The sequence below is a fragment of the Oryctolagus cuniculus genome, chromosome 15 (assembly GCF_964237555.1).
Source record: "Oryctolagus cuniculus chromosome 15, mOryCun1.1, whole genome shotgun sequence".
Lineage (NCBI taxonomy): Eukaryota > Metazoa > Chordata > Mammalia > Lagomorpha > Leporidae > Oryctolagus > Oryctolagus cuniculus.
The window spans coordinates 86,813,542-86,957,720 of NC_091446.1; the positions used below are offsets into that span (position 1 = coordinate 86,813,542).

At 39.8% G+C, this 144,179-nt stretch overlaps 1 protein-coding gene, 1 long non-coding RNA gene and 2 pseudogenes across 3 annotated transcripts; 2 read left to right on the forward strand and 2 right to left on the reverse strand.

The window, feature by feature from the left end:
* Positions 1–15,123: 15,123 nt before the first annotated feature.
* On the reverse strand, positions 15,124–34,032 carry LOC100354972 (gamma-taxilin pseudogene; annotated as a pseudogene).
* A 52-nt stretch (positions 34,033–34,084) lies between these two features.
* Positions 34,085–80,722, forward strand: LOC138843122 (uncharacterized). 2 transcript variants are annotated; one of them, XR_011382687.1, is made up of 5 exons: positions 34,085–34,315; positions 35,350–35,436; positions 45,223–45,313; positions 69,902–70,192; positions 78,225–80,722. It is a non-coding gene; the product is annotated as an uncharacterized lncRNA (long non-coding RNA). The 2 variants fall into 2 exon arrangements; XR_011382686.1 differs by lacking the exon at positions 69,902–70,192 and having other exon boundaries at positions 34,120–34,315.
* LOC127484106 (BAG family molecular chaperone regulator 5-like) lies at positions 70,199–78,247 on the forward strand (annotated as a pseudogene).
* Positions 80,723–93,566: 12,844 nt separating the features above from the next.
* LOC100338426 (vomeronasal type-2 receptor 116-like) lies at positions 93,567–109,026 on the reverse strand. The gene is made up of 5 exons (XM_070057154.1): positions 108,967–109,026; positions 101,530–102,336; positions 97,827–98,054; positions 96,260–96,383; positions 93,567–94,480 (listed from the first exon to the last, which is right to left on the reverse strand). The coding sequence occupies exons 1-5, from the start codon at positions 109,024–109,026 to the stop codon at positions 93,567–93,569; spliced, it is 2,133 nt and encodes a 710-aa protein (XP_069913255.1).
* Between the last annotated feature and the right edge of the window lie 35,153 nt (positions 109,027–144,179).

The following is a 144,179-nucleotide window of genomic DNA, read 5'->3' on the forward strand; positions in this document are numbered from 1 at the left end:
AAGAGATTTCAATAATTGGCTTTTTCTTAGATCAGTTTTGATGGGGAAGAAATCTAACTAAAGAAGCAAGTTTGGGGTTGCTGCTGTCGTGTAGCAGGTTGTCCACACCATATAGCTGCCAGTTTGAGTACTGGATTCTCCTTTTCTAATTCAGCTCTCTGTTTCAACCTAAGAAAGCAGTAGAAGATGGCCCAAGAGTTTGGGCCCCTGAACCCGTGTGGGAGCCCTATAAGAAGCTCTTGGCTCCTGGCTTTGGATTGGCCCAGCTCTGGCCATTGAAGCTATTTGGGTAATAAACCAGAGGATGGAAAACTTTTCTCTCTGCTTGTCCCTCTCTCTGTCAGTAGCTCCATCTCTCAAACTAACAAATGAACAACAAACCTTTAAAAGAGAAGCAAGTTCATAACTGGAGTGGGGTGAAGTATGTGGCAAGCACAGAATATAGAAATGAGTAAGAGAGATGAAGCCCAAGGTCCAGGTGAGAGGAAGCTACTTCAGCAGATGAGGCAGAGCAGCTCCTGGGGTGAGGGCCCTGAAGGGTTGATGAGGGCATAAGGTTGGCAATTTGACTTCTTTAAATTTGAGCCAAGAAGGGCAGTGATCGCTTAATTTTTTTCTGTTTTAAATCTATTAAAATTTTGATAAAATATACTCAAAAGTTTTTAAAACAAAAATCATGAAATTTTCCTAAGCATTCATGTCACCTCTTCATATTAAATATTTATTCAAATTACAAACCAGAACAATTTGTGGTTAAAGAGAAACACAATAGTAGGTAGAGTGAATTGCAGAGTACAGAGATAATTTTTGAAAGGCTGTAAAGATCTGGAAGTATCAAGATCCTTCTGTTATGGTATGAGCAAGGGACAAGATGAAGATACTAGAGAGATGATGGAAATTGATCTTGTGAGGTTCCACACAAAACAAGAGGAAAAGGTTGCCCAATAGCACAAGAGTAATGAGGCTAGAATCTTCCCCTCATCGTAGCAGTTTTGGAGCCTCAGGCTTAGGTTGTGAACTCATTGGTCCTGAATCTTTTTTTTTTTTTTAATTTTTTTTTGACAGGCAGAGTGGACAGTGAGAGAGAGACAGAGAGAAAGGTCTTCCTTTTTGCCCTTGGTTCACCCTCCAATGGCCACCGCGGCTGGTGCGCTGCAGCTGGCACATCACGCTGATTGGTAGCCAGGAGCCAGGTGCTTCTCCTGGTCTCCCATGCGGGTGCAGGGCCCAAGGACTTGGGTCATCCTCCACTGCACTCCCAGGCCATAGCAGAGAGCTGGTCTGGAAGAGGGGCAACCGGGACAGAATCCGGTGCCCCGACTGGGACTAGAACCCAGTATGCTGGTGCCGCAAGGCAGAGGATTAGCCTATTGAGCCACGGCGCCGGCTGGTCCTGAATCTTATAACAAATAATTGTGCACTTACTCCTCATGTAGGATCTCTGTCCTTAATGTGCTGTACATTGTCATTTAATGCTATAACTAGTACTCAAACAGTATTTTTCACTTTGTGTTTCTATGTCGGTGCAAACTGTTGAAATCTTTACTTAATATATACTAAAGTGATCTTCTGTATATAAAGAGAATTGAAAATGAATCTTGATGTGAATGGAAGGGGAGAGGGAGCGGGAAAGGGGAGGGTTGTGGGTGGGAGGGAAGTTATGGGGGGAAGCCATTGTAATCCATAAGCTGTACTTTGGAAATTTATATTCATTAAATAAAAGTTAAAAAAAAAAACAAATAATTGAGCTGTATGGAGAGAGAAATCTCAACTACTGTCATAGTTCAATGAAAGATGTTCAGGCATCGATGGTGCTGGACACTGCTAAAAGGTGATCCAATATTTAACGAAGAACAGATTTTTCACTTGTGTTTACTGAACCCCACAGTATTCTATGGGGATTGTGTGGATTCATTCTGAGAGGAGGAGCGCGGTGGGGGCAAGGGGTGCGGAGTCACCACACAGACCCTGGGAGTCAGGTGAAAGCAGCCCGCAGACTCCTTTATTTCAGTTGGTACAACAGCTTATATAGCCAAGGCAACCAATCTGGTCGGGGGGGGGGTCTTAGTTATTGTCCTCTACTTTTTTTTTTTTTTTTGACAGGCAGAGTGGACAGTGAGAGAGAGAGAGACAGAGAGAAAGGTCTTCCTTTGCCGTTGGTTCACCCTCCAATGGCCGCCGCGGCCGGCGTGCTGCAGCCATCGCACCACGCTGATCCGATGGAGCCAGGTGCTTCTCCTGGTCTCCCATGGGGTGCAGGGCCCAAGGACTTGGGCCATCCTCCACTGCACTCCCTGGCCACAGCAGAGAGCTGGCCTGGAAGAGGAGCAACCGGGACAGAATCCAGCGCCCCGACCGGGACTAGAACCCGGTGTGCCGGCGCCACAAGGCGGAGGATTAGCCTAGTGTGCCGCAGTGCTGGCCTGTTCTCTACTTTTGTTTCTTTCCTAGTAAATTTGGATTTGGTATATTGTTGCTTTTCTAGGTCCTAGAGATGAATTGATAGCTCATTTATTTCACGCATTTCCAGTTTCTTGATGTAGGCACCAATTCCTATAACCTTCCCTCTTAACACTGCTTTTACTGTATCCCATAAGTTTTGATATGATGTATTGTTGTCTTCATTTGTTTCCAGAAATTTTTTGATGTCTCTTGATGTTTTTTCAATGACCCATTATTTATTCAGGAACATGTTGTTCAGTCTCATGTGTTGGCATATGTTCTAGAGATTCTTGAGTTGCTAACTTTTCCAGCTTCAATCTGTTGTGCCCGTCTCTTTATCTTTTAACAGTTTTTGTGTAAAGTCTATTTTGTCTGATATTAAGATGGCAATATCAGCTCTTTTTTGCTCTCCAGTAGCATGGAATATCATATCTTTTCCCATCCTTTCACTTTCAGTCTGCATATATCTTTGTTGATGGAGTGTATTTCTTGTAGACAGCAAATAGATGGGTGTTGTTTTTTTAACCCATTCAGTCTGTCTGTATCTTTTATTGGAGATTTGAGACCATTTACATTCAAGATTACTATTGACAAGCAGTGACCTGAACTGGCCATTTCCCCATAAATATTCCTATCTGTCTTCTTATTCTTTCATAGTGACTACAATAGTTCTGTGTTTTTGTGTGTAGCAAATCCTTTAAGCATCTTTTGTAAGGCTGGATGAGTGGTGACAAATTCTTTCAATTTCTGTTTGTTATGGAACATCTTTATTTCAACTTCATTCATAAATGGGAGCTTTTCCAAGTACACTCTTCTGGGTTGGCAGTTTTATTCTCTTAAAATGTGAACTGTTTCTCCATTCTCCTCCATCCTTGTTGGATTTCTGAGAAGTCAGTTCTGAGTCTATTTGGAGATCCTCTGAAAGTAACATGGTGTTTCTCTCATACACATTTTAGAATTTTTTCTTTAGGTTTTACTGTGGAAAGTTTGACTATGATGTGTTGTGGTGAGGATCCTTTCCGTTTATGTCTATTAGTAGTTCTATGTGCTTCCTGTGTTTAGGCATCTTTTTTTTCCTCCAAGTTGGGGGAATTTTCTGTAATTTTTTACTAAGTAGACCTTCAAATCCATTCTCTTTCCACACATTCAGGAACCCTTAGGATCTGTGTGTTGTTTGGAAGCATCCCATAAGTACCCAAGACTCTTTTTAATTTTTCTAATTTCTTCTTCTTTTCTTGTTCTGATTGAAAAATTTCCAAAGATTTGTCTTGTAGATCAGATATTCTGTCTTCTACCTCACTGAATCTGTTGTTAAGGATTTTGATTGCATTTTTGTTGATTTGTTGAATTCTTCATTTCTATATTTTATTTTTATTTGACTTTGAAATCTCAATTTCATGGGAAAATTTTCATTCATGTAATGTATGGATTTCTTTATTTCTTGGATTTGCTTCTTATTGCTTCTGAGTAATTTTGTGATTAATCTTTTGAATTACATTTCAGTCATTTCCTCAATATCTTCATCTTCACAGTCTAATATTGAAGTGTTGTTGTGTTCCTTTGGGCATTTCATATTGTCTGCCTTAATGTTTCTTGATCTTCTATGTTTATTTTAAGGCATTTGAGGAGATACTTGTTCATTTTTTCCTCTGATGGATTTAATCTTTGAATTATGCTTCTGTGGCTTAGTGGAATATCTGCTCTTTTAGTGAATACCCAGAGGCATGTACTGGAGTGTGGTCATGGGGCTCTGTCCAATGCTCCAGAGTGGAAGGAGAATCCAAGGTAACACCCAAGTTGGGTTGTTAGGTCTCTCTCTTTTAATCAGAGGGAATGGTTTCATCAGCTCTTGGGTAGTTGGTGTAGTTGGTGTAGTCTCACCCTCACCTCTTCTCTTCCAAGGTGATAAATTCCTGGGCCCTAGCCCCAGTGGGTGCAATATTCATCCACATGGCTACAAGAACCTATAAATGATCTGTGCAGTTCTCAGTTTGAGCATGAATCCTGCCACAGTGACCCACCCTAAGGAATCAGGGAACTCTGAGCATGTGGAGCTTCCCACAGAGACTGCCCAGAGACCCAGCCATGACCTGTGCCCTCCCATACAGCCACAGTGTTTCTACAGTCCCAGCATACAGGGCTCTCACAATCATGGGGCACCAAGGATTTACCCTGCCCTGGCAGTCTGTCTCACCCACAGAGAAGTGGAGATGCTCCTAGAGCCAGCTTCCTGTGAATGCTGTGCCCAGGCAGTTTGAGCCTCTGATGTGTTGGGAGGCAGGGGGGCACCTCACAGACCTGTGTCGGTCCCTGTCCTCAGGCCCCTGCCAATCCTCCCAGCCAGACTGACATCTCCTCTCAGTTGCTTGCTGGGGATGAGGACACAAACTGATGGCACTGTTACATATGTCCAAAATGGCACCTCCTCTCTCTCTCAGCCACTTGCAGGGTACAATTGTCAGGGGAACAGGGAGAGAGAAATGTGCCCTTTTTTCTCTCTAGGTTAGCAATTACATTGTCCCCCACAGGGCTTCAGGCTAGACTCACGCCAGGTTCTCCCTGCAGCTATATTGCCAGTGGCTTGGGCTGTTGCAGTCTGGTCTCACCTCACTCTCCAAAGCTGGTGCTGAGGCTCTTGGCTACTGGTGTCCTGTGGTGTGTCCATGCTCTTTGTGCATGTCCACACCCTCCACATATATCCACATCTCCCTGTAACTTGCATGGAGTTTCCACTGCAATTTTCTCCCTAACTCTTCCTTGAGATTGCCCTCTCTCCACATTTTTTTAAAACTATATTACTCAGCCTGGAGTAATAAGCTCCCTTGAAATCTTGGACTCTCCAATTCTTCTTAACCTATTCAGAATAATTGAAAGGTAGGAAGACATTCCAAAATTATTCTAAGGCCAGCACTACCATAATCTAAAATCATATGAAGATACAGAAAAAGAGGACCACAGACTCATATCCCTGCCTAGCACAGATACAAGAATCCTCAAGAAAATATTTTCAAATCAAATACAAGGATACATCAAAAATATCATTCACCATAACCAAATGGGATTAATCCCAGGGATGCAGGGAAGGTTAAACATACCCAAATAAATAAATGTGATTCATCATATCAACAAAATAAAGAATCCAAAATAGGATGATTATCTCAATAGTTGCCAAGAGAGCATTTAATAAAATATAACACATTTTCATGAAAAAAAAAACACCCTGAAAATTGGGTGTAGAAGTAACATATTCAAGAAAATAAAATAAATATATAGCAAACCGAAAACCAGCATCACATTGAATGGAGAAAAATGGGAAGCATTTCCACCAAGATCTGGAATGAGACAATGACACCCACTTTTACCACTGTTGTTCAATATAATTCTGAAAGCTTTAGATCAAGATATTAGGCAAGAAACCAAAATCAAATGTACTCAAATTGGAAAAACAGAATTCACATTATCCCTGTTTGCAGATGACATGATCTTTTATATAAGTAAACCAAAAGTGTTCATTAAAAGGGTATTCAAGGGGCTGGCACTGTGGTGCAGTGGGTTAAAGCCCTGGCTTGTAGTGCCGACAACCCATATGGGCACCAGTTTGAGTCTCAACTGCTCCACTTCTGATCCAGCTCTCTGCTATGGCCTGGGAAAGCAGTGGAATGTAGCTCAAATACTTGAGCCCCTGCAAGCACATGGGAGACCTGGAAGAAGCTCCTGGCTCCTGGCTTCAGACCAGCCTAGCTCTGGCTGTTGCAGCCATTTGGGGAGTGAACCAATGGATGGAAGATCTGTTTCTACTTCTATGTAACTTTGCCTTTCAAAATAAATATTTTTTAAAAAGAGGCTACTGGAACTGGTAAGAGAATTTGGCAGGGCTGGCATTGTGGGACAGTGGGTTAAGTTGCTGCCTGTGATGCTGGCATCCCACATAGTGCCAGTTAGAATTCTGACTGCTACATCTCTGTTACAGTTCTCTGCTAATGCACCTGGAAAAGCAGTGGAAGATGTCAAAGTACTTGGGCTCCTGTACACATGTGGGAGACCCAGATGAACCTCTTGGCTCATGGCTTTGACCTGGCCCAGCCCTAGCCATTGCAAGCATTTGGGAAGTGAAAAGACAGTGGACGATCTCTCTGTCTCTATTTCTCTCTCTGTAACTCTGCCTTTGAAATAAATAAATAATTTTTTTATTTTCAAAAAAGGAATTTTGCAATGTTGTAGCATGTAAGATCAACACAGAAAATTCAACAGCTAAAAAAATGTAAATATCTTGGGATAAATTTAACCAAGGATATGAATACAGAGGAAATGCTGCAAGACATTGGACTAAGAAAATAATTTTTTTGTGAAATCCCAAATGTGTTGGGCCGGCGCAGTGGCTCACTAGGCTAATCCTCCGCCTTGCGGCACCGGCACACCAGGTTCTAGTCCCGGTAGGGGCGCCGGATTCTGTCCCGGTTGCCCCTCTTCCAGGCCAGCTCTCTGCTGTGGCCAGGGAGTGCAGTGGAGGATGACCCAAGTGCTGGGGCCCTGCTTCCGCATGGGAGACCAGGAGAAGCACCTGGCCCCTTGCTTTGGATTAGCGCGGTGCGCTGGCCGCAGCACGCCGGCCACGCCAGCCACAGCGGCCATGGGAGGGTGAACCAACGGCAGAAGGAAGACCTTTCTCTCTGTCTCTCTCTCTCTCACTGTCCACTCTGCCTGTCAAAAAAAAAAAATCCCAAATGTGCAGATAATAAAAGTACGAATAGACAAATGTGATTACATCAAGATAAGAAGGAGTTCTGCAGAGAGAGAGAAACAATTAACAAATTTATGAGGCAACTGATAGAATGGAAGAAAATATTTGTAAATTATGCATTAGACAAAGGATTAATATCCAGAATATATAAGGAGCTCAAGAAACTCAACAACAAAACAATCCAGATAAGAAATGGGCAAAGGATATGAACATTTTTTCAATTTCAGACATTTTTTTCAATTTATCTATTGGCTATTTCTATTTCATTTTTTGAAAAAAAAAAAAAACTGCCCAGAACAACTACTTATTATGGAAATACAAACAAAAACAACAGGCATTATCACCTCCCTCCAGTTACAATAACTATTGTCCAAAAATAAAGAATAACAAAATTTATTTCTTTTAAAATTGTTTGTCAACCTAAATGGAAGCATTTCAGGAAAAAAAATGGACTGTAAATGTTTTTATTCAGAATAAATTGAGGCCAGTGCTGTGGCATAGTGGGTTGTCACTATCTGCAATACCTGCATCCCATATGGGCACCACTTGTAGTCCCAGCAGCTCCACTTCTGTTTTTTTTTTTTTTCAACACTTATTTAATTATTTGAAAGGCTGAATTACAGAAGCAGAGGCAGAGAGAGAGGTCTTCCATATGATGGTTCACTCCTCAAATGGCTGAAACTAGGAGCCAGGAGTTTCTTTTGGGTCTCCCACATGGGTGCAGGGGCCCAAGAACTTGGGCCATCTTCTACTGCTTTAGGCCATAGTAGAGAGCTGAATCAAAAGTGGAGAAGCTGGGACTCGAACCAACATCCATTTGGGATGCCGGCACTGCAGGTAGTGGCTTTACCTACTATACCACAACATCGACCCCTCCATTTCTGATCTAGCTCCTTACTAATGCAACTGGGAAAGCTGCAGAGGATAGTCCAAGTGCTTGGGTCCCTGCATTCATGTGGGAGACCTAGATGAAGGTCCTGGCTCCTGATTTCACCTTGGCCTAGCCCTGGCCACTGCCTCCTTTTGAGGAGTGGAACAGTGGATGAAATCTCTCTCTCTCTCTCTCTCTCTTCTCTCTTACTCTCTCCCTCTCCCTATCCCTCTCCTTTTTCCTCTACTTTTCCCTCTCTCTTCCCCTCTCCTTTTTTTTTTTGCATTTTTTTAACTTTTATTTAATGAATATAAATTTCCAAAGTACGACTCATGGGTTACAATGGCTTCCCCCCCCATACCGTCCCTCCCACCCACAACCCTCCCCTTTCCCACTCCCTTTCCCCTTCCATTCACATCAAGATTCATTTTCAATTATCTTAATATACAGAAGATCAGCTTAGTATACATTAAGTAAGGATTTCAACAGTTTGCTGCCACACAGAAACATAAAGTGAAAAATAATAGATGATTTTTTTAAATGATGATGTAATCAGATCAGACCTATTGTCATGTTTAATCCCAGTGAGAGTCAAGTTGGGAATTGATAATTTCTTTTTTTTTTTTTTTTTTACAGAAGATCAGTTTAGTATGCATTAAGTAAAGATTTCAACCGTTTGCACCCCCATAGAAACACAAAGTGAAATATATTGTTTGAGTACTCGTTATAGCATTAAATCTCAATGCACAGCACATTAAGGACAGAGATCCTACATGAGGAGTAAGTGCACAGTGACTCCTGTTGTTGACTTTACCAATTGACACTCCTGTCTATGGCATCAGTAATCTCCCTATGCTCCAGTCATGAGTTTCCAAGGCTATGGAAGCCCTCTGAGTTCTCTGACTCTTATCTTGTTTAGACAAGGTCATAGTCAAAGTGGAGGTTCTCTGCTCCCTTCAGAGAAAGGTACCTCCTTCTTCGAAGACCTGTTCTTTCCACTGGGATCTCACTCACAGAGATCTTTTGCCAGAGTGTCTTGGCTTTCCATGCCTGAAATACTCTCATGGGCTTTTCAGCCAGATCCGAATGCCTTTAGGGCTGATTCTGAGGCCAGAGTGCTATTTAGGACATCTGCCATTCTATGAGTCTGCTGAGTATCTCACTTCCCATGTTGGATCACTCTCCCCTTTATTTATTCTATTGGTTAGTGTTAGCAGGTACTAGACTTGTTTATGTGCTCCCCTTGACTCTTAGTCCTTTCATTATGATCAATTGTGAACTGAAATTGATCACTTGGAATAGTGAGATGGCATTGGTACATGCCACCTTGATGGGATTAAATTGGAATCCCCTGGTATGTTTCTAACTCTACCATTTGGGGCAAGTCAGCTTGAGCATGTCCCAAATTATACATCTCTTCTCTCTCTTATTCCCACTCTTATGTTTAACAGGGATCACATTTCAGTTAATTTTCAACACTTAAGAATAACTGTGTATTAATTACAGAATTAAACCAGTCATATTAAGTAGAACAGACAAAAAAAACTACTAAGAGGGATAATGTATTAAGTTGTTCATTAACAGTCAGGGCTATGCTGATCAAGTCACCGTTTCCCATAGTGTCCATTTCACTTCAACCAAAAAGGTTTCCTTTTTGGTGTTCAGTCAGTTGTCACCGATCAGCCCCTCTCCTTTTATCTCTGTAACTCCGCTTTTCAAATAAATAAATAAATAAATAAATAAATAAATCTTTTTAAAAATCACTTAACATATTATCAGGAAAATGAGAGAAAAAATACCAATCTTTCAATATTATTGTTAGTATTAAATAAATTGCAATACAATTTTTGTTTTCTAAAAATGGGCAAATAGTGTTATTCATCCATTCTTTCATCAAAGTTTGTTAAGCTGCTATGGGCTTTGCACTGCTATGATGTGAGTAGTTAATATTATTAACAAATAAACACATCCACCTTTTAGCCATTCTTTGGAATTATCAAATAGCAAGCTAAAAAAGTTAAAATACCAAGGACATTCTTCTCAGATATAGAAAGAATGATGCTGAAATTCATATGGAAACAAAGAAGATCCCTAATAGCTAAAGCAATTTTATACAAAAAAACAAAGCTGATTTCATAATACCAGAATTCAAGGCATACTACGTGGCAGTTATAATCATAACAGCCTGGTATTGGTTCAAAAAGAGATGGATAGACCAATGGAACTGAAAGGAAATGCCAGAAATTAATCCAAGTATCTACAAGCAATGTATATTTGATCAAGGAACTAAAACAATCCCTGGAACAAGGACAGTCTCTTAAACAAATAGTGCTGAGAAAACTGGATGTGCACATGCAGAATTATGAAGCAAGACCCATACCTTGCACCTTACACAAAAATCCACTCAAAATGGATTAAAGACCTAATCTATGCCCTGACACCATCATATTAGAGAACGCTAGGGAAACCCTGTAGGACATTGACAAGGCAAAGGTTTATTGGGAAAAAACCCAGAAGCACAGGCAGTCAAAGCCAAAATTCTCAAATGGGATTATATCAAATTGAGACGCTTCTGTTCTGCAAAAGAAACACTCAAGAAAGTGAAGAGGCAACTGACAAAATGAGAGAAATTATTTGCAAACCATTCAGTTGATAAAGATGAATAACTAGAATATATGAAGAGATCAAGAAATGCAACAACAATAAAACAAACAACCCAGTTACCAAATAGGCAAAAGTGTTAAACAGGCATTTTTCTTTTTTTCAACTTTTATTTAATAAATATAACTTTCCAAAGTACAACTTTTGAATTATAGCAGATTTTTACCCCATAACCTCCCTCCCACCTACAACCATCCCATCTCACTCCCTTTCCCATGCCCTTTTTCATCAAGATTCATTTTCAATTATCTTTATATACAGAATATCAACTTAGTATTTACTAAGTAAAGATTTCAACAGTTTGTACCCATACAGACACACAAAGTATAGAGTACTGTTTGAGTAGTAGTTTTATCATTAATTCGCATAGTACAACACATTAAGGACAGAGATCCTACATGAGGAGTAAGTGCACAGTGACTCCCATTGTTGATTTAACAGTTGACACTCTTATTTATGACATCAGTAATCACCCAAGGCTCTTGTCATGAGCTTTCAAGGCTATGGAAACCTCTTGAGTTCACGAACTCTGACCTTACTTAGACAAGGCCATAATCAAAGTGGAAGTTCTCTCCTCCCTTCAGAGAAAGGTACTTCCTTTGATGGCCCGTTCTTTCCACTGGAATCTTACTCACAGAGATCTTTCATTTAGGTCATTTTTTTTTTTTGCCACAGTGTCTTGGCTTTCCATGCCTGAAATACTCTCATGGGCTTTTTAGCCAGATCCGAGTGCCTTAAGGGCTGATTCTGAGGCCAGAGTGCTTAAACGGGCATTTTTCAAAAGAGGAAATCCAAATGGCCAATAGACACATGAAAAAATGCTCAGGATCACTAGCTGTCAGGGAAATGTAAATCAAAACCACAATGAGGTTTCACCTCACTCCAGTTAAAATGGCTTTCACACAGAAATCAACAAACAACAAATGTTGGTGAGGATGTGTGGGAAAAGGTACCCTAATCCATTACTGGTGGGAATGTAAACTGGTAAAGCCACTGTGGCAGATAGATACCTCAGAAATCTGAGGTACTACTATATCTACTATATGACCCAGCCATCCAACTCCTGAGAGTTTACCCAAGGGAAATGAAATCAGTGTCTGGAAGAGTTATCTGCATCCCCATGTTTATTGCAGCTCAGTTTATAATAACTAAGACATGGAATCAAGCTAAATGCCCATCAACTCTAGATCAAATAAAGAAATTATGGGATATGTACACTATGGAATACTACATAGCAGTAAAAAAAATGAAATATAGTCATTTGCAACAAAATGGATGATTCTGGAAAACATCATACTTAGTAAAATAAGCCAGTCCCCAAGGGAAAAATATCACATTTCTCTAACCTTTGATAACTAATAAAGCACCTAAAAGGGAATCGACACTTTGAGAAGCAATGACTTGAACAGCCCTTGTCTTGACTGTTGAGGATAGTTTTTTTTTTTGTACTATTTGTTGAACTCTGTAATTAACATAGAGTTAATCATATGTGTGTAAATTCAATTGAAAATAGATCTCAGTAAAAAATGAGTGGGAATAAGAGAGGGAGGAGGAAGAGGGCTTGGGGGTATCAGTGGGAGGGTGGGCATGGTGTAAAGAATCACCATGTGACTAAAGTTGTATTATGAAGTATATGAAGCTTGTAACTTAAAGCTGTATACTTCTGCATACATTCCTACGAACTTATTTCTAAGGGTACAGTTTAAAAACTTTCTGGGGCTGGTGCCAGGTAGAGCTGCTGCTCGCAGTGCCAACATCCCATATAGGGACCAACTCGAGTCCTGGCTTCTCCACTTCTGATCCAGCTCTCTGCTATGGACTGGGAAAGCAGTAGAAGATGGCCCAAGGCTTTGCACTCCTGCACCCACATGGGCGACCTGGAGGAAACTCCTAGCTCCTGGCTTCAGATCAGTGCAGCTCTGGCCACTGTAACTCCACTTTTCAAATAAATAAATAAATAAATCTTTTTTTAAAAAAACTAGCCATGGGACCCCACATCTCATGAAACTAGGTAGTAAAAATATCACCTTAACTGTTAAGGTGATCATACAGATAGGACTAAAAGTCTGGTAATAATAATGGATAGAATTAAAAAGGAGTGAATGTTCCAACATAAGGAGTCCACATAGCTGACTCATAGAATGAAAATTGCTTTAAATAGCACTATGACCTCAAAATCAGCTCTTAAGGCATTCTGTTCAGGCTGAAAAGCCCACAAGAGCATTTCAGGCATGGAAAGCCAGGACACTGAGGCAAAAAAAATGTCCTATATAAAGGATCTTGATGGGTGATACCCCAGTGGAAAGATGGGGTCATCAAAGAAGGAGGTACTTTTCTTTGAGCGGGGAGAGAATTTCCACTTTGTTTATGGCCTTGTCTAAGTCCTGATGGGCTTTGTGGATTTAAAAGGCTTCCATAGCCTATGCAGCTCATGTCAAGAACCTCGGGTGATCACTCATGTCATACATAAGAGTGTTAATTGTTAAATTAACAACAGGAGTCACTATGCACTAACTTCCCATGCAGGACCTCTGTCCTCAAAGAGTTGTATCATAACTATGTCTAAGCATTCCTAAAAGATGTATCATTCTTGGGTGCTTCATTAGAGTCAATTAAATATTTCAAAATAAGTGAAATGAAGTTCAAGATGCAATGACTTAGGCCGGCGCCGTGGCTCAATAGGCTAATCCTCCACCTTGCGGCGCCGGCACACCGGGTTCTAGTCCCGGTCGGGGCACCGGATTCTGTCCCGGTTGCCCCTCTTCCAGGCCAGCTCTCTGCTATGGCCAGGGAGTGCAGTGGAGGATGGCCCAGGTGCTTGGGCCCTGCACCCCATGGGAGACCAGGAAAAGCACCTGGCTCCTGGCTCCTGCCATCGGATCAGCGCGGTGCGCCGGCTGCAGCGGCGGCCATTGGAGGGTGAACCAACGGCAAAGGAAGACCTTTCTCTCTCTGTCTCTCTCTCTCACTGTCCACTCTGCCTGTCAAAAAAAAAAAAAAAAAAAGATGCAATGACTTTGAACAGCCCTTATCTCAACTGTTGAGGAACAGTTTTGTTTTGTTTTTACTGGGAAAATTTTAGAACACTTAGTATAGAGTTTGTCTTCTCTGTATAAAGTTAATAAAAAATGGATCTTTTGGAGAATGGGACTGGAAATGGGAGAAGGAATAGGAGGAAGGATGGGAGAGTGGGTGGAGGGTGGGTATGGTGTGAAGAATTTTTTTTCTTTTCAAATATCATATTTACTGTTTTCACCACTGTGCTTCAATCTGTGTTGAAGTGACCAGAAAGCATTCCATGGCAAGTGACCAACTTCTAAGGTTGTACTTTTAACCCTAGTGTTTTCTTGGGCTCTTTCAGTACTAAACATATTTCTCATTCATGTGAAATTAATTGCTTCATTTGAGTTGATTCTCAGGAGCCTCATTAAAAAACCAAAGATATTGCACCATCTTTGTCTAGTAATTCAGAGCTTGTTTCTTTAACAACAATTACTTCACTGAAGTTAAAACAAGCAAACATAACTTATTAATAGTCAAATTCAGTTCTGATCACTCAAGATGAAAATAGTCTGCTAAATATAGATATTTTACAATAACTTTATTTATTTTTAAAGATTTATTTATTTGAAAGGCAGAGTTACAGAGAGGCAGAGGCAGAGAGAGATCTTCCGTTGGCCACAATAGCTGGAGCTGTGCCGATCTGAAGCCAGAAGCCAGGAGTTTCCTCTGGGTCTCCCATGTGGGTGCAGGAGTGCAAAGACTTGAGCCATCTTCTACTGCTTTCCCAGGCCATAGCAGAGAGCTGGATGGGAAGTGGGGCCGCCAGGACTCGAACTGGTACCCATATGGGATGCCGGCACTGCAGCTGGCAGCTTTACCCATTACACCACATCATTGGCCCCATACAATAACTTTAATAGTTAATTATCCATACCAAGATTTTATTCTAGATCAATTTTAAGATGCCCCTTTAGTGCCTCTTAAACAAATTAAAACTTTCAATCTTCTTTTGTTTTTATTTTTAATATAAAAGTTGGAGTGCATATTAAAGTTTCAAGTCTCCACATTGATTTTTTTTTTTTTTTTTGACAGGCAGAGTGGACAGAGAGAGAGAGAAAGAGAGAAAGGTCTTCCTTTTGCCGTTGGTTCACCCTCCAATGGCTGCCGCGGCCGGCGCGCTGCGCTGATCCGATGGCAGGAGCCAGGTGCTTCTCCTGGTCTCCCATGGGGTGCAGGGCCCAAGCACTTGGGCCATCCTCCACTGCACTCCCGGGCCACAGCAGAGAGCTGGCCTGGAAGAGGGGCGACCGGGACAGAATCCGGCACCCCGACCGGGACTAGAACCTGGTGTGCCGGCGCCGCAAGGCAGAGGATTAGCCTGTTGAGCCACAGCGCCGGCCCCACATTGAACTTGAAAACTGAAAACTGGGGGCTGGCGCCATGGTGCACTAGGTTAATCCTCTTGCAGAGCCAGCATCCCATATGGGCGCAGGTTCTAGTCCTGGTTGCTCCTTTTCCAGTCCAGCTCTCTGCTGTGGCCTGGGAAGGCAGTGGAGGATGGCCCAAGTGTTTGGGCCCTGCACCCGCATGGGAGACCAGGAGGAAGCACCTGGCTCCTGGCTTTGGATCGGTGTAGTTCCAGCCATACCTGCCATTTAGAGAGTGAACCAAAAGAAGGAAGACCTTTCTCTCTGTCTCTCTCTCTCTCACTATCTGTAACTCTACCTGTCAAATAAATAAACAAAAATCTTAAAAAAAAAAACAACCCTGAAAACTGATCTCTGTAAAAAATAATGGGAAAGGAAGAAAGGAAGGGAGTATGATGCGAGGGAGATAGGGTGGTTAGAAGCATTACGTTTCCAAGTCTGTTTATATTAAATGCATGGAGTTGTGTTCCTTAAACAAAATAAAAAATGAAACAGTCATTAACATGCAAATGTAAGCAAGGCAAGTTACATAGCTCCAGGAGGTTCAGGCCATTAACTTGTATCCATATACACACAGTTCACAGAGCTCACTGTTCCAATAGGAGAAAGACTTTGTCAAAAATTATGTCATTTATCACAATGACATCCTAGCTTTGCCTAAGAACACAAATACATTTGCTATAATCCCCTATGTGCCTCAAGGTGGCTGCATCTCCTCCTGACTACCCAACAGGTTTCTGTCCCTGTAGTTACTTTCTTGCCAGACTCACCTTCCCTAGCAAAGCCAGTGTAAGTTTTTAAGTAAAAATTACCAGAATTATCAGCTTTATATATGTAAATGTGGTTCCCATATGAAGTTTAGATGAAGTTACAATAGATATTTTAAATAATTATTAAAGCGTATAATACAGTTTTTCCTTCATGGAATGATGTGGAGGACCCTAGAAAATCTCCTCTAAATCAACTTCTATGCCTATGTTCTATTAACAGAAAAACCCCCCTCTATTAGTTGGTACAATTATCCTATGCTCTCTTTTTCTCAAGTGATTATCTGTTAAATTGTTGAGTTTCTCTGATTGGTTGCCTCTCAGTGATCATTTACTGTATTACTTATTTCCAATAGATGCTGATTTGGTCTGTTGTCCACTGGTCCACCACATGATGATCCCATATCACACAGTAAGGGTGTATCCTGATTGGTCTTACACCACCACGGCAATATTACACTCATCACAATTGTTTAATTCAAAAAGACTGTGACTAGTTGTAATGAATTAAATATGAAAGGAAAGCTTCTATGGTTGTGAGAAATACATCCTTGCTTCTATGGAAGACATCCAAGAATAAAGACTTCCTCCTCTTCTTGTGGATTTTATCTGATCTGAATGTAAAACCTAAAAACATGTGAAGAAATAAGTCTTGCTCTAGGGTGAAGCAAAAAATAGAAAGAAAACAGGAGTAAGCGACATTGAACCGAAGGATATTTGGAGGCTGCCCAGCATTTTGTCTTCTTCCTATTCTGAAGTAACAGAAATCCTTATTTTATAAAGAAGTTTGAATCATTTTCTTTTTATTTGTTGCCAGGACAATGACAACTCCTAACAGTTACCCTGTGGCCACTTAGTTTTATCTCATGCTTTCTAGAGTAGGACAGCATTCGTATGAGGGCGTTGGGAAATTGGCAGATGCAAAAGGAATAAATGGCAGCAGAAAAGCAAAGCAAACCATCTCCTTCATGATCTCCTTTTATGTAGACTTTCTTAGCTCAATATACCCAAAAGCCAGCCATGTGTTTCAAATTGGTTTTTCTCAATGCTAACAACAAAATCTGAATGTAAGAGCATGCACTGTGGCACAGTAGATTGAGCTACTTCTTGGCAATACCAACATTACATATGAACACTGGCTAGAGTCCTGGCTGCCCCATTTCCAATCCAGCTCCCTGATAATGTTCCTGAAAAAGAAGCAGAAGGTGGTCTAAGTGCCTCAGCCCCACGACCAACTTGGGAGACCCAGATGGAGTTCCAGGCTCCTGATTTTGGCCTGCCCCATCCCCAGCTGCTATGTCCATCTGGGTGTGAACCAGTGGATGGAAGATTAATATATTTCTCTCTCTCTTTCTCTGTAACTCTGCCTTTTAAATAGATAAATCTTTAAAAAGTGTTGCTCCAAACTTTTATTTTAATAGATAGGGTTTATTTAGCTTAATAAAATTTTGAAGTCCTTTGTATAGATGTAAATTTGAATGCATTAGAAGTTCAATGTGGATTTTAAGTTTTAAATCTTGTTGCAGACCTTGTTACAATGTAGATTTTAAGTTTTAAATCTTGTTAAAGACCTTGTCTTGTAACAAGATCTAATCTTGTTAAAATGTCTTATGGAACGCCACAGCTCACTAGGCTAATCCTCCACCTGGGGTGCCGGCACCCCAGGTTCTAGTCCCTGTCGGGGTGCTGGATTCTGTCCTGGTTGCTCCTCTTCCAGTCCAGCTCTCTGCTGTGGCCTGGGAAGGCAGTGGAGGATGGCCCAAGTGCTTGGGCCCTGCACCCTCATGGGAGACCAGGAGGAAGCACCTGGCTTCTGGCTTTGGATCAGTGCAGCATGCCCCGTGGTGGCCATTTTGGGGGTGAACCAATGAAAAAAGGAATACCTTTCTCTCTCTCTCTCTGACTGTCTAACTCTGCCTGTCAAAAAATTTAAAAAAAAAATGTCTTCTGGAATATATTGGTGAACAAAAATACTTACATGAAATCCTTAAGACTGTGTTACCTACCCAATTAATGATAATATTTCTACCCTAGATGTTGAAAGCTTGTTTTTATTTTGCCTTATACATCCTCACAATAAAAAACTTAATTTCAAATTTTCAGGGAAAACATAAAATAAGTTAGAAACAACAAGGATGGAAGGAATTATTCTGTGAAAACACTCCCCTATTTTAAAATTTCAGGGGGCCTGCATTAACCCTATTTGTCTCTAAGTTTACAGAGACTCCCAGAGAACATTGTACAGGAGTGGGCATTTGATGCAGTGGTTGTCACAATTTGTGGCATGTGCATCTCAATGCAAGGCCACTGAGTTCAATTCTGCTCCTATTACAATCCAGCTTCCTGTTAATGTTCATGTTGGGGAGCAACAGACGATGATTCAAGTAGGTGGATGGCTACCACCCACTGGTGATATGCAAAGGAATTCTAAGCTTCTGATTTTGGCCTGGCCCAGCCCAGGTTGTTGCAGGCATTCGGAAAGTGAATCAGTAACTAGAAGATTAATCTCCTTCTCTCTTTCCCTCTTTCTTTCTATATCTCTTTGCCTTTCAAATAAACAAATAATACACAAATTAATTTAAAAGTCTTGTGGCAGGCACCACAGATTAATTAGCCCAACATCCACTTGTAATGCACTCCTCTGTTACAATGATGATAACCATAAAGCATACCTTCCTAGACTCCATAGAATTTCTTATTCAATAGTGTTGATGCATAATAACAATGTTTATGAAATAATTTCTCTTTAGGCCTTCTGAGAAGATTAATGAACCAGAAATTTTATGATAGGCAATTGTGTATATATATATATATATATATATATATATGTACATATAGAGAGAGAGAGAGAAAGAGAGAGAGACAGAGACAGAGACATAGAGGGAGATGGAAGGGATATCTCATCTACAGTTCACTTCACCAATGCCTGCCCCATCCAGAGCTGGGCCAAGACCATTGCCTCAAGCTGGAAACTCAATCCAGGTCTCACACAAGGTTGACAAGGACCCAACTACTTGATCCATCACCTGCTCCCTCCCAGGGTCCCCATTAGTAGGAAGGGGGAATGCAGAGAATATTCAGGACTCAATCCCAGGCACTACTACATGGAATGTGGTCACCCTCAAGCAGCTGCCAAAGGCCCACTCTTTCTTTCCCAGATCTTTTTCTTCCCCATCTCCCTGCCTTGAACAAAGACTGAAAAGCTTCCCCAAATAAAAGATTTTTAGATAAATATTTATTAGTTTGTTTCTACTACAAGATGTGCTATATATTGAAAAATAATCTTGTGTTTCTTAAAATTACATGAAATCCTGACTATATTGTAATTGAACATTAGATGCTTATTTGCAGAAATATGAAAAAATTCCAACTTAGTTTAAGAGATAAACTGATTACCTAATTGCTTCCTTCCATTCCAAATATTAACATTGATAGATGGCAAAATATTAATTTTATTGTGATAGAGTCAAGACAGAATATAACTCAGTATGATGTCCACATGGAGTTTCTATCAGAATCCTGGAGCAAAAATCACCTCTTCAATTACATATTCTATTAGTAATGGACCATGGAAACAGATGGATGTTCATTGAGTAATCAAGAGTTTTTTTTTTTTTTACCATAATGTTTTTTATTGTTGAAAATATTTTTCCCAGGCCAGCACCACGGCTCACTAGACTAATCCTCCAACTGCGGCGCCGGCACCCCAGGTTCCAGTCCTGGTTGGGGTACTGGATTCTGTCCTGATTGCTCCCCTTCCAGTCCAGCTCTCTGCTGTGGCCTGGGAAAGCAGTGGAGGATGGCCCAAGTGCTTGGGCCCTGCACCCGCATGGGAGACCAGGAGGAAGCACCTGGCTCCTGACTTCGGATCGGCGCAGCACACCGGCCATGGCGGCCATTAGGGGAGTGAACCAACGGAAGGAAGACCTTTCTCTCTGTCTCTCTCTCTCACTGTCTAAATCTGCCCATCAAAAAAAATATTTTTCCCAGAAACATTTTATTTAAGGTATACAACTTCATGCACTTCATAAATACAACTTTAGGAACATAGTGATTCTTCCCACCTTCCCACCCACACTCTCACCCTTCTTACACCTCCCTCTCCTATTCCTATTCTTATTTTTTACCAAGATTTATTTTCAATTAACTTTATACATACAAGATTAACTCTATACTAGGTAAAGAGGTCAACAAATCGTATGAGAAAAAAAAAAAACTGTTCCTCAACAGTTGAGACAAGGGCTATTCAAAGTCATCACATCTCAAATGTTGATTTCACTTCTATAGATTAGGGAGAACATATAGTATTTGTCCCTTTGGGACTAGCTTATTTCATTAAGTATAATGGCTTCTAGTTGTATCCATTTTGTTGCAAACAACACAATTTCATTTCTTTTTTCACTCTGTAGTATTCCAAGGTGTACATATTCCATGATTTCTTTATACAGTCTTCAGATGGCAAACATTTGGGTTGATTCAATGTCTTAGCTATTGTAAATTGAGCTGCAATAAACATGAGGATATAGATCACTCTTTCATATCTTTTGGCTTCTGGTAGCCCATAAAGGAGTCACTAATCCCACAACTCTGGTGCTAGGACTGGAAATAGGTGAAGACACTTGTCTTCATCAACCAAGCCCAGTGCCTGGGGCTACTTCTCCAGCCAGCTTTTGGAGGGGCCAGGGAAAATCCAGAGCCCTCATGATAATAGGCCCTAGATTCCCTTATCCCTGGAGAAAGGAAGGAGCAAGGAGTCCTCATTTATCCCGCACATCCATATGTTGGGTAGGAAGGATGATTAGCATGATCCTAAAAGGAAATTGGGAGAAGTCTTCAACATTTAAGAGTGCAGTGAGGTTTCAAAGCTATTTAGCCAAGCTAAAGGTGCTGCATCTGGCTCCCATCCCTGTAAAAATATTGTATGAGAGGTGAAAGATAAGCAAGGGAGCCATCCCAGGGCTGCTCTTCATTCAACTCCCTCACAGCCCACATGGCTGCCTCAAGCCACACACCCCAGGAATATTGTTTACAGCCATGAAAGAGCAATAACTCTGATGGTCTACAAGGAATGGAGTTCCCTTGCCTACAACTCCTAAGACCTCTGATCCCTGACTCATTTTCCTCACTGGACTTTTGCAGACTCTCATGTGCTCTTAGGAGCTTGACAACAGAAATAAATTCAGGCTGAACTGAAAAAACATGGCACTATTGGCAAGGGTGTGGTTGGGGGAATGTGTTGGTATGGAACTTTTCCCTTTGAAATATGCCAACCACAGTTCAGGGGTGAAGCAGCTCAGTGCTAATGTCTCCATGTGGCTGTGCTTCTGTAAGGAGGTCCCCAAGGAGCAAACCTGCCTTTCTCAGGCCGGGTCTGCACAGGTACATGCAATATACTTGTGGGTTGCTTTAGTACAAAGCAAGGTCATTACCCTGACTGGGAATCAGGACAGATTGGCAAGTACTATCAAAACACAGGTCCCTCACCATAAAAGCAAGTAAAGCTGGAGATTATTTCTCTCCTGTCACAGAGGGAGTCAGATTCCAGAACAGTGACATGGAAGCAGTGATACTAAGAAAGTCAGCTTCTGATTCTACTTCTATCAGCATTAGTAGAAAGGAAGACAAAGGCACCAAGCCTGAGAGAAGCCCTGAAAAGGTGCCCAGGGCCTTTGCCACTGCAGTCCTGGAGAAAACCACAGGAGAGCAGAGCCCCAGCAAGACCAAAGCTCTTCTGGAATAAGGGTCCATAAAACAGAGAACAGCACCAGCTCCAAGTAGTGAAACACAAGCTCCATGAAGGCAAGACTTTTGGAAGTATGCCTTCCTGTTCTCAATACCAAGAACAGTACAGGGCACATAGTGAGAAACCAATATTCATCTGCTGAAAGAATAAAGAAATACCCAGTAGGGCACAAAGGCCACTTCCACAGAACTGGGGCCAGCCCTCTCCCTATCACAGGATATCAGAGAAGAGGGAGGCCACTATACATTCTAGAACACACAAGGATGACCACACTGTCCAATGACAGGAATTAGGTATTAAAGGGTAGGGAAGATTGAGACCAGCCAAGAGAGATTCTCATTTCAGATTGAACATTCACAGATATGCTGGACAACTAAATAAGGGGAATGGCATCAGTAAATTGTAGCATATTGATAGATTATACTACTTCATAGCAGCAAAAGGATAAACTAATGATACATAAAACAACATGGGTAATCTTTCATGCATTATGTTGTGCAAAATAAGACAAAACAAGGTACATGATGTACACACGTGCATATGAGAGTCAAGAATATGCAAAACAAGGGGATGGCACTGTGGCATATTGGTAAAGCTGCCGCCTGCAGTGCTGGCATCCCACATGAGTTTGAGTCCTGGATGCTCCACTTTTGATCTGGCTCTCTATTATGGCCTGGGAAAGCAGTAAAAGATGGCCCAGGTCCTTGGGCTCCTGCACCGATGTGGGAGACCTGGAAGAAGTTCCTTGCTCCTAGCTTTGGATTGGTACAGTTCTGGCCATTGAGGCCATCTGGGGAGTGAACCAGTGAATGGAAGACACCTCTCTCTCTCTCTCTCTCTCTCTCTCCTCTCTCACTCGCTCTCACTCTCTCTCTCTCCCTCTGCCTCTCATAACTCTGCCTTTCAAATAAAGAAACCTTAAAAGAAAAGAATATGCAAAACGAACCAAAACAATAGAAGTCAGATCCAGGGCTACATGGCAGGAGTAGCTGGAGGGAATTATGACCAGGAAGGAATACAGAGAGCTTTCTGGGATGATGGAAAGATTCAACATTTAAAACTTTTCTGGGCCAGCCTAGTAGCATTACAGTATTCTAGAATATGGTAGATACAGGGCGTGCTACGAAGTCACAACATTGGGCCAGTGAGGTGATTGTTTTAGAAGGGTGTCCTTCCCAGAGAGTTCCTTTTTTATTCACAGGGTAATGGGAGGGGATTCTCAAAGGACACCAAATGCATCCCAGACAGAATCCATATCCTTTTAAACACCATGAAAGCATCTACCTAAAGATACGTAGCAAGCCAAAAGCAGCAGGCCAAGTACTGTTAGTCACATTGCTTTATTTTTTTATTTTTTATTTATTTTATTTTTTTGACAGGCAGAGTGGACAGTGAGAGAGAGAGACAGAGAGAAAGGTCTTCCTTTGCTGTTAGTTCACCCTCCAATGGCCACTGCGGCTGGCGCAACGCGCTGATCTGAAGCCAGGAGCCAGGTACTTATCCTGGTCTCCCAAGGGGTGCAGGGCCCAAGCACTTGGGCCATCCTTCACTGCACTCCCAGACCACAGTAGAGAGCTGGCCTGGAAGAGGGGCAACCGGGACAGAATCCAGCGCCCTGACCGGGACTAGAACCCGGTGTGCCAGCGCCGCAAGGCAGAGGATTAGCCTAGTGAGCCGTGGTGCCGGCCTGTCACATTGCTTTATAAAGCCCTTAAAAATATGCAACAGGTCCAAGATTTACAATCTTCCACATAGGACAAGCACCACAAAGAAACGTGGTGGGTCACACAAATGGCTTGATAAAATGTTAAGAGATGTACATCCAGCAGAGTTCTTGTAAAGTGTGATTAGTACAAATTTTAAAGTAGATTATATTTCAGATATATACCTTCATTTCCCTTGAGGAAGTGAGTCCAGTATTTCATTTAGTAGCTGAAGTGGGTTTGAGAGTATAAAAGTCAGTCTGTCAGAGGGCATTGCTTTCACTTCCAACTCACTTTTGCCAGCGTAGATAACCTACTTTGTGGCCCTTTGATTACTGATGGTGGGAACTTGGATTTCCTACCTGTTGAACAATTCTCCATGAATCCAACCCAGTTTAGACCATAACTGTGACAGGACTTGAGAAAACCCTTTTAACTGGACCAAAGAGTTTATTCAGTCCAGTAAGCAATTTTTTTTTTTTGACAGGCAGAGTGGACAGTGAGAGAGAGAGACAGAGAGAAAGGTCTTCCTTTTTGCCGTTGGTTCACCCTCCAATGGCCGCCGTGGCTGGCGTGCAGCGACCGGCACACCGCACTGATCCGATGGCAGGAGCCAGGTATTTATCCTGGTCTCCCATGGGGTGCAGGGCCCAAGCACTTGGGCCATCCTCCACTGCACTCCCAGGCCACAGCAGAGAGCTGGCCTGGAAGAGGGGCAACCGGGACAGAATCCGGTGCCCTGACTGGGACTAGAACCCGGTGTGCCGGCACCGCAAGGCGGAGGATTAGCCTGTTGAGCCACGGCACCGGCCTCCAGTAAGCAATTTAACAAGTATCAGTTTGATAGTTTTGCTCTGTGGAATGCGCTAACATCACTTGTAATAAAACCTTTTTTATTTCAAAGCATTTCAATGCAGATTATACCAGGGACAGTCTATAGTGTAGCCTGATTAATCATTTGCATAAGATAACTGAGCCACCACTGAATGTTAAAAAAAAAAGGGGGAAGTTAAAGAACTAATTCAAAAGTTATGTGCTTAATTTCAAAATTTTCCCCATTCCAAGTGTAGAGACCTTGGCTAATACTGTGGGGGGACAGCTTAGAACAGAGTGGTGAGAAACAATGAAGGCATAATAGTTCCTGACCACTTAACATTCTGTCAGGTTTTCCCAAACTTAAAACATGTTTGCTCCAGTGTTTTAAAAATGAAAGCAGTTTCATGTAGCTATAGTACTGATCCAAAATTAAAAATTCCCTTTTTAAAATACTTTTGAGTACTTGCTGGTGGGATCCTTTTAACGACTGAAACTAACTTTCAAGTAGCCAGAAGGCAGAAGAACTTCTGCCTAATGAAAGCTACAGGTACTATGCCCTCATCACTTTTAACAAGAGACTGAGTGACTGCACACATCAATAGCAGCTTTCACAGAATAACCAGCTTTCTTTGGGAAGTGGAAAATATGCACCCAAATGGGAACGAAACAAACTACCATCCACAAACAGAATCAGGTGGTGCAAATTCCACACATGGATTCTAACTTCAAAACCAAAGCAGTAGGACTATTTTTAGTCACATACACAGCCAGCCTGTTTGTCCAGTGCTTTGCCTGTACATGCTACTTTGTTCACAAGTGACATCTCTGTATACATATCCTGCCAAAACTTACAGGGATTCAAGGCTTACAGCCATCTCAATTCTTCAAGTGATGTAAATATTACCAAAAAGCTAAACTTAATCAAATATGCTATGCTTGGTTTTGAACCAGTACAAGTTTTATTTTTACTTGGCATTCAGATGGCTATTAGGCAAAACTAATCCTGATAGTTTCCTTTTTTTTTGAATAATATTGATGGGGGCTGCGACTAATATTTTCACATAAAATGTGAAATAGTTGGCCCTGTCTTGAGTGAAACTCACTGGGATAATCGTGTATGCTGAGCAGGAAGAGAAAGGACAAGGCAATGAGCACATGCATTCCAGTGAAGGGGGACATGAGGTGGATGTGCAACACAGCAGAGATTAAATCTATTCAGAATTGCTAAGCAGCCTCCTGTACCACTTAAGTCCAGTAGTTCTAAGAAAATACAGATATGGTAGAAAAAGTAAGAAAATTTTCACCACAAAACCAATAGTTACTACTCACAGAGAAAGTTATACACAAAATAGACCTCTCAATACAGTGATCACACTTCCTCCTAGTCAACTGACTCAACCCCTGGGGCCGAGACAGAGGAAGGGGGCTTCTGGGCAGCTCAGCTCACTCACTGCCTCGGGCACAGCCTCCATCGGTACCCCCAGGGCTCTGTTGCAGGAAGTATACAGCTCTCTGGGAGAATCCGGGCCGGGGCCGCTGGAGGGCTGCATCACAGGCATGGGCAACTCCCCGTCTGGAACTTTGACAGAGACCTGCTCTTTGAGGACTTCCACCTTCTCGTTGAGCTCATTTCTTTCCGTCTGAAGAGCCCTGCACAACTTCTCTAATCGTTCCAGTTTTATTTGAAAGGCCTTGTATTCTTTATCACGGACAGTTTTCTCTCCAGCCATCTGCAGAAGTGCTTTGTTATTATTTTCCCACTTGGTACGCCATATTATTGTTTCTTTTTCCAGTTTTTTAAATTTTCTTTGTCATCTTTTCCATTTCTTGTCTGAAGGTTGTAAACAGTTCATTGCTTTTTGCCATAGTAGTCTTGGAATTCTTCAAACTTATCCATATAAAGAGAAAGCTGCTGTTTCAGTTGTACTTCTTGCTGTTTCATTTGTTCATATTTGTGCCTTGACTCTGTTGCTTCTTTTAATAAAAACTCTCTCTCTCTCTCTGATGCTTTTCATCAGCTTCTTTTATCAGCTGTGTCGTCTGCTGCAGTCTGGCACCCGCTAGCTGCTGTTGCAATTCCTTGTGTTTGAACACTTTATCAATATGCTCTTCCCTCAGTGCATACCGTTCAATGAGCTTCTTCAGCTTCTCTCCCAGTTCAATATTCTCCTGTCGGAGTTTGACGTTGTGTATGTCATGTTGTTCCAGCTGGGCTTGGATTTCATTTAAAGTCATCTGGAAATGCACAGCTGCTTCTTTACACCGTTCCTCTTCCTCTCGTGCCTGCTGCACATTTTCCTCCTTTAACGTTTTATTGTGACACTGAAGTTCCCTGCAAAGAGATTCTAGCTTGCTTCTTGCCAAGATAGCCTTGCTGTGTTCACTTTGCAAGTGAACTTTTTCTTTCACAATCTGGGCTTGCTTCTTCTGCAGAATCTTCATTTGCTTCTGAACATTCCTGCTCTCTTCCAGAAGATCAGCATATTTCTTACAGAGAGCTGCCAACTTCTCTTCTGGGGCTGAAAGGGTGTTTAGGGCTTGCATCAGTAATAAAACTTCTTTTCCTAAGGTTTTTTCTTTGTTCCTGTTGCACTCTGAATCTTGCTGACCATCAGGGGGATCTGTTCGAGCTTCTCGCCCAGGAATTTCCTCTCTTGACTCTTGTGTGCAGTAGGCTGGGCCCACCAAATTCCTGTTCTTTGTTATAAAGTCACTGCCTTCATCCTCTTCCAATGAATGTTTGTTACTTGTGCCACCACAATTTGAGTCTTGATGTTGAAGAATATCATTTGACTGAGAGTTACACAACATATCTGCTTTCACCCCTAGCCCACAAATTCCAGCTTCTTCCATTGTGCCAATTTCAAACTTCTGTCGTGGGCCGCGTCGCCGTCCACCCCGGCTGGCCTCAATAGCCTCCTCGGCGCTGCTGCCTCTTCCCCGCGCTGCCTCCTCTACCCGCGTCGGCATGAGGTGACGGCAGCAGATCTTGATCTGAGTGGTAGCTACACAGGTGTGTGCTTGTTTAAATATGCATATCAAGCCATTTCATACTTTAAAAAGCCGAAAGGATGAAAAACCGATGCTCAAGAGTCAGAATTTTGTAAAAATACTGTTCTAAAAATATTTCACATATGGGTCTTGGGATATAGTTACTGCATGTGATGCTGGCTTCCCATTTAGGGGCTGGTTCGAGTCCCAAGTGCTCCACTTATAATCCAGCTCCCTAATAATATCTCTGGGAAAGCAATGGAAGATGGTCCAAGTGCTTGGCCCTGTTACACATGTGGGAGACCCAGAAGAAGCTCCTGGCTTCTGTTGTTGGATGGCCAAACACAACAGTGGCCATTTGGGGAGTGAACCAACAGATGGAAGATTTCTCTCTATCCTCTCTCTGTGTAACTCTGTCTTTCAAATAAACAAAATTAAAAAAAATTTTTTTAAAGATTTATCTCATTTATTTGAAAGACAGAGTTAGAGAGGGGGAAAGATAGAGATCTTCCATCTGTTGGTTTACTCACCAAATGGTTTCAATGGCTGGGGCTGGGCCATGCAAAAGCCAGGAGCCAGGAGGTTTATCTGGAGTTTCTCAAGTAGGTACAGGGGCTAAAGGCCTTGGGCCATCTTCCATTGCTTTCCCAGACACATTAGCAGGGAGCTGGATCAGAAGTGGAACAGCCAGGATTTGAACTCGTGCCCATATGGGATGCCAGCATCACAGGTGACTGCTTAACCCATTACCTGGGCCCATAAAATAAATCTTTTTATTTTTTTTGACAGGCAGAGTTAGTGAGAGAGAGAGACATAGACAATGAGAGAGAGACAGAGAGAAAGGTCTTCTTTCCGTTGGTTCATTCCCCTAATGGCTGCACTGATCCGAAGCCAGGAGCTGGGTGCTTCCTCCTGGTCTCCCAAGCGAGTGCAGGGACCCAAGCACTTGGGCCATCCTCCACTGCCCTCCCGGGCCACAGCAGAGAGCTCGATTGGAAGAGGAGCGACAGGGACTAGTACCCGGCCCCCCAACTGGGACTAGAACCTGGGTTGCTGGCGCCGCAGGTGGAGGATTAACCAAGTGAGCCACGGTGCCGGCCTAACATAAATCTTAAAAAAATGAAATTAACTCACACAAAAGTAAATGCTAATATTTTGCAGGAGCAAGAATTGTTTCTTTTCCTTGGTTTCTTGGAGCCAAGATCCTCCAACTCTTACTCTAACAGGACAGATGGACTCAAGCAAAGGGCCAGGATCTGGTAAAATCAAGAATGTTCAAAATCCAGAGATGTGCAGCCCAAGTACTAGGCTTGGTTGGAGGCTGCCTGGAATGTCTATTCCCTGCCAGTAAATTTCTTTAGAAGCAGAGAGGGCTCTTGGTCCTGCCATGGCCCCAACCAGTTCTGAGGCTCTTTGAAGCAGCCTCTCAGTTAAATTCTGCCTCCAAAGCATTCAGCCAGACTCCAGGAACTGCCATGAAGAATGACATAGAATCCCAACTGTCTTCCTGACAAGCCTGGCAGAGACTGAGCCAGGTCAGTTCTGGGCCAAGGCAAAGATTTCAGTGCAAACAGCACCCTACCTGCAAGGGGGAGGGAGGTACCTAGACTCTCACAGATGTCGAGGGTCACTTCATCTAACAAATCTGGGGTCAGATCCTAGGCAAAAAGCTTGCTTCTGTGTAAAACTATTCAGTCCCCAGCTTAGTAGCAGGCCAGCATGTGAAGCCGCCACTGCCTTAAACATCTGCAAACAACTATCTTTAACTATATTCACAGTTTTAAGTGGGCAGAACTGCCACTCAAGAGTTCCTAGGATCCTTAAGGTAATTTAGACCATCTGATACCTTCGTGAGGGTGAGGAGATGAGGCTGCCTCTGGAGCCTCACATGTCAGGCTACAAATGCCCAGAACATGGCATAGCAGACACTCTCTTTGCCAGGGCAACAGAGCTTCTCCCCCAGTGCCCTTCCAGGCACATAATCCTTCCAGAGAACAACAAACTGAACTCTCAGGGAAGGATGCATGGTGAGATGCCTACACATTTGCTGGCCCAGGACTGATAGAGCCAAGAGAAAGCTAATTAGGTTAGGTCAGGTTAAATTTAGATAGAAAGTGAAGGCAGGTGGCCACATGATGGGGAGAATGGACGTTGGAGACTGCAGGCCACAAAGGTGGGCTTTGCACAAAGGAAACCTTAGACTAACTGCAGGGCACAAGTCATAGGCAAACAAAGGCTTGTGTTTAGAAAGCACCGTTTGCTTCACAAATTGGAAACCAAATGGTAAAAGCCTGGGAACTAATGAGATAAAGGATAATAGCTTGAGACTGTGTATTAATAAGACAACTACACCTGTAATTATACTTTAGAAGAGTTAAGGGGTTAGATTTTAACAAGCTCAGAGCTATAAATAACAGAGGGGTGTAAATTTGCAACACAAAGCAATGAAAAAGGAAGGCTTCTGGGCAGGCTTCTATCTAAATGGACAGAGTAAGATAAACAGGATGAGTGTGTTTGCAGTGGAATGATCCTTAAATAAAGTTTCTTAAAAATATCTAAACTCTCCCACAACAGAAAGAATAGAAGCCTTCTGATTTCCCCCTCCTCAGGGAATCCCTCAGGGGATCCCTCCTGCCAAGCCACTGTGCTTTTTCTCATTCTCTCTTTCAGTTTCAATAAAATCTTGCTCTTCATTCACCCTTCTGTGTCCATCTTTCATGTTTGTTGACATAAGACAATTAACCTGGGTGCTAAAGACAACTAGGATACAAATGTCTGTATCAGGACCACATGGAAGTGTGATGGGAATGCAGGTTGGGAGTCAGGAACCTAATCTTCCTCCAAGGAAGCCTGCTTGTGCCTTAGAGTCTGCAGACAGGAAATGGGTCATGGCTCTCCAAGCCCACAATAGGAGCCCTTTACTTCCAGATCTGGGCCCCAGATGAATGTTGGGGGGGGGGCCTTCATGTGTTTGTGAGTTGAATGGCCCCAGGGGTATCTGAGCTTTCAGGTGGGGGAGTAGGGTGATGTCCCTTGCTCTTAGCTCAAGAACTCTTAGCCCAGAGAGCCATCACACTAAAAAGACTATCCTCACCACTCCATATGAGCATGGCAGGCTTCAGGTGGCTCTTCTTTAATTAATGGAATCTCTGGCTCTGCAGGAAGCTTCATCCCACAATGAATACCATTCCTGCTAGGAATAATCCTGCTGTGTTGTATTCAGAGAGCCAGGATTCATTTCCAGTCTAGTGGTTGTGGGCAGGTGGGAGATTTATATAATGTGATTTGCATTAGCTGCAGCTGAAACATGACCACATCAACTCTAGTTGCCACCTTGGGACTAACCCTTTGCTCTTCTACTGACAAGAAGACTCTAGGGTAACTGAAAGGAGGGCAGAAGTTCTGGTTCCTGTCCTCACTGAGCTTAAACTATAGCTTTAAGGACCAGAATTCCTATGCAACCTCCAGAACCTCCTCCTCTATCCCACATACTGTGCACTGGGAGCCTGGGCAAACTCAGCCCATCTTAGCCATTGGGAGCCTCTGCATGTCTACAGGACTGAGGCCCTGTCCAAGCCTTCGGTAGGTGCTGTTTGCTGTCTGTAGCCAGCTATACCTCACTCCTTACTTTAGAGGAGTCTACACCTGAGTTTTCCCCCATAACTATTGTGTGGATACGACCCAAGCCCGTTTCACCACAGGGCATCTCAGCTCTCAGGCCACTCCACACTAGGGAAAAGGGGGGCATCAGTCTGATGCAAAATCCTTCTGTCCCAGCTCTGCCTGTTTCGTCCCATTATGCAAATCTGCTCTCTACATTGGGGAAATTCTGGCAACACTATATGATGGAACAGAGATACAAGCCTCCGACATTTTAGCTCCTGCCTGAAAGTAGATAAAATTCCATTTTACCCCTAATCCCTGCCTTCTTTCAAGAGACCAGCTCAGCTCCCTGCCCTGTATTGTTCCCCACTCCTGCATTCTTTTCCAAGTTTGAAAGCCTGGGGAAAAATCTGTATGGAGAAACTCATCTCCACCTGCTGTCCCTCTCCCCCACTGGAATCTTAGCACAAAAGATACATAAGGCCCAGCTCAGTGGAGGATTGGGCCCTCTGCCACATGTTCAATCTGTATGCATGCTGTCTGTTGGCCACCCAGCTCTGCGGATTTATTTTTCCGGAATGACTTTGTTCTGGCTGCAAGCTCATGTCCTGTCTCCTATCTGTTCTGATCCCTTTGCCTTACATTTGGTGCCCCGTGTAAGGAGGGGCACAGGAAATCAGACTCTCACCCATGGCAGTCCCTCAGAAACTGGCTGCTCCTTCATCCTCTGGGTAAGCATCATGATCCGTCCCCCCTCCTTCTGAAGTTTCTTCTTTCTGTGGCAAAGTGCCTTGGTCATTCATCTCCTCACCTCCACTTGCACTTTCTCCTCTCCCTGTAAATTCACAGCCAACGCCTTTTTGCAGATCTCATTGTTGCATGCTGCACTGGACCTCATTCTCAACCCATCAGATTGATAAGAGAGGTCTCTACAACCTCAAGCCCGCTGGGGCTGATGCTCATGGCTGGTTCATCCCTCCTTTTTAGGGTCTGTGTGTTCAGTCAGTTTTCCAGCCTCCTACATCTCCAAGAGGTGTGGGAAATACTCATCTATCACAGCTTAGACCTGGGACTCTGATCTAAGCTTTGGGATTCTCTCTCCTCCAAGAGGACTTGGAACTTAGGTTCTCAGTTGGAATGACTCTTCCCCAGGGATGACTTATGAAACAGCCCCCTTCCCTCAGGCTGTATTTTGCTTAATCCATGGGTTCCAAAATTTCTCACATCTCACCTGCCTCTCCTCTGGGCTGTCTGTTAATAAATCTTGAGCAGGTTGGGCCTAAAGAGAGATAAAGCCAAAGCAACTCACTTTCTTCTGCAGTAAAGTTTGGCCTCAATATGAATTGGACAATGGCTCCAAAAATGGCCAGAATTTGGCCATTTTGTCTCAAAATCCTCTACAACTTTAATAACTTTACATAGAGAAGTGCAAATAGTCAGAGGTCTGCTGCATCCAAGCCTTTGTCCTCTGAGGCCGACGTTCCTCATTCCAAGCCATTGGGCAGGAGAAAGGCTTAGAGGCTCCTCTTGAACCTCTGATTTCCTTCCACTCTTCCTCTTCCTTCAAGGATGCTGCACCTCAGGATTACGACCCTTTACTCACCGTGTCCCCCTGTCTGGCTGTCTCTCTCCTCTCTGCCTGAACCCTCCTCCTCTGTCCTGCTGCTCTCTTCCTATGGGTGCCAAAGGATACTATAAAGGCTAGCAGAATGTTAGCTGCTCTGAAAAGTCCTGCACCTGGGACATTCCAAACCGCTAAGACAGTGTACTGTAAACTTCACTGAGGAGCCTTGCTTACATTTTCTGCCTACCTTATCAGGGTTGATGTGGTGCTCTGCACCTCCTGCAGAAAGCAGCCTAAGAAAGGACTGTGCCTATGGCTCATTTGAAATGTAGACTGATCTCAAATCCTGCCCCTCACCCTGGGTCTGGGCAGCTCAGCCCTGCTCTCTCTTTACCCTCCTGTTCTGCCCTCCCTAGAATAGAATCTTCTCTAACTAGCCACCTACTCTCCTTTTATGAACTGTAAAATACTAAAACCTAACATAATGGAGCCATATCTCACACTGCTACTCTGTCTTACATACAAATTCACTCTCTCATGAAGACAAAAACCTCTGTTCCAGCCATCTCCAGTAATATATTTCACAGAGCTAGAAAAAAACAAGAACAAAACAAACAAACAAAAAGCAACTAAAGAACAGTGGTAAGTCCTAAGCAACTTTGCTCCAAAGAATGATCCATGCCTAGCCTTCTTTTCTTTTCCCCTGCCTTGTCTAGCGGCAGCCAAATCTTTTTGCCAGTATTTCATGGAGACAGAAGCTTGCCCACTCTCTTTCTCCATAATTGCCCTTTATTCTATCACCTATCAGATTCTCACCTCTTAGGAATATATCCATCCAGAGGGGTGCCCATCAGCTCTGATGGGTGCCTTCCCCCTTTAACCTAACATAATAGTGGACAATCTCCAGTGAGTAACTCATCCATGGCATTAGAAGATTTAATCAAATTTAGTACCTAACCTTAAATAAGAAGCTGTTAGAATAGTACATCATAGCAACTTCATTATTCCAACTAAGATTACCTACTATAGTGAACCTATTAAAAACAGCATAATTCACACATAACATTGAAATCTTTTCCCCGGAAGCAGACCTAGACAAAGCTGTTTGTTTTCATTATTTCTCTTCTACATTGTACATGAGGTGTAGTCAGAGAAATTAATAAAAAGGAAATATTGGGTGAAAGGTCCAACTTTTAAGCAACAATACTGTCAATATATGTGGATGATGTCATTATCAACAGATAATCCAACATAATTCATATGTAACAGAAAATATTAAGAAAACTAAACAAGATTACTGGGTAGAAAGTCAATATATGCCATCAACTGGTTTACTATTCACCAGCAAGAAATAAACAGAAAACGATTTGAAGGACAAAACAGAGACTAACAAACACATCCCTGTAAGAGAAATGAAAGATGAAATAGTCCATGTGATAGCTTTAACTACATTCAGATAAACAGCTTTACAAACCCTCAGGTGAGCTAACAACAGCAAGCCAAGACTGCGGGAAAGGCACGCGTTCAGCAGCACCTTGTAAACTGCAGCTCTCAGGAAGCAAGCTTGGGCTCACAGGATCCAGCAGGACCGCAGACAGCTGAGGGCGCCCAGAAGCTGAGGTGCCCAGAGCAGGGACAGCGCCCCCTGCTGCCGGAGCACCCGGGCCGGAGAACACGGCGGCTTCAGTCTGAGCCCCACCTCCCCTGTTACCAGGCACCGCCCCAAGGAACCGCCCCAGCCTAGGGGATTCTGATTGGCTGCACCTTCTGTGACGTCGCGCGGCCGGCTGCGGCCACTGTCCAATCAGACACGTCAGGGCGACCCTGCGGAGCCCCGCGGGATCTTTCTTTGTGGCAGCGCTGGGAGGGGTCCCCGGGGCTGCTGCTGAGCGGGCTCAGGTGCCTCAGGGGCTGCGCTGTGTGACCTTCCTGCACCGCAGGAGCCGCCCACGGACCCCAGAATGCCGCGGAAGCGAGGAAATGGTGAGTGTGGGGCCCACCGGGTGGGAGCTGCGCTGGTGGCCAGGACCCGGGCTTCCGCCCGTGAGGACTCCGCCCAGGGACCGCAGCCCCAGGTCTGCCCTGTTTGTGCAGTTAGGGCGGGCCGGTCCTCAGGGAGACTGTGGACTGCACTGTGGGGAGGAGCTGTGGTCTGCGGGTCCTCCTGCCCCTCTCTCTGCCCAGGGTGCCCGATTGCCCTGAGTTTCTAACTACACGGGGAGTGGAGTCTCAGGTACACCGCCGGGTTCTCTCGGAGTAGCTCTTCCTGGGGCACCGAGTCCTTCTGCTGTTACCTGAGCACAGCGTCCCACGCCGGGTGGGCGGTAGAAGCGGTTTGTTTGGCTCAAGGTTTTGGTCCGAGGTTGAGCAGCGTCTGGCGGTGTCCTTTCGTTGGCAGAGGCCTGAGGTGGCTCGGGGAGAACACAGGGCGGGAGAGAGAGGCCAATCCGAAGTGGATTTTAAAAATGTTTTTACCAAAGTGAGCTTATGTTTACTTCCACTGTCTGCAAACTTTTTGAAGTACTTTAGCTTAGTATATTGGTTTCATGGTTTTCTAAAGCTTTCTGCATTTTCCTTCTCTCTCTCATAAATGTTAGGAAATATCAGGGCCAGTGAGGTGCAGTGGGTTAAGCCACCACCTGCAATGCTGGCATCCCATATCGGAGTGCTGGTTTGGATCTTGCTACTCTTCTTCCAGTCCATCTCCCTACTGATGCACCCAGGGAAGCAGCAGATGATGCTCTACGTACTTGGGCCCAGCCATCCATGTGGAAGATCTAGGTGGAGTTCTAGGCTGCTGTTTTTGTCTGGCTCAGCCCTGGCCATTGTGGCCATCTGGGGAGTAAACCCCAGAGAGTAGATCTTTTTATTTCTCTCTCTGTCTCCAACTATTACTCTGCCTTTAAAAATAAATAAACATTTTTAAAAGATTAGAACCTATGTATTGGTCTATTTTGTGTTGCTATAAAAATGTCATAAAATGGATAATTTTATAATGAAAAAATTATCTCTTGTAGTCTGGAGTCTGGGAAGTCCAAGGCCAAGAAGACCCATCTGAAGAGGGCCAAATTCCTGCATCCTAACATGACAGTCGTCATTACATGGTGAGAGAGTAAGAGAAAAATCTCATAGCCTCAGGCCCTTTCAAAACTGTTGTTAATCTGTTACTAAGAACTAAAATTATTGCCAAGGGAATCAAGTTCCCAACACATGCTTTTGGGGAGTATATCAGAATCAGACTATATTTCAAATTCAATTAAATTTTTTGTTCCTATTCCAAACTATTTAGCCTACAAGTGGATTTTTATTATACTTACTCTATTTTATAGCTATAGAAATTAAATTGCATTTTTTCCTGGTTTTCCTTTCTATTGGTAATCTTGTCTATCACCCTTTATAATATTATTATTTTAAGATTTATTTATTTACTTAAAGATCACAGTTACACAGAGAGAGAAGGAGAGGCAGAAAGAGAAAGGTCTTCCATACTCTGGTTCACTCTCCAGTTGGCCACAACAGCCGGAGTTGTGCTGATCTGAAGCCAGGAGCCGGGAGCTTCTTCTGGGTCTCCCACGTGGGTGCAGGGGTGCAAGGACTTGGGCTGTCTTCTGCTGCTTCCCAGGCTACAGCACAGAGCTATATCAGAAGTGGCGCAGCTGGGACTTGAACTGAAGCCCGTTTGGGATGCTGGCACTGCAGGTGGCGGCTTTACCTGCTATGCCACAGTGCCGGCCCCCCTTTATATTATTTTTATATTACTCTTTAAATACTGCAAGATATTTAAAGATAGTTCAGGCATCTTGTAAGATAGTGTAATCAGCAAACAGATGATTTTACTTCTGTGCACTTCCATGTGGTTTTATTTCTTTTTCTTGCCTAATCATTCTAGCTAGAAATTTAAGTACTGTATGCAATTGATATGATTAGAATGTATATCCTTGTCTTTTTAAGCCTTAGAGGAAAAGCTTTCAGATTTTCACTGTGACTCTGGTGGTAGCTGCGGGGTTTTCATTTATGACCATCATTGTGTTCAGGTATACTTCTTGGACATCTGATTTTTTTAAAGATTTTATTTATTTATTTGAAAGGCAAAGTTACAGAGAGTCAGAGGCAGAGAGAGAGAGAGAGAGAGAGAGAGATATGTCTTCCATCTGAGAGAGAGAGAGAGATGTCTTCCATCTGGTAGTTCATATGGACCCTGGACACTTAATCTTGAGGGTTTTTTATTCATGAAAATGTATTGAATTTCATCAAATGCTTTTTCTCCATCTGATGTGATGATCACATGTTTTTTTTTTTTTCCCAGTTTTAAATTTTAGAATTTGATATTTTTAAACATTTTTCTTGTTCCCTTCATATGTAGGTATTATTTACATATACATATATGCTTTTGTCCTTTGTTCTGTTAATGTGATGAAGCATTATTGAGTTGTATATATTTAACCATGCTTCCATTTTACCACTCAATTGTGGTAAATGATCTTTTTGGTTTTGTATATATAAGGTTATGTTTTCAGCACACAGAAAATTTCATCTCTTCATTTCTATTTGCAAGTCTTTATATCTTTTTCTTCCCTAACTGCTTGGACTGGAGGTCATGTAACTAGATGCAGTAGAAGTGGTGAGAGTGGGTATCTTTATCTTGTTTTTGAATTTTGAGAAAATTTTCAACTTTTCACTGACTATGGTGTTAGCTCTGAGCTTGTTAATGGCATTTATTGTATTGAGATATATTTCTTCTATACCAAATTTCTTGAAAGTATTTTTTTCATCATGGATATGTGGTTGAACTTCGCCAGATGCGTTTTCTGCATCTCTGGGGATGTGCTATAGTTTTGTCCTTCATTATATTATTGTGTTGGGTCATATTTGTAGATGTTTGTAGATGTTGTAGTTTGTAGATGTTGAACCATTTTTGCAACCTAGAGACAAATCCCACTTAATTGTAAATGATCCCTTTAATGTGCTCTTGAATACTGTTTGCTGGTATTTTTCTGAGCAATTTTCCATCTGTTTACCTGAGATGTTGGCCTGTTGTTTTCCTTTCTTTTAGTGTCTGCCTGATTTGACATCAGGGTGATGATAGCCCTATAAAATGAGTATAGAGGTATCATTCCTTCAAGTATTAGAAGAGTTGCAGGATTAGTATCATGATGTTATTTAAATGTTTGATAGAAACCCCCTTGGCTGTGGCCTTTTCTTTGAGGGGAAACTTTGTGTTACTGACTCAGTCTTTTTACTCATTAAGATCTGTTGGTATCTGAGATTTCTTCAACTTTCAGTCTTGATGGGTTATATGTTTCTAGGAATTGATCCATTTCATATAGATTGTCAATAACTAAAAAATTTGTTACTTTTTTTTTAAAAAACATGTATTTTTTTTAAAAAGAGTTTTATTTATTTATTTGAAAGTCAGAGTTGCACAGAGAGAGAAAGTGAGGCAGACAGAGAGAGAGGTCTTCCATCCAATGGTTCACTCCCCAATTGGCCACAATGGCTGGAGCTGCACCAGTCTGAAGCCAGGAACCAGGAGCTTCTTCCTGGTCTCTCATGTGTGTGCAGGGGCTCAACCACTTGTACCATCATCTTCTGCTTTCCCAGGCCATAGCAGAGAGCTGGATCAGAAGTAGCCCAGCCGGGACTCGAATCAGTGCCCATATGGGATGCAGGCACTGCAGGCAGTGGTTTACCTGCTATGCCACAGCACTGTCCCCTGTTACTTTTTTTTTTAAGATTTCTTTTTATTTATTTGAAAGGCAGAGTTATAGAGAGGCAGAGAGAGAGAGAGAGAGAGAGAGAGAGAGATCCTCCATCTGCCAATTCTCTCCCTAAATGGCTGCCTTGGCCGGAGCTGGGCTGATCCAAAGTCAGGCACCTGGAGCTTCTAGTTCTCCCATATGGGTGCAGGGTCCCTAAGGACTTGGGCCATCCACTGCTTTTCCAGGCCATAGCAGAGAGCTGGATCAGAAGTGGAGCTGCTGGGACCCAAGTTGGCATCCATTTGGGATGTAGGCACTGCAGACTGTGGCCTCACCCCCTACACCACAGTGCTTGCTGACCCCTAGATTATCAATGTTATTTTATTTTTTTTAAAGCTTTATTTTATTTATTTAGAAGACAGAGTTACAGAGAGAGGTAGAGGCACTGAGAGAGAGAGGTCTTCCTTCTACTGGTTCACTCCCCAGATGGCTGCAATGGCTGGAGCTGCGCTGATCTGAAGCCAGTAGCCAGGAGCTTCTTCTGGGTCTCCCACGTGGGTGCAGGGGCCAAAGGACTTGGGCCATCTTCTACTGCTTTCCCAGGCCATAGCAGAGAGCTGGATCGGAAGAATAGCAGCCGGGACTAGAACTGGCGCCCATATGGGATACCGGTGATTCAGGCCAGGGATTTAACCCGCTGTGCCATGGCACCGGCCCTAAGATTTTATTTATTTGAGAGATAGTTACAGACAGAGAGAGGGAGACACAGAGAGTAAAGTCTTCCATCCACTGGTTCATTCCCCAAATGGCTACAATAGCCCTATCTGGGCTGATCTGAATCCAGGAGCAGGGAGCCAGGAGCTTCTGGGCTTCCTTGGGTGCAGGGGCCCAAGCACTTGGACCATCTTTAGCTACTTTCCTAGGCCATAGCAGAGAGCTGAATTGGAATAGTATCAGCTGGGACACGAACTGGTACCCATATAGGATGCTGGCACTACAGGCGGAAGCTTAGATCTGGCCTCCAGATCTTTTATGTTGGAGTGATGTTGTGCTATATTTTGCTGCATCCTATATTTTTTTTTTAAAGATTTATTTATTTTTTTTCTTGAGAGTCAGTGTTACGCAGAGAGAGTAGAGGCAGAGAGAGAGTCTTCCATCCCAATTCACTCCCCATTTGGCCGCAACGGCCGGAACTGCTCTGATCCGAAGCCAGGAGCCAGAAGCTGATTCCAGGTCTCCCACGCAGGTGCAGGGGCCCAAGGACTTGGGCCATTTTCTGCTCCTTTCCCAGGCCATAGCACAGAGCTGGATCGGAAGAGGAGCAGCTGGGACTAGAACTGGCACCCATATGGGATGCCTGTGCTTCAGGCCAGGGCATTAACCCACTATGCCACAGCGCCAGCCCCCATCCTCTATGTTTTTTAATGTTGTGTTTCTTTTTTATTTGTTTCAAGGTATTTTTAACTTCATTTTTAAGTTTTTTTTGACCCAGTAGTTGTTAAGAGCATATTGCTTTATCCCACATATTTGTAAATTTTCTAATCCATCTGTATTGGTTTATACTTTCATATTACTGTGATTTGAAATGATATGTGACATAACTTTAGTCTTATTTTTTAAATTTATTTTGAAAGACAGAGTTTCAGAGAGAGGTAGAGACAGACAGAGATATCTTCCATCCACTGGTTCACTCCCAAGATGGCTGCAGTGGATGGAACTGAGCCGATCCGAAGCCAGGAGCCAAGAGGCTCCTCCATGTCTCCCACATGGGTGCAGGGGCCCAAGGACTTGGGCCATCCTCCACTGCTATCCTAGGCCACAGCAGAGAGCCAGATCAGAAGAGGAGCAGCCGGGACTAGAACCAGCGCCCATATGGGATGTCGGTGCTTCAGGCCACGGCTTTAACCCGCTGTTGCACTGCACCTGCCCCTATTCTTATGTTTTTAAGACAAGCTTTGTGACCTAATGTGTGACCACATATATTCCATGTGCACCTTAGATGAATTTTCATTTTGTTGCTCTTGAACGGAGGTTTTGTATATTTCTGTTAGACCCATTTGTTCTCATGCATTGTTCAATTCAACTGTTTCTGTCTTTTCATTTTTCAATCTGTCATTGTGCTTTAGAATGAATGAGTCTCTTGTATCCAACTTATAGTCATATCTTAATTTTGTTTTATTCATTCATCCACTCCATGGATTTGTTTTGAGAATTTAACGCATTTACTTTCCAAATAATTATAAATGAAGATTTATTACTCAGGCCAGCGTTGTGGCCTGGTGGGTAAGGTGTCACCAATGATGCCAACATCCCATGTGGGTACCAGTTTGTGTCCTGGCTACCACGCTTCCTAGCCAGCTCCCTGCTTATAGTCTGGGAAAAGCAGTGGAAGATGGTCCAAGTGTTTGAACTCCTGCCACCTGTGTGGGAGACCTGGAAGAGGCTCCTGGCTCCTGGTTTTATCCTGGCTTAGCCCTGAGCCATTGTGGCTGTCTGGGGAGTGAACCAACAGATGGGAGACCTCTCTCTCTCAGTCTCTCCCTCTTTCTCTGTAAGTCTGACTTTAAAATAAATAAATCTTTAAAAAAGAGAACTGGTGGTTCACTAAAAAAAGGATTTATCACTAAGATTTTACTAATGTTTCTTGTTTTGTAAATTTATTCAACCTATTCTCATTTCTAACCTATGTCCTTTGTGACTGGACTACTTTGTATAGAATATTTTGAATATTTTTTTAAAGATTTATTTATTTATTTGAAAGTCAGAGATATACAGAGAGAGGAGAGGCAGAGAGAGAGAGAGAGAGAGAGGGAGGGAGGTCCTCCATCTGATGGTTCACTCCCCAGTTGTCCGCAACAGCCAGAACTGCACTGATCCGAAGCCAGGAACCAGGAGCTTTTTCTGGGTCTCCCAGATGGGTGCAGGGGCCCAAGGCCTTGAACCATCCTCCACTGCTTTCCCAGGCCATAGCAGAGAGCTGGATTGGAAGTGAAGCAGCCAGGTCTCCAACCAGCGCCCACGTGGGATGCCGGCGCTTCAGGCCAGGGCGTTAACCTATGTATCACAGCACCCGCCCCCTATTTTGAATATTTTTAAAAATGCTTTTTCAAAAAATATTTATTAATTTATTTGAAAGGCAGAGTTACAAAGAGGCAGAGAGAGAGAGAGAGAGAGAGAGAGAGGTGTCTTCTACCCGCTGGCTCACTCCCCAAATGGCTGCAATGGCCAGAGCTGAGCTGATCTGAAGCCAGGAGCCAGGATCTTCTGGATCTCCCACATGGGTGCAGGGGCCCAAACACTTGGGCCATCTTCTACTGCTTTCCCAGGCCATAACAGAGAGCTGGATCAGACGTGGCGCAGCCAGATCTCAAGCAGGTGCCCATATGGGATGCTGTCATTGCAGGCAGCAGCTTTACCCACTGGCTTTGCCAGCCCCCAAAAAGCTTTTGGTTCTCTATGAGTATGTTTCAAAAAAATTGCAATTAAAAGTTTAGGTTATTTTGGTGAAAAATATTTTGAAATATTCCCATGGTTTTATGAACATACGCATTTCCTTGAATTTTAAGAGATCTCTCATATCATAGATTTCTTCCTGGTAGATGCAGTCTGCTTATATAGAACATCTCATAACATGCCATTTTAATATGATGCCAGCCTTGCGGTCCAGCAGGTTAGACCACTGCCTGTGATGCTGGCATCTCGTATCTGAGTGCCAGCCCAAGTCCCAGCTATAGCTTCCTGATACTGTGACTGGCAAGGCAGCAATATGTGGCCAGCTACTTGGCCCCTGCCACCCACTTGGGATACCAGAATTGAGTTCCTTGCTCGTGACTTTGACCTGGCCCTGACCCAACCATTTTAGGCATTTTGAGAGGGATCCAGCAGATGGGAGGCCTCTCCCTGTGTATGTCACTCTGCCTTCCAAATAGATAATAATTCCTTTAAAAAGTTGATACCCAACATCAAAACAAACAACCCACTTAAGAGATGGGCCAAGGACCTCAATAGACATTTTTCAAAAGAGGAAATCCAAATGGCCAACAGACACATGAAAAAATGTTCAAGGTCACTAGCAATTAGGGAAATGCAAATCAAAACCACAATGAGGTTTCACCTCACCCCGGTTAGAATGGCTCACATTCAGAAATCTACCAACAACAGATGCTGGCGAGGATGTGGGGAAAAAGGGACACTAACCCACTGTTGCTAGGAATGCAGATTGGTTAAGCCACTATGGAAGTCAGTCTGGAGATTCCTCAGAAACCTGAATATAACCTTACCATTCAACCCAGCCATCCCACTCCTTGGGATTTACCCAAAGGATATTAAATTGGCAAACAAAAAAGCTGTCTGCACATTAATGTTTATTGCAGCTCAATTCACAATAGCTAAGACCTGGAACCAACCCAAATGCCCATCAACAGTAGACTGGATAAAGAAATTATGGGACATGTACTCTGTAGAATACTTTACAGCAGTCAAAAACAACGAAATCTGGTCATTTGCAACAAGATGGAGGAATCTGGAAAACATTATGCTGAGTGAAATAAGCCAGTCCCAAAGGGACAAATATCATATGTTCTCCCTGATCAGCGACAACTAACTGAGCACCAAAGGGGAAACCTGTTGAAGTGAAATGGACCCTATGAGAAACAGTGACTTGATCAGCTCTTGTCCTGACTGTTGATGTACAATGTAATACTTTATCCATTTTAGTACTTTATCTTTGTTTTGTTCTAGTACTATTGGTTGAACTCTGTAATTAACATACAATTATTCTTAGGTGTTTAAATTTTAACTGAAAAGTGATCCCTGTTAAATATAAGAGTGGGAATAAGAGAAGGAGGAGATGTACAATTTGGGACATGCTCAATCGGACTTGCCCCAAATGGTGGAGTTAGAATCATGCCAGGAGATTCCAGTACAATCCCATCAAGGTGGCATGTACCAATGCCATCTCACTAGTCCAAATGATCAATTTCAGTTAACAATTGATCACACTGATAGGTCTAAGAGTCAAAGGGATCACACAAACAAGTCTAGTGTCTACTAATACTAGCTGAAAGAATCAAAAAGGGAGAGAGTGATCCATCATGGGAAGCGGGATACACAGTAGACTCATAGAATGGCAGATGTCCTAAACAGCACTCTGGCCTCAGAATCAGCCCTTAAGGCATTAGGATATGGCTGAAGAGCACATGAGAGTATTTTAGGCATGGAAAGCCAAGACACCCTGGGAAAAAAAAAAGAAGACCTAAATGGAAGATCTATGCAAGTGAGATCCCAGTGGAAAGAATGGGGCCATCAAAGAAGGAGGTACCTTTCTCTGAAGGGAGGAGAGAACTTCCACTTTGACTATGACAAGTTCCACTTTGACTATGACCTTGTCAGAATAAGATTGAAGTTGGCGAACTCAAAAGGCTTCCATAGCCTTGGCAGCTCATTGTGGGGAGCAACTGGGAGCAACTCTGACTAGACAAAGTTACTGGAATTAAGACTTATTCTATGCATCTGCTCTCCCACAATATGGCGCTGAGAAGGGAGAAACAGCTTCTACACAGCTGCCTCCAGTTCCACCAATAAACTGTAGGACCTGCTCCTGATTGGAGGAGAGCAGCGTACTTGGCGTGTGGGTAGCAGAGTTGGGATTGGCGGAAGAGGACTATAAAGGAGGAGAGAGACAACATGCACCAGGAACATCTAAGGGGAACATCTATCTGAAGGAACACCTGTGCAGCCCCCGAGAGAGCCGGCCAGCGGTGTGCCGCTCCCCCGCGGAAGTGGGGAAAGTGGCCAGGGGGAACCGCCCTTCCACGGAGGTGGAAGGGATGGCAGCCAACCCGGGAAGAACCAGCAGCAAACCCGGGGAGGGCCGAGCAGACAAAAGAACAGCGCAGGGTCCTGTGTCGTTCCCCCACGAAGACGGGGCGTGACACTCATGACTAGAGCCTAGGGAGATTTCTGACGCCATAAACAAGAGTGTCAAATTGTTAAGTCAACCATAGGAGTCACTGTGTACTTACTTCTCATGTGGGATCTGTCCTTAGTGTGTTGTCCAATGTGAAGTAATGCTATAACTAGTACTGAAACAGTATTTTACACTTTGTGTTTCTGTGTGGGTGCAAACTGTTGAAATCTTTACTTAATATATGCTAAACTGATCTTCTGTATCTAAAGATAATTGAAAATGAATCTTGATGTGAATGGAATGGGAGAGGGAGCGGGAGATGGGAGGGGTGTGAGTGGGAGGGAAATTATGGAGGGGGGAAGCCATTGTAATCCATAAACTGTACTTTGGAAATTTATATTTACTAAATAAAAAATTAAAAAATGTATTGAAGAATAAAAAAATAAAAAGTTGATACCGTTAATTTTGGTTTTAAATATATATAAATATAAATATATACATATATTATATAATATATATATTACTCCTTGTCTTCCAACAATCTATATTTTGATGTCACATTTTGTGTTTTTAGATTATGCAGGAAATATGGCATCCATAGTTGTCTTTATTTTTATTTATTTATTTTTTTGACAGGCAGAGTGGACAGTGAGAGAGACAGAGAGAGAAAGGTCTTCCTTTGCCGTTGGTTCACCCTCCAATGGCCGCCGCTGCAGCCGGCGCACCGCGCTGATCCGATGGCAGGAGCCAGGAGCCAGGTGCTTTTCCTGGTCTCCCATTGGGTGCAGGGCCCAAGCACCTGGGCCATCCTCCACTGCACTCCCTGGCCATAGCAGAGAGCTGGCCTGGAAGAGGGGCAACCGGGACAAAATCCGGCGCCCCGACCGGGACTAGAACCCGGTGTGCCGGCGCCGCAAGGTGGAGGATTAGCCTATTGAGCCACGGCGCCGGCTTATAGTTGTCTTTAATTGTTTTTTCTTTTAACCTTTATACTAATGTAATTGATCAACCCATATCATTACGATATTAGTGGTTTGAATTTGACACTGTGTGCACATTTGTTGATGAACTTCCTACTTTCACATAATTTCCTTATACTGGTTACCATTCTCTTCCTTTTACTTGAAGAATTTTCTTTAGTATTTATATAAGGCAGGACTAGCGAGTGGTGATAAACACCTTTACCTGCTTTTCTGGGAAGGTTTTTCTATGTACCAATTTTGAAATACATGATCACTTAATACAGTAATTTGGTTTGTAATTTTCTTCTTTACTTTTTTTAGGACTTTGAATAAACCACACCATCACCTTCTGGCCTGCAGAGTTTCTCCTGGAAAAGATACTGACAGTCTTCTGCAGGTCCCTTTGTATACAGTGAGTTGCATTTTCAATGCTGCTCCCCAAAGTCTGTCTTTAAACCAGGAGCCAATTTTCAAGGCCAAATACTCAGTGTAAAATGTGCACCTCCTCCCTGCTCTTGCAAGTCATCCCTCTCCTTTCTTCACTTGTAACACACAGCAGGAATTCTCTACCCTCTATGGGTGCCACAGTCCCATTGCCCTCTATACTCTTGCTGCTTGTCTCTGACTCATGGACACTCACAGTCACAGTCAGGGGTTGTTCTGTGCCTCTTGCTCATTGGAGCTGCTGAAATTGACTTCTTGCCTCAAACTGTCCTGTGCCCTCCATTGCCTTCCTTCTGCTGGCTGCATTCCAGGGGTTAGGGGTGGAGGAACCATGTTAGAGGCCTAAGTTTCTGGGGGAATTCCTCCTTTTTCGGGACATTGTTTTCCTAAGAAAACAAAGAGTAGGATGAGTAGGAGGCTCAGTTGGAAAGGAGTGGGTGTGGTGGTGGTAAAAGGTGTGGGAGCACAGTGGCAGTTTTGGGAAGTTTGGGGAAGTTCCATAAGGCTACACCTCCTTGCCAAAGATGCCAACCGCTCTTTGGGAAGTTCAGATCCAGTGCATGGGATAGGCTAGGGTTCTCTTGGGGACCCTAGAGTCCCAACACCTGTGCTATGCCAGTCACTCATGCCACCAAGTGAGGGGGTCAACATCTCAGCATCATGCTTGTAGGAGAAAAGCCTTTGTGTTAAGCAGCTCCCTCCACAACACTGCACAGTCCTCTCCAGGGTGATTCTTCTCTGCCCCAGCCTTCCCTGTGTCTTGGCCCATCTTCTCCTCAGCAATCCCCTTTTGTTCTCCACCCTCTTGATTAAAAGTGACTTCACCTATGTCCTTCACATGGATATCATTAAGATGGTTATTGTGGGGGCCAGTGCTGTGGCATAGCAGGTAAAGTCACTGCCTGAAACATTGGAATCTCATGTCGGTGCTGGTTAGAGTCCTGGCTGCTCCACTTCCAATCCAGCTCCCTACTAGTGGCCTGAGAGAGCAGCAGAGGATGGCCCAAGTCTTTGGGCCCATGCACACCCATGGGACACCCAAATGAAACTCTTGGCTTCTAGCTTTGACCTGGCCATTGTGGCCAAATAAATCTTTGTAGTACTCGCTGGCGCCGCAGCTCAATAGGCTAATCCTCCGCCTAGCGGCGCCGGCACACCAGGTTCTAGTCCCAGTTGTGGCGCCAGATTCTTTCCTGGTTGCCCCTCTTCCAGGCCAGCTCTCTGCTGTGGCCAGGGAGTGCAGTGGAGGATGGCCCAAGTCCTTGGGCCCTGCACCCCATGGGAAACCAGGAGAAGCACCTGGCTCCTGCCATTGGATCAGCGCGGTGCGCCAGCTGCAGCGCGCCGGCCGCGGCGGCCATTGGAGGGTGAACCAACGGCAAAGGAAGACCTTTCTCTCTGTCTCTCTCTCTCACTGTCCACTCTGCCAGTCAAAAAAAAGAAATCTTTGTAGTACACACAAAGCGTGGAAATCCTCAGACATCAAGTCAATCTGGCGACAGCAGTCTAAAGTCACTTGGAGACATCCCTGGTGTTCCCTTCAGCTATCCGACAACTGGAACTGCCCTTCTGTGGCTCATTTTCGGGTGTCTCAGCCTGCTTTCCTCCACATGTCTTCCAGATATATTTATGAAGTTTCAGGATCAACAGATTTATTATTGCTGATAGGGCTCAGGACATAATACTCATAAAATATTTGTAGGCAACAAGATTATATCACCCTAAAATATACTGTTTGTCATGTTTTGTGCTGGTTATTGTGAGAAACTATACAAATATACAAGAGACTATAAATAAGTGTGCTTTTTAAATAAAAGCTTACATCTATAAAAACATTCTACCTTAATATAATTATTTGTATTAGGAAGAAGGATGCTCTGTACCACTGTTACCACGCAAGAGGTTTTTTATCTAGTCTAAGCCTTTAACTATGAGTCAGTTGTTTGTTGTTTCCACTCATATTTAATTGGAATTACACACTTCAAAACAAAATTTTTTTTCTATATGTTGGTCATAGACTGACATTCTTTTATTAATGTATCCTGTAAAAAAGCAAACACAGGTTATATTTATAAATGTGGGATGTACCAATGGTTATGTTACATATAATGAAGATTTTATAGTCTGTTGTATTTGTAATATAGATAGAATTTTCAAGGGTCTCCTATGGCAAGGTCTTAAGCACTGAAGAGCATTAAATTGAAGACTCAAATTCCGTGTTTGACTTCCTGTAGGAGGCCTGCTATGGATCTGTGTTTTAAAGTACAGTATATATAATGCAGTGCACAAACTTTGAATAGTCCTCACTTAAGCCATATTCACACTCTTTGTGTTTCCTTTAAAAGGAGGCTAAATATCAAGAATTTAATTGTTGTAAAGCATTGTCTAATCATATTAATATTTGCTATTAACCTCTATTAATTTGTTGAGTAATTCTGTGGAAAGTTTTATATTTATAGGAAATTAAGTCATAATGTATAGTTTTTTTTTTAAAAGATTTATTTGTTTATTTGAAAGTCAGAGTTACATAGAGAGGAGGAGAGGCAGCGAGAGAGATAGAGGTCTTCCATCTGCTGGTTCACTCCCCAGTTGGCTGCAATGGCTGGAGCTGCGCCGATCTGAAGCCAGGAGCCTGGAGCTTCTTCTGGGTCTCCCACATGGGTGCAGGGGCCAAAGGACTTGGGCCATCTTCTATCGCTTTCCCAGGCCATAGAAGATAGCTGGATCAGAAGTGGAGCAGCTGGGAATTGGACCGGCAACCATATGGGATGCTGGCACTTCAGGCAGTGGCTTTACCTGCTATGCTACAGTGTCGGCCCCCATAATGTATAGTTTTATATATACATACATATAAACGCTTAGCTTCCCACTTAGCACTTGTTTCAAGACTCAGAATTCTGCTGTGTTAAAAAGATCGGATTATCGACACTGTTTAACCTGAAGTTGTTCTAGTTTTGAGTAGTTTATACAAGAAATTCGTCTTTTCATAATTCTGTTTAATGAGACCATGTTCATATACATATGTTTTCAATGCATTTTTTACTTTCATCTGGTTAACTTTTAAAGATTTCTAGTTACTTCTTGGAAGAATTATGCAGTTCTGTTCTTTCTTTGCTGCTCCCTGGACTGTTGAGTGGTCCTGGGCCCTTCGGTCTTAGCAATGTGAAGAGAACCAAGGTATCCCCTCCCTCTAGAACTCTGGATGCCTCTCACTGAAGTCTTCCATTCACCCAGTGGGAAGCTTCTGTCAGTACTGCACTCACCCATGTTATCTATCAGCGATCACCCTAAAGTGCTTTATTGTGGGGCATTCTCTTTGGTACTGCCCTCTCACTGTGGCAATGCAATAAGGCAGTGAATGCCTTGCTTACTACTCATGTAAAGGGACAGACCTCAGACATATAAGGCTTTGCAATCAGGTAGTCAGATAAGCTAATTGATAGGTTGAAATTAATGTAAATATTGAAATCTGTTATTGGATTTGAGAATTTTTTAAAGATGTATTTATTTGAGAGGCAGAAAGAGAGAGAGAGTGAGAAGGAGAGAGAGAGATCAATTTTCCATCCACTGGTTCACTCCCAAAATGGCTGCAATGACCAGAGCTGGGTCAGACTGAAGCCAGGAGCCAACAGCTTCTTCACATAGGTGCAAGGGCACAAGTATTTGCCATCTTCCACTACTTTCCCAAGCACATTAGCAGGGAGCTGGATTAGAAGTGGAGCAGCCGGGACTTGAACTGTCACCCATATGGGATGCTGGCACTTCAGGAGGAGGCTTTTTCCATTATGCCACAGTGCCGGCCCCACCTTTGGGATTTTTAAACAAATTCATTCTATTTAAGTCTAATTCTACAGTTCTACTTTGAAAATATGTATTATTTAGAAAAATAAACTATGTGATTGCTAGCTCGGGAATGGCTGTTTTACCTCCGTTGTTTGGAAGGGAGGACTTTGTTACTAACTGGAGCACATCTACTTTGTTTTTCATTATCTATAGTCATGCTGGAGCAGGTGACATGGCAAATGTCAATGCCTTGAGTGTTTACTTCAAAACTATTGTTTTTGGATGACAGTTCTCTGGACATGTTTATTTCCTGTCTATCCCCACCCATTTTTCTTTTACATATACATTCCAGGCAGATTATGTTTTGAAGGCAGTCCTACCAATTATTTATTTCTAGTCAGAAAAATTGATCATGATTAATACTTTTTAGTAGTTTTAAACACTTTGGGGGGGGGTGAACCAATTGATGGCATTAAGTGCTGCTCAAAGACCATGCAATAAAGAGAAAGACCACTGTTCCACAGGAACGTAGGCAAGAGCTATAAACAATAATAACATCATACTTTGTCAGTTTCACTCTTATACTCTTTTGTATTTTATATTAACTACTGCATATCAGAGAAAGCATATGTTTGTGTTTTTGGAACTGGCTTATTTCACTAAGTGTAATGGTCTCTAGTTGTATCCATTTTGATGCAAAAGACAGGATTTCTTTCTTTCTTATGGCTGAATAGTATTCCATAGTACATATAAAAGCATCTTCTTTATCCAGTCATCAGCTAATGGACATCTGGGTTGATTCCAAACCTTAACTACTGTGAATTGAGCTGCTATAAACAGGGGGTACAAACAACTTAGGCAGTATTTGCTGTCATTAATTTTACCTGAATATTTATCAGATCAGTTAGGAAAATGAAAACAATGTATGGTTTCTGGTAAAAGAACTGCTGTAGGCAGGTACAGATGGATGTAAATTCAAAAAGGTTATGGCCAGCATTGTAGTGCAGTGTGTTAAGCTGTCACCCATGACACCAACATCCCATGTGGACACCAGTTAAAATCCTGGCTGCTCCACTTGTGATCCAGCTCCCTGCTAACGGGCCTTGGAAGATTTCCCAAGTACTTGGACACTGCCACCCATGTGGGACCAAGATAAAGCTCCTGGCTCCTGGCTTCAGCCTGGTCCAGCCTTGGCCATTGTAGCTATTTGGGTAGTGAACTGTTGGATGGAAGATCTCTCCCCAACAACCCCCCCCCCCCCAACCCCGTCTGCCTTTCAAATAAATAAATGAATCTTTAAAATTAATGAAGGTTAACCTCTAGGCTTGTCACTTGCCTTTGGCTCCTTACAAGTCTCACCATGCTCTTCTCAGGTGGCACAGTGTCAGTCACCTACTAAGCTTAGATCCCCTTGATATTCTGATCCTTGGATTGAGACCGTGGTGGTGGGCAGCCAGGATTATTTCCAAACTGCCCTGTGCCCTGGAATACAGATGCCATCATGGATTCCGAGAGAAGGATCTGAGACAGTCTGCTTTGCTCCCTGCTTGGAATACCACAGTAACACAGGCTCATAGTCAGTTTAAGGTTGATGGGTGGGTTGGGAAGTTTCTTTGTTCAGGTAGATCAAAGAAAGAGGTTTCCCAAAGGCTTTCATGGGCTGAACAGGGAACAAAATGGTGTGCGAGTTACAGGTGTGGCAACACCAATAATTAATATGAAGCTGAAAGAAACTAAATCATCAATAATAAAAGCCAAATTCCCACCAACGTTATTATAGGAGAATCTGATTATCTTTCTATATTTTATTTAGAAAATGGCTTTACTCAATTGTAACATGAAGAGACGATTAAGAAATATGTAGTTAATATAAAGAAAAAAGTATTGCAGATATCCATGAGACAGTTTCATAATAATAATGCTATTTTCTGGATTTTATAGTAGCCATATTCACAGTATTTGCTTTTTCTAGATTTCTCTTCACATTCAAAGCCAGTCTTAAATTTTTTACTTGATTTTCCATTTCTTTTCTTAATGGGCAATTTTCAAATTATATGTTTTAATTCTCACAAAAGCTATATCTAACTTTGATCACAGACAAAACTTGTAGTAACTAAATACTAAAACTTCTCTGCATCTGTTTCTTCATCCTTTAAAATGAAGTTGGGTAGGTGAGGTGATTTCTAAGATCTTTTTAAATGTTAAAATATGTAAGAAAAAAGAAAAAATGTTAAAATATGTAACTATCAGCATTAGTTTGTTAATTTACCACATGATAGAATGTTTAATAGGTAAGGGAGACAAAGCTGATATATAGAATCTGAATAAAATGATTCAGAAATGAAGATAAAACATTAATGATTACATCATAAATATTCAGAAATTATACCATTTTAATATGTTAAAATTGGATGTGGCCATATATGTGTTATATAAAGTGATTTTATGTCTAAACCTCACCAGTACTCTTTGTTACAGGAATTTCAGCTATATTATGTGATTACTCGTAATCCTCAATTACATAACTTTTTATTTAAAAGGGTATTCTTTTTTAAAGATTTATTTTATTTATTTGAAAGACAAAGTTACTGAGAGAGGTAGAGAGAGAGAGAGAGAGAGGTCTTCCATCTGCTGGTTCACTCCCCAGATAGCTGAAACGGGCAGGAGCTGTGCCGATCTGAAGCCAGGAGCCAGGAGCTTCCTCTAGGTCTCCCATGTGGGTGCAGGGGCCCAAGCACTTGGGCCATCTTCTACTGCTTTCCCAGGCTACAGCAGAGAGCTGGATCGGAAGTGGAGCAGCTTGGACTAGAACTGGTGCCCAGATGCCGGTGCTTCAGGCCAGGGCTTTAACCGGCTGCACCACAACACCGCCCAATTACATAGCTTTTAAAAGGCATTGACTCTTTTGAAAAATATTTGTAATTTGTGCTTATGTCCTAAATAAAACTGGTATTAGATAAACACATTAAACTGGTAATAGAGAAACTGTTTCAATATCATCATTTTCAGAGTCTTAAATGTTTTGGTCACTAGTGCAGGGGAGCACAGAGGTGGAGCGTAGGCTTGATTAGAGCTGGTGATCGAGTATGTTCAGGCTGCCATAACAATATACCACAGACTGGGCAGCTTAAACATGGGAATTGATGTCGCAGCAGTGAAGTTCTGATTAAGATGCCTATAGATTCAGTGTCTGCTGAGGGCCCGCTTTCTGATTCATAGATGACGTTCTTGCCATTACATGGTAGAGGGGTAAACAAAAGCTCTAGGGCCTCTTTGCTAAGGACATTGATGCTATTCATGAGGGTTCTGCCCTCATAACTTAATCACTTCTGAAATTCTCGATTCCTAAGGTCATCTCTTTGAAGTTATTTTTTTTTTAAATATTTTATTTATTTATTTGAGAGGTAGAGTTACAGATAGTGAGAGGGAGAGACAGACAGAGAGAAAGGTCTTCCTTCCATTCGTTCACTCCCCAAATGGCTACAATGGCCAGAGCTGTGCTGATCCAAAGCGAAGCGCCAGGTGCTTCTTCCCAGTCTCCCATGCACATGCAGGGGCTCAAGCACTTGGGCCACCTTCTGCTGCTTTACCAGGCCACAGCAGAGAGCTGGATTGGAAGAGGAGCTCCTGGGACTAGAACCGGCACCCATATGGGATGCTGGCACTGCAGGTGGAGGATTAACCTACTGTGCCATGGTGCCTCCCCGGAGTTTGGGTTTTAACATGGGACAATCACTGTTGGGCAAATCCTGAATCCTCTTGTGTGCCCAGCACTGTGCTCAGTGCCAGCCAAATAAAGACAGATAAGAGACAGATCTTGTCTTCAACACTTCTAGTCTAGTAGAGGAGATGGTCATTTGTTGCGAAAATATGATATTCTGATGTCTGCAAAACTGAAAAAAAATAAACAGATAATTGAGTAGTGTAAGAATTTAATGACATACATTTTATAAAACAACTATACACATTTAAAGAAGTATAGTCTTATTGTGATAGACTACAAGGAAGCTATGGGACAATGTTTAAAATAAAAAGTCCACATGCAACAGAGATGGAGATTTTTGTCAGCACTGGAGTGGAGGATTGAGTGAGATACAGAGTCAGATAATACAGAAGAGCTAAACATGGCAGCAGGAGAAAATGGAATATCCTGAGTGTTCCCTAATGTCATTATTTGACTAATAATACAAAATAACATCTTATACATAGTGTTATCATCTTGTATCAAAGAAGCAAGTCCTATATCTTCACAGGTCTGTCCCTTTACTTTTAGCTCCTTCTCTGATCTGTGGATATGGCTGAAAGAGAACCTCATTTAAAACAATTCATTTGAAAGTTAGAGTCAGAGAGAGAGAGAGATCTTGTACCTGCCGTTTCACTCACCAGATGGCTGCAATGGCCAGGGCTGGGCTAGGCTGAAGCCAGAATCCAGGAGCTTCTTCTGGGTCTCCCACATGGGTGGCAGGGGCCCAAGTACTTGAGCCATCTTGCGCTGCTTTTCCAAGGCCATTAGCAGGGAGCTGGATCAGAAATGGGACAGCTAGGACATGAACCTATGCCCAGGTGGGATGCCTGTATCTCACGAGGCTGTTTACCCGCTATACCACAATACCAGCCCCAAGAACCTCATTATTAAAGGAACAAATTAAATGCCTTTTAGGGTAGACATTCATACCTATATTCTTTACTAGAAGCTAGTTACCTTCCTGTTAAAAGCAGCTTTTGCAGCTTTAACCCCATAGAGGTTCCTAGATGAAATGTTTGACCATTGATTCAAGAGAGTCTGCTAGGGCATGGGCCTGTCTGCTTGGGAGCACTAAGTCATCCCATCCTTGTCTGTTCTGTAGTGAGCCCACAGAGGGGAAACTCTTATAAAAACTTTTCTATTTTTCTATTCTTATCTATTAAATACATGTAATATGAGACTAAATATGACAAAATTAAAATGATTTCAAGTTAAATGATTGCAATTATTTTTATTAATGAATATTGAACATTTAACTATTAAAGAGAACAAAAATTATTAACAAAATAATGAATTTTGGTATAATATTTATTGTTGCTCATTTTTTCCCAACAAAGAGCATTATTTTGATTAAGAACATGAGTTGATACAAAAATCATATCTTTTAAAGATTTCCTAGCACAAAGCCAGGATTTGTTACTGCATGTTAAACTAATTCCTATAAGGACCTAACAGGATTTTTTAAAAATAAAAGTTAATTATTTGAAAGGCAAAATGAGAGACAGGAACAAAGAGATCTTCCATTTGATGTTTTACTCCCTGGATGTTTTCATTCATTCCTTTGTGTCTTTGCTCATGTCCCTTTCACTTTCTTTCTGTCCTTGCATTAAATCCAAAGTGGCTCACCTAAGCCTTCCACCAAGCTCTTTCCACTGTCAACACACACTAGAAGTGATTCTTCTCCCTCTTCAATGCTCCTCAGCAGTTTACATTACTGTGCCCTGAAGTGTGTAGCTGCTGCATTTTCCTGCAAGACTCCTTCATGGAGCTGTCTTTACCTCATCAGAGACAGTATCTTTTGCACAGTAATATTCAGCAGGTATTTAATTACTAAAATAATGAACACACTTTCCTTAGAAGTATTTTGTTTCTAATATTTCCAGCTATTTATCCCTGAGGTAATTTCTCTTTATATATCTGAATCATTACTTACTTTATCTTGCAAAATACCAGCATCTATGGGTATTCACTATGTGTTTCTCTTTTTCTGGATTGTTCTCTCTGATAGTAATGATTAATCTCAATTCAATTTGAGAAAGATACACAGAGAGTACAAAAGAAATGTGAGCTCCTTGGGACTGATCTAAGGCACCTTTACTAAGATAACAGATGTTGGAGTCAAAGACTGTAGAAGACATCACCAAATCTGATTTGTACTTCTATTGTCACACAAACATGAAAAAAGTGACACTTTTTCAAAAGCTACAGACATTTTAATTTGTCTTAAAATCATGAAACAATGAACTATAATCCTGTAAGAGAAATGGTAGGTCTCTTAATCAGAAGTTTAATCGACATAACTGATCATTGTTACATATAAAGGTTATTACAGTTTCTGTGTCAAGGAGGACTTGCATGGATGGCTCAAGCTTTACTTGCAGCACCGTTCAAGCACATTGTACCCAAATAATTCAAGATTTGATTTAACAAAGTAGCTGAAATGGGAGCAACAGTGCTGTTTCACAAGGAGGACATATTTCTAATCTTCCAGAGTTTATTAAAATAAAATTAATATATTTTATTTTAGTTTTATTTTGAGTAATTGGAAATGAATCCCAATTATAAACTTCTTAGGGATAAAGATTTTCCCACAGAACTGAACATATCCCTATGTAAAACTGTGACTTTGAAAAACCTATACGTACAAAATTAACCCTATAAAATTTAACCAGTGTAAAACTATGTGTACCCAAATACTTGCATTACCAATGAAATTCTCAGCACATTATGTTGCTTATTAGTTCACAAGATGGTTGCTATATTTATGTTTTTTAATATTGTTCTGATTTTAAAAACCACTATCAGTTAAGCAACAAGTAATGCATAATCAAGGTCCTACTTATAAAAGAGTAATACTTGCAGTGGAAGCACAGGTGAATATAACAACAAAAAGGAAGTGACAAGAAAAGTTGACTGGCACATTCTCTGAAATGTGCTCCTGCAATTCACAAGGGAGTGCAAATGATGAGAACATGTAATTGATAAAATGAAAAATATATTGTATGTAGTTCAGGAAACAGAACCAAGTTTCTATGTTCATTAGCTGAAAGTTAACTTAAGAGAAAGCTGGAATATTGGTGAAGAAGTTAACAGTTAAAGATTTTGAAAACTGAAGTTGTTAAAAGTTCTATCACAAGACCACATGTATGCCACAGTCAGACTGACACAGTAGAGCAATCCATCTGTGAATCTATATGGTTGTACCAAAGAGTGCCCAAGTGTAATTGTGAAAGGACTTGACAGATTTTTCAACTGAAATTAAATCATTCTGGAAAAGGATACCCAGGAGATATAGAATGTGAGGAGAATAAATATTTTTTAATGTTTAAAAGTATTGCATCTGTGGAATTTAAGTTAAAACACCCTTAGCAGCTGTGCTCTAGAATTTCTCGATAGGAAATAGAGAGAAACTGGGTGGGATACAGCATTGATTGATTTCCTTGAAATCCATAGAGATTTTACTTGTTTGGAGTAACACTGGAATAGCTGATAGAACTTATTTGGGTGCCACTAAAACTCCTATATGTTTAACATGTTGAAAATCTGGGAATCCTGAAGAATACAAACATCTGAAAATTCCAAATGACCAAATAAACACTACAAATCATCAACAAGGACTAGGAATCAACAATGATATCGCTATTTAAATTTCCTTAACATAAAATGTATGGCACTTACATAATGTCCTTTTATATTTAAAGACAATTAATCTTTTAATTTTCTTTTACAAATTAACCTGTTCTTTTTTATTCATCAATTTATACTTTGTTTATTCATGAAGTCATGCCTCATGAATCCAGGGCAAATTAGCTGTTATTTCAATGTTATATAATTTTCTTCTTACTAAAATGGAGGAGATGATGAAATTAACAGTTATGTGAATGGGGAGTTGTTTCTTATTTACAATCTGGATGTCTATAATAAAGCACATTGAGTTCGTATTTGGTTTGAAATTTTCTGATTTGGCCTCAGGAATCAATAATTACTCCATAGTAACTAATGAGCACACAAATAATTGAAGCTCCCATTGTTTGCACTTCACCTTCATTCTAAATATCTTGTTGGCCACTTTCAACTATCAAGAAAGATAAGAAGTATGTGGATATCAACTGAACTTCAGACATAAGCTATTCAGGAACATTTTCTTGACTGCTGTTCAGTGGAGTCAAGCCTTACAAAGTTTTTGGTTTATGGATTCAGAAAATCACAGGCTATAATGTGAAGTTTAGAAGGTAGCTGTTTAGATACAGATTATGAAACCTTATGAGATCTGAATAAATGTGCAATTCAGGAAAGTATCATATTTATAGTTTTTTATCCTGTATTTACCTCAAAGAATATCGCCCATATTTCCCAATCATAATTTTGTTGTTAAGAGATATGAAGTACAGAATGAGAAAATCTAACACATATCTCAACCCCAGAAGAATGTTGGAGACATGTTATTTGAAAATATGACTGTGATTTTCCTAATCGTCCCAGTGCAAGAAATAATGTTTCTAATGTATATGTGTGCCAAGCACAATAAGTGACAAGAAATCTACACCTAACAATCAAAGCATAACTTCTTAATAGAAAATAGATAAAATTATAAAACTTCCATAGAAAATGATAGATGATTGAAAAGTGAATAATTGGACTAACAGAAAATTTTTCAGTAAGTGAAACCAGAGAGCATTGAAAAACATCTTTGAAATATTGAAGACAGTCACTATAAACCTACAGATATCTGGACAGATTAGCTTTCAGGCTTGAAAAAATGAAAACATTCACATGTACATAAACAAAGAGTTAATTCACCAAGAGATGTTTATTAAGGGTGGGGTAGTTCATGCTGCTCAAGAGGAAGGGGCATAGTTTAAGAAGAGTGAGATGAAAAAAAGAATAGTGAGCAAATACAGTGTACATCTAATCATTTATTTAAAATGATAATATTTTAACACATTCTTTATATTATATATCATTCATTATTTGTTATTTGCATATTTATATACTTACATATTAAATAATATGTAAATAAATAATATATTAAATACATATTAAACAATATATAAACAAATAACATATATTATGAAGGAGGTACCTTTCTCTGAAGGGAGGAGAAAACTTCCACTTTGACTACGACCTTGTCTAAATATGATCAGAGTTGGTGAACGCAAAAGGCTTCCATAGCCTTGGCAGCTCATGACAAGAGCCTAGGGTGATTACTGATGCCATAAACAAGCGTGTCAATTTGTTAAGTCAACAACAGGAGTCACTGTGCACTTACTCCTCATGTAGGATCTTTGTCCTTAATGTGCTGTACATTGTGATTTAATGCTATAACTAATACTCATACAGTATTTTTCACTTTGTGTTTCTATGTGGGTGCAAACTGTTGAAATCTTTACTGAATATATGCTAAACTGATCTTCTGTATATAAAGAGAATTGAAAATGAATCTTGATTTGAATGGAAGGGGGAAGGGAGAGGGAAAGGGGAGGGTTGCGGGTGGGAGGGAAGTTATGGTGGGGGGGAAGCCATTGTAATCCATAAGCTGTACTTTGGAAATTTATATTCATTAAATAAAAGTTAAAAAAAACCTTATCAGATTACCAAAAAAACCCCATATATTATATATTAAACAATATGTGAATATATAAAGAAATGCACATGTGCATCTAATCATCTGTTTAAAATAGTAAACATAAATGTCTGATTTGTGGGGTGGAGATAAGAAAGGACTAAGGTTCTGAATAAAAACAGCTGTAATTCAGGAGAGAAATGATTATAGTTAAATTATTCTAATATTCCCTTCAATCTTGAGAAAAGAGGTAAAAATAATTTAAGCTTACAATTTATTAAGAAAAAAAAAGCCCTGACCTGAAGAGCCAGCATCCCATATGAGCACCGGTTCTAGTCCCGGCTGCTCCTCTTCGGATCTAGTTCTCTGCTATAGCCTGGGAAAGCAGTAAAAGATAGCCCAAGTTCTTGGGCCTCTTGGACGCACATGGGAGACCCAGAAGAAGCTCCTGGCTCCTGGCTTTGGGTCGGCGCAGCTCCGGCTGTTAAGGCCATTAAGGGAGTTAACCAGCGGACAGAAGACCTCTCTCTTTGTCTCTGCCTCTCTCTGTAACTCTCTCTTTCAAACAAATAAAATAAATCTTAAAAAGAGAAGAAAAATATCCCTGGGAAATATGCAAAGATAATGACTAGTATAATAAAAATAGCATGCATGAATCTCCAAAAGAGAAGAGATGAAAACTCCATAAAACAAATAACAAAATAATGCTAAAAAATTACAATCGATTAAAAAAAGGTCATGGAATAAGAAAAAATAAAATTCTGAATAATTATGTGGAGATAAACCTAAATGTATTAATGATCACAGTAAACATAAATAGGGAAAATTGTCTGAAATTAGTAAAATTTGGGCCAGCGTTGCAGTGCAGCAGGTAACGTTGGTGCTGTGACACCAGAACTCTATGTGGGCACTGGTTCATGTTCTGGCTGCTCCACTTCTAACCCAGCCCCCTGTTAATGACCTAGGAAAAGCAGTAGAGGATGGCCTAAATATTTGGGCTTCTGCTCTCCTGATATCCACCTGGGAGGTCTGCATGAAACTTGGCTCCTGGCTTTGAACTGGCCCAATTCCAGCTGTTGAGGCCATCTGGGAAGAAGTGAGCCACCAGCTGGAAAATTCTCTCTCTCTCTCTCTCTTTCTGTAACTTTGCTTTCAAATATGTAAGGGCTGGCGCCGTGGCTCACTTGGCTAATCCTCCGCCTGCGGTGCTGGCACACCAGGTTCTAGTCCCAGTTGAGGGGCTGGATACTAGTCCCGGTTGCTCTTCCTCCAGTCCAGCTCTCTGCTGTGGCCTGGGAGGGCAGCGGAGGATGGCCCAAGTGCTTGGATCCTGCACCCACATGGGAGACCAGGAGGAAGCACTGGCTCCTGGCTTCGGATCGGCGCAGCGCTGGCTGAAGTGGCCATTGGGGGAATGAGCCAACGGAAGGAAGACCTTTCTCTCTGTCTCTCTCTCACTGTCTATAACTCTACCTGTCAAATAATATATATATATATATATATATATATACTTATATATATATGTCTTTTAAACAATTATCAGGAAGGATATTATAAACAAAACTCAGCATATTGGCAGTTTTTAAGAGAACCACCAAAATACAAAGCAAAAAAAGTCAAGGTTATAAAAATGTTAAAATGAAAGGTGGAAAACCTACTTCAGGAAAACTTTAAACAGAAGAAAATCACACTCACTGTATCAGACAAAATAGACATTAAGGAAACAAAAATGTTTTTAGGGAAAATAATGATGAAACTTTTAGTCACTAGGAAAATATGATGATCTGAACCTTATGCACAAAATCGCCTGAAAATAAGTAAATCAAAAAGGATAACAACTTAAAGAAATGAGTAAATATGAAACCATAGTGTTGTGCCTGAGCAAGTGATGAGAGAGGAGCACCACACACTGATAAATTTTGGAGTTCTTTATTGCCAGCGGCCAAGAGTAGGCTCATGTCCCAAAGACCTCTTGACCCCGAAGCCCAAAGAAGCAGAGTTTATAAAGTCAAAAATCATAAATACGGGAAGGAGAATACATGGTTACTGGGGTCAACCTAACCTAAGGCCTATGCAAAACTAATATCAATTATAATCTTGACAATACCAGTTACAGTCCTAACAATTCCAAGTATAGTCTTGATATTGTCAAGGTGTTACTTCAATAGTTCAGCTCTCTATTGATATGCAGTTAGACAGAAAAACTCAAAATCTAATTAAAAAATTCAAATATTTGTACAGACATATAAAATATAGAGCACTTGAAGAATTCAATAACTTTCTCACTCTGCTCCAGCACTCCTCGAATCTTTGCAAAATTCTTCATGCTACACCTTAAAGTAGGCTTTCACAATATCAAGATACCCTGTGTTTTTGCCCATGTTGTAATTAGATCAAATCAAAAAAGGTCATATAAAAATCATACACATTTTAAAGCTTTTAAATATTCCAAGATAACATGGATCAAAATAGCACATGGTACCTCAATTAAGCTCTTTTAAAAAAATAGAGTAAAATCACAATACTTGTTGATTGAAAATAAGTGCATTAAGATATTTTAAATATCAGAAATAGATAAAAGTGGTAGAACTGAAGGTATATGGCCCTAGGGGAAGGGATTAGGAGGATGGTGGAAACTGATGAGGCTATTTTAGCCATTCTCTGCAACTTTACCTATCATTTCTGGGCATGTATTCCACTGATATGTTAAAAATGATTTTTGATTTGAACAAATTTTCAAATTTGACAATGGGAAAGTTTATATTGCTCTTTTACTAGAAACAATATAAGTTCTGAAAATTTCTAATATTTTAATACATTTCATCAGATTCACTGCAATTCACTTTGATTAAAGACAAATGTCGTCAATTAAGTGTGGATGACTAACCAGAGTTACAAAACCACAGAGTAAAATTTTTGGGCTGAGTTGATTATTTTATAGAACAGTAAAATTTAACATAAACTAAAACTGCCAATGTCAGCTGACAGATTTTTAATAATTTTTAATCCCACCTAACATTCTCCCCCCTTCTCAGAGTCTGTGTTAGTAGTCCAAACTTCTCCTAACAGGGGAGAGAGGGTTTTGAACATATTTTTGGATTAAGATCAGTCTCTATTTTCACCCAGTCTCCTGATTCCTCTTACTAATCATCTCTGGATGGATCCTGGTTTACTTTAGATACCAGATTTATTCATACTTTTAAGAAAATATATTCTTTATGTTTTGTTTTTCAAGCCGCCAAATTGAAAATTGGTATTTAAGTTTTCAATAAGCTAGATTGAAATACTTGTATATTTAAATTGTTTTATTAAGTAATAAGAATTGTTTTCAACTTATGTTCCTACTTTTTTTAGTATTTAATAAATGAAATTTTAGTGATGTTTTTCAAAAATAATCCCATTATCTGCTTGAAGTTCTATGACTTTTCCATGCACTTTTCCCAATGCTTCTCTCAGCAATCAGAGTATAATGTATAACATTATATTTGAATTATTATTATTTTTTTTTTTTTGGGCAGGCAGAATGGATAGTGAGAGAGAGAGACAGAGAGAAAGGTCTTCCTTTGCCGTTGGTTCACCCTCCAATGGCCGCCACGGCTGGCACGCTGCGGCCAGCGCACCACGCTGATCCGATGGCAGGAGCCAGGTACTTATCCTGGTTTCCCATGGGGTGCAGGGCCCAAGCACCTGGGCCATCCTCCGCTGCACTCCCGGGCCACAGCAGAGAGCTGGCCTGGAAGAGGGGCAACCGGGACAGAATCCGGTGCCCCGACCGGGACTAGAACCTGGTGTGCCGGCGCCGCTAGGCGGAGGATTAGCCTATTGAGCCGCGGCGCCGGCCTTGAATTATTTTTTATATTTTAGTTTGTGTTTGAGTTATATTCTGTGTATAGCATCAATAACTTGTCTTATGCCATCTCCAGCACAGGGAACTTGGGCCCATTCTGACTTGTGCTTTCATTTTGAAGTCATCAACTACTTGTTTATTCTGGAAGTTGTCCCTGCAACTTTCCCATTCACAACTTTTCAGAAGCTACTAGGCCCTACTATCATAATGCTCATTTCCAGATGATATATATATATATAATATTATATATTGCATTAAATATTAATATATTGTACATGTTTTCCTGATTTTCACAGAATTGAAATATTTTGTTAGATTTTTAAAATTCTCCAATTATAATTCTCTATACCATATCTCTGTACCAGTATTTTCTCACTCAAATACTGGTCCTATACTATAACTCTCTTATTCAAGGGATTTTTCATTGCTGAGTGCATCCCATTTGACCATTTATTTTCTTTCATTTTATTCCTCTCAGTTGTATATATCCTTAATATCAAAGTGTGAGTTAATACCAGCCCTACAAGCATGCTGTCATTCTGGCCAGCATTTTCATTATGACATCATGAAATTGCTCAAACTTCAGTAATATACCCTAGTAACGTCCTCCTGTACATGGTCTTCAGAACCATGGTTTCTCAGAACTGTGCTGGGACACTGGACAGTTTTGTGATTTCAATGTCACATGTTTTTCTAATTTTTTTTTTAATGAGGCTTTAAAGTAACCACTGGGTTTTGGAATTTTCCACACAGTAAATTGAGACACGTTGGATGTTAGAGTCAAGAGTGTTGTATCGGTCAGCGCCACAGCTCACTTGGCTAATCCTCTACCGGTGGCACTGGCACCCCGGGTTCTAGTCCTGGTTGGGGCGCCGGATTCTGTCCTGGTTGCTCCTCTTCCAGTCCAGCTCTCTGCTATGGCCTGGGAAGGCAGTGGAGTATGGCCCAAGTGCTTGGGCCCTGCACCCGCATGGCAGACCAGGAGGAAGCACCTGGCTCCTGGCTTCGGATCGGCGCAGCATGCCAGCCGTAGTGGCCATTTGGGGGGGTGAACCAATGGAAGGAAGACCTTTCTCTCTGTCTCTCTCTCTCTCACTGTCTAACTCTGCCTGTCAAAAAAATAAATAAATAAAATTAAAATAAGAGTATTGTATCAAACACTCTAAGTTTCCTGATTTAAGTTCCTCCAGGTTTTCTGTATTCTTTTAAATGGTAAATTTGGGCTATTTTTATGAACAAAAATATACTTGTGATTTTACTTTTTTCTTTTACTAACAAATTGATCATTTCTATATCCAGCAGTCAATATATAGTGTATATCATAAACTGTACACATTACTATGATGTTTATTCTAATTTTGACTTTATTCCTATCACCTTAGGATTTTTTCCATTGGTAGTGTAGCTTGTGCCAGTCTCAGCACAAGTTGCCTATGGCCCACTTGGTTTATGTTATCTTTCTAATGTAATCAACTTTCTGTAAATTCTAACAGTTTTTTCATAATGTTCGTGCTGAAAATTGCGTGGAATCATCTATCATCAGTGTCATCACTCTCCTTTGTAGGTCATATGTTTTATTGTTTTGTGAACTCTGTTGGAACTCCACTTTTAAACTTTGATTTTGGAAATTTTCAAAAGTCAGTTTATTTAAATCAGTGTTATTTCTCAAATGTATTCTGCCAAGGTACTTAAAATATTCTTGATTTAACTTATATTGACTTTATTATCTTGTGTAACGTTATATGTGAAGGTCTGTTTTCCACATATTCCTGTACACTGTTTTGTCACTAACATTGCTTCACTTCTCCCAATAGCAAAACGCATGCCATGATAGTCCTGAAAACATTTGCTCAAACTAGCCAGCATTTTCATTTTGAAATCATAAAGTTGTTTACATTTCTCCAAGTTGTGTTACTCCATCCATGTACATTGTTTTGCAAAATTATGCACTAAAGTGCACTTTCAGGTATTCATGTTAGTGAATTGTCTATTTTCTTATTTTTTATAGTACTCAAAATAAAACATTATATATAAAAATTTCCTAGGTCAAGGATTTGTATGTTAGCTAAGATATTAAATATTAGGCAGCATGATCTTTTCTTGCTTTAAGCTACTGAAATTTTGTATATTAGATTTAAATGTAACTTTAAGATTTTATTCATGTATACCCTTTCTGCATGATTGTGACTCTATTACTGATTCTACCAAATCACTAATTTCCACACCCTATAATCAAAATTAAATGCTTTAGAATTTATTACTATTGCTGGCGCCGCGGCTCACTAGGCTAATCCTCTGCATGCAGTGCTGGAACCCCGGGTTCTAGTCCCGGTCAGGGTGCTGGATTCTGTCCTGTTGCTCCTCTTCCAGTCCAGCTCTCTGCTGTGGCCCGGGAGTGCAGTGGAGGATGGCCCAGGTCCTTGGATCTGGCTCCTGGCTTTGGATCAGCGCAGCCGCTGGCTGTAGCAGCCACTTGGGGGGTGAACCAACAGAAGGAAGACCTTTCTCTTTGTCTCTCTCACTGTCTAACTCTGCCTGTGGGGGAAAAAAAAGAATTTATTGCTATCACCCAAATATGTAATTAATAACCTAGATTTTTACAATCATAACACAGAAAAACTATGGGTACCATGGTTTGCTTCATCATTGAGTGGTCATCAGCCTGCTCTAAATGGTAAAAGTTGTCCTAATGCTGTCAGGTTTAATGGATTTGAGCACATTTTAGGGACAGCACCTTCATTCTCATCAGCAGGGGATATATGGTTCATTTTTCTGGACATTCCTGAAACTGTTAATTAATGTCTGATCTTAGAAATTTTCCAAAGCCCATTTCTCTGTCATTCTTTAATTTTTCAAGTTTATTATGGACTCTTTTCCACCAGATAACAGTCTATATATTTGTCTTTTACTTACGGCTCACATTAAAATACGCATTCTTTCTAACAGCAATTTAAGCATGATTTTTTTAAAAGATTTATTGATTTGAAAGACAGAGTTACAGAGAGAGAGGTAGAGACAGAGAGGTCTTCCATCCACTGGTGTACTCCCCAGATGGGCACAATGGCTGGAGCTGGGCCAATCTGAAGCCAGGAGCCAGGAGCTTCTTCAGGTCACCCACATGGGTGCAGGGGCCCAAGGACTTGGGCCATCTTCTACAGCTATCTCAGGCCATAAGAGCTGGATCGGAAGAGGAGCAGCTGAGATTAGAACCAGCACCCATATGGGATGCTGGTGCTTCAGGTCAGGGCTATTTTTTTCTTCTTTTTTAAAGATTTATTTATTTATTTGAAAGTCAGAGTTACACAGAAAGAGAAGCAGAAAGAGAGAGAGAAATAGAGAGCAGTCTTCCATCTGCTGGTTCACTCCCCAGTTGGGCGCAACGGCCAGAGCTGGGCAGATCCAAAGCCAGGAGCCAGGAGCTTCTTCTGGGTCTCCCACGCAGGTGCAGGGGCCCAAGGACTTGGGCCATCTATTGTTTCCCAGGCCATAGCAGAGAGCTGGATGGGAAGTGGAGCAGCCAGGACTGGAATCGGCGCCCATATGGGGTGCTGGCATTGCAGGTGGCAGCTTTACCCACTCTGCCACAGTGCCGACCCCCAGGCCAGGACTTTAGCCCACTACACCACAGCGTCGGCCCCTCAACCATGATTTTACCTGGCTATGTGCACCAGATTCCTATTTTTTGTTTTGTCTTTCTTTTATTAATTTCAACTGTGTATCATCAATATCCATGTGGAAGCCAATCTTAGCACTGTAAACTTAGGGTCATTCTTTTGGATATTTACATTATAATGTCATGAATTCACTCAAAATTGTTCAAATTGTCCTAGCAACCTCCATTTTTTTGGTCTATTAAATAATTTTTAGACAGTACACACACATTACTGAGGACACATATTTGATTTACAGTTTCATTCTTTTTAGAGTCTCAGAATTGATCATTCACCTTAAAATTTCCATTCATTTGATTGGCAGTGCTGTCTAAGCTTTAAGATTATTAAATTAAACTGAATAAGATTTCCTGTATTTTTTTCATATTTTAAAACATAATTTTACTACTATTTTAATCTCTATTACACCTCCATGTGTTGCTATTTCTGAATCTACCAGATTTCCCATTGGTACAGCCAGTAGTCAGAATACAATGTATATGGAAAGGCACACATTTTTTTTATATTTTTCATGTTGCATTTGAATTTGTTATAACCATTAGAAAAAAATCAGTAACCTAATTTATGCCAATTCTAGCACCAAAAACTTCAGGAAGACTTGATTTGCTTTATCAATGTTTGGAAATAAATTTTCTAAAATCTGGAACTTGTCCAATCAAATTTTAGTTCACAGTATCTGAGTATAATCTTGGGTCAGGTCCATCACTCTCATTAGCAGGGGACTTTTTGTTTTGTTTTGCTTTAGATTTTAAGGACTTTTAGGGAACTTGATATTGTTTCATTTTGGAAATTTAATGTTCTGTTTCATCTTTGAATGAATGGAGCTCACTTTTTTCACTAATCATCTATTCTAGACCATTCCCAGCTCTATGAACTGGTGGCCATGATGATTTAAATTTCATTGTGAGATCATCATCACCCCCAGCATTCTATAGGTATCCTGGAAACCTATGTACATAGTGTCTTAGTGCTATCCTAGTCAAGGTTAATCATTCTCTCTCCTCAAGGTAATATATGCATACATATATAAATAGATATATGTAAAGTTTTATGTAAGAATATATATATGCATTTCTGGATTTTTATAGAACTCTGAGTCATTGTTTCTTCAATTTTGTTGATTATTCAAGTTTTCCACTGTGAGTTTAGATACTGTACATATCCTGGCAATTATGTGAGTAAGTGGCAGGATCTTGAAATGATTTTTGATCCTAGAATTATATTCATTTTTTAAAATTTAATTTTAAAAACAGGTACGGAGACCCAGAGAGACAGAAAGTGTGAGTCACAATCTAGTGCTTCACTCCACAATCTCATAATGAGGGACTGGACTATTAGGGAACTCTAAACTACATTTTCCTGATAAATAATATATACGTATATAGGTAATATATACTAGTATATGTTTATGTATATATAAATTTTGAAGGTGTAGCTCTAGATACAAACATCTACTTTAAAGTTCTTCTGGTTATTTGAATGATCTTTGGTCTATTTCTATTTCTTGATTTTGCTCTTATTTTCTTTTTAATGTAGAAGCAATGGATTAAAAATTCACAAGAATCTCTTATATGTCCTTGTCACATTATTATTCTCATTATCAAGTAGCTGAATTATATTCACAGTAAGGAAAGTGTAATTTTTATTGTAACCGGTACACCTCTTTTGAAAATTTTTTTTTCAGTTTATTCTTTTTTTCTTTTCTTTTTTATTTGAGTGTTACAGAGAGAGAGGGACAAGATTAAGATTTTCTGGGGCCGGCACTATGGCAAAGTGGATAAAGCCTCCTCGTGTAGTTCCAGCATCCCATCTGGGCGCAGGTTTCAGTCCCGGCTGCTCCACTTCTGATCCAGCTCTCTGCTATGGCCTGGGAAAGCAGTGGGAGATGCCCCAAGTCCTTGGGCCCCTGCGTCTGCATGGGAGACCTGGAGGAAGCTCCTGGCTCCTGGCTCCTGGCTTCAGATTGGCACAGCTCCGGTCATTGTGGCCAATTGGGGAGTGAACCAGCAGATGGAGGACCTCTCTCTCTCTCTGCCTCTCCTTCCTTCTCTGTGTGACTCTGACTTAAAGAATAAATAAATAAATCTTTTAAAAAAATTTCTAACTGCTGGTTCACTCCTCCAATGGCCACAATTGCTGGAGCTGGAGTTGGGGCAGGCCAAAGCCAGGAGCCAGGTGCTTTTTAGGGTCTTGCACATGGGTTACAAAGGCACACGTACTTGTGACATATTTCAACTGCTTTCCCAGGCTATTATTAAGGAGCTGGATTGGAACTGGAGCAGCTGGGTCATGAACCAGCACCATATGGGATGCTGGTTTCAGAGGAGGTGGTACAACTCACTATGACAAAATGCCATCCCCTCTTTGCATTTTTTTAAAGATTTATTTTTATTTATTTGAAAGACAGAATTACAGAGAGTGGTAGAGACAGAGAAGAGAGGTCTTCCATCCACTGATTTACTCCTCAGATGTCTGCAGCAGCCAGAGCTGCGCTGATCCAAAGTCAGGAGCCAGGAGCTTCTTCCAGGTCTCCCATGTGGGCACAGGGGCCCAAGGACTTGGGCCATCTTCTACTGCTTTCCCAGTCCACAGCAGAGAACTGGATTAAAAGAGGAGCATCCGGGACCAGAAGTGGCGCCCATATGGGATGCTGGCGCTTCAGACCAGGGCTTTAACCTGCTGTGCCACAGCGCCGGCCCCCCTCTTTGAATTTATTCTTATCACCTGTGTGTATGATCAGTAACCTAATGGAAGGCCAGCCTATGACTAAACCTATCAGTGTGTTGCTTGACTTTTACATTGGAAGGTCTTCAACATACGCAAAATTGTGTAGTTTTTTTTTGGCCACTTTTATGTATACAGTTCATGAAAAGGATTTTTGGCCCATAATATCATTCTCTTTTTCCATGTGATATAGTTTTAATTTTTTTGGTGGTTTATGAGTATAAATAAACTTTTGATAATTCATATTTTAAGAGTAGCTATAGATGTGAGTAGCTTTCATTAAGGTTTTTCTGCTAAATGGCTTGATATTTTCTTTACTTACCTTTTACTTACTTGATCTTTTCTTTCACTTATCAAGTTTAGTGCACACTTAAGACACATTGGTTCCCACAGTTCTTTGTATATATTTGTCATGCTATTGTTGCCCCTACATTATTGCTCACTGCTACTTACAATAATCAGAATATAGGTTAAATATTAATGTGTGTATTTATTTTATTTTATTCTGTATTTTATTGTATTTTTTATTCTTTATTGTATTTGATTCTGTATTTTATTTTTTATTCTAAATACATGTGTATGTGTATATATAATGATGTAGTGTAAGCCAATTCTTATGCAGAGAACCATAGCCTATCGTGGTTAACTTTTTCACCGTGGCTTCATCAATTTATTTAAATTATGTTTTCTTTTTCACTTTCCTTGATTTATCTTCTTAATTTTAAAATTTTATAATAGTAATATTATGTACTGGGTATTGTTCACCAAATTCCTTTATGTCTGTTAATCACTCTATTACTTAATCCTATATTGCCACTCCCTCCTACTAACAATTATTAAAATAAAATTTATGTTATAAAATATACATTGTTTTAGTTGATGATGCATTTTAATTCAATCGTGTGACCTGTTAATGTCATCAATATACTATTGTAAGCCAACGCTACTACTATTAACTTTAGGCCTTTTTGGGTGTCATTTTTTGGTGATATCAACTTGATGGAAGTCATCTAAATTCTCTTTGCAACTATTTTATGTCCCCAAATTCTCAGAGCTGTCTTAACCCATTCAGTCATTCTTAATTCTCAGTTGTTATGCTATTGAGCTTTTCTTGAATTCCAGAGGACCATAAATTTTACTTTAATTTTGAAGTTTATTTGTGCTTATCACTTTATTATTTATTTTTATCTTTTTAAAAAGGACCTACTTATTTATTTTTAAAGGAAGAGCGAGAGAGAGCGAGAGTGAGAGTGAGCGAGCGAGCAAGCGAGAGAGAGATCCTTCCTCAGTTGGTTCACTTCTCAAATGGCTGCAGTGCTGCAATGACTGGGACTGGGCCATGCCGCAGCCAGGAACCAGGAGCTTCCTATTCTCCAACCTGAGCGACAGGGGACCAAGCACTTGGACCATACTCAACTGCTTTTGCAGGCACATTAACAAGGAGATGGATTGGAAGAAGACCAGTCAGGACTCTACCCAGTGCTCACATGGGATGCTGGCATTAGGATTCTTCTGTAAAGTGGCATTTTCTTTTCCTGATTTTCCTATAATATGTAATAGTTTTTAAAAGATAATTTTACACTGTTTTCACTAATCTCTTTATATTTGTTTGGTAATTTGTAATTATCCCTACCAAACTACGCAGCTCCAAAGTGTTCACAATTTACAGTGATATGAACATCACTTTCTAGTTTTCTTTGATTTTATTACTGTCATTAGTGTATCAGTAACTTAATGTAAGCAAGTAGCTTCATTGTTGGTTACTATCTGTATTAAAAGTTTATTAAGCCAATGAAATCATGTTGATGTTTCTGGCCATTTTAATGGCATTGTATTTCAGAACTATCTATGCATAGTATACTCTGTCACCTACTCAAGTTAAATTTCTTTTTCTATTTCTGCATTGTGATAAGCTTCAATTTAATGATGGTTTTGAAACATCCCACAGTGTCATTCTAGACAATTTCATCTTTGTTTTTTTTTTTTTTTTTTTTTTTTTTTTGTAGCTGTCATTAGTTGTAATTGACATGATTTACCTAGGAATCATCTTTGTTTTTGGTTTTCTATTGACTTAAAGAGTGAAGTTTGCTTGATTTCAAATGCTGGAATTTTATATTTAGTCTTCTGTATTTTTAATTTTAAAAATGTACATATAGAGAACACATTTCACTTAATTCACATAGTTTTTTTAAGCTTTTATTTAATGCAAATTTCATAGGTACATATAGTGGTTATTTCTCTCATACCCACCCTCTCACCCCCACTCCTGTCCCACCTCCTACTCCCTCTCCCGTCCAATTCTTCATTAAGGTTCATTTTTACTTTAACTTTACATACATAAGATCGACTCTATACTAAGCAAAGATTTCAACAGTTTGCCCTCACATCCACACACAATGTTTAAAGTACTGCTTGAGAACAAGTTTTGCAGTTAATTCTCATAGTATAACTCATTAAAGACAGAGGTCCTACACAAGGGGTAAGTGCACAATGAATTTAGTTGTTAATTTAACAATTAGCCTCTTATGAGTTGCCAAGTTGCCTTTTGTATTTCACACAGTTTTAACAATGTAATGATATTTGCCATCCTATCTTTACTTCCACACTCCTACCCTCCCTCCTCTTCTTTTCCCTATGTTCTAACTTTTATGACATATTTTCAGTTAACTTATTCATTTTTTCAATTGGCAAGCTTAACCTTTTACTAAATAAAGAATTCAAAAAGTAGTAAGTAGAAAAGCCACTGTTCCTGAGGAGCATAGATAAAAGCTGTAACCAATAATCAAATCTCAAAATGTCAATTTCACACACATACATCACATTTTTGTATTCTGTATATTAGTTACCACAAATCAGGGAAAATGTATTTGTCTTTTGGGGGCTGGCTTATATCACTAAGCATAACAGCATTTTGTGGCAAAAGACAGAATTTTTAAAGTCTTTTTTTATGGCCAAGTAATATTCTATCATGTATATATACCACAATTTCTTTATCCAGTCATCAGTTTTTAGACATCTGGGTTGATTCAATATATCATTTATTGTGAGTTGACTTGCTGTAAACAGTAGGATACAGATAACTCTTTAGTATGCTAATTTCCTTTCCTTTCCCAAGAGTGGAATGACTGAGTCATATGGTAGAACTATTTTCAAATTTCTGAGGAATTTCTATACTGTCTTCCATAATGGTTGTTCTGGTTTACATTCTTCAGTTTGTTGCTGTGATGTATTGTGTTTATTGATTTGCTTATGTTGAACCATCCCTGCATAACAGGGATAAATCCTGCTCGGTCCAGGTGAATGATCTTTTTGATGTGTTGTTGGATTCAACTAGCTAGCATTTATTGAGGATTCAGTTATTGGTCTATAACTCTTTGTTGTATGTTTTTTCTGGTTTTGGAATGATGATGATGCTGGCCTCATAGAAGGTGTTTGTGGGACTATTCCCTTCCTTTCAATTGTTTTGAAAAGTGTGGAAAAAATTGGAAGTAGTTCTTGAAAAGTTTGGTAGAATTCAGTAGTGAAGCCTTCCAGTCCTGGTGTTTACTCTGTTGGGAGGGTCTCCATGACTTCTTCAATCTCCATCTTGGGCATTGGTCTGTTTGGATTTTCTGTGTCTTTGTGCCTCAATTTTGTATGTGTCCAGAAATAGATCCATTTCTTTTAGATTTTCCAATTTGTTGGCATATAGCTATTTGAAGTTTCCTGATTTTCCTTTTTGTTTCTGTAGTATCCCTCGTAAGATTGCCTTTTTTTCATCTCTGGTTTTGTTATTTCAGATCTTCCCCATTTTTTGGTTAGTTGGACTTATGGCTTACAATTTAATTTTTTCTAAAAACGGCTCTTTAGTTCATTGATCTTTTGTATCATTTTTAAATTTATCTAACTTTTATTATTTCTTTCCTCTAACTATTTTTTAATTTGGTTGATTCCTATTTTTCTGGGTCCCTGAGATATGCGATGCATTTTTAGAACATTCATTTTATGCTGAGAATCCTTTAAATGAGGTTTTAGATAAGACATTCCTATTAAGAGACTTGGGCAAATATAATCAGTCATTTCATACAGATAATATACACTATGATAAGAATAGTAATGGTAACATGGAGATGAAATTATTTGAAAAGAACTATTTCAGGCTTTGTTGCAGGCAGGAGTTAATAAAATGATGCATTGCTGACTAAAGACTTAGGGAAGGTGTATGAGGAGCTAAGGAAAAGAGTACAAATGAAAAGGTCATGTTGGAGCTGATGGTTCCCCTCCTTCCCCTGGCCTGTATTCAAGCTTGGGATATTTAAAAGGAACCAGGACAATGTTCCAGCCCTGGTGCTGCTACAAATCAAATAAGTCAGTAAAAACTCTTACAGCCATAGATTAATTTGACTGCATATTGGAAAAATGGGTCCACCACAATAGCTAGAGCCTTAATTGACACTGGGGTGGAGGTCTTCCTAATTTATGGAAACCCTAATAGCTTCAAAAAGGTATGCTTATTGTTATTACTGGAATTAGAGGAAATGGAAAATAAAATTTACAATAAAACAGGAAAATTACCTGGGAAAGAATATTCTGTATTGTTTGTACCTATCAGAAAATATATAATTGGAATATTTATTAATATTCCTCAAGGTATGGCTTTGAATTAACTTGAAAAATATCAACTTGCTATAAAAATAGTTACTAAAACAGTTTTAGTAAGTAAAATCCTTATGCTGCTGGTGAGATTACCACAGCCAAGATGGTTGCTTTGAAAACAATATTGCATTTCTGGAGGAAATCACTGATATTATTAAGGAATATGCACAGGCAGGAACATTGACGCATATTATCACAAAATGAAATAATCGGCCAGCTCCACGGCTCACTAGTCTAATCCTCTGCCTGCGGCGCCGGCACACCGGGTTCTAGTCCCTGTCGGAGCGCTGGATTCTGTCCCGGTTGCTCCTCTTCCAGTCCAGCTCTCTGCTGTGGCCAGGAAAGGAAATGGAGGATGGCCCAAGTTCTTGGGTCCTGCACCCGTATGGGAGACCAGGAGGAAGCACCTGGCTCCTGGCTTCAGAAATATGTAGCTCCGGCTGTGGCGGCCATTTGGGGGGTGAACCAACAGAAGGAAGACCTTTCTCTCTGTCTCTCTCTCTCACTGTCTAACTCTGCCTGTCAAAAAACAAACAAAAAAAGAAATAATCCATCATGTACAGTTACAAAGTCAGACAGAACTCTGAAAATAGTGTCAACTATCAGCTGTTACATAAAGTTACTCCTCTTGTTGCTGCAATGCCTGATACAATCACTCTGATAACCCAGAAATCTTCTGCTTATTGTTATGCTACTATTGAATTATCTAATGAATTTTTTACTATACCTATTGATCTACTTCAATAGAATCAATTTGACTTTACCTAGCAAATTTGCTAATATAATTTTGCCAGGTCACTACTGTGCTATTTACATAGTTCCACTATATGCCATTGAACAATGGGAGAACGTTTAGTTGAATTTAGCATAGCTGGAATGCAAATAACCAATTTTATCTAAGGTATTATGCAGGAAATGACTTCAGAAACAGTATTAGAAGTATTACACAAATTGATTACACACATGAAAAACAAAAGGTCAGAAAATTTAAAATTCTAAATCCTTCTCAAAATGTTAAATTTTTTAGGAATACATTGTAATCAGTTACATCAGAAAAATTCTCCCTAAAGTTCATCAAGGAAATCTTGGATCTTACAGACCCTACCAATAAAAAGGAAGCTCAAAGATTTGTAGGTCTTTTCAGTTGTTGGAGGCCTTGCATTCCTCACTTGGAACAATTTTTGCAGCCCCTGTATGAAGTTACAGAGAAAAAAATTTAAATGGGGAGAAAAAAAAAAGCTAAGGTATTTGAAAAGGTCAAAGCTGCTATAAAAATTGTCCTAGATCCCTGGCCTTTGAAAGAGGGACCAGTGGAAATTCAGGTTTCTGTATAACATGGTTATGCTGATTGTAGTTTATGTCAAAAACAAGGGAGAATTTTTTCCTTGGGAGTCTGGTCTAAAAAATTGCCTACAGCTGGCTACCCTTTTTGAGTAGCAGGTATTGGCTGCATATTGGGCACTAGTTGAAACCAAATAATTAATAATTGGATATGAAGTTTCCTATGCTTGAAATACCTGTTATGGCAGTGGTAATGTTATACCTGCTTAACATAAAATAGGGTTTGCATAATAATATAATTAAGTGGAAATGGCATATATAAAATAGGGGTAAACTAGATAAACATGGCATTACACCATTACATGAAAGAATAGTTAATGAAGGATCCTTTCCAATGAAGAGTTAAAATTGTATATGTGCGGGTGTAAAAAGTTAATCTTAAGCTTACAGGTCTAAACCTTCTCCCCCAAGGATAAAACTATGAGTTCCTGGTGCAGCTGTAAAAATAAGACAGAGGTCACATAGTTTCAGTTCCCTACTTTTGTGGCTATGATGGTGTAAATGGGGGCTGAAGCTAGATAACTGCTGCCTCCTAAGTGCTATGTTCCTGAGACCTTATGACCCTTACTGTTTGCTTAAGGACAGATTGCTTAGGGCCCTTGCTTAAGGCCCCTTTGTTCCCAGAGGAGCCACAGGACTTTGTGATCTTCCTCTGCTTGCTCAGGCATTGCAGACGCAAAATAAACTCCCCCTGTGATAAACTCTTCTAGCAACAGCCAATTAGCAGATAACAGAAAAATGCCTAGAGTTTCTGGTGTTTTCTCAGGGTAAATAAGGTGATTAATAGCTACCCGAAACCCTGCAGTTTGGCACGTACACCCCAGCAGCTCAGACCCTATGTTTCGGCCAATCAATTCAAAAGACATCAACCCCAAAGCCATCCAACCACCTTTATTAAGTCCGTTCCCGCCACTGGATGCACCACTCAATTCTAGGAAATGTTCTTTAAATTTCCCGCAGGATGAGATAATTTGCTAAATGGTAATATGTTTTCAAAAACCCTATAAAAACCCTGACCCCCAACTCCTCAGGGCTTCTCTGTTCTTGCATGTTCAGGGAGCCCCAGCATGGTGGTTCAATAAACCCCATGCTGATTGCATGAGAGTGTCTCTTGGAGTCCTTCCTCGGGCGGCGGGCGCCTTTCGACCCTAACACCAACATGTAAATCAACTTTCACCTTGCAAAAAAAAGTCTCTCCTGTCTGTTGAAATGCAAGATACAATAAGTTAACCGAGGAGCAGAAACAACATGTTTGGATCACTGATGGAACAGCAAAGCATATAAGACAATGTATCGCTGGAAGGCAATTGTATATAACCTTTGCACAAAAGTGATTTTTAGAAATCACTGGGGCTCCATGGCCTGGGTGGGCAGTGCTTATGAAACGGAACACAACCAAAGTATGGATATGGGAAACCAACACCCTTCCATTAATAGGCTCCAGGAAATCCAGAAGGAAGTGAGGAACATAGAACAGCAAGTCATCGGCTTCAGTGGCCTGTCAATGACAAGAATTACAAGCAACTGGAGAGGATACTACGACACAGCTTTTTGAAATAGACTCCGTGGAAAAAAAGGGAAAAAAAGAAGACATCCAGGCGGTCAGGAAGAGGACGCCCAGGAGACCCAGCGCCTCCCCAAGGAGGATTCCTCAAGCGGAATCGCAGCCTCCCACACCCCGCTGAGACCCAGAACGTCCTCAAGGAGGCCCAGTCTCTGGTGCAGGGGATAGTGTCTTTCTATAGCTGGGGGCAGCTGTGCCGCCGCCGACTTCGGGGAGAGCATCCAGGACGTCATCTTGAGGCTGAAGCACGTGATGAAAACCGCGGGAGGATCTCGCTGCAGAAAGCAAGATATCTCGCCTTAACCAAAATCTGCGCCATGCAAGAAATTATCGAAGACGGCATCAGAAAGCAGCCCTCACTTCCACTCTCTGAGGATGCACTCCTGTCTGTTGCCTAGATCAGTTCTGCGATGCGCACAGTGGACAGGCCCGTGGCACGGCGATCATGCTTCTGATGGGTGTGTGCTCACGTACACTCTCAGAGCATGCGCACCCATGCATTGCCAAGATCAGTTCTGCGATGCGCACAGTGGACAGGCCCGTGGCACGGCGATCATGCTTCTGATGGGTGTGTGCTGGATGAGACCGGCTGGCACCTGTTCTGCGTGCTCTCGGGGCTGGTGGCCGACCTGGATGCTCTGGACGTGTGTGGGGGCACGGACATCAGAAGCTACCGAAGGGAAGTGGTCGAAGATATCAACAAGTTATTGAAATATTGGATTTAGAAGAGGAAGCACTTAGGCGTGTGACCTGGGACAGATTCCCACTTGTCTCAGTACAGCCCCCAGGGCCCCTCCTGCTGAACATGTTGTAGACCATGCACAGTGCAGCCAAGCGGGAGCTCCCAGCACCTGCAGGCTCCCCGCGCGGGTCCGTGGAACGCTCATTTTGACCAGAGTTGTTTAACGTTAGTTGCCAACATTTCCCCTCAGAGCACCCATCGCTCTAAGCTGACTGTCGCAGGTTTGTGCAGCCGGTGAGGAGCTGCGCTGCGGGCCGTGGGCACGGACGTGAGCAAAGCCGACCTTGAGCGGCCTTTCAGCAGGGCTTGGTGTCCTCTTCTAAGTCCCCCCTAACCTCCCGGTGCCCCTGCTGCTGCCCCAGAAGGAGCCCTAGTGCACAGGGCCTGTAGCATCCGGACCTGCTGGGAGCTGGGCGTGTGCCTGGCTGCCGCGTGCCATCGCTAACCTGCATTCATCACGTTGTATTGTAACGTTCCGATCTCACGCCAAGAGAGTCTGCACGGAAGTGAAAGCTTCTCCCCAAAATGTGTGTTCTCGGGTCTGCATCAACACGGAATCCACGTTCACGGAGAAACAGCTGGTGGTGTCGCTTTCTTGGCCTTGACTCAGCAGCGCCATCTGCTGCCGCGGTCCCCACAGGGAGGCCGCCGCCTACCATCGGCGCAATCAATGTGTTTGGGGCTGGGGTTTAACGTTGTGTTCTATGAGAACACCGGTGTATTTAGTGCATGTTAGTGTCTGCAGTTTTTCTCGCTTGTCTACTTTGCCGGTTTTATCTCGTGTTGGGTTATCGAAGTTCATTTTGTCTGTGCACGTCTTCTTGGGCAACGCTTTTATCAGGTCAGGTGTTTTCCCCTGGAGAACTATTGGACGAATAGTTGCTGCTGTTATCCATCACACTGCGCTGAGTCCCCGCCCCTCTGTTAACTGTAACTATTGTACTGGTGTGTCTGAAATAACTCATTGTTCTAAATCTACCTATTAGTGTGCACTTGATGATTAATGAAATAAATCTTGGCTTCGTCTTTTTGGTGGGAAAAAAAGAAGACGCAGTTAAGTAGTCAATTAGCTGAATTAATAAAAGGGGAGGAGAATGTCACATTTCCACTGGCTCATGGGCAGTTGCAAATAAAATAGCTACATAGATGCCTATTTGGAAGGATTGAAACTTGGAAATTCATGAATGAGACTTATGGGATAAGTAATTGTGGCGAGACATCTTGGACATTTCACAAAATACTAACATCTTTCTTCTTTATGTAGATGCCCTTGCTGCTGTGAAATCTGAACATGAGTATAATGATCAAGTGGAACAACTGGCTTAAACTGCATGTAATAAAAAAAATCAAAAGAAGAGGACTGTTCTCTGGCAAAATACGTATGCCATCATTCAGCCTACATAGAAGCACAAGCTATGCACAGGTGGGCATTAGCTGGAGGAATATCATTTATCCATTTTAAAACCAACAAAAGGAAATGAAATTTGTAAAAATACCAAGAGTGGAAAGTACCACAAATAACTGGAGGATAATTGGCTTGAAGAACTTTACCAGTTCAAATATGGCAAATAGATTCTGTAGGACCTTTACCTACTAATAGAGAATACCAATATTATTTGTACTTGTGTAGAGACATATTCTGGAATATTAGTGACTTGTCTTTATCGGTGAGCTACTCAGAATACCTGCTGTACATTGGATGTAATCACCCTATATTTTGGGCCTCCTTTACAAATTCAGGGAGGCAATCATTCCCATTATAAAGGAAATTGAACATTGCAGTGAACACAATTTAGAATGGATGTATCATATTTCTTATTATCCTCAAGCAGTATGTCTTATTGAGAATGAATGGTCTTTTCAAGGAATATTTAAGAAAAGAGATAATTCTTGTACAAATTGGAAAGATAATTTATTCTTAGGATCATAACCAATAAAATAGACCCCAAGGAGAGGCTACTCCTATAGCCTTAATGATGGCTTCAGATTTACAAATTCAATATCTGGTCAGAGTCAAAGTCATCATTAAATGGTGGATTCTGGGTTCTTGAGCTCAAGCTTCATATTCGGGGACTCTGGTCAGTGGGTAGTGATTTAGTGCTAATTAGAAGAATGGGCAGATACAGAACTAATTAAAGGAATACCGACTGGATTAGGTATACAAATTCCTTACAGGGTATTTTGGACATTCACTACCTCAATCTACCTTTGCAAAACAAAAAACACAAATTTCAGAGGGCATAATAAACTCTATGTAGGTAAAGTTCAGTTTTGATTCACAATACTGGGAAGGAGCCTTGGCATATCCTTCCCAAGGACTATTTGTCCAGTTAAACAGGTAACCTTGGGAAGATTGTCACAGGCCCCAGATGTCATCACCCATATGGGAGAATTTGGCTCCACAAAAATTAAAAAATTTAAAAGCCTATTCTAAGGTTTAACCTGATATTTCCTGGTCTAAAATCTTGTAACTGGAACAGAAGGTCTTGGTATGACACTATACTTGGTGCAGCAGAAGCGGATTTGGGTGTTGTCAATTCTATGGACTTTGAGAGCCTGGCCAAGCAGACAGGGCAGTGTTGTGCAGGATTTGTCTCAGGCATAAGTAGTCAGTGCTCATTAGTTGCCCATGACATTTCTGTACCACCAAAATACCATTAATTGTGAAAAAGAACCATTCTATAATAGCCAATTTTGGTACCTATTTTGGAATAGGTACCAATGTTACTACATTTCTCATTTAAACCCTTACAAAATATGTATATGTTAATTTAGAAAGAAAATGTACAGCACCTGTTAACCACAGGGACAGATTTACATGGAGGAAATTGTTTTCCCCATGTATACTAGCAGACCATTGGTTAGGTATGAATAATCAGGGAAATTGTGCTAATTTTTTTGTATAGGAACCATATATCATTACTATGTATACTTACCCTATGTGTTATGCCAATTTCATGTTATTCCTTTTATACCCCATCAATATTTTGCTTTGCCCCACAAAATTGGAACCCTATTGGCCCTGATAATGTTACTTACCAACTATCTGTATGTATAGCCTTTTATTTTGGATTGATAGTGGACGATAGAGTAGGCAAATAGAACCATGAATGTTAATGCATTCTTCTAATCTATATAACTTAACTTTTTATCCTGTCACAAATTTTCTATGCTATACAAAGTCCCTCCCAAGCAAGTTTGTATAGTAAATAATAACCAAAGCAATTTAAAGTATCTTGATCAAGTTTCTCCTTTTTCTGGGTGTTGGCAACTTTTTAAAGTTTTCCACTGGCAGTGTGATGTTTTTTACTCTCCCCTGAACAAATGGATAATGCTGCCTTTCCAAAGTCTCTAACCCTGTCACTTCCTAGTGTTTATGCTTCATTATGGCCCCTTTTAAATATATTGCAAAATGCTTCCCAGGTAGATCTATTGGAGATAAAGCCTTTTTAGTCATGTTTGGTCAGTAACAGATCCAAGAGCTGGAAAGGAGTAGCATTCAAAATGCTTCAGCACAATAAAGATAATTTAAATCACTACAAAGTAAGAACTCACATAGTTGATAAAAAAAATTGAAGGTATCTCACCCTTAGTTATTAGTGACACTATCATCATTTGTATTATTTCTTTTTAAAATCACCTACTGCACTAAAATATTTTCAGCCTTGTTTAATCCTTTATTGTTGCTGAAATTGTTATTGTGCTATTTTGTTGTATTGTCTTCCTTTATAGCAAAATAAAAAATGTAAGTTTACCCTGAAATTATGGATGGATTATGTGACAGACATGTCAGATCTTAAGACTGAATGAATGGTTACTCCCCGATGCCCTTGCCTACACCATGAACTCAGTGACCTGTGTCTGAATGTACAGTTTTTCCTACATGCTTGCTTTGCTTACAGGAAAACAAGATAGGGAGCAAGGACAGATGTGTGTTCCTCTGGATTCCTAGCCTGTTTCAAGAAAAAATAGACAATCTACCTAGTCACACATAGAGTCTTTGTTCAGAATAATTTTAAGAGACCACTGGAGGGAGAGACTTTGAAATCTCACCTGCACAGATGAGGCAATATGCGGGACCTCCCAAGGAGAACCCTGAAAAGCTGCCCTGGGATTCCCCAGTTGTGAAGTTTTAGGAGCTGGCATTTTCCCCCAATTTGATGTTTTCTGCTTAACTTTTTCTTTCTCTTTGATTGTAAATAAATTTCTGGCTGTTCTTTCTCTGTGTGGAGAGTGCTTGTTGCTCACAGATTTGGCCCTGCTGAATTCTGCAGCTGCACTTTAAAGTAGCTCTTTAATGCTACACACATGCAGCCAGATTCACTTTTTGTTTTACATTTGAATTGATCACCTTCATTTTTGTAGATCAGTAGCCTGTACTATAACGTTTGTCACAAGTCTAACCTCAAGTCACCAAGCATGGCTTTCTGATTAAGGCATCATCCAGTCCCTGTCATTACATCAGTTGTCTCAGAAGCAGCCATGTCTATGATTTTTTGGAACCCACTAGGGACATATGTCATCAGGTGCTGTCCCAGGAAATGCATATCTTCACATATAGACATGTATATCTTTGTTACTTTTGGGGGATACTCAGGAAAATAAATTTATTCTGCTTTTTTAATTGTCTAAAATGCAATTTCTTAGCCTCACCTTTCCTTTAATATATTTGTTTTATATTTTTGTCAAACCAGTGGTTAAGAAAGCTATACTACTACAGTTTTCATTATCTGTCATTATTTAAAAATTTGTATGGGTGAAATAATTATATTTCCATTTGATAATTGTTTATAACCCTTGTCTATATTCCCACTGAAGTAGGGTCTTTATTTTTTACTTGTTGATCTCTTTATTTAGTGGCACATTAAGCCCTTGACTATAATGTTAATTAAAATATGTTATCTCAAAAAACAAGGATTAATTTCTTTGACCCATTTTTTTTTTTGACAGGCAGAGTTAGACAGTGAGAGAGAGAGACAGAGAGAAAGGTCTTCCTTCCGTTGGTTCATCCTCCAGATGGCCGCTACGGCCAGTGCGCTTCACAGATCTGAAGCCAGGAGCCAGGTGCTTCCTCCTGGTCTCCCATGCGGGTGCAGGACCCAGGGACTTGGCCATCCTCCACTGCACTCCCTGGCCACAGCAGAGAGCTGGCCTGGAAGAGGAGCAACCAGAACAGAATCTGGTGCCCCAACTGGGACTAGAACCTGGGTTATCAGTGCTACAGGCAGAGGATTAGCCTAGTGAGCCGTGGCTAGATAATTGTCTTTAAAACACACTACAAGCAACTTAGAAACTTGAAACTAGCATTGCATCTGTAAAAATCCTTCTCATCTCTCTCCCCAAGTTCCATTAGCACTAACAGCACATTCTCAAAACAAGAAACAGAAAAAGAAATCAATCCATGCTTTTTCCAAAAGTTACCAATGCTAAGACTTAAATACAGACCATCTAAGTTAATCATTGTTTGCCCATTTTGGATGAAAATGCTGGCCAAAGTGGATGCAGTTTCTTGGGCAGGGCAGGGCTAGCTGGAGCATGGCTGCCGCTGCACTGAGCACATGAGCAAGGTTCTCTCTGCTCCCTTGGCAGAGTTTCACACAAGTGGAAAGCCAATGTGCATCCAGGGCAGGCCAGCGGAGCATGCAGACCAGATAGAACATGTCCGGCAGACCTGAAATGATCAGTTACAGTGGTGGGAGGGATGAGAGGCTTCTAACCCCATCTCAGCTGCTTCAGTTCCCTTCCACCCCTCTCCCAGGGTTGCACCCATTATGGCGCCTAGGCCATGTGCTATTGGAGCAAGGCAGGTTGCAAGTAAGCACAACCAGCCAGGCTAGAGGAATGCGCACTCATTGATCCAGGTTCTGTGCCCCATACAAGAGTTGAAAACCATCCTTTACTCCCCATCCCAGGAAGGCTTCTCAGGGTAGCTGTGCTTTTTCTGATTTAAAGGGAAACCACTAATACAGATTGTGGAAGGAGTAGAGTTCAAGAAGATGCATAGAGTTAGAAACCATGGGAAGCCAGCTCTTATCATGCTGCTCGTTTTTCCTTTTAAACCAATAAAGTATTAAAAAATTTGGGGGAGTCCTTCCATTATGGAGGGTCCCATCTGGGTCACCATTATGATATAGTCCTACTTATTTATAATTCCCATTATTAATAAGCCTGTGGGCTCTTCAATGTATTCAAAGAAGAATTCTTAATACTGGCTCAACTGGCCAACAACAAAGTAAGTTTTTGAGGATTTTATTCAGTGAGGGAAATGTGCAAGAGAGTGAGGGCTTTATTTAAGGGAGGAAGGAAAATCTAGTAGCTAAGTTGGGTCTATACCAAGCAGAGAGCAGGCCAGGAGACACGTGGAGCAAGCATTAAGGCAGGAAAGCAGGCAGCAGATGGCCTGGAGGCTATGTGCTCCAAAGGCATGGGGCAACAGGGGCAACAAGTGCAGAACGGCAAAAGGGCTCTACCAGACATTTTAAAAAGAACTAATTTTAATTTTTCACAAGCTATTCAAAATAATGGAAAAGGATAGTATCCTCCTAAACTCCTTTTATGAAGCCTGCATCACCATAATTCCTAGGCCAAAAAAAGATACAACAGAGAAAGAGAACTATAGACCAATATCCCTGATTAACACAGATGCAAAAATTCTCAACAAAATACTGGCCAATTGAATCCAACAACACATCAGAAAGATCATTCATCTGGACCAAGTGACATTTATTCCTGGTATACAGGGATGGCTCAATATCCAAAAATCAATAATTGTGATTAACCATATTAACAAGCAGAAGACCAAAAACATGTGATTATTTTGATAGATGCAGAGAAAACATTTGACAAAATTCAACACCCATTTATGATGAACATCTTAAGCAAATTGGGTATAGAAGGAATATTCCTCAACCTAATCAAAGCAATTTATAAAAAACCCAAAGCAGCATGCTACTGAATGGGGAAAAATTGGAGGCATTTGCTTTAAGTTCTGGAATCATATAAGGGTGCCCACTCTCACCATTGTTATTTGATATAGTCCTGGATGATTTAGCCAGAACCAGCAGATAAGAAAAAGAAATCAAAGGTATACAAATGGGAAGGAAGAAGTCAAACTATCCCTATTTGCTGATGACATGATTCTATACATAGGGAACTCAAAAGAGTCCATGAAGACACTATTGGAACTCATAAAGGGGTTTGGTGAAGTAACAGGATATAAAATCAAAACAGAAAAATCAGTTTTTGTATATGCAGACAATGTCATAGGTGAGAACTTCTAATATCAATCCCATTCTCAATAGCTACAAAAATTTTAAATATCTAGAAGTAAATTTAACCATGAACATCAAAGATCTCTATGATGAAAATTTCAAAGCATTAAATAAAGTAATAGAAAAAGAAATAAAAATTGGAAAATCTTACATGTTCATAGATTGGAAGAATCAACATCTTCAAAATGTCCATACTACCAAAAACAATTTATAGATTCAATGTGATACCAATCAAAATACCAACAATATTCTCATATCTACAAAAAACTATGCTAAAATTCATATGGATGCACAAGAGACCCCAAATAGTGAAGCAATCTTAAACAACAAAAACAAACCTTAGGGCATCACAATATCAAACCTCAAGATAGGGTGGTTATAAACAAAACAGCCTGGTACTGGCACAAAAACAGACATGGTGAGCAATGGAGCAAAATAGAAATTCCAGAAATAAATCCATGCATCTACAACCAACTTTTCTTCGACAAAGGAGCAAAAAGACAGTCTCTTCAACAAATTGTGCTGGGAAATTGAATCTCCTTGTGCAGAAGGATGAAACAAAACCCCTCCCTTACACCTGACACAAAAATACATTCAAAATGGAACAAAGACCTACATCTATGATGTCACACCTAGAGAACATAGTGGAAACCCTACAAGACATTGGCATAGGGACTTATTGGAAAAGGTCCCAGAAGCACAGGCAATCAAAGCCAAAATTGCTAAATGGGATTACTGAAAAGCTTCTGTACTGCAAAAGAAATACTAGAAAAACAAAGAGGTAACCAACGTAATGGGAAAAGATATTTGCAAACAATGTGACTGACAAAGGATTAACTTCCAGAATCTATAAAGAACTCAAGATACTAAACAATAAAACAAACAATCCATTTAAAGAAAGGGCAAAGGAACTGAACAGACATTTTTCATGAGAGGAAATTCAATTGGCCAGTAGACACATGAAAAACTGCTCAGGATCGCTAGCCATCATGGAACTGCAAATAAAAACCACAATGAGGTTTTTTCTCATCCCTATTAGAATGGTTCACATACATAAAACAAAGAACAACAAATGCTGGCAATGATGTGGGGAGCTGGGCCCCTTAATCCACTGTTGATGGAAATGGAAACTGGTACAGACACTTGGAAGACAGTATAGAGATATCTCAGAAAGCTGAATCTAGACCTATGATATGGCCCAGCCATCCCACTCATGGGAATTTATCCAAAGGAAATGAAATCAGCATATGAATGAATTATCTGTACCCCCATATTCATTTCAGCTCAATTTATAATAACTAAGATATGAAATCAACCCAGATGTCCATCAACTGAAGACTGGTTAAAGAAATTATGGTGTATATACACTATGGAATGCTACACAGCAGTAGAAAAATGGAATCTTGTCATTTGCAATAAAATGGAAGCAATTGGAAACCTTTATACTTAGTGAAATAAGCCAGTCACAAAAGGACATATACCATATGGTCTCTCTGATCTGTGGTAACTAATAGTGTACTCAAAATGTAATCTCCGGGAGCAAAACTGACACTTTGAGATGTGATGATTTTGAACAGCCCTTGCCTCACCTGTTGAAGAACAATGTTTTTCTTTTTTGTTTTTGTTCTTCTTTTTTTCTTCATACTAATCTGTGAACTCTCTACTTGGTGTAGGGTTAATTTTATAAATATAAAAATTAACTGAAAATTGATCTCTGTAAAAAATATGAATGAGTAAGGAAAGGGAGGAGTCAGAAAAATGGGATTATGGGTAGGAGGGATGTCGGCGGGGGGAAAGAAGCATCATGTAACCAAATCTGTGTATATTCAATGCATGAAGTTGTATTCCTTAAGAAAAATTTAAAAAAATGTGAGATTCTAAGAAAAATTCACTATTTAACCCCCTCCCCCCAAAAAAAGAGGTTTTTATGGTTTGGTTTGAATCTGCTTTGTTGTTTTACCAGGAGGTTCTCTGTTGTCACTTTTTTTTCATGATGCTGGCCACCTTTCTCTCTTTATTTATGTAGTACTATATCCTTTAGTATCATGTGTAAGGTTTAGCAAGTGTTGAGAAATTCTTTCAATTTTTGATTGTCTTAGAAGATATTTATTTCACCTTCACTTATGAATGAGAATTTTGCTCCATAACATATTCTAGGCTGTACCAGTATTTTTTCCTTTAGACTTTTAGCTCTATCTCTCCATTCTCTTTTGGCCAGTGGGGGTTTTTATTTTTTTTTTATTTTTATTTTTATTTTTTTGACAGGCAGAGTGGACAGTGAGAGAGAGAGACAGAGAGAGAAAGGTCTTCCTTTGCCGTTGGTTCACCCTCCAATGGCCGCCGCTGCAGCCGGCGCACCGCGCTGATCCGATGGCAGGAGCCAGGATCCAGGTGCTTCTCCTGGTCTCCCATGGGGTGCAGGGCCCAAGCACCTGGGCCATCCTCCACTGCACTCCCTGGCCATAGCAGAGAGCTGGCCTGGAAGAGGGGCAACCGGGACAGAATCCGGCGCCCCAACCGGGACTAGAACCCGGTGTGCCGGCGCCGCAAGGTGGAGGATTAGCCTATTGAGCCAGGGCGCCGGCTGGGGGGGTTTTTATTGAGAACTATTCTGTCAATCTGATAGGAGCTCCTTTATAAATGACTTTGTGCTTCTTTAAGAAAATAGGATAGTCTCTTAATGTTTTATTTTTGAAAATTTGACTATCATGTGTCATGGTGAGGATCTTTTCTGATCATGCATATATAGGGTTCTATTTGCTTCTAATATTTTGATGTCCATATCTTTCTTCAAACTGGGGAAAATCTCTGGTATTATTTCATTGCACAGGTTCCATAGATAATTCTATTTTTCCTATTCTTTCATGCTTTCCTAAGATTTGTATAGTTAGTCATTAGATGATATCTCATAGATTTATTTTCATGGTCTGATTGAAATAGATAAAAAAATCCAATGTCCTACATCAAATGTCATTTTTTCCTGTTTCATCTATTCTGTTTTAAGGTTTTCTGATTTTTTTTACTTAATGTATGCTTCACTGCTAATATTTCTGTGTGGTTATTTTTCAATATTTCTATCTCTGTTGAATTTCTCATCCATATAATGCATTGGTTCCCTAGTTTAAAGTAACTGCTTATCTTTTTAAGATTGTTTATTTGGAAGAGAGATTGATTTATTGATTCTATCTGGTGGTTCACTCCCCAAATGGCTTCAATGGCCCGAGCTGTGCTTATCCAAAGCCAGGAGCTTCTTCATGGTCTCCTGCATGGATGTAGGTGCCCAAGCACTTGGGCCATCCTTTGCTGATTTCTAAGTGGCATTAGCAGGCAGCTGGATTGGAGGTAGAGCAGCCAGGACTCAAACTGGTGACTATATGGGATGCCAATGCCAAAGATGGATGCTTTACTCACTACAATACAGTGCCAAACCCTGTACCCTGTACTTTTGCTATCATTTTTCTAAACTCCTTTTCAGCCATTTTATCAATTTTATTTTCTTCACTTTTCCATATCAATGTATTGTTGTGTTCTTTACAGGGAACTGTTTTGCCTTTCTTCATAGTTTTTGTGTCTGCATTGATTCTTGCCCAACTGGGGGATCTCTATTTCTATCACTTCTGGAGGATATATTTTGTTGACTTAAGGCTTTCTTTATGGAGATGTGCTTCTGGGTGTTCATTTATTATGGTGCTTTTTATTTAATTACAGTTGGATTTTTTGTTATAGCCTCCTTATGCTTTTATTCACTGTAATTGACTGTAGCTATAGTAGGGATCTTGGCTCAGCATGGTTATTGAGATTTCAAATATTCTGTTCTCCAACCATCTCTTATGGATGGAATGGTGTAATGACTTTCTTGGGTATTGGGAGCAGGCCTTGCAGGTGTTGTGTGGTGCATGCCACATATAATCCCTGCCAATATCCAAGTCAGATTTTTCAGTTGTGAGATCTGCTCTGGCTGTACACATAGAGTAGAATTAGGGACTCCCAGCAACTGTCCAGATTCAGGGTTTCAGGAGATGAATTAATGCTATATGGAGGAGGCAGAAAACAAAGAAACTATTGGAGAAAATTGCAGGATGTGTGAGAGTGACTTTGGCTCTATAGCATCAGGACAATTTGTCTTGGACCACTGTTTTATGTTGCTTATTGATTTGGGTTGGGTGCAGGGATGTCAGGCCAGAACTTTGAGTGAATAGCAGTGTCTAAACTTTGGCATCTCCCATGCAGGGTTTGAAGCCTGGGAGATCTAAGTCCCACACTGGGCCTAGGCCAAGCATGGATATTCTGTGTCAGAGATCCATGAAAGGTGTAGTATTGTACTATGTTAAGTTCAGCATGAAGAGCTCAGTTGCAAGTCTCTGTGAACAAGATGTTACTATATTAGGTGTACCAAGTATTGCTTAAACCTAAGATCATGGGTGTGTATTGTGGGAGACAAGGGAGCTCCATCCACTGTTTGTGGGTGGGGCAAGACTGTTATCCAAAATAGGCATGGTGAGCTACTCTCAGTGAGGGAAGGGATGTTGGAACCAACTGGTTTGTGCAGGATCTCTTCACCCAGATGTACACTGTCCAGAGAACCAACTTTCCATACTACATTTTCTAATTCCATTAAGAGATATTTCCCCACCAAGAGGGGAGCTCTGAGCCTTGTTACCAGATTGGGCAGATACATGTGAACCTAGTTACACCCTGAAATTTTTTGTATGGTCAGGAGAGGGGAGGCAGTAAGGAAGAGGATTGTCTGTAAATTTGATGGAGAAGGCCTCCTTATTTCAAGATTCCTAAGGACTATCCCAGTTGCCCTGCCAGTACTATCCACCTCAATGGACAGTATTACGTTGACCTTGGCTCTGGGCTGCTGCTACCTTGCTAGACTCAATGGGACTTATAGGTTTCAAACTGCCTTCCTAGAAAGGATGTATGTCTTTGGCACCCTTGGAAAGATACAGGGTGGCTCACCTCTCAAGATACTGATTCCATGCTTCAGTTTCAGCTTTGAGAAATGAGGAAGGGAATCATTCAGTTTCATTCTCTGAAGTCTAGGATCTCCAATATTTCAAGGTTGTACACCTCATTGAACTACTGGTCTATAGTGGTTGGGTTCCTCTCTGAGGAGGATCACCCAGGTTACATGTTTATACAGAAGGATTCCACCTATGTTCTCCTCTCTCCAAGCTGCTATGCCTGTTGTCAGTGAATCACTGTGATCTTACTGCTTTTATATTGCAATTGTTGCTCTTCTGCTGGCACTCAACTGGTAGAAATAACTGTAGAAGCAAACATGGTTCAAGGGCATTGTGGATTCTCCACAAACACATTTCTTGTTAGTATCCCAAAGAAATTTCTGAGTACAATTCAGATGTTTTTGTTTCTACATTTATTGAGAGGCAGGGAAATTGACACAGACAGACAAAAAGCTGGCTCACTTATCAAAAGTCCATCATTGTGTTTGACCTAGCTAGATGTGCTGGAAACTTGGAGTTTGGAATGGAATCAAGGTCTACCATGTGAAGGTTAGGAATCCAAATATTTGAGCCATCATCATTGCATCCCAAAGTCTGCATTAGCATTTCAGAACTTCTTAGTAGTAAACTCACGTCAAGCACTCAAGAATTATGACACATTACTGCCACACAGAGTGCACAAGAGCATAGGAGGATTATGGGTTTTAAAAATAATGTTAGCAAAACTTAGAGAGGCTATATGATTTTATTCATCAAGGAAATTTAGCTTATGCTGTGGTAACATATAAACTTCAGCGAGAGATAATACAGTCAATATTTATATCTCTCATCAGTAACATCAAATAGTGGCTTCTAGAAGGGGGTCTATGTTCCATAATCATACTGTATGATGATGAGGGAAAGATCAATATCTTGATGATGCTTCCTAAAAGTTCATGTTTAGCTCAGTTTACACTGTAGGAAGAGTATATAGTTATCTTACATATTTTATTTCATGCTATAATGGGAATCATATTGTATATTCATAAAGGCAATGCAAAACATAGCTTTTCTGTGTCCAAAATTGGACATCGCTACCTGAGTTTTTCTGTTTACTCAAAATAGTTCTCTTGAGAGGCCACTTTGTGGAGAATGCTTTTACACACTTTCCAAGAGCGAGAAGTCATGTCTCACAAAAGCCAGCTCATAATTGCTCCCTCTACTTTCAGTTAATATATGGTCCTTCTCATCTCATGTTAAATAACAAAGACAAGTTTCATCACCCTGTCAGATTGCCACCAGCAATAGCTCTCTGGATCACTGAATTGTCTCCTGTTGCTTCATTTTTTTCTCAGCATTTTTATCCCTCTTTGCATCTAATGATATGATATGAAAGTACTCCCTTAAGGAAATCAAAACAGAGTCTGAAGAGAAAGATGTCTTGCAGCAAAGCTTACTGATGCTAAGAGAAGGTCTGACTCAACTGATCATTTTCCTGATCTGGATCAGAGTTTCATCTGAAAATCTGTATATACTATATGATGATGTAAGGAGTTTTGTCAGTGTGGAACTTGTAGAGAATGCCATTTAATGATGGGGAAGATGTAGATCATGTCAGGAAACTGGGTTGTTGTTGTAGATGAGACATTCATATGCTGCCGCCAATTCTGGAAAACAGAAATGATTTCTACATATCCTAAAATGACTTCAGGAAGTGAAATGTTAGAAATAAATACTACCAGAAAATCTGCAGCAGTCAGGGAGCAGGAACTGTGGTTCCATTTTTAAATGAGACCACTGAGGCTACACATAGCACAGGATGTACCACTTGTGTTACAAATTGAGTCACATGTATTGTAACTTAGCTTATCTAAATACACACACACACACACACACACACACACCCTGCTTTCACATACAGTGAACACGTTCATTAATCAAATTAGATGAACAAATAAAATAAATGTAATGTTTTACAAAAAACAATTATGTATATTAAAATTAGCATCAGAAAATTTGCTTACTACCTAATATTCATGTTTACTTACAATAATACTTATTAGTATACTATATACTATTTCTGCTTTGTTAGTGTGAAGACTTAGAACAGTAAGTGAATTTGTCAACACTCCCAAAGTGATTATGCCCTTGGTGGTTATTACTCTTCACTGTTGAAATCTTGATATTGTCTTCATCAAAAAGTAGGCCTACATTACACAAGACTCATCAACCTGCTCATAACATGGGACAGCAAGTACATATTCAATAAACATATGGAGGATAAGAAATTGATGAAGTAGTAGCTTCATGCAACAGAAGTGAGAAGAGAGTTTCACTAGGTTCAAAAATGAACTAATGTGGGTGTGGATGGATATGAAATTTACTAAATTTCCTTGAAGAACTTTGAAAAAGTAGTTCTAGTTGATTTCTGAGGGCCACAGAGTAACTGGGGAGCAAAGGATAAAGAATGAGAGGAGGGACACAGCTGTGCTTTGTGCATCTTGACAACAGGTTCAGCATTTGCATCGGAGTTGATTTTGTCTCTGAGTCCAAAGGTTGGGTGAAGGGATGACTGTACCCCAGGTCCAAGGTAACCCTACTTCTCTAGTTAAGCTAACATGAATATTTAAGCTCCACTCCATACAGTGTCTTCAGCCATGAATATCAAAAGGGCTTTTTTGGATAGGTTCTAGGAACCATGCTGTTTTTTTGGTTCAAAGATTGGAATGAGAGACCACTATGGATCAGAGCATTAGTGTTGCATGTGTGTGATCAGAAGAAAGATATGCAGTGACTCTCTCCTTTGTATATAGGGATGTTATCTACTCCTTTTTCTGTATGTGAAGATGAAGAATATTGATTTTAATTTTTTTCACTACAATAAATGTACATAGTAACTGCTTATACCTAAGACAATCTGAAGTATCCTTGTAAACTCCGAAGATCTACTCAAACACACATCTATACATAAACATTCAGAACAACATGTTTGCAACAGATGTCCGTCACTGTATTGCTGCATAAATTGAATATAGCAAATCCATAAGATATAATTTTGTACATTTACAAAAAGAATGAGGATTAATTGCTATAATATGGATGATTAAAAAGCTAAGTGCCACATGAAAGAAGTTAGACTCCACAAGGCATCTGATTCCAGTTCAAAGAATTATACAGAAAAAGTTGATACATAGAAACTGAGGAAGATGGATATTTTCATGAACTGCAGTCTTAAGGACTTGCAAGTGAATGCTTAATGAAGGAGTTTAATGATGGGTGATGGAACTCTTTGGACCACCCTAGACATGATGATTGCACAAATTTGTGAATGTAATTTATACAGTGAGAATGTGTTAGTACTTAATTGTCAGTGCTTATTTGCTTAAAAATGGTTTTATCATCTATGGGAATTTCATGCTCATACAAACATCTCTCCCTTGTAGAATCAGGAAAAATAATTCATGAAAAAGCAAGAACAAAAAAAAACCGGTCAATTTACAGAATGCAAATTTATAGAATTTGAACTATGTATTCATGAAAACTATATGTATGTATGTTATAACATTTCAAAATAAACAGTGGTAGTTTATAATAAATTATTTTAGATAAGACAGTTTCCACATAGAGGAATACTACATGATCAATGTATTATATTCTGGAAAGAAATCTCAATTTAAGTATGATGCCAACCATGAAATAAACAACTCTGAATAAGCCAGAAGGAATAGAACATAATCATGTGTAACATAGATATCTTACTATATATAACCATTTATGTTTCCTATAAATTGATAAATAAAATGGGAATTAATTCAAGATCCAAAATTTTAAGGAGAGTCCTTTATTATAAAATGACATTTCTTTCTGTAGCCATGACAGTAATCTGATGTTTGTTTTACACATTGACACTTCATTTTATTTCAAAAAATTTATAAGCTCTGTTATTTACTGTGACAGGTGCAGAGACACACCCAGATAAGGTCAATAAAGAGACAGACACACACAGAGGTCTACCATGTGCTGATTTACTCCTCAATAACACAAATTGCTAGGACTGGCATGAGCCAAAGTCAAGAACCAATGAATTAATACAAGTTTTTCTCTTGGGTGACAAGGACTCAATTCCTTGAGCCATCACCATTGCCTCCTAGGGTTTACATTATTCAGAAGCTGGTCAGGAACAGGGGCCAGGAACCAAACTCAGATACTGTAATGTGGGATGTGATCATAAAACTGTTAATACTAAACTACCACATTCAATAAAATTTTTAAGAGAATAAGTTAGCTTAATTAACTTTAGTTACTTTATAGTATCAGAGTGCTACTTTAATGTGGGTTTTTGGTTACAAACTCTGAATACGTGGTAGATACTCTTGAGAAAGAACTTCAGAATATCTTAGAACATTTTCTGTTGTTAAAATATTTTAAAGTATTCATCTCAGGTCTCATGAGAATAATGTAGCACTTGGGGACAAATATGCAGCCCAGGAGCCCCATACTGGAGGCCAAGATGGAGAAGACCTCCACAGCCACCATGACCTTCCCCTTGGTGCTGTGGTAGACAGGGAGGAAGGTGACCCAGACACTGCAGAACACCAGCATGCTGAATGTCAGGAACTTGGCTTCATTGAATGTGTCAGGAAGATTCCTGGATAGGAAAGCCACGGTGAAGCTCCCCATGGCCAAGATGCCCAGGTATCCTAGGACACAGTAGAAGGCAGTGACTGAGCCCTTGTTGCACATAATGATGATGTGGCCATGCTCAGAGTGTGCATCTCTGTCAATAAAAGGAGGAGCGGTTCCCAACCAAATACCACAAAAAATCAGCTGGATCATGGAGCAGATAGGAATGACAGAGTTAGAAGCTCTTGATATCAGCAACTGCCTCATTGTTCTTCCAGGTTTCATAATCTTGAAGGCCAGAATCACAATAATTGTTTTGGCCAGCACAGTGGAAACAGCCACTGTGAACACAAGACCAAATGTTGTTTGCTGGAGGATACAAGTGGCTGTGTTGGGGCGGCCAATGAAGAGTAAGGAACAGAGGAAGCACAGGAGGAGGGAGATGAGCAAGATGTAGCTGAGAGACCGGTTATTGGCCTTGACTATTGGAGTTTCTCGATGCTTCACGAAGACACCCAAAACTGCAGCTGTGATGACAGAGAAGCACAGAGCCATGCAGGTCAGAGCCATCCCAAGGGATTCCTCAAAAGCTAAGAAGGTCACCAGCTTGGAGAGGCAGCGATTTCTCTCACTGTTTGGGTACTCGTCCTCTGAACACTGATTACACTGCTCTGCATCTGTGGGAAAGACTCAGTGTTTCAATTTCACAAATTCTTATTTTTTCCCTGTTGTGCAAAATGTGAGTACAATGGTACAGACTGCCTCTGATGTAAAATCAGGACATACTAGAGCATGTTAATTCACTCCTTACTCAGGGAGAATGATCATCTTCAGATACAATCAACACATCCACTCAAACAGGGTCTTTGGCAAATGGGGTGATAGGTGGACCCATCTTATGGCTCAGTTTTATCTCTGAGGACATGGATTCTCTCAATCTTTTCCTCTACTGTCTGCAATATATTTCTCATGGGAAATCGCATATTGCCTTGAGTTAGGATATTTGTCTAGGGTAATCAGATTTAAGGGTTTCCTTAGTCCTATTCAGATGGATAAATAAATTGCCTAGACCTTCGAGGACATCTTACTATCAGTCAAATTCTAATTTCTAGAATTTTCTTTTTGTAAACTACTTGATATCTGGTAGAACAAGTCTTTTGTCATTTTACATTTTCACTTCTCTAGATTCCTCTAGTCATTTTTTCCATATAGATGTTGAAAGGCTATGACTGACTAGAAGACATTCGGATTTGAATGCAGTTGTGTTGGTTTTATATAATGATGTTGAGAGTAAATATTATTTTCACTAACTTATTAAAGTTAAATTATACTTTTTAAATTTTGCACTCATTAATCACTGAAAGCATGATGACTTGTTAACATTTTTTGTAATGTGACACATCAGAATTACTTGAGGCCTGCACACCATATTGTCTCTCTTGAAACATCTCACTTCTGTGGTAACATCATGAAAGAAGTCATAGACTACATCTTAACTAATGGGCATGTCTCTGTTTCAATTACATTTTACATAAACTCAGAAATCAGTATTTATTTGGCTACTTCTGCCATAAAAGTCTGATTCAGTTTTTAGGGGTGGCACTCATGCAACAATACTGGAAGTCATTAGTTTTTGATTATCTTCATACCTAAAAATATCTCTGCACTCTCTGAAGTGATTGAATCAAATGTTTCTGTGCAAAGATGATGGTAATTGAGTAGTACTTTTGAGAATTTAAAGCATTACAAGCTTTATTTCCTGTATTTTGAACAATGGAAATATTTTCCATTAGGCCTAGTACATTTCTACATTTTTCAATAATTAGATTTTTGATACATAATTCATTAAATAGTTATTGAATGCAAAAGCATAAAAGAAGCTTAGGGATACCAAATTGTCTTTTATTAGGATGTTGCATTTCCAGGTTTTCATTTGTTTCTTTCCCTTACTGCATTATTTCAACAAAAGAAACAATGTTGTGGTATTAATTATGTGTACTTAATACAATGCATCATGCTACATTTATGGTGCAAGAGAAATAAAATGTTTTCTAGTACTTTGAGTGCACTAGTTCTTGTTAAAATACTTGTTTTTAGGTTTCTAGAGACACATAGATAACTTTGATAATTACATATTCTCATTTCATGATTAGACTTTTGCATGGTTCAATAGATGTTCTCAAATTAGGACTATCTCTCACTGGATGGTAAAGACAGATGTTTGCTAGCATCGTTTCCAAAGATGAGTTTCATAAGCTGAATACTGCCAATAAACAGTCTACATATACTGGAGTGGAGGTAGTGATCCTAACATGGATTAATTGAAAAAAATGGGTGAATGTGTGCTTTGAGTCAATGATACACTATGATCCTACTGAAAATATCTTTGGCTTCCTTTTTTTTTTTTTTTACAGTTAAGAAGCACAGTTTTCAATGGAGAAGTTACGTATTTCTACCTGTATGATTAGAAATGTCTCTCTCTGGACAAAGAATGCATGTATAACAGCAGAGAGGTTTTCCTTCCTGTGGCACTTTTCTGAATCCAGGAACACAGCTCTGGCTACACACAGATTTGGGAGTCTGGGGAGAAAAGAGAAGCATTTGTCATGATTTTGCACATCATCTGTTACTTTGACAGGATGTCAATATTTCCCCCGTCACAACAGAAACTTAATGTGCAATTTCAGCTTGCCAGTATATCTCACAACCCATATTGTGCTGATACTACTTAGACATATAATTGAGGTTTTTATGATCAAGTTTCCTGCTTTATCAACATTTTATCAAATATTATGAAGGTATCTGATTAATTTCTTTTTTTAAAGTATGTTTTTTTTTATTTGACAGAGTTATAGAGTGAGAGAGACACAGAGAGAAAGGTCTTCCTTCCATTGGTTCATCCCCCAAATGGCCGCTACAGCCAGAGCTACGCCAGTCCAAGGCCAGGAGCCAGGTACTTTCTCCTTGCCTCCCATGCAGGTGCAGGTGCCCAAGCACTTGGACCATCCTCCACTGCCTTCCCGGGCCACAGCAGAGAGCTGGACTGGAAGAGGAGCAACTGGAACTAGAACCTGGTGCCCATATGGGATGCTGGCACTGCAGGTGGAGGATTAACCAAGTGGGCCACGGTGCTAGCCCTGATTACTTGAATTTCATAGATCACCACCTTCATTCTGAGTATTTATCCCCACTTGTTGAATCATTTCATTCAAAGCATTTTCAGTGAAGGGTTCTATGTTGTAATGATTAAGAGAACTTGAATGTCTTAGTGTATTTTCATCATGTTCTCACTGGTGTTTGTATAGAAGATTTTATATTGTCCATAAAAGGATCGTAAGACGTGTACGCACACTTTTGAATGTACTCAAAGCAAAAATCATGATATTGTGTTGTAAACTATGGATTTTGTTTTACTTCTGGGCTTCTCAGTTTAGAGAGAGCACAGATTCTGGAAACTACTAACTCATTTGGGATGCAAACAATGATGTTATATAAATCACACAAAATATTGCCTGGTATAGTCCAGTTGTGAAAAAATGACAGAAATCATGCTCAAAGCTTTGAGATTTATGTACAACATATATTGAAGACTGAATGACATGCACAATTAAAAATGAAAATTGGAATAATATATACAAAGAGGTAAATAATGTCAATTCATAATTCAATTGTGTTCATAGTATATTAAAATAATGAGTACCTGCATCATATGTGATTAAGGATTTCAGAATGTAAGTAGAACATACTTAATATCTCTAGGTATATATTTTGATCTCTACTCATTAATTTTGTGTATTCTTTTTGCTCAGTTGCTGTATGAATAAATATGATCCAACCAAAAAAAATAAACCAGTAGCATATACATAATTACACTTTCTATACATGTTATCTCAGAATATGTATAATACCATATATTTTGAAGCTGAGATATGAAATGGGAATTTAAAAGCGTCACACTTAATCTTGTCTCAGTAATCTATTCAGATCATCCGGTATGTGCTCAACATTGATACAGAATCTTACCTCTTTGAATGCAAGAGGCCATTCTATCATCTCTTCACTGATGACCAAGACTTGGTCATGTGGACTCTTGGAGGAAAACTCTCCGATTTTAACCAACAACTGAAGACCACCAGGAAAATTTCCAATGTTCTGGACATCATACTGTGCCATATGGTCTCTTGATTCATGGAAGGATATGTCATCCCCAGCACTGTTAGTAAATTTTATTTTCTTTAAAAATGGATGAAGCTGAAGGACAAACATAATTGGAAAGAGGGAGAGAATTCAAAGGAGTAGCAGGGAGTGCATATGTACTAAGGAATCATTTTCCTCCTCCCTAATAGTTTTTAGATTTTTATAGAGGTTTGGGTTTTGTTTGGGTTGTCACCATCATATGAGTTCAATTTGTAGATGGTTTTTATTTCACAAACCCAATAGGGAGTATTTATTACAATCAGAAAAATTGTAAGGTGTGGCCTAGAGAGTGACTTTTGGGATCTTTTGCAAACTTCTTCATGGAACTTTAGTTGAGACTTTGTGGAAACTAACCCTAATACTTTCATTTGGGCACAACATGGATTTATATGTTAAATACCTTCATTGTGGTGGTGGTATAACAGGTATATGCATATGTGTATAATATTTGGAATGTAATATAATTGAATTAAATATTAGTGTCTTTCAGTTAGCTTAATTAGAAATCCATGAAAAGATTTTCATAATAAATATTTTCTAAAAACTGAATATTGCTGATAGTTTAGGTAGGTCCAAACATAAAATTCTATGATATATATGTCCATATATTATAACTTTTATACCTCAATTTAGCTTGAATATAATGAACAGAGGTTTTTTTTCTCTCTCTCTACCCTTGAATTGCTTTTTGTAGAAAATAGGCATATCTTTTGATGTTACAGAGTACATTGTATGACCAAAAACAAAATTTCAAATCTGTTGATGATAGGATGTTATTAATGTGTGTTTTTCTTTACCTTCTGGGTCTCATGACATATGCTATGGGATAAAATTAATGTCTTATTTTTTAAATATCTATTATTATATCTTCATTAAATTGGAATAAATGAATCCCAAATAATATATGTGTTATCTTTAAAAGACCACTTGACAAAGTCACTTACTTTTCTAAGTAACATACAAGCAAAGCTCAAATGGTATATCAAAGATTATTATTATATGTAATCATAGAAATTATATGGAGAAGTACTCTTCATGATACGAATTTTTACATATGCCTATTTCCTTTATACAGGCTTGAAATTCATTTTGTTCAATAAATTTGATAAATTTATTTTTTCCTTCTATGAGCAGACAGGAAATTCTAAATATATTTTATAAATAGGTAATGGATTCAAATATACAGGACTAAAATCCAGACAAATTAATCTGTAACCCAAGGGACATACCTTGTGCTTAGGTATATCCTCAGAGTTCTTATATTTAACAATGGGGTGTCAGTCTTTGATCCCTCATGGCTACAGATTTTCTAAAAGTAGTCATGCCTAACATCACTTGATTTCTCAAAATCAATATTAGTATTATCTAGAATCCATTTATATTTTCTCTCAAAATTTCTCATAGAGGGAATAGTTCACAGAGTATGCATGTGTATACACACATACATATACATATATATGAAATAGTTGCTGTGAGATATGGTCCACAGGCCATATTTTCTGGTTTTGCCTGCATTCTGAAGAATAGTTTTAATCAAGTTTTTCTTCTTATGCTTTGTCACTAGTTGTATTAGAATATTTTACAGCATATCATCCTACAATAAAAAATATTGTTATAGGGGCCGGCATTGTGGCATAGCAGATTAAACTTCCACCTATGATGCTGGCATCCCATAGAGGCACCAGTTTGAGTCCTGGCTGCTCCAGTTCTGATCCAATGCCCTGTTATTGCACCTGGGAAAACAACAGAAGGTGGCACTAGTGCTTGGGTCCCTGAACCCATATTGAAGACCCAGAAGAAGCTCCAGCTCCTGGCTTTGGCCTAGCACAGCTCCAGCCACTGGGGCCATTTGGGGAGTGAATCAACAGGTGGAAGATTCTCTCTCTCTCTATCTGTCTCTCTCCCTCCCTCCCCTCTTGCTCTGTCTTTCCTCTTCTCTCTGTAACTCTGTCTTTCAAATAAATAAAACATAAATCTTTAAAATCATTTTGATAGGCCAGTGCCGTGGCTCAATAGGCTAATCCTCCACCTGTGGCGCTGGCACCCCGGGTTCTAGTCCCAGTTGGGGCACCGGATTCTGTCCCGTTTGCTCCTTTTCCAGTCCAGCTCTCTGCTGTGGCCCGGAGTGCAGTGGAGGATGGTCCAAACCCTTGGGCCCTGCACCCGCATGGGAGACCAGGAGAAAAGTACCTGTCTCCTGGCTTCGGATCAGCACAGCACGCGGGCTGCAATGTGCCAGCCATAGCAGCCATTTGGGGGGTGAACCAACAGAAAAAGGAAGACCTTTCTCTCTGTCTGTCTCTCTTTCACTGTCTAACTCTGTCTGTCAAAAAAATAAATAAAAAAATCGGACTTGCCCCAAATGGTGGAGTTAGAAACGTGCCAGGGGATTCCAATACAATCCCATCAAGGTGGCATGTACCAATGCCATCTCACTAGTCCAAGTGATCAATTTCAGGTCACAGTTGATCACACTGATAGGTCTAAGAGTCAAAGGGATCACACAAACAAGACTAATGTCTGCTAATACTAACTGATAGAATCAAAAAGGGAGAGAACGATCCATCATGGGAAGCGAGATACACAGCAGACTCATAGAATGGCAGATGTCCTAAATAGCACTCTGGCCTCAGAATCAGCCCTTAAGGCATTCAGATCTGGCTGAAGAGCTCTGAGAGTATTTCAGGCATGGAAAGCCAAGACACTCTGGCAAAAACAAACAAACAAACAAAAAAAAACCAAACAAAAAAAACTAAATGAAAGATCTGTGCGAGTGAGATCCCAGTGGAAAGAACGGGGCCATCAAAGAAGGAGGTACCTTTCTCTGAAGGGAGGAGAGAACTTCCACTTTGACTATGACCCTGTTGGAATAAGATTGAAGTCGGCGAACTCAAAAGGCTTCCATAGCCTTGGCAACTCATGACTAGAGCATAGGGAGATTACTGACGCCATAAACAAGAGTGTCAAATTGTTAAGTCAACAGCAGGAGTCACTGTGTACTTACTTCTCATGTGGGATCTGTCCTTAGTGTGTTGTCCAATGTGAAGTAATGCTATAACTAGTACTGAAACAGTATTTTACACTTTGTGTTTCTGTGTGGGTGCAAACTGATGAAATCTTTACTAAATATATACTGAATTGATCTTCTGTATATAAAGAGAATTGAAAGTGAATCTTGATGTGAATGGAATGGGAGAGGGAGTGGGAGCTGGTAGGGGTGCGAGTGGGAGGGAAATTATGGTGGGGGCGAAGCCATTGTAATCCATAAACTGTACTTTGGAAATTTATATTTACTAAATAAAAAAATTTAAAAAATTAAAAAAAATCATTTTGATAATGTCATAACAGAATTTGAATTCCTAGTCTATCTTCAGAATTCTTCAAATACAAATAATAATTACAGTGATATCAAAAACTAGAGTGATGTGAAAAACATTTTCTATTATTCTGGATCTTAATGATCTTGACATAAAAGCAATCAGATGCCATCAGGTGCTCAATACATGTCCTGTTCTGGGGGTATATTTACCTGCCAGGGAAGAAGCATAGGCTGGGCTATATCTCCTGGGGATCCTGCTTCTGCTTTCTCCAAAAGTATGTTATGGAGGACATGGGCAACTGCATACACTGCATTGTAGACCAAATAACTGGAGTCAGATATGGTCATCATGTCAATGTCTCCAGGGAAAAACTCAATGGAAGCATTTGGTGGGCACACTCCAATTTTTCCACAAAGTGACCCAGCAGGTGAACAGCCAAAAATGTGGAGCCACAGTTTACTGAGGTAGAAGTCTTCTGGGTACTGGGAAGGGTTCACTGTCTTTAGGAAATGTTTGAAGCCAGGGATTTCTCCCCTGTGGGGAGAAAATGAGAAGCCTCCGTGCAAAGAATGTAGCATATGGTATGTCTCATGTACAACAATATCCCACTTTGCTGCCATGACCCACACCTTTCCTGTGGTTAAAAAGTATGGTCCTGCAATGTCCACATTGATGAGGCTCCTTACTTCTCCATATAGTATATGGACATTTGCAGATGAACTTCTGAGCCTAGTCATGAAACTGATATCAGTTGATGCAAACATTCTCTTAGTGGCAGGGAGTTTCACTTCGAAGGCCACACAGAGACCTTTTTTAACCATCTCTGCTTTGAGATCTTGAAGGAACCACTCTCCTTTCATATCATCAGATACAAAGAGTGCCACCCAGGTCCAGCCAAAATGCAGCAACAAGGAGATCATTCCATAAACTAGAGAACTATCATTGATAGCCATCTGATAGAGAGATGGAAACTGGTCTTTGTCATTTAGCATGGGATCAAAGGGGCCATATGTTAGCTGAAACAAAAAAAATAATTATCGTGACTATAATTTCAGTGGCATTTGGAATTATCTCTGTTGGGGAGGGTGAAAGATATTTGTTAAAGAGAAGTATGTGAGCAGAATATTATTGGGTACAAGGAGACTGCTGTGGAGATAATGCAGTTCTCTCATTCTACACACAGAAAAAACATTCCCAAAGTCAACCACTTTTAGAAGAAATGAATCCATCATTCATAATGTTAAAAATGCATGAGATCCTTATATGTTCTTAATGTCCTGCAGTGGGAATGCATTTACTTTGGGTGCAGTATCACTAAGATAGTTGTTTTTTTCCTTATTCTCACTCTGTGAGACTTGTGGACCAGAGCCTACTCCCCCAGCAACCAGTATGGGAAATAAACTCCAACAGAGAAATAAATCTTTAGTGCACTATTCTCTTAATACTTTGAAGTTAACTTAGTTTTACAACATAACATAATTTATCATGAAGAACACAATAAATTGCCATCTTTGATTTTTGGTAAAATAGTTTTCAAGCCCCACATTCTCTTATGTTGCTGTGATCTGTGTTTGGCAGGAATACAGAACTTGGAAGGCAGTAGTGGTGACTTAATTAATTAAGATCCTTATACCCATATAGGAGACCTGGATTGATTTCCCAGATTTCAGATTCTGCAATCTACAGCTAAACAAGCATTATGGTGAATATTTAGTGAGTAAACCAGCTGTTTCAGTGTCTCTGGCTATCCTTGTTTTTCTACTTCTCAAATAAAAATTTGTGATATGAGGAGTTGCAAATGAAACATTTGCTGGTAGACCTGTGTAGAAATCTGCTTGGGTAGATGCAAGTCAGAATTGGGTAGACAGTCAATGAACACTACTCTAACTAACTGCTTAACCTCAATCACTTATTAGTATCTTTTTGGAAATCTGATTTTCAATGTTGCCTTTAAGGGAAACCAGATATCTAGGTCTTTGTGTCTCCACACCTAACAATCTTTTGCTTGTGCATACCTCTGTAGATAGCCCTATCCTACGATAGAATATTCCCCTTTGATACGGATAGCTCCTTTGAGGCACAGAGCTCTGAGTGTTCTACAGTCAATATTCCTGGATGGATGTATTGGCACTAGAAAGTAATCTGAGTGAAGGATCTCCATATCCATCCCTCATTCCCGTTCTTACTCTCCTTTCATCTGTTAATAATTTCACAATGCTGGAGATTCCTGGGTATCTGTTTTAAACCATGGTGGGATGTGTACAGTTGGCTTCCACATTTCCCATTCATCAGAGGTGAGAAAATGGTAATGAGGGAGATTCAAGTATTTCTCTACAGAATTCACAGCACATTTACCTGTGGGATTTTGTAGAGCTCCAACAGCGTTCCAATTTCAGCAGAAAATGCTGCTGTACTTCCAGCAATAATTGCAACTGATTTTTCTTGTGTCTGGCAAGTGTAGTTAGGAAGAAGTATATAGTCTCCAGAAAGCCAACTCAGAGTGCTCCACAAGGTGAACTGGTCACTGGGAAAGGCATTGTAGAACTGGAAGCCCAAAGACAAATTGGGGAGTAGGTGACTGTCTTTATTGATCTCATGGATGGCAAAGTGAAAGGTCAGCACATACTGGTAGTTCTTCCACAACCACCTAGGTAGAGGGGCAGCATTACAGAGAAGGGTCAGATCATGGACTTCAGGGAAGACCCCCAACCAAGCCCTGAAGTTGCAATGGGCATACTCAGGCTTCCATTCAGTGGTCCTTCAGCCCTGGCACATTGAAATGGCAGGACTTAGGTTCCAAGATCTCTGGAAGATCTTGAAATGGCATTTTGATTCCTGTGAAAGTGTGTCATGCATACACTCATCTTCATTAACTCTTTAGAAAAGTCTTTATTTATCAAAATACGGGAACCCATCTCTCCTTGAAGACAGAAACTAAGATGAAATAATTTTTTATTTTCTTTTAGTTCTTGGATAGTTTATATGACCCCTATGTTGCTAGTTGTTCAAACATTGGGGAGTGGTATCCTCTCTAACCATACTGAATCATTTTTCAGGGTGACAACCTATAATTTTATATTGTAATATATCAACTGAGGAATGCAGATTTGCTAAGTTACATTTACCTTGGAAATAAACATTTGATTCAGGACTTCTAATTCATTGTTAGATAATTCATGACATTCGTTTAGTTTTCAGTTTTTTCTCTGCACTGAATTATCCTCATCAATTCACATTTTATGCTTGAAAGTTCTCTGAATTTTTCTAGGTGTCTTCACCAAAATTATGAGATCTTTTTGGAATTTAATAAGAGTAATCACACTCTATGTGTCCAAGATTATGGATGTCCTATCATTCTCAGAATGATTCTTTTGTTTTTTCTTTATTATTGGTCTGAATATCTTCTATTTTTTATATTCCATCTATAATTTGAATCTTATAAAAACTCTTCTCAATAAATTTTGTCATGCTATACATATTTATCCAACCATACTTTAGTTCATCTGCATTGATTCATATGTTTTGATGTTGGGATTAATAATATTATGTGATGAAATTTGTATTACATTTTTATGAAACATTTTTATACAGGTCCCAAATGGCAGAATTTTATATTTAGGAACAATTAATTTTTCTATAGTAAAATAACCTTGTGTATATTATTTTTACATATGGAATTGAATTTTTCTACTTTTGCCTAAAGAAATGTTGCCTTTATATAAACACTGGAACCAGAAAGATTTTTAGTTCCTATTGCAGTCTTGTTATACCCTATGTATATCCAGTGCAAGTTAGACTATTGAGATCTACACAATGTTTTATTTAATTTAGTTGAAGGATAAATCAAGAACATTAGTTTTTAAATTTTTCATCATTTTACATTATTGTGATGTTTTTTCTTTTTGTAGGAAAAATTTTTATTCTCTTCTACACTATTTGTAGTTCTTGCTGTCAGCTGGACATAATTCTATTCCCCTAGAAGAAGCATGCAAGGTGTTAAACTTTAGGTCCTGCACAAATGCAATAGAAAATCTGTAAGAATCATCAGCTTTAAAATGAGATGTGTAGGATTATTTTCCATATTCTACTAAAGCCCTGATATAGGCTGCATTGCCAGTATTCATTACTACTATTTACACTATTTATAATAACTGTAACCTAACACAGTGAGGAATTCTCCAATTACCATGATCCTCATTTCATCTTAATAGAAATTCAGAATATAATAAATTTACTTTCAAGATCTAGAATATAGCATTCCATTCTTTTATCACCTGCAGAGTTTCTAACGAGAATTCTGCTGTTAGACTATTGGATTTCCTTGATACATAGCTTTTTATGGGTTAGGTCTCTACAGCATCCTGCTGCTCTTTCACTGTTACTGTTGGCTCTCTAAGTCTTGGAGCACCTATGCTTTTCCTGCAGGGTCTGATGAAGGCTCTGTCTCTGTTCCACTGCTACAAGACCGATGCTGCCAGTACACAGTCCCAGCATAATCTGTTTTTACTTTGCTACATGGATAAGATACCTATCCTGTCTTGCAGATCCTGGGTTGTGACTGTTAGCATTACAATCCTCAAAGTCATTTCTATGTAATCTTCAGAGTCAGGGGAAATCTTGTCTACACTTCAGAGTTCCAGACTGACACCTGTCAATCCCCATGATGACCTGTATTTACTCTTTAGGAACTGAGCAACGTCTCCTTTTATATTTACAAGAGATAGGGCTGAGGATTTTGGTGCTGTAAGTCCCAGTGTTACTACTCAGTATTACTTCCCATTCACATCACTAAGTTGCAGGTCCACAACTATCAGTTCCAGAAGCACCTGCATCACTCAGGCTTGTCTGGAGACATAGTAGGACAGCCCTTCAAGTGCATAACAGACTAGGAATGTGGCTACTGTCACCACAAGCCTTAGTGAAAATTACATACAAGTATCTGGGGTCTGAAGACACACATCTTTGGAAGCTCTCATCCATTAGAAAGTACGATCACTACCTCAATGAACCGTCAGAGACAAGACCATTGTTGGACACATGGAATTACTGATATTGATTAGACCAGAAAAGATCCTTTTGAGGTTAGAGTTCTGGGGTTACCTACAAATAAAGTCAAAGAAACTACACAAGTGGAACCCTGTTTTCCCATGAAAGGTACTCCATAAATTATAAACTGTTCAATTACATGTGCAGATGTCCATGTAGGTACATGATGCAAGTGAAGAGGCAAAGAAGCATGGAACCTCCAAAAGAACACAATAGCTCTCCAAAAGTAGATTCTGATGTGAAAGAAATTATGATTTCCTGAATAATGATTCAAAATAATGATCCTAATGAATTGCAATGAGATAAAGTACATAAAGTCAACTCAGAGAAACAAGGAAAATTGTGCATGATATGAATTAGAAATATGAAATAGAGAAAAAATAGTTAAAAAGAGACAAACAAATTTTGGAGATAAAAGGTTCTATCATCTAAATAAAAAAAAAACACAATTGAGAAATTTACCAACAAAATAGGCCAAGTCAATGAAAGAATTTCTGATCCTGAGAACTTGAAATTTGAAATAAAACAGGCAAAAAAAGAGAAAGTATATTAAACAAAGAAAACCTGTGGAATATGTATAATTTCACTAGGTGAACAAATATTCCTATTATAGTGATACCTGAAGGAAAAGAGAAGGAAAATGATGTTGAGACAGTACTGAATGAAATGATGAAAAGTTTTGAAGGGAATATGAACAACCAAATATTGGAAGCTCAAAAGACCCCATCCAGGATAAACAATAGAGACTTTCTACAAGGCATATTTTAGACACATTGGCAAAAATCAAGGTTAGTGAAAGATCCCCAAAGGCATAAGACAAAATTGTCAAGTTATGTATCAGGGAAAATCTAATAGTCTAACAGCAGAATTCTCTGAAACTCTACAGGTGTGAAAAAAATGGAATGATATATTCAAGATTATGGAAGAAAAGAACTTACAATACTACATCTGGCAAAACTATCTTTTAAAAGTGAAGCAGAAATAAGACTTTTACAAGACAACAAAAAGTCGAGAGAATTCATAACCTCCAGACCAGACCTAGAGGTAATCCTGAAGGCAGTCCTACATTAGAAGTAAAAGGATTGCTTCCCAGAATAAGGTGAGTGGAGCTTCCCAGAATAAGGTGAGTGGATGCTGCAGTTGTCCCGTGCACCACTGATGAATTTTGTCTAAGGAAGAACTTTGTGGTCTTCCCTAACTTCGAGTCTGGGATGGAGAGCTGATGGGGGACAGGGTGCACAAAATTAACTGCATGAATGGAGAGTGTGTTGCTTCCCTTTCTGACCGCCACCAAAGCACCAGACTCAGCTAGCCAATGTTGAGAAACAACTGACCTCTGTTGGGAAGGCAGCTGGCTCTGGGAATTGGGTGGCTTGCTTCATAAATGAGGAGGATTGTAGAGAAGAGAGAAAATCCCCTGAATGCTGTGACTATGGGAATCCTGCACCGTCAGGGAATTACGAAGACAAAGAAGCTGCACTCTAAGCTGCCCTGCAAGAGGAAATTGCCAAACCGCAAAACCGCATCACCAGAGCTACGAGACCCTGGGAGGGCAGTAGTTGGGCAGGGCTGACCTTTAGAAACTGTATATAAGTGGACCCTCAGACTCTGTAAGCAGAGGTTGCTCAGCCTCTCTCCCAGGTCTGTAGTGCCTTGTGCCTGCGGGGACTCTCCTGGTCCATAGTGCCTTGTGCCCTCAGGAGTTTGGCTGAGTAGTCTATCCCTCTAGATGCCATAATAAAGAGCTTTAAGGTGTGTACCTCAGTCTTCTTAGTCTCCTTTGTTGAAGCTGTAGTTGGCTTCCTGGCCAGTTGTTAATGATCAGGAAACCCACAGTTGGCGCCCAAACAGGCACTCGACTGAGGCAGTGGAAGGAGACACACCCTTGAGAAGACGAGAGAAGGGTGGGTAGCAGTGGTTGAAAAAGACCACGATGGGTGGGACGTCCCAGTCTAAAGAATATAAGAGGGCACTAGATCGAATGGGAAAGGTAAAAGTCTTCCCAGGACAAACACAGAAAGGAAAAAGAGTAAAATGCTACACACCAGGTAATGTAACATGAGCTTGTAAGCTGGCAGTAGCTTGTACAGAACGTGACTCCTCTAGTCTTAGGAGAGTAGAAGACATAGAGAAGATGTTAAAGGACTTTCTTCTAAAGGGAGAAGGGTTATAAGTGCGCAGCCTAGACCCTTAAGGTGCTTGTCTGCTGTTGGAAAGAGCTATGTCCTAAGAACACTTAGGAAGCCTGTAGCCAGTATAACATGATTGCAGACTTTCGAGACAGACCTTCACGGCATGAGCCTTTGCCCACTATGACTGAAGAAAGAATGAAAGAGCAAGCAGCCTACCCTGTAGTAGTGTGAGCTGGAAACATAGAATATGAACCATTGGGTCCTAGAGCAATTTCAGCTTGGGAAAGCAGGTACAGGAACATGGCTTAACAGGAGCCCCTACCATTACTTATTTTGGTGTAGTCTCAGTAAATGTTACATCGGTAGATATAAATATGCTTCTAAATGTAATACCAGGGGCAGCATCAGAGAAACAGTTAATTTTAGAAAAAATAAGAAAAAAAGCAGCAATGTGGGATGAACACCCACCCCTGCCAGCTGGCACAGCAGGACCATCATCATTAACATCTGACCAAGGGGAATAGGCATGACGCCACAGGAAGCAGCTGATCCTGCATTTAATAATGCCCGAGCCCTATACAGTCAGTGGATAATGAAGGCAATGCAAGAAACCCAGGGGGTAGTTAGTGGGGCTCCAAGAGCAGTTAGCATAAGGCAAGGACCGAAAGAACCTTATTCTGATTTTATTGACAGGCTATATTCTCAAATTGACTTAGAGGTACCTAGAGAAGAATTAAGGGAGTACTTAAAGAGCACCATGAGCATTCAAAATGCCAATGATGAATGCAAGAAAATGCTTAGAAATTTAAGACCAGAAGACTCCTTAGAGGATAAAATGTGTGCTTATCGAGAGTTTAGGTACACAGCCTATAAGATGGCAATGCTGGCAGAAGCATTAAAGGTGGGAGATGAAAAGGGAAGCTCTAATACATTTAAAGGAAATTGCCATAAATGTGGAAAAAGAGGTCATACGGAGAGAGAATGCCATGGGAGGGAAGCCAATAGACCTCCTTTAAAATGTTATAACTGTGGGCTAATTAGACATATAAAGATGATACAGGAAGGAACATGGGGGGACTCCCAAAAGAACAACAAGAATAAAAGGCAGGAGAATTGCAGTAACAATTGCAGGAAATAAAAGAGAAACTAACTGAATGGGAGCCAGGTAAGATACACACAGGTAAGTAAAAATCGCGGCCTCTTATAAAAGTGAGATTCATACCCTTAATAATGTTAGTGATATTACCAGTAGTGCACTCTCAAATGTTGGGCTTTGTTGAAATCCCTCCAGCCTATACGATTCCTGGCATAAGGGAAGTACCGTGGACCTGTGAGTTGAAGGTGCCAAATATAGGATGTGAACTTCCAGGGACTCTTTCCAATATATGGTACCATAGGAATAAAACTATCCAATGGACCACACAGGTAATGGAGCTCACCAAATTGTGGGAACAGAAAATAATAGAATTAATAGAAAGTTCATGTAAGACAGAAAAAATAAGATGTTCAAATTTCACATGCAGAAGCAATTCAGATAATATTACTATGACCTGTGACGGTACAATAAAGACATTAAAGGAACCTCTAAATATCCTAGTAAAAGAAAAAATTAGCATACAGGCCGATCAGGGATCCATGGATTGCGAAGGGAGCTCTTGTACGGAAGTAGGTTGTCATATGGAAGGAACCATCTACCACAAATGTACCTTAGAACCAGCACTTTTAAGGTTGTGTGTGTGACCTCCTTACACTATTATTAAGTGCTTAAATACAGCATATAAAGATGAAGGCCGGCTATGGAAGGCAGTAAATTTTTCCCAGTGGGAATCAAAGGCTTGCATGGATGCAATGCCCATTTTAGAACCTATGTTAGGTGTCATAAGAACAGACAGATGGCCAGTATTAGATTCATTTATGAACAATAATGTTACCAAAAATAACTCTGAATGGCAACAATATGAAGGAGGAGAGCTTTATAGCTATGATTGTAGCCCTCGGTTAAATATAAACAAGGTAGATGTTAACATTACCTGTAAGTACGAGATACCAAAAGAGCTTGTTTGGATGAATTTTAATGAATATAATAAACAGTACAATTACACAAGAATCAGGTAAACTGTACATTTTCAGTCAGAAATATCATGGGCTGAGGAATGGGGATGGGACTGGAGCAAGGACAAAATTAGCTTTATTTGTATTAACAGTAGCATCAGTAGATATATAATGTGCCCAATAGGTAACATAAATAATCATACTGTACAATGTTATTGGCAAGCAGGATATGAAGTCCTCAGCAATCACTTTATTAAAATTGTAGAATCCCTGAACAATACAAAATGGGCCCTAGGACCTTTCTGCATTAGAGAGAGGGAGGCAGTAGATTCAGAAGGGCCTCACAACGGGGGCATGAGTTTCATATCTATACCCAAAAGGCCAGTAATGACATGGGATTAGAGGATAAGAGCATTCTTCTCAGCGTATATGGTGGTGCACACCCCAGGGTTCACTTATGTACCAGTCAGCACGACTGACCTGGTTCCACTGAGACCAAAAGGAGACTTTGGAATAACAGCAGCCATAATAGCAATGGTAGTCGCAGCAGCCACGGTTGCGGGAGCTGTGACAGGAGCGCTGGCTCTTGGTGCTGCCTTATTACAGGGGGAAGCCTTGGAGTCCGTCCTGCAGGTAATGCAGGATGAGCAGGCTCAGCTAGCACTCAATACAGAGTTGCTAAAGGCACATTTTCAAGGGCTCCAAATTCTCAAAGCACGGATAAGTCAGATGGAACAGCTAATTACAGTGTTAAAATTGGAAAGTGAATTAAAATGTGAGAAGGTGTATCCATGGCTAGGCATCACCAATATTCCATGGGAGAATCTCTCAATCCCTAATTCCACACAACTGGCAGAGATGCTTGCAAACTCCTCCCTGACTTGGCAAGATTGGGTTAGTAAAACCTCTTCCTTAGAATATAATATCACCCAAAATGCAATAAATTTAACCGCTGCCATAGCCAGAGCTAAGCTTAATCTAGATAGGGTACAAACAGTGGAAAATATAATCACATCCATGAGAAGTACACTTAGTAAGTAACTGGTTACCCTCATGGTCTTGGATAAGATCAGCTATTATCATCCTGGCACTTATGTCTACCTGTTCTCCAGTGTCTTTTCTCAACTGGAAGGAATTTGGCGAAGGACTGCCTTGTCTTCTAGGAAGCAACAATCCCAGCAACAGAGGAAGAAAGCGACAGCGAAAATGACAAGGAGACAAAGGGACATTCTGGGAAGGGGAGAGGGAGTGGGAAAGGGGAGGGTTGCAGGTGGGAGGGAAGTTATGGGGGGGGAAGCCATTGTAATCCATAAATAATAATAATAAAAAAGGGACATTCTGGAAGAACATGCGAGCCTTGGTCTAAGGCATCTGCCCCCCTTGGCTCAGCAGCTCAGCATGCTCTAACAGCTCTAAAATAAAAAGAAAGTGTGGACTGTAAGGGAATTACAAAGACAAAGAAGCTGCACTCTAAGCTGCCCTGCAAGGGGAAATCGCCAAACTGCAAAACTGCAAAACCGCATCACCAGAGCTAGGAGGCCCTGGGAGGGCGGTAGTTGGGCAGGGCTGACCTTTAGAAACTGTGTATTAGCGGACCCTCAGACTCTGTAAGCAGAGGTTGCTCAGCCTCTCTCCCCGGTCCGTAGCACCTTGTGCCTGCAGGAGTTTGGCTGAGTAGTCTCTCCCTCTAGATGCCATAATAAAGAGCTTTAAGGTGTGTACCCGAGTTTTCTTAGTCTCCTTTGTTGAACCCGTAGTTGGCTTCCTGGCCAATTGCTAACAAATGGGAAGCCGACATGCACCCTGTGACTGTGGGAATCCTTTTATTGCGTGAATTCTGCATAGGCTAGGAAACTCAGAAGAGTGTGGAATGTGGCTGAGTCCATGGGCAGTCACCTTATCTGATTCCAGAAGCCCAGAAATCCCTGGGTCCTTGGGAGGGAACTTCTGGAAGGCACAGACATCACACTACAGAGTACATAGATCCTTTGTGCAATTTGTGTATATGCATGGGTCATGTGCACAAGCATAGTTAGTTCACCCTCAGCAGTTGCTTCACTTTGATGTAGAGAAGGATTGAGAGGATGCAGAAAAGGATTGTGAACACACCAGCAGCATGATCACCCCTTCTCCCTGCCAGTGACAGAGGAAATTTGATACCCAACTTGAGTGTCACTCTGGACTCTAGTCCTACCCAAAAATTCTAGCGAGTACCTAGACCCCACCCAGCTCACACCTATGTATATCCACTGAAGGAGCAGGAATTCCATTAAGCCACAAAGGTCCATTTACAAGAACAAAGCCCTCAGAGGAGTTACCAGTGAAGGTTTCCAGTCACATCAAAAATAAATGTAGAAGTACAAGAATGGTGAACAAAGAAGAAAATATGACTCCCCAAAAGGAGCACAATAATACTTTAATGTTAGACTGTGAAGATCAGGAGGTTGATGAAATCCTAGAAAGGATTTCAACAGAATGATTATAAAATTACTCAACAATATGGAGAATTATGTGAAATAAAGAGTTTTGTGTATGAAACGAAGGAGAAATTCTTCAAGGAGATAGAGATATTAAGAAAAAAATAAAATGAAACATCAGAAATGTAGAATATAGTATGTCAAATGAAAAATACAGTGTAAAACTTTAAAAATAGACTCAATGAAGAGGAAAAAGAATATCTGAACTAGAAGAGAAAAACTTTCAAAATATCTGACAAAAAAGAAAAAAATTAGAAAGTCTGAAAACAGTTTTCTTTTGCATCTCTGGGACATCATCAAATGATAAGTACATTGCAAGTTCCTAAAATAATGGGAAAATAATAGTTTAAAAATTATTGAATGGAATGATAACCAAAAAATTTATTGTGTTTGCAGAAAGATGTGGACATCCAAGTACAAGGAGCACATAGAATCCTAAATATACATAATCCGAAAAAATCTTCACCATAACACATTATAGTCAAATGTTCAAGAGTAAAATATAATGAAAATATCATAAAATGTGCATGAGAGAAATTTCAGATTATCTTTAAAGAATATCCAGTTAGATTGATGGAAGAGTTTTCTTACAAATTGTACTTGAGGCTGTACTACACACATAAACAGAGATGAATAGTCAGCAGCATGAAAGCATGTGAAGGCAGAAAACCTCCTAGCAGAAGTACAAAGAAGTTCTATATAAATAATAGAAATATTTACAAAAATAGCCATATGAAATAACTACCTATGAGTAATAACCTTGAACACAAAAGGACTAAATTCTCCAAATAAATAAAACAGACTGGCAAAATGGATTAAAAAACATGACCCATCTATGCTGTCTACAAGAAATACACATCACAAAACACACATACACACAAACTGAAAATGCAAAGACAGAAACAAGATATACCATGAAAATAGCAGCAATAGCTATCATAATATCAGACAAAGTAAATTTTAAGGAGGTACCTGTTAAAAGAAACTCACAAAAGTCATTATGCAATGATTAAGGGATCAATTCAACAGGAAGATGTGACTATAGTAAATGGCTATGCACCAAATGCTAAGACACCCAGCTATTCAAAACAAATGTTAATGGGTCTAAAGTGAGATATAATTAATACAGTAATATTGGGAGACTTCAACTCCCCACTTTCAACAATGGACAGATTACCTGGACAAAAGTGAACAAAGAAACAACAGAGCTAATCTACACTATTGAACAAGTGGATCTAATTGATGGTCTATAGAACATTTTATGTCACAGCTTCAAAATACACATTCTTTCATGGAACATTCATTAGGATAAACCATATGCTTGGCCATAAAATAAGATCAACAACTCTGGGCCCTGACTGCATATGTGGAGGCATGCAGGTACTCTCATGGTAGCAAGAAGCACCTCCTACCCCTTCTAGAGGCTTACAGCCCTCCTCAGTTCTCCTGGTCTTCACACTGACTCATCTCCCTCCTGTAAGTGACAAAGTCAGGTTGTAGGGTTGAGTGGCCTTGTCCTAGAGTGCTGAGAGCTCTGGAAAGCAGTAATGATGGCACTGATAGAGGCAGAAACAACAGTCACAGCAGGCAAGGAAGACGAGAGGCTAGATCAAGTTGGGAAAAATGATACCACACATATCATCATCATCATCATCATCATCATCATTATTTTAAGGATTTATTTATTTGACCTACAGAGTTACAGAAAGATTGAGAGTGAGAGAGAGATAGAGAGAGGTATAGAGAGGGAGAGAGGGAGAGAGTGCGGTAATTTTCATCTGCTGGTTCGGCCACGCCAGTCAGGGCTGGGCCAGGCAGAAGGCAGGATCCAAGAGCAATTCTTCTGGATCTCCTACAGGGGTTCAGGTGCCCACGCACTTGGACCACCATCTGCTGCCTTCCCAGGCACAATAACAGAGAACTGGATCAGAAGTGGAGCAGCCATGTCTTGAACCAGCACCCATATGGGATGCTGGCACTGCAGGTAGCAGCTTAACCCACTGCACCACACTGCAGGCCCCTACACCACACAATATTAAACAGTTGGAGAGAATGAACTAAGTCATATTTTCATCCAGCTACAATGACAAGATCTACAAGGATTTTCTGGAGGTTGGAGAGCTATCAAAATTTGCCCATTTCAATGATATTGTTGTAGATGCGATTTGCTGTAGGGTAGATCATTCCCAGAATCAGAAGAGGTTTTTCATCATGATACTAGGATGTCTGACACTTCACCAAAGGCTAGTAATAGGGAAAAATGTTAAATCATGACTTAAATATCTGTAAAAAAGATAGCATTTTTGACGGCATTTAACTGTATGTCCAGATCAACAATGAGTCAATTCATTTGTACAGGAAATTTGGCTTTGAGGCAGTAACAACATTCTGAAGATCCAGAAATTTGGCTTACTAAGGCAAAGGAGAATTATCATAAGAGGACAGAGCCAGAAAATGATCACATGCTATGGAAAAACTTCAAGTCCCTTCTTGTCATAATGTAGATGTGCAAAAAACAGACAATTGAACAAATTACAAATGAACTTTACTGCACTTTTCCTGCAATACCAGCATCCCATGTTGAAGTACTGGTTCAAGTCTTGGCTGCTGCACTTCCAATCCTGATCCCTTCTAATGAACCTGGACAAGCAGTTCAGGATGGCCCAGTACTTGGGCTCCTATGTGGGAGACCAGGTTGGAGTTCTAGGCTCCTGGCTTCAACCTCTCTCCCTCTGTCTCTCCATCTGTCATTCTGTTTTTCAACTAAATAAGTAAATAAATCAATAAATTAATCTTTTTTCAAAAACACAGTCACATGTTTCTTTTCTCACATATCTTTTTATGTGAAAATGGAAATCTGATTTATCAGCAAATATTGGGTAAGTAGTACCAAAAACTCAATGAAGAAGCATATCCCATGATATTTAATTTTCCCTAATTATATGAGAAATATGCAAAACTTTATTAAATAAAAATTAGCATTTGTATATTACTTGCCATAACAGAAACATTAGCAGCATTCCAAATACCCAAGACTGGGTAAACAAACATGGGTTATGTACAGAAAATGAGACTTAGTAGGCATGGAAACAATAACATCCATAAGTTATAGGAAAATATTTTTGTGATATGTCAGGTATGGAAGCCCCTTTGAGGAAGAATTGAGTCTGAGTACACATCAGGATTTGCCCAGGTATAGGCTTAGAATATTCTAGGATGTGAGAAACACATGGTGACTGTTCCACTTCTGTATAGAATGAGGATAGCCAGATATATCTTGGGCTGGAGGAAAAGAGGCAGGGTAAAAAATTTGTCCTCTAAATTTGTGGTATATATGAAGGCTTTCACCCTGTGCTCCTGAATAAGGCCGGTCCTTACTTTCCCTAGAGTACCTGACATTAGAGATCCCTTCACCTTCAGATCATCATATCCTGTCTCCATATCTCTGAGCAAATACAAACAATCAGTAGCTACCACATATCCAGAGGATTCAAATGCATGAAATGTTTTACATAAAATGTTCTATTTTATACTTTGGTTAATAGAGAAAATAAAAAGAGGTGAGAAAACTTAAAATGATACAGCAAGACATGACAGGTAATGTAAAGGCACAGGTTAGGAATGACTACAAGACTGCAATTATTCTCAAAAATTAAAATCCACACTATCAGTTCCTTCCAGTGTAAGGCAACCTGGTGGTTACAAGTGTCAAATTCCAAAAGAAACTGACAAGAAAAGACCAACACACTTAAACAGATAGTATACTGTCCCCCAGTCTCCCAGACACATGAGCAGGTAGTTTTCTTGAACATTTGAGAATCACACTCCACTGTTGTAACCAATAAGGTATGCAGAGACAGATTGTCTGCTGCTAACCCATTCATCAAGCATAATTGCAGTAACCCAGTTACCAGCAACACATGCTACACAGGTGTGAAGCCCAGAATGAATGAAGTTTCTCTGTTGTTCTTGGAGAAATGAATTAGTAGGAACCCAGAGACAGCCAGCAACTACTTTTGGAAGATGATTCCCTTTCTTCTCATTTTCAGCATCAAGGACCCAAATGCCTTCGGTAAGACCCAATTATTGATCAATGGTGGGACAGGGTCTATTAGGGTGGTAGATCTCAGACATCCAAGGCTTCTGTTTCAGGCACATTAGAACAATGGCTATGTCAGCAGAGACAACCAGAGTGAGTCCCCTTGTTCCTAACATCGAACTCAACTAAGATTCTCTGTGTTTCAGGATTCCTATGTACCCCTTCCATGAGTGCTAGCAGTAGGGATACTGTGGTTCCAACACTCTCACTCATAATAATAACACAATGCGGCTGGCACTGCGGCTCACTAGGCTAATCCTCTGCCTTGCGGTGCCGGCACACCGGCTTCTAGTCCCAGTCGGGGCGCCGGATTCTGTCCCGGTTGCCCCTCTTCCAGGCCAGCTCTCTGCTGTGGCCCAGGAAGGCAGTGGAGGATGGCCCATGTGCTTGGGCCCTGCACCCCATGGGAGACCAGGATAAATACCTGGCTCCTGCCATCGGATCAGCGTGGTGCGGCGGCCATTGGAGGGTGAACCAATGGCAAAGGAAGACCTTTCTCTCTGTCTCTCTCTCTCACTGTCCACTCTGCCTGTCAAAAAAAAAAACACACAATGCTTGATCAGAGATATCTTGCCAATGCAGCAGGCATAAAAATACTGATTATTCTCATCTGCCTCTAAAGGACTGGAAAAAAAAATAGAAAATAAAGTTGTGTATGCAGAAAGAAGGTGGAGGATTTCAGCCTTTATTCACTGCATCATCTACATTTCTCCTCCTCTTTCCACACTTTTCAGAATTCTCAAGAGGGATTGAAAATACACAGGCACAATCATAGCTGCACATGAAGGCATAACCACACTTTACACTTACACACATCCTTGAACTTACCAAGATGCAGCCACTTTATAGTCAGGCTTCAATAAAAAAGATAACCGGGTCATGTCTCTTTCCACTTCCATGTAGTAAAGGGGGAAAAACACACCCAGCACAAGGTCTCCATTTCTGTAGACACTTGGCTTCAGGTGTGTGAGGCAGCTTCTATCAGTGATGGTCTGTGAAGTGTGTAAAGGGTATAGGAGTAGGAAGAGAAAAATCAGAGACAATGACATGTCAATGTCTTCCCAAGCCATACCCAAAGCCTGCAGTTTCAGCTGAGATGAGGAGAACATGGGGATGGACCAGTTATAAAGGCTCATCATGCAGCAGAGAGAATTAATCTCTTTGGAGGGCACAGCTAATTCTCAGCATTTCTATATGCCCTCAACATGTACAAAATGTGTGTCATTCTCATGATCTAGACAATGGAACAGCAGCTAGAAGTAGAATGGATACATTTATAAGGAAGATGCATGGCTGTGACCTTGCTCTTAATGTCCCTCTGATCATAACTGCTCTGGCTTGATGTATTTTTTGTTTTCTTTCAACTCATCCATTAACTCAAGATCACCCACCTGAGGCTCTGCACCTGTAACTCTCCATTATGGGGAAAAACACTTAGGAAAAACATGTTTTTGACTGCTCAAACCCTCTGGCCTTTATGATTTCATCATGGTCTAACAAGCCCTTGGGATTCACTGTATCCTAGGATAACATCTATAGTACACCATGTGAACAAGGAACCAAATACTGTTGTGTCAATAGAAGGGTTTGAGGAATTTGGCAGAGTTAGAAAGAATTGGTATTGGAATAAACAAAACACCCAGTAATGCATCATTCCACGTGATAGTTCAGCAAGAAGATGAATGGCTGCATCAGTCATAGATGATCCTAGGTGTAGTCAGGAAATTTCTTCATTATTGTGTCTAATAGGGTAGCAACATCCTGCTAGACAAATGGGCTTCATGATTTATAAGCAAGTGCGCTACATTCCACAGAGGGGTAGAGGCTCATTCCCCATATCTACCAATCCATCAGCCAAAAACTTTCCCCACACAGAATTCTGGAACCATCAAGCTCTCAGCATTAATGGATTCAATATAACAACTGAAAGGAAATATATTATTTTCCAATCACTTATTTCCTGTTGTCATATCTATTTTCTCCTTCCACTTTATGAGAAAACAGTCTCAATAAACTTCTTTAAAGATTTATTTATTTATTGGAAAGTCAGAGTTACATAGATAGAGGAGAGGCAGAGAGAGAGAGAGAAGTCTTCCATCCACTGGTTCACTCCCCAGATGGCCACAATGACTGGAGCTGTGCCAATCTGAAGCCAGGAGCTTCTTCCAGGTCTCCCATGTGGGTGCAGGGACGCAAGGACTTCGGCCATCTTGTACTGCTTCCCCAGGCCACAGCAGAGAACTGGATCAGAAGTGGAGCAGGAATGTTCTGATAGTGGTTATTCTTTGAAATTTCCCATGAGGAAAGCTATGTAAAAAAATTATGACCACCTTATTTATTAAATTTTAAGTCATTAGTAAAACTCTCTCCTTTTGTTTAGTTTAAAAAAGGGAGGTTTTGCCTGTTTACTGTGCCCATGGCAAAATAAATCTAGCTGTGGAATCATAATTTAAGCTCTCATTTTGGCTGTGCTATTATTACATAAAAACATTAGCCATCCCTTTTATAAAGTCTAAAGATCAAATTGTACATTCTAAAAAGTTCTTCAGAATAGACTAGCTTCCTATCTTTAAGAGAATAGAGAAATGAGGGAACAAGTTAGGCTTTACAGATTGCTTACAGACAATAAGAACATCAAATGAAAACTAGCAAACAATTTTAACTGTTTAGTAACAACTTATGAAAACATTTACCTGAAGATCCAATGCCTTCTATAAATTTCAAGACAATAGTGTACGTATCTGAAAACATTGCTTAAATATCTAACACAGGTGTAACTTGTTTGACCAGCAAACCCAAGTGGAAGCATATTAACAAATTTATAACATCTGGTACAGAAATTTAGGTCCTACAAACCAAAAAGGTATCTGATTAACTTAGCAGTTTGAATTTATGAATGATATTTTATCTATAAGCCAATTAAAACAGAACTTCCAATAAATTTCCCATGCAGACATACAGTATGTATACACATGTAACATAACATATGTGATAGAACAATAAAGAGACTTCAGTAACAGTTTCTTAGATCTTTAGCTGTTTTTTTTTTATTACCATCAACTGGTTAGAATTACTTTCTGCTCTTAGTGATCTGAGTTAAGCATAATTTGTTGGAACCTGTAGAATATTATTGGCTCTATCTGCTGACAGAACTGTCCCAGAGTATTGAACACAATAGAGGTCAGGGAAAAAGAAGTCCTTTGGAACCTAAAAGGGCACATTTAAACACAGAACCAACAATGTTTTAACTTCATGAGCAGCAAATTTGATTTTTAAGGTTTGGAGAATGTAAAACTCTGGGTGACAAAGGCTTAAAATAGCCATTTTAAAAATTATAAACTCATTAACCAACAAGAATAGGCACTTTCTTATTCCACACAGTATTTTTGAAAGCACCTGTAGGATTTTCTCAAACATTTAACCCTTTTAGGTCTCTGGGCCTTTTTTTTTTTTGACAGGCAGAGTGGACAGTTAGAGAGAGAGACAGAGAGAAAGGTCTTCCTTCTGCCATTGGTTCACCCTCCAATGGCCGCCACGGCCAGCGTGCTGCGGCTGGCACACCGTGCTGATCCGATGGCAGGAGCCAGGTACTTATCCTGGTCTCCCATGGGGTGCAGGGCCCAAGCACTTGGGCCATCCTCCACTGCACTCCCTGGCCACAGCAGAGAGCTGGCCTGGAAGAGGGGCAACCGGGACAGAATCTGGCACCCCGACCGGGACTAGAACCCGGTGTGCTGGCACTGCAAGGCGGAGGATTAGCCTAGTGAGCCGTGGCGCTGGCCTACTGGGCCTTTTTCATTAAGATAATCATCATGTCTGATAACAACACAAGTTTATTAGAATTTTGGACATTTGTATCAGTAGCATTCTACACTATCGTAACAAAATTTAACAGTGCTTCACATCTTCACAGTACCTTTAGTATGATCCAAACAGCTGTATTAGTTAAGGCTCAAAATACCTGGTTGAAATAGGATCCCTTTACATCACGACATAATATGGACCAAATTTGATCACTGATACAAAATGATTATTCAAATGCTTTAAAATAAGCACATATTTAAACAACCCATAGCTTGTAATAAAACAAACTCAGAGACATTAAGAGAATACAATAGATAACTTCAACAGAACAAAATCTGTCTTTGGTCATCCCAAGAATTAAGTAAATAAAACTTAAATTAGTTAGCACATGGAATTATCCCATAACTTGGAACAATTTTAGCAGAGTCAGAACTAGGGAGGAGAGTATAACTTACTGGAGTTAGTTTTAAAAAACTGGCAGAGTCACCAATTAAACAAAACTATTAAAAGTATATGCTGCAGGTTTTGTTAAATATATTTTAACACTATTTCAGAATATTCATTAGCATATATGCATTGCAAATACCTCATTGCTTTAACAGACAATAATTTCTAATTCTAGGTCAAAGAAAAATAGATTAATAGCTTTCATATCCAAAAATTTCTTTCTTTCATAACCTTCTGTGACCTCTACACACCCTCCCCAACTTACTTGAAATGTCCTATCTAGACAGTCTAGAATAAACTAGACATCAGGATAAATAATTCTTACAAACCATGTCCTTTCTTTATTTAAAAAAAACTCTTTCCTTCTTAACCTTCCTTACCAAGAACACTCTTTCCTTTTTACCCTTCCTTGATTTACATTTTGAAATAACCCTTTAGAAGTTTCCAAGTAAAGACAACATTTTAAAATAAGGTAACACATCAAATTTCAGCCTTAGTTACTTTCTAGTGGTTTTAAACTATTTTCTTTATTTTGCCTTTTATTTATTTTAAGTTTTAGAAAATTTTTATTTAATAAGTATAAATTTTGAAAGTACAACTTTTGGATTATAGCAGTTCTTCCCCAATAACCACCCTCCTGCCCACAAACTATCCCATCTCCTAATCCCTTGCCCATCCCATTCTTCATTAAGATTCATTTTTAATTATCATTATATACAGAAGGTCAACTTAGTATATACTAAGTAAAGATTTGAACAGGCTGCACCCACACAGACACACAAAATATAAAGTACTGTGTGAAGATCAGTTTTACCATTAATTGCATAGTACAACACATTGAGGACAGAGGTCCTACATGGGGACTAAATGCACAGTGACTCCTGTTGTTTCTTTAACAATTGACACTCTTGTTTATGATGTAAGTAATCACCTGAGACTCTTGTCATGAGCTGCCATGGCTATGGAAGCCTTTTTTTAACTTTTATTTAATGAATATAAATTTCCAAAGTACGGCTTATGGATTACAATGGCTTCCCCCCCATAACGCCACTCCCACCCGCAACCCTCCCCTCTCCCACTCCCTCTCCCCTTCCATTCACATCAAGATTCATTTTCGATTCTCTTTATATACAGAAGATCAGTTTAGCATACATTAAGTAAAGATTTCAACAGTTTGTTCCCATACAGAAACATAAAGTGAAAAATAATAGATGATTTTTTAAATGATGATGAAATCAGATCTGACCTATAGTCATGTTTAATCCCAGTGAGAGTCAAGTTGGGAATTGATAATTTCTCTTTTTTTTGTTTTACAGAAGATCAATATAGTACACATTAAGTAAAGATTTCAACAGTTTGCACCCCCATAGAAACACAAAGTGAAATATACTGTTTGAGTACTCATTATAGCATTAAATCTCAATGTACAGCACATTAAGGACAGAGATCCTACATGAAGAGTAAGTGCACAGTGACTCCTGTTGTTGACTTTACAAATTGACACTCCTGTTTATGGCATCAGTAATCTCCCTATGCACCGGTCATGAGTTTCCAAGGCTATGGAAGCCCCTTGAGCTCTCCGACTCTTATCTTGTTTAGACAAGGTCATAGTCAAAGTGGAGGTTCTCTCCTCCCTTCAGAGAAAGGTACCTCCTTCTTTGAAGACCTGTTCTTTCCACTGGGATCTCACTCACAGAGATCTTTCATTTAGGTCTTTTTTTTTGCCAGAGTGTGTTGGCTTTCCATGCCTGAAATACTCTCATGGGCTTTTCAGCCAGATCCGAATGCCTTTAGGGCTGATTCTGAGGCCAGAGTGCTGTTTAGGACATCTGCCATTCTCTGAGTCTGCTGAGTATCTCGCTTCCCATGTTGAATCACTCTCCCCTTTATTTATTCTATCGGTTAGTATTAGCAGGCACTAGACTTGTTTATGTGCTCCCTTTGACTGTTAGTCCTTTCATTATGATCAATTGTGAGCTAAAATTGATCCCTTGGACTAGTGAGATGGCATTGGTACATGCCACCTTGATGGGATTGAATTGGAGTCCCCTGGTATGTTTTTAACTCTACCATTTGGGGCAAGTCAGCTTGAGCATGTCCCAAATTATACATCTCTTCCCTCTCTTATTCCCACTCTTATGTTTAACAGGGATCACATTTCAGTTAATTTTCAACACTTAAGAATAACTGTGTGATAATTACAGAATTAAACCAGTCATATTAAGTAGAACACACAAAAAAAACTACTAAGAGGGATAATGTATTAAGTTGTTCATTAACAGTCAGGGCTATGCTGATCAAGTCACCGTTTCTCATAGTGTCCATTTCACTTCAGGAGGTTTCCTTTTTGGTGTTCAGTCAGTTGTCACCGATCAGGGAGAACATATGGTATTTGTCCCTTTGGGACTGGCTTACTTCACTCAGCATGATGTGTTCCAGATTCCTCCATTTTGTTGCAAATGACTGGATTTCGTTGTTTCTTACTGCGGTATAGTATTCTAAAGAGTACATATCCCATAATTTCTTTATCCAGTCTACCGTTGATGGGCATTTAGCTTGGTTCCAGGTCTTGGCTATCGTGAATTGTGCTGCAATAAACATTAGGGTGCAGACCGCTTTTTTGTTTGCCAATTTAATATACTTTGGGTAAATTCCAAGGAGTGGGATGGCTGGGTCGAATGGTAGGTTTTCTTCAGGTTTCTGAGGAATCTCCAGACTGACTTCCATAGTGGCTTGACCAGTTTGCATTCCCACCAACAGTGGGTTAGTGTCCCTTTTTCCCCACATCCTCGCCAGCATCTGTTGTTGGTAGATTTCTGTATGTGAGCCATTCTAACTGGGATGAGGTGAAACCTCATTGTGGTTTTGATTTGCATTTCCCTGATTGCTAGTGACCTTGAACATTTTTTCCTGTGCCTGTTGGCCATTTGGATTTCCTCTTTTGAAAAATGTCTATTGAGGTCCTTGGCCCATCTCTTAAGTGGGCTGTTTGTTTTGTTTTTGTGGAGTTTCTTGATCTCTTTGTAGATTCTGGTTATTAACCCTTTATCTGTTGCATAGTTTGTAAATATTTTTTCCCATTCTGTCGGTTGTCTCTTCACTCTCCTGACTGTTTCTTTTGCAGTACAGAAACTTCTCAATTTGATGCAATCCCAATAGTTGATTTTGGCTTTGACTGCCTGTGCCTCCCGGGTCTTTTCCAGAAACTCTTTGCCTGTGCCAATATCTTGAAGTGTTTTTCCAATGTTCTCTAATAACTTGAGGGTGTCAGGTCGTAGATTTATGTCTTTAATCCATGTTGAGTGTGTTTTTGTGTAAGGTGTAAGGCAGGGGTCTTGCTTCATGATTCTGCACGTGGAAATCCAGTTTTCCCAGCACCATTTATTGAATAGACTGTCCTTGCTCCAGGAATTGGTTTTAGATCCTTGATCAAATATAAGTTGGCTGTAGATGTTTGGGTTGATTTCTGGTGTTTCAATTCTGTTCCATTGGTCTATCCATCTGTTTCTGTACCAGTACCATGCTGTTTTGATTACAACTGCCCTGTAGTATGTCCTGAAATCTGGTATTGTGATGCCTCCGGCTTTGTTTTTGTTGTACAAGATTGCTTTAGCTATTCGAGGTCTCTTGTGCCTCCATATGAATTTCAGCATCATTTTTTCTAGATCTGCGAAGAATGTCTTTGGTATCTTGATTGGTATTGCATTGAATCTATAAATTGCTTTTGGGAGAATGGACATTTTGATGATGTTGATTCTTCCAATCCATGAGCATGGAAGATTTTTCCATTTCTTGGTATCCTCTTCTATTTCTTTCTTTAAGATTTTGTAATTTTCATCGTAGAGATCTTTAACCTCCTTGGTTAAGTTTATTCCAAGGTATTTGATTGTTTTGTAGCTATTGTGAATGGGATTGATCTTAGCAGTTCTTTCTTAGTCATGGCGTTGCTTGTGTATACAAAGGCTGTTGATTTTTGTGCATTGATTTTATATCCTGCCACTTTGCCAAACTCCTCTATGAGTTCCAATAGTCTCTTAGTAGAGTTCTTTGGATCCTCTAAGTACAGAATCATATCGTCTGCAAAGACGGATAGTTTGACTTCTTCCTTCTCAATTTGTATTCCTTTAATTTCTTTTTCTTGTCTGATGGCTCTGGCTAAAACTTCCAGAACTATGTTAAATAGCAGTGGTGAGAGTGGGCATCCCTGTCTGGTGCCAGATCTCAGTGGAAATGCTTCCAACTTTTCCCAATTCAATAGGATGCTGGCTGTGGGTTTTTCATAAATTGCTTTGATTATATTGAGGAATGTTCCTTCCAAACCCAGTTTTCTTAGAGTTTTCAAAATGAAAGGTTGTTGAATTTTATCGAATGCTTTCTCTGCATCAATTGAGATAATCATATGGTTTTTCTTTGCAGTCTGTTAATGTGGTGAATCACATTGATTGATTTGCGAATGTTGAACCATCCCTGCTACCAGGGATGAATCCCACTTGGTCTGGGTGGATGATTTTTCTGATGTGTTGTTGTATTCTGTTGGCGAGAATTTTATTGAGGATTTTTGCATCTATGTTCATCAGGGATATTGGTCTATAATTTTCTTTCAGTGCTGCATCTTTCTCTGACTTAGGATTAAGTTGATGCTGACTTCATAGAAAGAATTTGGGAGGATTCCCTCTTTTTCGATTGTTCTGAATAGTTTGAGAAGAAATGGGATTAGTTCTTCTTTAAATGTCTGGTAGAATTCAGCAGTGAATCCATCTGGTCCTGGGCTTTTCTTTGTTGGGAGGGCCTTTATTACTGTTTCAATTTCTGTCTCAGTTATGGGTCTATTTAGGTTTTCTATGTCTTCCTGGTTCAATTTAGGTAGGTTGCATGTGTCCAGGAATCTATCCATTTCTGATAGGTTTTCCTGTTTGCTGGAATACAAGTCCTTTTAGTAGTTTCTGATGATTCTTTTTATTTCTGTGGTGTCTGTTGTTACGTTTCCTTTTTCATCTCTGATTTTATTGATTTGGGTCTTTTCTCTTCTTTTTTTAGTTAGTTGGGCCAATGGGGTGTCAATTTTGTTTATTTTTTCAAAAAACCAGCTTCTCGCTTGGCTGATTTTTTGTAACTTTTTTTTGCATTCAATCCTGCTAATTTCTTCTCCGATTTTAATTATTTCTCTTCTCCTACTAGGTTTGGGTTTGGTTTGCTGCAGTTTTTCTAGGTCCTTGAGATGCGCTGAAAGCTCATTTATTTGGTACCTTTCCAATTTCTTGATGTAGGCACCTATTGATATAAACTTGCCTCTCAGTACTGCTTTTGCTGTATCCCATAAGTTTTGATATGTTGTGTTGTTATCCTCATTTACTTCCAGAAAGTTTTTGATTTCTCTTTTAATTTCTTGAATGACCCAGTGTTCATTCAGGAGCATGTTGTTCAGTCTCCATGTTTTTGAATACTTTCTGGGGTTTCCTGAGTTGCTAATTTCCAGCTTCATTCCGCTGTGGTCTGAGAAGCTGCATGGTATGATTCTAATTCTTTTAAATTTGCTGAGACTTGCTTTATGGCCTAGTATGTGATCAATCCTAGAGAAGGTTCCATGCACTGCTGAGAAGAATGTCGTCTTTAGCTGTAGGATTGAAAGTTCTGTAGATATATGTTAGATCTATTTGGGCCATAGTGTCGATTAAATCTGCTGTTTCCTTGTTGATCTTCTGTCCGGATGATCTATTTCTGAGAGTGGAGTATTGAAGTCTCCCAGTACTATTGTATTGGAATCTAAATTTCCCTTTAAGTCCCTTAACATATCTTTTAAATAGACCGGTGCCCTGTAATTAGGTGCATATGCATTTATAATAGTTACATCTTCCTGTTGAATTGAACCCTTAATCATTATATAGTGTCCCTCTTTGTCTCTCTTAACAGTTTTTGTATTAAAGTTTATTTTGTCTGATATTAATATGGCTACACCTGCTTTTTTTTTTGGTTTCTGTAGGCATGGAATATCTTTTTCCAACCTTTCACTTTCAGTCTGCATGCATCTTTGTTAGAGAGATGTGTTTCTTGTAGGCAACAAATAGTTGGGTTGTGTTCCTTGAGCCAATCAGCCAATCGGTGTCTTTTAACTGAAGAGTTAAGTCCATTAATGTTTAATGTGACTATTGATTCCTAGTGACTTTGCCCTGCCATTTTCCCGGAGATATTTTCTAGTATATGCTTTGAGCTTATGGAAGCCTCTTGAGTTCACCAACTCCAATCTTATTTAGACTAGACCATAATCAAAGTGGCAGTTCTCTCCTCCCTTCAGAGAAAACTACCTCCTTCTTAGAATCCTGTTCTTTCCACTGGGATCTCACTCAGAGAGATCTTTCATTTAGGTCATTTTTTTGCCACAATGTCTTGGCTTTCCATGCCTTAGAAACTCTTATGGTCTTAACAGCTGATTCTGAGGCCAGAGTGCTGTTTAGGGCATCTGCCATTCTATGAGTATGCTGTGTATCCTGCTTTCCATGTTGAATGTTCCCTCCTTTTTAATTATATTAATTATTATTAGCAGACACTGGTATTATTTATGTGATCCCTTTGACACTTAGTCCTATCTTTATGATCAGTTATGAACTTAAACTGATCTCTTTAATTAGTAAGGTGGTGTTGCTCCCCCTCTTCGTGGAGGAACGACACAGGACCCTGCGCTGTTCTTTTGTCTGCTCGGCCCTCCCTGGGTTTGCTGCTGGTTCTTCCTGGGTTGGCTACCGACCCTTCCACCTCCGTGGAAGGGCGGTTCCCCCTGCCACTTTCCCCACTTCTGCGGGGGAGCAGCACACTGCCGGCCGGCTCTCTCAGGGGCTGCTCAGGTGTTATTCGGATAGATGTTCCCCTTAGATGTTCCTGGTGCATGTTGTCTCTCTCCTCCTTTATAGTCCTCTTCCACCAATCCCAACTCTGCTACCCACATGCCGAGTACGCTGCTCTCCTCCAATCAGGAGCAGGTCCTGCTGTTTATTTGTTGAACTGGAGGCAGCTGTGTAGAAGCTGTTTCCTCCTCTCCCAGCACCATATTGTGGGAGAGCAGATGCATAGAATAAGTCTTAATTCGAATAACAGTCTAGTCTGAGTTGCTCCCCACAAGGTGGCATTAGTACCTGCCAACTTAATGGGATTTGGAGTCCCATGGTGAGTTTTTAGCTTTATCCAGGCACTCGTTTCCTACGGAATTTAACACAAAGCATATTCAATGTATTTGTTTAGTTTTGTCATACACCAGCAACCTCTTTAACATCCAGGAAGGCTAGATGTTGTAAAGTAGGACTCATTTGCCCTTTATATACATCATGTACTTAGGAACATAAAACAAAGTAACAGCATAGGCAACAGTTAACCTGGCCCAATTGCAAACTGCCAGGGTAGAGCACCCATAAGCAGCTGACTCTCAAAATGACTCTGTTCTCTCCATGGACAGAGCAGGCTTGTAGGGCAGAGAGGGGATTCTGTACATCCCATGATTGTGGGAAACTTGTGACTGAACATAGAGCATAGAGTGTAGCTGGGTCTTTGGGAAATGACTGTTTCGGCAAACAGAGGTTCAAAACTCCCTAACTTCCTGGGATAGGTCACTACAAAGGGTTCCATGCTCACTCTGAGGATTTTACAGATCATTTTTTCAGTTCATGCACCAGCATAGGTGAGGTTTGTATCCACTGTGGGCTAATCCTGGGGTCATTGATAAACTTGGAAGAGAGGAGGTGAGGTTGCAATTAAGGCAACAAGCATGATCATAACCTTCTACCTACTGACAATAGAGATTTACCAGGCCCAATTTGGGTTCACACTGGATTCTTGCTCCACCCTTGAACATTCACCAGAGCTGGCTGGCCCTACCCAGCACACACCTCTAGGTATTCACCAAAGAGGCAGACACTCCACTAAGCTGTGGAGGCATAGGTCAAAGATAAAACATACCACTGAAAAGAGTTATGAAAGATACCAATCAAATTTTGTAAATACAAATGTACATCCTTCTCAAAATAGTCCCTATTCATAGTTGTACTTAAAATATAGCAAGCTGATTCCTTTGACTGAAGTCAGGTGTCATTCTGCAAGAGCAAAATGCAGAGAGTACCTGACAAAATGGCACTGGGAGTGAAGGAAATGAAGTCATAATACAAACACTAATTGGGGACATCTACACACTCACCCAGAATGACATGTAGTCTTCGAACCAAAAACAAATTTGTTCAGTTTTTCTATAAGACACATCATTTTTTGTGAAGCACAAGTACATTCCATAATAAATAACATACTGATACTTTTCGTCCTCAAAGAGGAGGATGATGTTTTTAAAAATATGTACTTACTTCTCTAAGTTAAATTTGTACTTTAGGTGGCTGTGAAAATTTGTATCTCTCATGCATCAAGAATCACAAATAATAAAAAGAATCACCCAAAATTAGAAACAGAACAAAAAATACTGCCAGAATCGAATTAAGAGAGTGGTATAATTGGTTGTTAACCATTCCCAACATGAAAGCTACCAAAAACATCTAGACTTAATTTTGAGAAATTCTGTGATGTAAATTAAAACTCTGGGCATGTTGAGGATTAACTTTCACTGAAAGGTTTTTTCGATTCAAGATCAAATTTTAATTCAATCATCTTGGAAAAAATCAATGTTTTATTGAAAATGTGTCCTTCAATCTTAAAGTATAAACAGGAAAACAAGCACAATATAATTAGGAGAAAGGAAATGCTAAGTATCATTGTGCAAACTAATGAAATAGAAAACAGAAAAATGATATGGAAAACTAATGATATGAAAATTTGATCTTAAGAATATCAATAAATAGGCCGGCACCACGGCTCACTAGGCTAATCCTCTGCCTTGCGGTGCTGGAACACCAGGTTCTAGTCCCGGTCGGGGCGCCAGATTCTGTCCCGGTTGCCCCTCTTCCAGGCCAGCTCTCTGCTGTGGCCAGGGAGTGCAGTGGAGGATGGCCCAAGTGCTTGGGCCCTGCACCCCATGGGAGACCAGGATAAGTACCTGGCTCCTGCCATCGGATCAGCATGGTGCGCTGGCCTCAGCACGCCGGCCGCGGTGGCCATTGGAGGGTGAAGCAACGGCAAAGGAAGACCTTTCTCTCTGTCTCTCTCTCTCTCACTGTTCACGCTGCCTGTCAAAAAAAAAAAAAAAGAATATCAATAAATAGATCACAATGCAATGAAACTAATGAGGAAAAGACATAGTTGACATAATTTAACAATATCAGGAAGTGAAAGAGATAACAATCCTACAGATGGGGAAATGAATAATATAAGGTAATATGATGAACTCATTTCTGCAAAGATGACAACTTACATGAAATGGACAAACTAAAGCTATAAATTAATATCTGAGACATTACTCCCCAGGGAAGATCTGTTTTCAGGATTAGTTTATTCATTAAGATGGCAAAGGACTAGCCTACGGGTGCAGCTTTCTAGGCAAACTCAACAATTCAGAGCCCACAGCACAAACTATCTTCTGTATGGGGCTTTCACATTTTAGTCCACCATTCCTCTGCTAAATCACTCCAAATCTAGGTAACAGAAAACCAGGGTTACCTAGCCTCTATACTCTAGACTTACATGGACCTCTTTCAAAGAAGCCTATCCTAAACCTCCATATCCTACTCGCCCTGACATGTTCATTGCTTCTCATAAAAATCACAAAAATCTCTTTTTAATCAAAATTTTTATTGAATTATACACCTTTATGGAACACAACTCAATATTTCAATGCATAAAAACAATGTGAACTGATCAAAGCAAGCAATCAAGTTCTCTACCCCCCACTTTTACTTACATTAGCTCTTCTCTATCAATTCCCTATAAAATATACACAAAGATTGATGCATGAAGACATAGTAAATCTGAGTAGTCTGATAAGCAAGATTGAGATTGAGTCAGCAATAGAGTCTTATTACAAAGAGAAGCTCTGAAATTGGTAGCTTTGCTGTTGAATTCTACCAAATTTTAAGGATGAACTTGCACCAATTCATCTTAAACTACTCAAGATAATTGATAGGGAGTGAACCATTCCAAACTTAATCTATGAGGCTGGACTTACCTTAAAGCCAAAATCAAACAAAGATACAACAATAAAGAGAAATAGAGATGATTATTCCTGATAAATGTACATGCAAAAATACTTGACACAATACAAGCAAACTGAATTCAATAATACCTCAAAAATACCATCCACCCCTGGCCAAATGGAATTTATATCAGTAATTCAGGGATGTTTGAGCATACATGATCAGTAAATGTGGTGCATAACACCAATGAAATGAAGATGAAATCCATATGATTTTCTCAATAGATGCAAAAGAAAGCATTTGATAAAATACCAATTTATGATAAAAACCTAAAAATGGGTATAGAAGCCACATACCTCTGCATAATAAAAGAAATATATAACAAGCCAACAGCCAACATCACACTGATGGAGAAAAAGCTGGAAGTATTTTGGCTAAGATCTGGAACCAAACAAGGATCTCCATCGTCATCACTTTTGTTCAATATAGTTCTAAAAGTTTTATTAGAGCCATTAGGCAAGAAAAAGAAACCAAAAGAATGCAAACTGGGAAGCTGAAAATAAAATTATCAGGGTAGATGATTCTTTGAACTAGGAAACAAAAAGACCCCTTGAGAGACTATTAGAATTCATAAGATAATTCAGCAGTTTCAGGATGCAAAATCAACACACAGAAAATATCATTCATACATACCAACAACTACCTGTTTGAGAAAGGACTTATAAGAACCACCCCACTTACAAAACTACCAAAATAAGGACAAATTTAACAAAGGATATGAAAGATCTCTACAATGAAAATTATAAAATGTTAATGAAATAAAGAGAAAATACAAAAAATGAAAAAAATTATGGTTCAACTATTAAAGGAATTAATGTTATCCTGAATTTCCACACTATCACCAAAATTTACAGATTCATTGCAATCCCATCAAAACTTCAGGAGCATTTCTCATAGAAAAAAATCCTAAAATTTAGATGAAGATACAAAAGACATTGGCTAAAATTGTATTAAATAGTAAAGACAAAGATAGAAGCATCACAATACTGGACTTCAAGACACATTACAGAACTATTGTAATCAAAGCAGTATGTCATTGGCATAAAAATAGACATGTAACCCAAAGGAACAGAATAGACACACGAGAGGTAACTATGAACTTTTACAACCAATATTGGACAAAATTGCTGAAAATTTCCTGGAAAAAAGGTATTGGGAAAAATTGGATTTATGCATGCAGAAGTTTGAAACTAGATATCTACATTATACCCTGTACAAAAAATTGACTAAAACTGAATCAAGGATCTAACCTTAAGATGTGAAACTATCAAATTACTAGAGGAAAGCATAAAGGAAATATTGCAGGTCATTGGCCTAAGCAAAGGCTTTTTGTATAAGATCACAGAAGCACCGATAATAAAACTAATAACTTAGCTTCACAAAAGAAATTTAAAAATATTCTCTGCTTATTTCTACTTTGCATATGTCTGGGAAACATAGCTTTTTTTTGCTTTCTTGGAAGGTAAGATCAGGAATTTTAATAGTGTGTAACTTTTTTCCTCAGTTGATTGGTTAGAGTTTTCAAATCCTGATTAAATATAATTGATTATATAGGAGTTTTCCTATTTTATGTTATGCGGAGAGAATAACTATAATGATACAATATAAACAGAAGATTATCATTTCATTAATTAATTTGATAAGCTTTTATATGCTTTTTTAATAAAGTGGTCAGATTTAGAAAGAAAAAATGTCACCCATAGATTAGAATTTGAGTTAAACAACATAAATTTCAGTTTGATTATGTCCCACACAGTATTAGGGTGCCCTACATTTTATCTGGAAGACCCTCTCTTATAGCAATGCAATGTGAAATACACATATTGCATATACCTATTATCTCCCAAACATGTTTAACTTAAACCTATAAGGATTTTGCTTTAAAATTGTGTTCCTGAGGGGCTTTCAAAGTATAGAATAAAATATTCAAGAACAGCCTAAGAGAATCCAGCCAAAAAATAATAAGGTGGGATTTGGGAAAACTGGTCTTTGTTTCTAGTAGGTCAATGAAATTTTAAATACTAACTGACACAAATGAACTAAAAATAGGTCCAATCATTTGCCCTGCTTTGTTCCTTTGGCATGTCTGATATGTGGGGAAAAAGCTTGAAAGTAATTGTTCTTTGGTAAATTATAATAAATGTATTGCTGAACAAAAATAAATATTCTTGAAATCAGATAACTGTGATAAATATAGAATGTTCTCATACTGGAAAAAAGTAATACTGTATTTCATGATAAGATCTGGGATGGCATGAGTCTTAAAAATGATTGAAAATATACACTATGAGAAAACTATGCATAGATTTAAATATTGTTGCACAAAATACTTATCTGTCATTTAATTCTATTTTACCAAAATCTCAATATTTCCTTGTGTATGTATGCTAAGAAATCTCCTATGAATCCCGTGCTGTTTTTGCACTAGCAAAGTGAGTTTTAACCTACTTGTTCCTCTAAGGTTGGACCTTATTAATAAAAAGAAATAAACATTATATCTGCAGTTGTTAAATTTGGGACTTCTTTGTTTTTAAAGGTTTATTTATTTGAAAGGCAGAGTTACAAACAGAGAGGGAGAGACAGAGACCTTCCATCTGCTAGTTCATTCCCCAGATGGCCACAGTGGACAGAGCTGGGCTCATATGAAGCTAGGAACCAGGAGTTTCTTCCTGGTCTCTCACATAGGTGCAGAGGCCCAAGTAGCTGGGCCATCCTCCACTGCTTACTCAGGCATATTAGCAGAGAGCTGGAAGAAAAGTGGAGCAGCCGGGACTCAAATTAGCACCCATATGAGATTCCAGCACTACAGGTGGTGACTTTACCTGCTATGCCTCAGTACCAGTCCCAAAATTTTAGAATTTTAAATCAGAAATTTCATTGATTAAAAATTAAAGATGTTGGTCATTCGTTCTCTCATATATTTTTGGCACTGATTACCAATAAACTCAGAGTTCCAAACTTCACTATTTGGATTGCTGTCTATTCTGATATGCACCCACCGTCACCTGTCTCTTTCATGTGAAATTTGATTATACTTAAAACACAAAATAACACAAATACCGGAATTGCTGACACACATGCAATTTATTGTAAAATAAGTTGCAAGTCTGTAGTTTCTGTTTCATGATGTAAATTTTCAAAGCAGCAAAGCCAACAAGATTAAAATGAGGAACAATAAGACTCAAAGACAATACTTAGCAGTACTTCTAATGTCAATAAGGTTAACATTTTAGTTACAGGCTCCATACCAGTTAAGTCTTTCAAATTCTGACCCAAGCATACAGACCCCCTAGAACTACCTTAATGTACATTTAGAAATCTGTAGTCATGTGTAGAAAAGTGCTAATATAACCCAGCCCTCATTTGACAAGAGAAAGCATGAGAGTCTAGAAAGTGTACACGGATATAACACAGTAACAGTGAAAGAAAGCCAAGGCAAGTCAGTCCAAATGAGGAAAATTCTGCTTATTGCAATTTCAGATAATAAACTTTACAGTTGTTTTCATAGATAGTCTACACATACATAATTATCTTTCACTTTCAAAAATTTCATTTTCTAAATGGGGACAAAATGTATCAGTAAGCTTTTTGAAAGGCATTGCAAAACTGACTAGCCAATCTTTTATGTGAGTAAAGTCTACACATTCATTTCTCCAAGCTGGGACAATGAAGATACTTAACTAGCAAATGATCTGAATCAGGACTCCTAATACCCATTAAAAACACTTACGTCAAATTATTTGCCTAAACTTTATTTTTTTAGTCAAATTAGATAAAACTCAAAAGAGAAAGACTACTTTAAGCTTCTCTCTACTCTCACAATATTCTAAACTCTCCACTCAGGTTCTAAAACAAAAGTGCCTCAAAAATTTATTGTCAACACAATAATACTAAGAATATAAATCAATGATGCACAGGAATTTGATTAGCTATATTAAAAAAAATTTGTAGCTAGAGATAGACAGTGAGAGAGAGTCAGAGAGAAAGGTCTTCCTTCTGTTGGTTCACCCCCGAAATGGCCGTTACGCCCGGTGCTGCGCCGATCCGAAGCCAGGAACCAGGTGCTTCTTCCCGGTCTCCCATGCAGGTGCAGGGCCCAAGCACTTGGGCCATCCTCCACTGCCTTCCTGGGCCACAGCAGAGAGCTGGACTGGAAGAGGAGCAACCAGGACTAGAACCCAGTGCCCATATGGGATGCCGACGCTGCAGGTGGAGGATTAGCCAAGTGAACCATGGCACCGGCACTATATTAAAATTTTTTAAAGAATAAAGAAAATACTGAGGGGGCAGCAGATGATATGGTTACAGTAGTCTTAGATTAGTCCTATATATGATTCACATTCACAAATAGGCATACGTGTGGCCAAAGCTCTAAAATAAACCTTAAATCTATATTTCTTTTTCTACATGTAACTTTACTATGCTTTTAATCTTATTTGAAGAAAAAAATCTTTTGTAGGCATATATTCATTATATTACTTGTGTGATGTTACATTCTTTTTAATACGTATGATTCTCAACACATTCAGAATTTTTAGATCCTTTTTTGAGCAGCCGTTATTGCCTTCTCATTTAAGTTAGCTGGAAACATCACTCTAACCTCCACACTTAACTTTTTCAACATTTATGGTTTCTGATCTCTAGGGTTTTGCTATTTATTTGTTTTCTTTTTTTTAGATTGTTTTTTATTTTAAAGAGTTACAGAGAGAGGGAGGGAGGGAGAGAGAGAGAGCAAGAGAGAGAGCGAGTTTCCATCTGCTCCCATGCAGGTGCAGGGGCTCAAGGACTTGGGGTCATCTTCTACTACTTTCCCAGGCCATAGCAGAGAGCCGGATTGGAAGAGGAGCAGCCGGGATTAGAACCGGTGCCCATATGGGATGCTGGTGCTTCAGGCAGAGGATCAACCTACTGCACCGCAGTGCCAGCCCCTTTTTTAAGATTTGATTACATCATCCAGAATTTTTATTTTATTTTTAATTTTTATTTGTTTTTCAAATAAAGTATTTTTAATTTCTATTTATTTTTCAAATAAAGTGTCTTTCACTTTATTTGAAAGCCACAGACAGGAGAGAGAGAGATCTCCTATTTGCTGGTTCACTACCTCCAATATTCATAACAGCCAGGGATGAATCAGACTGAAGTCAGAAACTTGAAACTCTGTCTTGATCTTACATGTGAGTGACAAAGATACAGGTGCTTGAGTCATCACCTGCTGCTCTCCAAGGTGCACATTAGCATGGAGTGTGATAGAAAGTAAAGGAGCTGGGACTCAAACCCTGCAATCTAATAAGACATAGAGCTATCAAAAGTGGCTTCTGAACTGCTGTGCCAATCACCTGACCAAAGTCTTTAAAAAAAAATATTGAGCCAACTTTTGAGCTTATTCAGGGGAAAATTAATGATTGTCCTAATAGCTTTGTCAGACTACAGTTCACCTTGGCCTTTTTGCTGGAACTAGGATAGTGCAGCTCAGTGAATCCAAGCAGTCTTACACAAGAAAGAAAACTACATGCCCGTTTACTTGCATATTAATTTTTCCTTTGGTTCTGAAATAATCTTGTAAATATTCACATCACTTCTATAGAGACTATCCAATTAGAGTGGTTATAGAAAGTGTTTTCTCTTTGATACCAGCAGTATAATGATATACACTTAAAACGAAGAAAAAGTCGGATAGAGGAAACACTTGTCATAAAGATAATAGTTTTTAAATTTTTTGCCTTTCTTAAATAATGTGAAACCTTTATAACATTTTGATAACTTTTCTGAATAAAAATAGAACAGTGTCTGAACAGTAATACTTTCTTCACCCTTTAATGTGTAACTGATAGGTGATAAAGCAAAAACAATGGAGGGTGTTGCTCTGTTACCTTAGAAACTCACTTTAGTTACACACAGAGAGAATAAAACTCATTTCAAATAGATAATACATGCATAGGACTGCAAATTTCAAATTCATTTAGAGTAAAAATATTTTTTGTGAAGTTACATAACTCCCAGCATTCTTATTCATGTCAAGGTAACATAAAATTCCAATATTTCACAATTTTCGAGGAAACATAACTAGCAACATAATAACTAGAGAGAAAGAATGTTATAGTTGGAACATCAAACCTTTTAAGTATGCCTAGAAGTTCCCACACCATCTGAACACTTGAGCCTGAAGGGGTTCCCATTCCACCCACTTATATCCATTAAAACAAGTTCAAACCATAGCTCAGAGCCAATTCCCATTTATAGACAGAAAATATCAGAATTTGAGAAGAGTTGAATATTATACCATAGGTTGCAATAAGGATGAGAAATATCATGAAATATCTGACTTTGTATCTCATGATCATTTAAATTTAGTATGATACCTTCAAGTCCATCAATGTACTCCATTAAAAATTTATAAAATTTTTGGAAATAAGGTGAAAATAGTAGTTTGATAATAATATAATTATTCATGATAAGTGTTTTCATTCAACTGTTTTATCAATACCTTTAAATTTTATTAATGATGTTGTCATTAAAAGTTTTAGAGCTACCAAACTAAATCCTTAAATGTGTAAATGTATTTTATATTTGAACACACAAATAATCTTTGAAATTATGTTAATATGCTTTTTGGAAAAGTTAAATTGAGGATCTTCATCAAACAGTAAGAAAATTCAATATTTTAATATAGTTCCTGGAAATATGTACTGTACTGTGATGCTATACTGCATAAGTTTTCTATTTCTTCATTTTTGTATGATTTTCTTTATTTTCATTGTTTCAATATTCTTGGGAGTACAATAATCAGTTTTACAGTTATAAATTGATGGCAGCTTTTATTTTCATATATGGTTGAAATAATTTTTCCCATTTATTTCTTCCAAAATTATTTATTCTACAACTTCTTAACTGTTGAGAAATAGATTAAGCAGCCTTATTCTTTATATTCATTTTGTAACAGTAAATTGTGCTGTGTCATGACACATGTCCTTCAACACCTAATTTATGGAGGGATCTTTTTTTTATCATGAGAGGGAGTTGAGTCTTATCAAATGCTATCTCTTCATTTATTGATATAACCACTATCGATTTTGTTCTTCATTCTGTGGATGTGATTTTTGACATTTATTGATTGTTGGGCTATCTTTGCAGTTCCAGTAAAATCCCACTTAATTGTGATGTCTGGTTTTTTATGTGGTTTTGGATTCAAATTTGCTAATATTTTGTTGGGAATCTTTGTTTCTATGTTCATTAAGGATATAGGTTTGCAGTTTTCATGTTGTGTCTGTCCATTTTTGGTTCAAAGTGATTTTGGTCTCATAAAAAGAGTTTGGCAGATTTCCATACTATTCAATATTTTGCAAGAGCATGAAAGTATTGGAGTTACTTTCTCATTTAATGCTTTGTAGAATAGAGTGAACTCTTGAGGTCCTGAATATTTTCTGTTTAGATTGTCTATAACTTCTTGATTTAAACTTTATAGGTTATTTTTATCCAGGAATTTATCAATTTCATTGAGGTTCTCTAGTTGATTAGCTTATAATTCTTTATAATAGTTTCTTATGATCCTTTGAATTTCAATGTTGTCAGTTGAAGTGTATCAATTTTCATCTCATATGTTATTTCTCTGTGTTTTTCCTTTGTTAGTCTGACTAGAGGTTTATCTATTTATCTTTTTTTTTTTTTGACAGGCAGAGTGGACAGTGAGAGAGGTGAGAGAGAGAGAGACAAAGAGAAAGGTCTTTCTTTTTGCCGTTGGTTCACCCTCCAATGGCCGCCGCGGCCAGCGCACAGCGGCCGGCGCACTGCACTGATCCGATGGCAGGAGCCAGGTACTTATCCTGGTCTCCCATGGGGTGCAGGGCCCAAGGACTTGGGCCATCCTCCACTGCACTCCCGGGCCACAGCAGAGAGCTGGCCTGGAAGAGGGGCAACCGGGACAGAATCTGGCGCCCCGACCGGGACTAGAACCCTGTGTGCCGGCGCCACAAGGTGGAGGATTAGCCTAGTGAGCCGTGGCGCCGGCCTATCTATTTATCTTAAAAACGTTTTCCTTCTTGAACTTTTATATTTATTTTAGTTTCAATTTGATTTATTTCTACTCTGATCCTTACTATATATTGCTTCCTAGTGATTTTGGGTTTGGTTAGTTGTTGCTTTATAAGTATGTGAGATGCATCATTAGATCTTTAATTGGAAAAATTTCTCTTTTTCAATGTAAGCACTCAATACTATAGAATTCCCTCTTAATGATGCTTTTGCTCTGCCCCATAGGTGTTGATATGTTGTGTTTTCATTTCCATTTATTTAAAGTAAATTTTGATTTCCTTATTAATTTATTTAATGACCCATTGACTTTCAGAAGTATGTTGTTTAATTTCTAGGTAGATATGAGTGTTCTATTGTTCTTCTTGTTCATTTCTAGTGTAATTCCTTTATGATCTGATAAGACACATGGTATGAATTCAATCTTAGATTTACTGAAACTTGATTTGTGACCTAATGATCTATCCTGGAAAATGTTCCATGTGCTGATGAGAAGAATATATGTTCTGTAGTTGTAGTGTGAAATGTCCTATAAATTTCTGTTCATCCATTTGCTCAATAGAATGTTTCAACTCCAATATACATTTATTAAATTTCTGTCTGGATAATCTTTTTGTCCATTTATGAGATTGGGGTGTTGAAGTCACCCAATATTATTGTATTGGAGTCTACTTCTCCTATTAGGTCTAATAGTATTTTCTGTATATATCTGGGTGCTCTTGTATTGGGTGCATATATATTATGATACTTATGTCTTCTTGCTGAATTGAACCTTTCATCAAAACATAATGTCCTTCTTTATCTCTTTTTTGCAAGGTGATAAGTTTTTATTGGGGATAAAGCATCCTTCAGAATGAAAGGGACAGAGAGAGTGTTCACTCAGACTGAGGGAGGGAAGGTTACATGGTTGAATGGAGAGAATACACCTAGGAAGGCCAGGTGGGCTGCTCAGCAGAGAGGCAGAAGGGTGAATGCCTCTTTATTTCTTTTTATGCCTTTTAGTTTAATATCTGTTTTATCTGATATGAGGATGGATATTCTGGCTAGTATTTTGGTTTCCATTGGCCTGGTATGTTTTTTTTAGCCCTTCAGTTCTTTCATTCTGTGGATATATTTGTTTCTGAAGTGAGTTTGTTACAGACAGAACATAGTGGGGATTTTTTTAATCTATTTGACCAACCAAAGTCTTTTAGTTGGAGAATATATTCTACTTAAATTCAAGGTTAGTATTGACAGATAAGAACTAAGATATGCCATTTTGTTGACTAGATACTGCTTATATATACTCTGTTAGTGAATTTGGTATTATTGTGTGTTTTCATACTGTTTACTTTTTAAAAAAATTTTATTTATTTGAAAGGTAGAGTTACAGACAGTGAGAGAGACAGAGAGAAAGGTCTTCCTTTTCCGTTGGTTCATCCCCTAATGGCTGCTGCAGCTGGTGCACCTTGCTGATCCGAAGCCAGGAGCCAGGTGCTTTTCCTGGTCTCCTATGCGGGTGCAGGGCCCAAGCACCTGGGCCATCCTCCACTGCTTTTATGGGCCACAGCAGAGAGCTGGACTGGAAGAGGAGCAACCGGGACAGAACTGGCACCCAACCAGGTCTAGAACCTGGAGTGCCGGTGCCGCAGGTGGAGGATTAGCCTTGTGAGCCACGGCACTGGCCCCAAATAAATAATCTTTAAAAAAAGAAAATATAATATTGCTTTTTTCCAATATGACAACATTCTATGTGTACAATAGTTACCTAATTTAACAATATTTTTGTTCAACAATGCATTTCCATCCCCTTTAATGAGCAATAATTACTTCAATTTTTCCTATATCAGACACATCCAGGGGACAAATGCAGGGCAACTGACTGGATTTTCTCTTTGATGTATAAGTCATTTAGTCTTGCTCATTCCCATTAACAGTTCATGATGTGCTGGAGACAAAGGACAGCTCTCCCAAAGCCAAACTCATTCTCTACTTTTTGTCTGAATTCTCTTGGGTTGCCTTTGACTATTTCAGTCAATTTCTTGAATAATCTTGAAACAGGAAGACAAACCTTTATAGGTTCAAGTTAAATATGCTTGACTGGAAGACAATGTGTATATGCAATATATGCATCACACATTGCACTGCTACAAGAGTGGGTCTGCCAGGAAGATGCAGACATCTTCACATGATGTTCCTTCCAGTGTTTCTTGTGGCAACAATCAATCAACAAATAAATAGGAAAAAGCTGGAGGTCAAAATTCAAATCTCCACCAGAAAAACAAACAAACAAACAGATAGGTCGTTGTTGGTGCACCCAAAGAGATTAGTCTCCAAACTGGATTCTAAAGTCTAGTGTCAATAAGATAAGTGATCTCTTAAAATCATCACAAACAGGGCCGGCGCCATGGCTCAATAGGCTAATCCTCTGCCTGTGGCACCGGCACACTGGGTTCTAGTCCCAGTCAGGGTGCCGGATTCTGTCCTGGTTGCCCCTCTTCCAGTCCAGCTCTCTGCTGTGGCCTGTGAGTGCAGTGGAGGATGGCCCAAGTGCTTGGGCCCTGCACCGGCATGGGAGATCAGGAGCAGCACCTTGCTCCTGGCTTTGGATCAGTGAGGTGCGCTGGCCCCAGTGCGCCAGCCGCAGTGGCCATTGGAGGGTGAACCAACGGTAAAGGAAGACGTTTCTCTCTCTGTCTTTCTCTCTCATTGTCCACTTTGCCTGTCCAAAAAAAAAAAAATCATCACAAACAGAAAAAAGATAGGGAGATTACTGATGCCATAAACAAGAGTGTCAAATTGTTAAGTCAACAACAGGAGTCACTGTGTACTTACTTCTCATGTGGGATCTGTCCTTAATGTGTTGTCCCATGTGAAGTAATGCTATAACTAGTACTGAAACAGTATTTTACACTTTGTGTTTCTGTGTGGGTGCAAACTGATGAAATCTTTACTTAATATATACTAAATTGATCTGTGTATAAAGGTAATTGAAAATGAATCTTGATGTGAATGGAATGGGAGAGGGAGTGGGAGATGGGAGGGGTGCGAGTGGGAGGGAAGTTATGGGGGGGAAGCCATTGTAATCCATAAATCATACTTTGGAAATTTATATTTATTAAATAAAAGTTAAAAAAATAAAAAAATTCCACCAACAGTCTCATTTTATGCTTCTTATTTATTTATTTGAAAACATAAAAATAGAATTCAATTAAAATCAGAATTAAAATATATACATCATATATTCATTTATTATTCACTATAGATATTTTGAAATGTCTGAGGTGAAAGAAATTCAAAGGAAAGTTTATTTTGGTGCAAGAAAATTTGAAATTCATGAATGTGAGGCATCCTTAAAAACTCATTGACATGTGTATTGCAAAAAATCTGTATATGGATTCAAGTGTTTTTGAACCAAAATAATCTCTTAATTCATTTTACAGGAATTTTTGAAGTGCCATTGTACATATTGTTTTGAAATATTTACACATTGTAGAATGCTTAAAGAAGTGAACTAACATACACATTATCATGTATATTTTTAAAGGTTATAGTTCCTTAAATCTATTTTCTCAAAAATTTTGTAAAATACAATACATTGTTAGTAACTAGAGTAACCATGTTTCATCTTTTTCTTCATCTTCCAGCTCAGTCCTCTTTTATCCTTTGATTATACACCTGCATTTTTCTTCTCTTTATTAAAATATCTAAATTTGTTGTTCACTTCATCAGCTTACATGTTCTTTTCTTAGCTTCCTCATTGAAAGTTACTCCCCATTGTTATGTTTTAAGATCATGTATTATCCATTAGTGAGGACTTTCAACTATTCTGGCTAAAGCAATGGGACATTATTTTATTTTTTATTCAGAGTACTTCAAAAACTTAAACTATTTTTACAAAAATATATAATTCATGCCATCTTCTCTTCAAATGTGCTCTATAAGGGCATAATTTTGCCATTCACACCACTCCAGAATGTCATGAGAATTAACAGAAAAATCAGATATATGAATCTCTTGTGTCATTAGCATCGACACAAGTTGGCAATTAACAGGCAGCCCTGTAAAGAAAAAACACCTGACAATCAGAGCAGTTCCATTTGATATGAAATGTTGATATGGAACCTCACACTTCAGATGTTGTCAGTAGTTTATGTGGAAATGTCTAACTTAGGATATCTGGGAAATTGTATCTGCTTCTCTGAAAGAAATAAAGATATGATATATTTTAAGGGTCCATAGTCCTTTTGCAGACTTGGAAAGGGTAGTTGATGGGCTGTGATTACCTGGGAACACAAGTGTAAAGAATGGGTCTCTAATGGTTGAAGCACTAATCTACCAATCAGTACATATGGGTTTCAGAACTGGAGACACATGTAACCTGTGATGGATGCAGGTACATGGAATCAGGGATTCTGGGAGATGGACACGACTTGCACATACAGGTGTTGGAAACACAAGAAGGAATACTGAGGATGGAGTGCTCAGAGATAATTTATAGTCAAATGATTATATTAGAATAAAACACTCAAAATCAATCATTACAACTTCCTTGTTAAGAAATATAAAGAAATTCAAAAAATATTGAAGAAAAACAAGAAAAAAGATAACAGCAGACATCTATGAAGTGCTATAAAATGTACCACAAATAAACAAAGGCACGATGACTTTTTTTTTATGAAA

Coding starts and splice junctions, on each gene's coding strand:
- LOC100338426 (XM_070057154.1), bottom strand. CDS start 109,026: ATGCCTATTCCCCTTGGTCAGATGTTAATGATGATGGTCCTGCTGTGC. Junction 102,337..108,966: donor TGCTGTGCCAGCTGGCAGGG/GTGGGTGTTCAT, acceptor TTTTTGTTTCAG/CTAACATATGGCCCCTTTGA. Junction 96,384..97,826: donor GGCCTCTTGCATTCAAAGAG/GTAAGATTCTGT, acceptor TTTTCTCCCCAG/ACTCCCAAATCTGTGTGTAG.